General features: G+C 40.1%; 1 protein-coding gene across 1 annotated transcript; it reads left to right on the top strand.

The window, feature by feature from the left end:
* The first annotated feature begins 51,344 nt into the window (after positions 1-51,344).
* On the top strand, positions 51,345-112,694 carry LOC136863079 (synaptotagmin-12). Its single transcript, XM_067139409.2, has 7 exons — positions 51,345-51,527; positions 53,600-53,973; positions 76,893-77,037; positions 77,805-78,014; positions 89,504-89,638; positions 98,470-98,589; positions 112,471-112,694. The coding sequence occupies exons 1-7, from the start codon at positions 51,345-51,347 to the stop codon at positions 112,639-112,641; spliced, it is 1,338 nt and encodes a 445-aa protein (XP_066995510.2). The 3' UTR covers positions 112,642-112,694.
* Positions 112,695-144,179: the final 31,485 nt, after the last annotated feature.

Below are 144,179 nucleotides of genomic sequence, written 5' to 3'. Positions count from 1 at the left end.
TCTCCGTGTTCCTTCCCGCTCCACCAGAACCAAAGACCTCCACATTCCCCACACTCAGCACTCAGTATTTCGACGAATTTTCCTAATCCGCCTCCCAACTCTCTTTAACAATATAGCATCAAGTAAAAGTATATTCGAGAGGGGTGTAAACAGTCTCTTAAGAATAAATATATGTGATGTCGTTATACCGCCATTTTGAGCCACAACGACTTGGCTACGAACATGGACATTCTCATGGTTTTCGATTTGGACAGTTGTTATTAGTAGACTGTGGACTTGATCTTGTTATCTTCTGTTATGTTTGTTATATTTCATCATGAAATTAATTAGTCTGTTGATAGTACAAGTGAAATTTTCTCAGTGTATCTGTATCTTGGGTTTCGTGAATAAATAAATAAATTTACAAATGACCGAGCGAGATTCCCGTGCGGTTAGGGGGCATGGAGCTGTGAACTTGCATTCTGGAGATAGTGGGTTCGAGCCCCACTGTCGGCAGCCCTGAAGATGGTTTTCCATGGTTTCCTATTTTCACACCAGGCTGTACCTTAATTAAGGCCACGCCCACTTCCTTCCCACTTCTAGCCTTTTCCAATCCCATCGTCACCATAAGACCTATCTGTGTCGGTGCGACGTAAAGCAACTTGTAATTTACAAATGCTAAAATGATTCCAAGACTAACGTGACATCGGTTGCGATAAAATATAAGAATAATGAATGCCAAGTGAGGAGTACGAAGTTAGAACTGTAATCGTAGTGAAGAATTAAGTGCAAAGTGAGGAATAAACAACTTGAGTGAAACTGTGCGTATGAATGGGCTTGAGTGACAGGGCCATGTGTGGCGAGTGGAGGCCGTGGTTAGGTGACTTAAGAAGCGATAGTGTTTAAGGAACTCAAGGCATGAGCTGTATAACCATTAAAAGCCAGTGACAAGTGAAACCGGGACCGATCTCAGTGGTGGCCTTCTGTTCCCAAAATAACGGGTTCGATCCCAGCTGCAGTTGGCGGCATTTAAGGGTGTTTATATGTGACATCTCCTTATCGTTAGCTTCCACTACGTTAAAGAAATTATGTGGAACAAAATTCCAACACCCATCGTTCTTTAGAACACGTCATAATTGAGCGTATATAAAATATTATTATTATTATTATTATTATTATTATTATTATTATTATTATTATTATTATTATTATTATTATTAGATTATTAGCAGGGGTTTGCAGAATGAACGTTAAGAGGTATAATAAAGTGGCACTTTTCTTAACTTCCCAAGATGGCGAGTTCGATCCCGGTTGATCTAGATGGCACTTGAAGGATTTAAATGCTACAACTCCGTATCATAGGCTTACTATTCGCTAACGATTCCTTGCAGTGCAACATTTTGACACTCCGACATCTCTTAAAATCTGCCGTAATCTTAAACTATCATATTTTCTTACAATCTGCCTTAAGTCACACTGACACCGGTAGGTTTTATGGCGACGATGGGATAGGAAAGGTCTAGGAGGGGGAAGAAAGCGACCGTAGCCTTAATTAAGGTACAGCCCCAGCATTTGCCTGGTGTGAAAGTGGGAAACCGCGGAAAACCAGAGTTGCCGACAGTGGGGTTCGAAGCCACAACGTCCCGAACGCAAGCTGATAGCTATGTGACCCAAACCGCGCGGCCACTTTCTCGGTACTTAAACTATCAATCAACAACATTAAACGTTATTTTTTGCCAAGTGATGAGTGATAAATTACTGAATATCTTTACCTCTGAAAATTCTGAGCCACTTGCTATGTCTGTTGTGTGTTACGTGGTAAACAATAACGCATTTACTTTTCGAGCAAGTGAACGCTCCATGATGAGCAACTGATGTTTCTAATCGATGTATCTGGTGAATAGCCCCATAAATATTGCGGCAGTCATCAAACATAATGAAAATATGAAGCTCTCATGTGATAAGAATTTCTAACTCCACGACCGATTTCTCGTCTTCGTTTGAACACGAGAATGCATTTCAAAATTTTACCGTAGTTTTCAGAAACAGAATAGGCCTATTTCCGTAAAATGTGAATAAGATTTGAAAAATACTGTTCGAACGGTTGCACCCGAATTGATTCCTGGCTTATAAAAGAAGGGTATGTCCTTGATTCCATGGTGTGGAGCCTCTACGTTTTCCCTCCTATTTTCGACAGGACTGTCTACATGTTGTTGGAATGGTTAAAAATGTGCGACTTTCTAGTGATTATCACTATTAAAATGCAAACTCGCAGCCGTTATATATATAAAGCATTCCACTGTTAAAGTGGCTGAAACTTATAAGCATTTTTTGTGTGTGTAAAAGCTCGAAGCTTGTAACTGTGCTATTTTTCACGTTTTCCATTTCTTGTTTTATTACGTATATTTTTGGGCGTTTTTTCCTTGTTACTTGTTTGGATGGAAGGAGTAAAACTGGCGTTGGTTTTCGAGTGAAAGGGTTCGTAGCAGTTAGTAATGCGCTCACAACTACTAATAAGCTCTGCCCACGTTTCTGGTAGAGGGTCACTGTCGTCCTTATCGTAAATAATCCAAAACTCATCGAGCGGTTGGTGTGAAGCTTTGCGAGCCATAATACGGTGATTCTGATTATTATGACATCTAGGTTGAGATCGGCATGGCGGAAATTAATTCGGACCAACGCTCAAGGGCAAGGCGAATCAATTCGGATACCACTTAATCCGCAAGGTACGCAACACGAAACACCGGTTTGAACGTTTTAACACTTATTTTGTCATGCGACCTACGCTAAATGGGCCTTTCGCCTTCGCATACATCTCAATTACAGTTAAGTTGTCCGGCTCCATGGCTAAATGGTTAGCGTGCTGGCGTTTGGTCACAGGGGTCCCGGGTTCAATTCCCGGCAGGGTCGGAAATTTTAAACATCATTGGTTAATTTCGCTGGCACTGGGGCTGGGTGTATGTGTTGTCTTCATCATCATTTCATCCTCATCACGACGCGCAGGTCGCCTACGGGAGTTAAATCGAAAGACCTGCACCTGGCGCGCCGAACATGTCCTCGGACACTCCCGGCACTAAAAGCCATACGCCATTTCATTACATTACAGTTAAGTTAAAAGGATTCAAAATAAAAGCTCCAGCATGCCAAATAAATGAACATAAAGTAGACATAGGTGCTTTGAGGGGAGTCCAAGAGTGTGCAAGAATCCGCTTGTTAAATATAGAATATAATTTAGGCCTACTTAGAGCAGAAATTCAAAGTAAAAATTGAATACCCTCGAATGAATCTATTGAGTAGAGCTTTGTGTCCATTTTTATTTAATATAGCAAACATTTAGTGCATGAAAGTTAATGAAATTGCTACAAAATTAAGGAAAATGCAGTCCATTTAAAAACAAAACAACGTTGGAACCAAAACTTCAGCCTTCTTGTTTGTTGTCCAAATTCGTTTGACACAATGTCAATGAACTCAGTGTTCTCTTACACTCTCTTCCCGTGACCACTGAACATGCAAAGTTCACTGGGCCGCTGTCTCCCGTCTAAAATGGGTATCTTTAACCATAACCTAATCTAAGCAGTACTCGTTACTTTGGCCACTTTTTACTTCAGATCAAGGAACTAGTAAATCAAAATTGACGAAATAATTTACTCTCTGCCCCCTCCCGTACCAGGCCGCCCGGAAGTGCATCCCACTGCAAGTAATTCTACCAGGGCCCATGAAAGTACGTAGACATAATGAAAGCCAAATGTGATAGTACACGGTCGCTGTATTCACATCAACAAACCAACAACCAAGTAATTAGGAAACTCTCCGGAGTGGGTCGAAGAAATCGATCGATACGGATGCTGTAAACAAGCAATAATAGAGCGGAGGAAGAGGGGCGATGCTGTGATAGGGGTGAAAAAAGAACGAAATGTGTTGCTGCTTCTTTCAGGAACTGCGGACATTGCATTCATCCCACCGCTTATAAAACTTCCTCGATAATCCGTGTTATGTTGTGTATTCGAACGTAGACTTGTGATTGTTACCTTAGCAGGCAGTACAGATAGTAAATCTAGCTGAGCGAGAGGACTAGCGCGATCCGGGAGCCACTTGCGGCTATGATCACGCTGTCAGCAGTCATGTGAAGCTACAAGTTTTCTTTGTTTTGAGCCTCTCGATATTATCACGCCAATGCGCCCATGAAGGCAAGTAGGCTACCACACAATCTCTTACAGAAAAAGGAAAATGATTACACCGACTCCCTGCTTTCTCCGCACACCTCATCATTAGTAAAGTTCGCCTCCATGGCTAATGGTTGGCTTGTACAATCGCCTTGCATCCTGGAGATAGTGGATTCGAACCCCACTGTAGGTAGTCCTGAAGATGGTTTTACGTGGCTTCCCATTTTCACACCAGGCAAATGCTGGGGGTGTACCTTAATTAAGGCCCCTACCAGTTCCTTCCCACTCCTAGGTCTTTCCTATCCCATTGTCGCCATACGGCCTACCTGCGTCGGTGCGACGTAAAGCAAATTTTAAAATTGTAAAGCCTCTGAGCAAACCTGTGGTCCAAGGGGTCTAGGACTCGATTTCCAGCCGGATCGGGGGCTTTTAACCTTTATTAGTTAATTCCTCTGCCTCGAAAACAAACACGCTCTCTCTCTCTCTCTCTCTCTCTCTCTCTCTCTCTCGGTGTGTGTGTGTGTGTGTGTGTGTGTGTGTGTGTGGGTGTGCCATCTTCAGCATTAGAGTTCATCATAGGTAGAGCCCCGTCCCCATGACAAGCAGGTCGCTGAAGGACGTCAGTTCGGAAGACCTAACCAGGCCTATCTGGAGGCCATACGCCATTAATTATAGCATTTACAAATTAAAACCATCTTCCTAGCCTACTGGTCATGAAAGCCTTTAGAGGAGTGGAAGGCAAAGCTTCCAACATTCGTAACCTCGGCACTAATTGGGGTAGAGTGGTTAACTCTATATCCAGCCACCTTTTCCCCCGCCTAGAAATGAACCTGGTACTCATTTTAAGTGTAGACCGAAATAACCTCAGGACTTTATATCTCTCTCCAGAAATATCGTTTGTAATTTTTTGACTTCCTGTTGGAGAATCGAGCCCGCGTCCTTTCGGGTGAACTGAGCACACTTCTACACGGCTAGGCAGCCCCTACACATTATTGTTGTATAAATGGTAGTCGTAAATACTTATGATAATTTCACTGCATTAAGTAGACAGTGCATTTTCTTCGAAGTGCATGCCAGGCCTTGTTGTATTTACTTTATTTTTACACATTTTTGTGTCCTTTTTCTTTAAATAAGCAGAAGTACATCTTCCTCCACAGGTTCACACAAAGGATTATCATCTTCTCCGGAAACTGATTATTTTATTGCTGAGAGCACCTCTACGTAACTCCCCAAGCTGTCTCCACTCCTCTCAGTAGTGTGTTGTCAATACGTTCTCAGCGTCTTTCAGTTTTGCTGAGCCCACATTCCTGAGGATTTCTGGTAGAAATTATATCAGCTACAGAACAGTTCTTTTTAGCAAGGCATCTCGGGCAACTATTGTCGCTCTTATAGAACTGTTCACCTCTAACTAATATTTCTTTTGATATTTCTTCTGTCGCTTCAGAACTATGCTTTTAAGGTTGAGATCTGAAAATGTCAGGATTCTGTTTACTGAGCCTCCTTATGCCAGTCTAACATTTAAAAGTCCAGTGCCGCTTTAAATAAGGTAATATTGCTCTCTATGCTTTATAGATAACCTTCAGAATTGGGTATCACTTCCTGTCGTTTGAATGCCTGCTGTAAATTTCCAAATACCCTATCAGGAGGACCGAAAGAATGTACTCTGACAGGGAAGTAAATTTAAAGTTCGGTGATATTGTCCGGTGCTCTCAACAGCCACGTCATGCACATGGATAGAAGGACTTTATTTTTATTTTCTCCGCCGCATCCATCGGACACAAGCCTGAATTTTGTGAATTTCTACATACCTATAGCCTGCAAGCATTGATACAAAGCAGAGGAGACCTGGATAGCTCCTTTGAAAAATTGGTCTTCAATTCAGACGTAACTAAAACTGTTTCTAGGTGTGAGAAGAGCTCGTGATGCTTCTTGGACCACTGTATCATTGTTGAAGTAGAGCTGCCTGCTGTAATAAGCCTGTTGATCTGGTACCTTCGAACGCTTCTGGTAATCAAAAGAAGGTATTCAGTACATTGGATCAGGGCATCTCAGAGCTTCAATGATTGCTTGAGCTTTCAACGTATGAACCCCTCTGGCAGTCATTAAGTTAGTAATCCCTCTTCTTCACACCAGTTTCTCTCCTTAACTGTTCTGCAAACAAGATGCATGTTGAGCACATGTCTGTTCGAGGACCACCGAATTCCAGATTGAATTTTAATGCAAATACATTCCTAACGAAAGATTTATTTACAATTACATTTTCTGCAGTTTGAGAATTGTTCATTTTCCAGAGCTTAGTGATATTAAGATTGGACAATAGGTACTTCGCACACTCGAACCTCTGCAATATTGAGACTCAACCCACACCAGAGACGACACAAATTTACTGACAATAACTTTTGCGGGCCATAATTCTCCTTGTCTTTCTGTCATTATATCTTGTTTCTACGGTATTGCTTCCACTAAATCAACAATTTTTTGCAACGTATTTTATCATTGATCTCATTATTTGAAGTGTCTTCAAGAACATTTGTTGAAAAACTGGAAGAGTTACACCTTATTTGCTTTAAACATAAGAGTTCGTGAGGTGTGTGGTGGACTAATGTCATTCATTTTTCGACCTTCTGCACTTAACCGGAGTGACAACAATGTTTCTCAGCAAAATGTTATGCTGGTCAATTTTGTTTTTATTAGCGTAAGACATCGTAATACCAGCTATCCTCAGCTTGGAACACTGTAGTTGCTTTGCATTGTGACTGCAAGAGGAGTACTCTCATGGACCACTTGGTGAATACCTGTGAAGAAATTCAACAAGCTACAATAGATTATCCTACTGCTATTATATACTGACGATTAATATAATACAAATATAAAAGAACGACTTCTATATGCTACATAACATTTAGTTTAAACAATGACTGGAAACCTTAGCATTTTGGCAACCTTTCTTTTTCATTTATCAGGTTGCTGTATCCGCTTCCTAGCTTCGGTTGATGATACCGGAGAAACTTACGAACTATAAGTTTCAATGGTGTCCATTTTAAATTACTGAATATAAGAATTAATTCTCTAAATTAATGAAAAAACTACAAATCAAGCAACAGTCACAAAACGCCATCAGTGATGTAGACAAACAAGACTAGAACATGCTGGACGGCCGCAACATTGTTGCTCTGATTGGCTCGATAGGTTTGAAATTGATGCTGTTTTTATTTTTAAAAATAGCATGGATTTTTTACCATGTTTGAAGGAAAAGGTTAGGGTATATAAGTAGAATTCAGTGCCAAGTTTAGCCCAATACCAATAACTCAGTTTACGAAAAAAGATAGACATTACTGGGTTTGAATTTAGCCCCTTCGTTTTCACGATGTACGACATTAATTACCAGTTCAGTTCCACAGATTTACGGGGTAACTTATTACCCAGTTTAGAAATAGATGGGAACTTCTTCTGTCATCCCTGGATGCGCGTCCTGAAAATTAAGAAAAAGGGACAACTTTTTGTTACTCTTACTGCAAGAGATGCGGATTAAATCTACAGTTAAGCCGAGTTGGAATCATTAATGGGGAAAATTAGTTGTGGGGAGGGGTGAGGGGCGCGGATGACGACTGCCTAGTCAAGGTGGTAAACTGTGCTTTATTCGGGAAATTTAGAAATGTTACTCCCACTGCTGGTGAGGTACATGGCTCTGGAGTTCACTCAGCCAACAACAGAAATGTGTGCCAGTTTTTTTTATTAAACACTTGTTTATTATCAAATTGTCCGGCTCCATGGCTAAATGGAACAGGGGTCCCGGTTTCGATTCCCGGCAGGATCGGGAATTGTAACCATAATTGGTTAATTCCCCGGGCACAGGGACTGGGTATATGTACCGCCTTCATCATTTCATGCTCATCACGACACGCAGGTCGCCTAAAGGAGTCAAATCAAAGACCTGCGCCAGGCCTCTCCGGAGGCCGCACGACATTTCATTTCATTACCAAATTAACCTTTTACAATAAACATGTATAATGTATACAAACATACTGATGAGATACACAGTCTAAAGTTCATCGTCCTGGTTCATTATGATAACAAAAATATGACAAGCACTGATCACATTTTAACTTTATTTTTTATATTGTCAGTTCAATAAGCAGTCCGTGCCACATTAGCACCTTATACTGATATGATAATTACAATATTCAAACACTGTTACGCCATGAATTAAAACTGGTATAAGAATGAACCAAACCCTGTCGACGTCTTCTGATTACACTTACAATTCCATCTTTCTATCCGTATGTATTGCTGAAATATTCTTAAGTTCAATTATATTGGTTCTCGTCCCTGTTCCAAAATGAAGTGAATGATTGCTGCAGTTAGCCAGAGAACTGCGTTGTTGACCGTGGCCAGAGCGAATGAATATTCTATGTTGATGAGTCGATATTCTAAGGTGGGATTTGGAGTCATTTTATTTTGCATATTTTTGCGAACGACCACGCCCATATGTCAGCTCTTACACAAGACTTAACACAATGTATTAAGGTATCTCATTGTTGACAATGTTTAGATATATTGGAGTCAGACCCTCCTTGTGGGAATAACTTACACTTTGTTGTTATAGTTTCATTTATTGTTAGATATTGAGTTTCTTTTCACTGAAGAGGAATCCATTTATTTGCAATATTGTTCCACGTAAGTTTCCATTGTCGCGAAGGATACTTTGCCTGCATTGTAGGTGGTTTACTATGCCGGGTCATTATTTGGGTATATATGTGTTTTGTTGTTATAACTTAAGTTGGATTATTAAAGTTCCAGGAAGGTTATCTTAAAGCTCAAAACTCGTTTGAAATGCAGTGGCAAATTACAATGGGAAGTGGGAAAGGCCACACTTCGGATAATATTATTCAGAACCGCTTTAGCATAACCATCATCTGGTCTGCGTTCACATTTAATATTATTTCGCGCTACGAGTGCAGTGCATTTAGCTTCTACGGAAACTAGTCCTAACCCTCCACACTTAATGCTTTGGTATAATTGTGTTCTGGCGATTTATACTGTTGTCCTCTCCATAGGTAGTACCCTATAGCTAGATTGATTTTCTTAACTATTATGGGTGGTGGAGGTAAAATCTTCGCTACGTACCACAGTCTACTGAGTAAAATGTGTTAACTGTCCATACCTTTTGACATATATTGAGGTTTCTAAGTTGAGCAAATAGGACAGAGCGAACTGTATTGAGAAAATTTCTCCAGTTGTGATCAATCATTTGAGTCAAATTCGCAGAAAATGTTATTCCAAGGGTTTTATGTGTTTCAGCAGAGATAATCCATTGATCTTGTGTAGACCAGGGACCAAATGGTAGCATTGCAAATTTGTGCGGATTAATTTTTGTTCCAGAATGATGTTGATAGTCGCCTATGACCAATCTTTAGACTTCTAGCTGTTTGGGCTGTATCAAGACAACAGTGATGTCGTCCGCATAGACGTGGGCTTGTAAGGACGTTGAACCTAGTTGTATTCCTGGAAGCTTCAAAGTTAATTGTCTAATGAATGGTTCAACAATGATGGCGAAGAGGACTGTGGGGAGTGGACAAACTTGTCTAATCGATCTGTGAATGTGGATTGTTTTGGAGAGAAAGCCATTAATTTGTAGTCTGGATGTTGCATTGCTGTATTTTTGTAGAGTTGTGATTATCGTGTTTGGGAAAGCAAATCTTCTTAGAACAGACCATAGATAAGAATGTTTAACGCGGTCAGAAGCTTGTTGAGAGTCTATGTTCACGAGTGCAGCAAATCTGTTGGGTTGAGATGACATGTATAGCACACAGTTACGTAGATATGAGAGGCCATGTATGATATTGAAGTCATACAACACATTATGTTGCTCGAAACCTAATATATTAGGCAAAGTGAGTCGTAAGCGTCTGGCAAGAATTTTTGCAAACAGCTTGTAATCTGTATTAATGAGAGTCAGTGGACGGTAATCCGACAAGGATTTGGGTGACTTAATCTTGGGTACTAACACCATTATTCCTTCAGCGAAATTGTTAATCTGTTCTTCACTTGTGAATATTTCTTGGAAAGGTGACAGTAAGTCGTCCTTTATGTATTGTCAATAAGATGTGTAAAATTCGTAAGAAAGACCATCAGGGCCGGGTGAGTTTTTACAACATTCGTCGTTGATAGCTTGTAACTGTTCCTCTTGTTTTATGTCGCCCTCTAGTCGCCGGATTTCATCTATAGAAAGTTGTTTCTAGATAGGTTGTAAAAAGGTTTGGGCTGATGTACTTTGTTGGGTGGAGTCCGGAGCAAAAGTAAGTTCAAAATGATCGGTTGCCACTTGAATAATATTGTCAATTCCTGTAATGAAACCCCCTGTGGTTTGTAGCTTTGTGATGAACTTTTCCTACTTCTACCCTTCACATTAGCAATGTGGTATGACGACGTATTTTCGTCTTCTTCTAAGGAAGGAATAAGTGTGCGTGCCTGTACACACTGTTTTCTTTCATCTGACAGAGTATATGTTTAATTTCTGTTAATTTATGCTCTACGTCATGTCCATGCTTTTGCGCACGATTGTAGGCATGTAAGGCTTGTTCGTAGAACTGCCGAGTGCGTTTTCGTTCCAGAGTTTTATGAAAAGACAAATTTCGGAAGAAACGCCTTATGCCAGGTTTAGCCGCGTGAATCCACCAGAGATGTTGTGAGGAATAATTCGGTTTCCTGTCGACTACTCGTTCCCACATCGTGTGAAATTCTTCTGTAGCATCTGGAGTATTTAAAAGTTTATTGTTCAACTTCCAATATCCTCTTCCTCTCACTGGGACATGCGTGTCAACACGTAATTGAAAGAGTAATGTATGATTGTCAGAGAAAGGGACTGGGATGATGGATATTCTGTGTGTAATTGTTGACATTGAGTCTGGATGCTGAATTGTGGCCTAAAAATGTAAATTCAACGTCATTCCCGTGTTTCATTTCCCAAGTGTCTCCTAAACGGAGCTGCTGGACTAGTTCAGAGAGAGCTACCGGGTTGTTAATGTTGGATCCGGATTGATCCTTCGGGTGGAGGACGCAGTTGAAATCACTTGCAAGTATCATATTCGTTTTAGAAAAACTTTTCTCGTTCTAGCCTGTTTTCGGCCTCTGATGGACTGTATATATTAATTGTTACAAAGTATTCATAGCGAGTGGAGAGCCCTCTACCTTTTGGATGTGCAACGAAGTCATGAATGTCAAGCCCAGGTGTATGTACAATAACTGTACCTCGAGAATCCTCTCCTAAATTAGCATAGTATTCGCATGGGCTTAACATATATAAATTGTAGGTACACAGTTCTTGGAGAAATAAAATATCAATGTCATTGTCTTTAAGATAGTTCTTAATGAATGACCACTTCGTTACGCTCGAAGTTCCATTGGTGTTTGCGGTAGCAAAAGTACACAAAATCATCTGTGGAAAGTAGGTGTCACATGTGCTCTGTACATGATTAACGTCAAGATGAAATGGAAAATCTGTCGTGGTGGTGTGCTGGTGCTTAAACACAACGGTCAGGATTCTGAAAAACGTGAACAAATGGTAGATCCAAAACACAGTGAGACCTTGACGAATTGAAAGGAAATTTTTCTTAAAATTGGCAAAAGTTAACTGTGTCCAATTCTTCAAGTACCGATTCTCTATTTACGCTGCGATCCTTGCGTGTCCTTGGTCGTATGGATTTATCTGTAACTAGATTTATTTCGATTCCCTGAAGTTGTGTTTACCCTATGTAACCGCGGGTCTCTAGGACTAGCTTGTTGCGATTAGCATTTACGAGTTTTGGTTGTTATAGAGCTATGGGAATCTTCTGATAGATCAGCTGGTGTATCGACCGTGGGGGTGTTTATTTTCTCTGCCAACTTAATTTTCTTGTGTGTGGCGTGCTATTTACGTAACTGGGCAGTATTTTCAATATTCAAAGAATCTTCTTGTATTGTGGAATGATCTGCTTTCATTTGTGTATCTGGATGCTCTGTAATTTCCATGTGTTGGTCTGTAGTTTGTTGTGGTACGAGGCTTGAAGCGGGCTCTGGTGTGGTGAGTGTGTGCATATCAACTGTTGACACTCTCAGGTGCGATTTGTTCCCCACCAGGTACGATGTTTACTACAGGTTGCGGTTGGGAGTTCAGTGTGGCGAGGTCATCTGTGGAGGAAACGTTCCACTCGTCAACTCTAAGTCAGATTGGAGAGTGGTTGCTGTTGTTGTGGGTACATAGGGGCAGAATAATGTGGCAAGTGATGTTGGATGTCTCAGAACATTGCCCGCACGGCGGGGCAGTCAATGCGTAGGTGATACGGGGCGTTGCATATAGCACAGGTTTATTCTTGCCCCTCATATGTAACTTGTCCCCTGTATTCTTTTATAGTTAAGAAGGATGGAATCTACTGCTTTAACTGAATTTTTATTTGTTGGCAACTGGTAGACGGTAGAACTGAGACCACGATTCATCATAAATATCTTCAATATGACCGTATTTCGTGAAGTAATTACATTTTTTCATTGGGCAATTCGGGGGGAATATTAAACAGATGAAGTCTAGTCGCCTCAATTCCAGCTGCTAACATAACTCTCGGTACTGTCTCCCCACTGAAAAGTTTGAGTGTGCAACCCGTTTCAAATTTACATAATATTCTCTCCATAATGGTTGATGAAATTACCTTGATATATACTGCATCAGCCAGGGCATCCAGTTAGAGAGTTGTTAGCCGCTCGATGTTCACTTGTAATGTTTCAGAAACCCAGGTGTGTATTTCCGCTGCTGTTTTGCCTGGTATATCTTGGCTGGAAACTGCATTTCAATGTGTTTTTCCGAATGCTTTTCATGCTTACCTTTAAACTTAACATTTAACTAAATCAAAACACTAACATCTCAGATAATATTAGCGAGACTTGGTGGTAAGAGTTCACTGTTCACTACTGTGTTCTTCCTTAATGTAAACAACACTGAGAAGTCTAATTCACTCCGTTGTAACTGGGTGATGGCTTTTCAGCAACGCCCAAGAAATTCCTAAGAAGAAGAACAAGTAACTCGCTCCGCTCTCTGCGGAGAGCTGTGGTTAGTTCGTGGAGTCAAAAAGCTAATCATTCCATTCCATTCAGTGCCGAAGTTACGAATAAGTTAAGCTTTTACCTTTCATTCCCCCATTGGCCTATATGGTCTGTACGGAGATGAATTTATGTTTTCCTGTTGTTATGATATATAAGATTGTACTGAGTACGGAAGCACACTCGCTACAATTGAAGGCTGCAATAAAAAAAATTAAATGGCTTTTAGTGTCGGGAGTGCCCGAGGACATGTTCGGCTCGCAAGGTGCAGGTCTTTCGACTTGACGTCCGTAGACGACCTGCGCGTCGTTATGAGGATGAAATGATGATGAAGACAACTCATACAACCAGTCCCCGTGCCAGCGAAATTAACGAATGATGGTTAAAATTCCCGACCCTGCCGGGAATTGAACCCGGGGCCCTTGTGACCAAAAGCCAGCACGCTAACCATTTAGCCATGGAGCCGGACAAGGCTGCAGTGCTGGAATGGGTCAAGCAGCTGCCTCGATCCACGAGGGAGACATTATACTTGGACGGCCCGGCATTTTTATTCCGTAGACATTACTATTTTTGTCGGTGTTTCCTTTGTGAATTAAGTGCATTTGTTTTTATTAATAAATGGTGCAGGAAGGCAACGGCTGATGATATCTTATGCACAGTACTTCAAATAAATCCTAAAGTCTGATGTAAGAATTTGACGGTTTGGGAACAGATATCTAATTAGTCGAATGTCAGGGAAAGGATTAATAATAATTGGAGCAAGTCGTGGTAGTCCGGCTCCTTGGCTGAATGGTCAGCGTACTGGCCTTCTGCTTCAGAGGGCCCTGGGTTCGATTCCAGGCCGGGCTGGGTATTTTAACTGGGTCTTAATAAATTTCCCTTCGTCTATACCGTATACAACGTACCACACTTCCAACCACCACTGACGCACGCGGTAGTAAATACATCCTTCCTCATACAGTTGGCGTCAGGAATGTCATCCGGCCATAAAACTGAGCCAAGTTCACATGACAATCCCGATAAATTGGAAAATATGGCTAGGAAGGAGGAGGTCGTGTTATTCATGCGCGAAATTAACGACAGAAGACGAAAATCTTCACCGACCAGGTGTAGTAATTAGTTAGGTATTCGCCCTCTGTACTCGAGTTTGCGAGACCAAATCCCGGCACAGTCGGTTGGCATTTAAGAGTGCTTGAATGAGATGTATGTTAAAGAACCCTCCTAAGGACACAATTCCAGCGTTCCAGACTCTTACAACCATGAGAGACATGATAGTTGAGTAACATCGTCATTGGTTTCTCATCAAGGCGGCCGTGGTATGATCCCAGTAAATGCATGTGGACATGGCTCAGTTTTACGACCGGATGCCCTCTGCGTTAAAATAGAAGTCACATCTCCGTGGTTCGTATTCTCCGTATAAAACTGGATACCCTCCTAATGCAGTGACGACACCATCATAACTTAATCTATAGCAGATTTTAAACAATGTATGTAGAAGTTCAAATTTCACGTCCTGGAGGCCAGCGACATTGAGTCGCCATATTTTAAACACCTTCAAATGTCACCGAGATCGCTTGGCATCAAACCTTATAGTTTGAGGACAGAAGGACTGTAAGGATAAATTTGCTGTGCATTTCGGTCTCCTACTTGGGTTAATATTAAAAATAAGAGATTATATCCATCCTCATTGCAGAAAAGGAGAAGAAACTGGGAGGATATTAACCAGGGAGGTGAGAAGAGTAATGGAGTGGCCCTTAACCAGGACAAACGGGAGCACTCCTTGAAAGCGGCAGCCATATTGTTTGGCACCACGGCTAGCTGGGGAGCAGTGCATGCTAGTTGCTAGTCATAAGTTTGTATTCACGCAGTGAATTACTTGTGACAAGTTGCCTAATATAACCGTTGTTTATCACGGGTCCTTGTTGTGTGTATGGGTGCAACAATAGAAGTGACAGGAACAGAAAACCCGGCATTGCTTTTCATCGGTAAGTTGTTCTTCTCGTAGACTAGTACATATTAAATGTAGACACGCATGGTTATATTTTCATGGAGAGAACTTCATTGTTTACAAATACGGATTGATGTAGGTTCCCTAAGAGCAGGTGGATTCGAATGGGTTCGAGGGTAGCTTTTCATTGTTCGTACCAGGCCAATGTTGGGGCTGTACCTTAATAATGGTTACGGCAACTGACTTTCCAAGCTTCCCATTGCGGTCAAAAACCTGTCACATCACTCTGACAGAAACATACAGGAGTAAATGCCTCCGTTGACAAAGAGCTGTTGTCAGGAAGGCCATCCGGTCGTAAAACAGCTCTTAATTAACATGGGATAAACTGGATTAGTTCAGAATACAGGAGAAGTCAAGTGTTGCGCCCTGCAACAGGTTCGCCGACGGCAGAGGCCCGTACTTGTCACAGGTATCAATGAGGAGCAGTCAGAACAGCTCTTGCAACAGAACGTGTTCGCGTTATTGTGCCTTGTACATTGTTCTTTGGTGTTGGATCAGGCTTTGAAAGGAAGTTACCATCATTGCACTGACTTGGCTCGGAGTGGGAGTGGGTAAACCATGGATGAACTATCCCTTGGATACCTAATGGTCTGACTGTTGTTCTCACGAGGGTGAGTATGACCGGAACCATGACCATTAGCTTATGCTACAGCGATGATACGGCCCAAGTAAAAGTTGAATTTCCGAATTCTGTTAATAATACGTACTTATCCGGGCCGAAACTCAGAGAGAATGCATTCCCGAACGTATTCCCTGCCTATCCCAGCTACTTACGGCCATCAGCTCCTAAGTTAATTATCACTTGAAGACTTAAATTAAGATAGTGGCTGATATGCTTTGTTGTTCTAAATAATAATGCTTTGCAAAAAAGGAAGGAGCCACGAGCCAGAGATGTTGACACTCTCGAGCCAAGTAATATCGTATTGGAGGGGGCTATCAGTGCCATTAATACTGTTCAGGTGCAAAAGATGAGAAAATTTCCTATTTTATTACAGGAAGATGTTTCAACAATCTATACTTCTATAACATTTCTGAAATCTCCACTTTAGTTAATAATATTCTCGTCTGTTTCTTCAGGGTGTTCAATCCCCGGACGGAGAAAATTGAGAAAAATTTGAACATGCAGAGTGTCGAAAGAAAGAAGTTGAAATAAATAATTAGGCAAATGAGGGCTTCATTGAGACGTACGAGAATGATCATTAAAAATTTACGACCGAGCTCGATAACTGCAGTCGCTTAAGTGTGGCCAGTATCCAGTAATCGGGAGACAGTGGGTTCGAACCCCACTGTCGGCAGCCCTGAAGATGGTTTTCCGTGGTTTCCTATTTTCACACCAGGCAAATGCTGGGGCTGTACCTTAATTAAGGCCACGGCCGCTTCCTTCCCATTCCTAGGCCTTTCCTATCCCATCGTCGCCGAAAGACCTATCTGTATCGGTGCGACGTAAAGCAAATAGCAAAAAAAAAAAATTACGAAAAAGGAATGCTAGGATGAAAAAGAAGGCTATAACTATGAACAATTTATTTCACGGCTTGAAATTAAATTAATTTCGTATGTCTATTTCTAGCCGAGGGCAGCCCTTCTAAGGCAGACCCTCCTATGAGGGTCGGCGGCATCCGCCATGTGTAGGTAACTGCGTTTTATTGTGGTGGAGGATAGTTTTATGCGTGGTATGTGAGTTGCAGGGATGTTAGGGACAGCACAAACACCCAGCCCCCGGGCCATTGGAATTAACCAATAAAGGTTAAAATCCCCGACTCGGCCGGGAATCGATCCCGGGACCCTCTGAACCGAAGGCCTGTACCCTGACCATTCAGCCAACGAGTTGGACACGACTTGAAATCAAAACGTTTAATTACAAATGAGTGCGCTATCCAGCTTACTGATATTTCAGGCGTTTATAAGGTATTATTTGTGAAACATTGTGGTAAGGGCAAAGGTTATTCACCTGAACTGCGCTCATTTGAATTAGCATTATACTTCTGCTCCCCTAAGGCATATTCTTATATCACAAGTATGTTCAATACTTGTATACCCCACCCTAGAACTCTTGCTAAATGGTACACATATGTAGATGCATCTCCAGGATTCTGCACGGAAGCACTTTCCGCTTTGAAAGAAAAGGCTGAAGGGGATTTTCCTCTTTTATGTTCTCTGATGATTGCTGAGATGGCAATTAGGAAGTGTGTTGAGTGGGATGGACAAAAAACCACAGAGTAGGTCGATTTTGGGCCTGTAGCAGAATGTGATAACAAACATGTGGCAAGAGAGGCTTACGTTTTTATGGTTCTTGCCATAAACATGCATTGCCGTGTGCCCATTGGTTACTTCCTTACAGAGGGGATTAGCGGAGAAGAACGGTATTCTTTAGTCATGCAATGCTTGCGAATTTCGAATGATGCCAAGGTTGCTATGGTGTCACAGACATGTGATGCATAAGCATGGCTAATCAGTTAGATTACAATATCAAACATGATGGTTTATTGTCATCTTTTCCTCATCCTATGGCATAATCTCCGATTAGTTTTTTCCTAGATCCATATCACATGCTTAGAATAGTTCGAAATACACTGGGTGATAAGAAAATTCTGTATGACAATGATGGACAAATTATATCTTGGAACCACATCATACTTCTGCAGAAGCCACGAGAGAATGAAGGACTGCATTTAGCTAATAAACTTCGGGGAGCTCACGTCAACTACAAAGTGCAGAAGATGAATGTAAAGCTTGCTGCTATAACGTGCTCCTATTTTTTCTACTATTCTACGTGATTCTACGTCTGCTACGCTCGACATGCTGCTACTAACCTCTGTGTGTGTGCTCTCTTCGCCCGTCCAGCTGGTACTGTTCGCACTGTTGCCCTCCCTCCTTTCCTCCCCTATCTCCTCGCTGCGCAATGTGTACCTTCTGCTCTCGCCTTTTCTGGACGTTTCCATCGTAATATAAATAAGGCCTGCTCTGGGCTCTATCGGCGAGTTGGATGAAGAAGACGACTTCTGTGGAGGGAGGACTTCCTTTTATTTGCGCTAGCGGCTGGTCCGTGTGCAATGTTTTTAAAATGGTGTTTGTTGTTCATGATTGAAGCTCAAGGACTGCTGGACGGGTGAGCGAACTTTAATATATATATTCTCTTCCCATACTTAATTTTCTCTTTAAAGCTGTATTCCCCTATTTTCATCATGCCGAACTGCCTGTTCACGCTACCAAATATCACTAGTCTGAGTTCTTGATATTGGTGTTTGTCTTGGAACTACACTACGATTTTTTCCAAATTTCGCTTTCTACTACGTGAAAATTACAGTGATATGAACCATTGGATACTAAAAGACTTGGTGAACAAACGCAAGAATAGGACTAACTGTATTCATATTAACGCCTAGCTTCTGTTCGAATTTCAGAATTGCATTAATACTTGTAGGTTCTATTTTTTCTAATCCCTGTTGCCAGCCTTAGGTACTGTTCTCTTCCTCGACCTTCCCTTTTCCCCACGTTCCTGTCCCGGGGTTCTCTTTTCTTTTTCTTTTGCGATTGTACAGTGGCCTATATGCCTTTTCAAATTCTTTTAATTTTGTATTAATGGGTAATCTCTGTTTAGCATTTGTAGGATACTCCTAATGAAAACTATTGTAAAATTTATCTCTTGTTTTGAGTCTAGCTGTTTTGGGTAGAAAATTGTGTTATTAAATGGTCGTCCCATTTTATTTTAAAAATCCGAACTATCTATTTTTGAAAATATGTTACTCTCTTTAATCATCTGATCACTTTCTTTGGCATGTAAAATTGTTTTGGTATATGCTATAATACATTATTATTATTATGAAAAAGCAGTTCCTTCTCTTTCCCTGATTACTGTCACACGTATTTCCTTGCCCCTTATTATCTGTACTTACCTCGGCTCCCTTTGGAAAATGGACACAGCAAAATGCTTCCTTGTGCGCTCTGCTAAAACGCTTCACTTTGAAACTGAAATCTGAGTACTTGTATACGCATGGGTTTTGTGGAGAGCTGTAATCCTTTTCGTGGCATGCCATACTTGGATGGACTGCTGTTTGTTTACGTTACCGTGTTAGTCGGACTAGTGTCCAAGTTCATGACTTAGTTATATTCTTCAATGATCCCTGATTATTTGTGAGTGTACTACAATTATGGCCGTGTTCACTTTGTTGGTTTATTGATTTGCCATTTCCATTACTGCTGCATTTCGATTATTCTGAGTGTACATGCTCTCCCAGATACGACATCTCACCCAAAGTATAACGTACCACTGCTCAGTTGCTCAGTGCACCCGTCGCAGATGCCCTGCAATTCTGTCTAGAAACAAATATTGAAGGTTTGAGAATGTGAAGGGGCTGATAATTTTTCTTAAATTGTTTAATAGATTGTTCGACATTTTGAACTCTCAGAGTATCCTGCAAAAGTATTACAAACAGATGACGAATTCAAGCAACGCAACAGAAATAAAATAGTTTTTTGCTCACTGTGATGACTATATCAGTAACGTGAGAGATGTGTCTCGGTCTCTTATTTGCTCCGGTAGCCGAACAACTGGATTTTTAGGCTTCAGAGTGTGTATTGAGATGTATGATTATCTGGTCATCTCGAAACAACTGCTCAATTATCTGCCGTTTTATAAAGTGAGCCAAAATCATATTGTTTTTTTGTGGATACCTCCGTCCTCGATTCGGATGCAACAACAACCCTACAGCTAAACAGTTCATTTCAGCCTTCAAGAGAATACTGCTTCACAAAGAACTCCATGCACCAGGAGGATCGAATTTCCTAGCCCTAGAGGACATCCCTATCTTTACTTTCACCGTGAAGAAGGACCCGGTCAAGGGAATAAATTTTTCGACTCCACGCTTTGACATCGAAGAATTTGGCACGGTAAATGACACTGAATCGAGTCATCATTATCTCGAGGAACTTTCCCGGGAGTAATATCAGTGAGTTTTCATCTGAGGTTGTGAAACACATCGCTGGTTTTGTTGTTCTTCAGATTGAGCGGAAAATAGCATGTGAGTAATGCTTTAGTTGTTTGAGAGAAGTTGAAAATTAGATTGTTAACTGTCACCTAATAAGGATTAAGAATAGAGGTGGTTTGGTTTTCCCATCGAAAGACGTAGTGTGTGCAGGCGAGCTGAGAAAAGGATAAGGGAAGTGCAAAATTCCGCTAACACAGTGACGGGAAATACGCTAGACTTTATGATGTCGCAAGTGTTAAAAAGAATTTTTGCATGAATCTGTCTTCAGAGTTGACAGAACATTGTATTGAACAGTCTGTAGAAGTCAATCATATCCTCTACCTGATCAGGCTAATATGCCAACTGTATTTCAACATTCGACTAAGACACATATTCAGAGTGCAAAATGACAAGATCTCGGGAACAAAAATTGGACAACATTTCACCAAAGTTACGCAGTTCAAAGGACAGTAATGCTCACATTTGGACTGTGATTGCAATTCTTGTTCTTGCCAACTTGTGGTCTGTGAGCGGCTTTAGTTTGATAAAATGTAGTGTTATATGGTATTATTTTGTGTACAGTGTAGTGTATTATAATTAGGTGCCTTGTGCATGAATAGGAAGAAAATAAAGTTAGTTTTAACCGCATTCTCCCTCATTCAGTAGCGCACGATTGTGCCTAGTGGGCGTGGCCTCAAAGGCTTCCCCATCCTGCGAACTGGGCCCACTATGGCGAAGGGCCACTCCATTACTCTTCTCACGTCCCTGATATTAACTAACAAAGGGCCTCGCAGACCCTTTACAGCCGGTTGTCTCAAGTGCCAGGGATAAGTCCTAGTCGTGGATGGCTTATTGTTTCTTCTCGTCAGCTCTCAGCCTTGATGACTAAGTTCTAATCTTACAGATTACTGAACGAGGCGGATTGAAGGGCTTTTTAAAAGATATCTTACGTAAAAATTCGTTTTATTCAACTTTGTATATAGCTTTAGGTAGACGTTAGTAGGATGGTGGGTGAATTCAACTCTTCAGCTGGTGAAATTCGTAGAAATGTTATGAATACCTCATAGAAAAAGTATTCCTGGTTTCCTGTTCTATAGAGAAGTTTAAGTCCATATCTCCTTGTTTTGTAATCATGTTAGTGAAACTCGCTCCACTATTTGGCGTCAATTGTACGGTATTCATTAAATAATGATGATGATGATGATGATGATAATGATGATAATAAATGCATTTGTGTATAAAACTAAACTAGTCCACAGAACTAGTTACAACTAGAGGATTGTGGCGGCGATTAGTAAATTTACAGAGGCTTGCAGACTCAACGCTGAGAGGCATAACAATCTATGGATAAGGTGTATTATTATTATTATTATTATTATTATTATTATTATTATTATTATTATTATTGTTCCGGGGTGTTCGTGGTTTGCAGAGTGATAAGAAGCGCGTGGAGTGAATGGATGAACAAGGAATTAGCTAGAGCAGAACTTAACACAACAAAATTTGAAATCTTACTTCTTTCCTCTTTCTTTCTAATTTAAAAAATTGATAAATAGAAAATCTGAATGAATGACAATTAATATTAATGAGATCGTCAGCTCTAGCAATAACAAGGACTTAAAAAGTTCAAAATCAGGTACAAAATTTACAATTGTTAATAGTTTCGTTGATTTACAGTGCTTTTGCCAGGTACAAGATTTTATAAGTGCTAGGAAAGCTCCAGGAAAATACCCTTCGTAGGAGTCTTTGCTCCAACTATATCATAGTCCAGCCTCGCAGAGGCATTCATTTTATCCTGGCACACTTACAGTTATATGTATATGTATCACGGTTCGCAAAAGGGAACTAAACCCCAAAAACGTCTACACACACCAATAAATTTGCAGGGCCACAATTTCCCATAATAAGTGGCCTTAGTGTAAAAAGAAAAGTTTGAACATGACTGGCCATAAACAAAAGACTAGGAGGCGAAACACTTGCCCTCCTTATAGAAATAGTTAAAACCCTAAGTGAGCTTACGGCCTTATGATACAGAGGCTAAACCTATTCTACACCGGGGTGACTAAGTAAGAAATATTAAAACCAAATGTGATTAAAGCAATTTACAGGTTTTGAAAACTGTAGTCACCCCATGCCAAGTTGAAAGGGAACCGACAGAGTGTAGTCACTCTTTGCCCCTTACATTACATGTTTCCCAGTAGGGAATAGGATAGAGTCCTCAAACTTGCCGAAAATTCTACATTTAGATCACCAAATTTAGAAATGTACATAAAAGAGGTTGAAACCTTCCCCATTACCTTGAGTTGCTTGGGCCTTCCAAACGCCCCTGCCTCCTGGTTCACGTCAATACACCCACCTCACACTGGAGTAATTCAGACCATACGGCCTTAAGGCGCCCATCTTCTGTAGTATATTTAGGGGAAGCTTCCAGAACTCTTAATGATAGGCTGGATTCCTGAACACGCTCCCAATTTTAATTGGCTAGAGAAAATATTTACAGTTTTCTGATATGTCGATTACTATTGAAGAAGGAACCAGTTGAAGTGTTGACAACTTTGATACATAAACAAAACAATCCTCAAAACCTAAGGTTTGCCAACTACAAAAATAAACATTTCTTTATACAATAATTAAAATTCGTCCCGCTAGAGTAAGCCATTAAAACGATGGCAGAGACGTCTAACAGTTAAATACCAAAGTACCTTGTAGTACACCAGTTGAAGTTTGTTTAGGTAGATGGCCTTATAGAAGGCGCGCAGTTTAACTGGCCGGGGAAGATGTACCCCCGGTACAATTATTATTGTTATTATTATCATTATTATTATTATTATTATTATTATTAGTATTATTATTATTATTATTATTATTAATTACCACTGATCTGGATTTGGGACAGTAGCCCAGGTGGCAGGTTGCCTGTGAGAAGTTTTTCTAGTTCTTCCTTGATGATTTAAAATAAGTTGGAATTTTATCGAACATCTCCCTTGGTAGATTATTCCAATCCCTAAATCCTCCTGTAAATGAATATTTGACCTAATTTGTCCTGTTGGATTTCAACATTATCTTCCCTACTCTTAAAAATAACACTCAAGCTTATTCGTCTATTAATGTCATTCCACGCCATCCCTCCGCGGACAGCTTGGAACATACTGCTTAGTCGAGCAAGTCGTCTCCTTCCTCCCAATTTCTTCCAGCTGAAGTTCGCAACACTTTCCTACTCTTTTGTCGGAAATTACCCAGAACTCATCGTGCTTTTCTTTGAATTTTTTTCAGTTACCAAATCAAGAAATCCTGATGAGGGTCCCATACACTGGAACCATACTCTAATATTGTGATCATACAAGTGACTTGTATGCCCTCTCCTTTACATCCATTCTACAACCCCTAAACTACCTCATAACCATATGAAGAGATCTGAAAACTTTATTTACAATTCCGATTATTTGATTACCCCAATGAATATCTCCCCTGATGTTAACACCTAGATAGATACTTAGTGATCTTAATGAGGTACTTTTACACCATTAACATAGTAATTAAAACTCAGAGGACATTTTCTTTTGGTGAAATTCGCAACCTAACTTTTCACCCCATATACCATCGTACCATTGCCCGCTGTCCATCTCATAATAATCGAACCCACCTCTACTCATTTGACTTCCCATCCCCCCACAAGGTCCCCGTTCAGCATAGCAGGTGATGTATATTTGCAGTCACTTACCGTGCTTCCGGTGGCGTTAGCATTTTCACCCTTTCTGACACCTACAGCCATCCTGGAAGTGGTTTTCCGTGGTTTCCCACTCCTCCTCCAGGCAAATGCCGGGATAGTACCTAACTTAAGGCCACGGCCGCTTCCTTCCCTCTTCCTTGTCTATCCCTTCCAATCTTCCCATCCCCCCTCAAGACCCTGTTCAGCATAGCAGGTGAGGCCGCCTGGGCTAGGTACTGGTCATCCTCCCCAGTTGTATCCCCGACCCAGAGTCTGAAGCTCCAGGACACTGCCCTTGAGGCGGTGGAGGTGGGATCCCTCGCTGAGTCCGAGGGAAGAACCAACCATGGAGGGTAAAATAATAAATAAGAAGAAGAAAAAAGAACTGAAAGTGTTTTTTAACATTCGAAGTTCTTTTCTTTTTGAGAAATGTAAATACAAATTACAGAATAAATTTGATATTAAATATCCGGTGTGGTGTAGAAATTAACACAATTAGAACTGATTCTTGAGAACTTGAATTTACCATTAACTATTTCCTGTAGTTAAAATTTACTATATAACCTAGCCTAGGCCTGTGTCATCAGACAAATGAATATCTAAATACTCTGACTGGTTAATATTCGAATTTCCTGGAACAGTTCATTCTTCTGTAGAGGAGTCTATATGACTTTCTCACACACTTCCGTTTCTCTGCTGCAGTCGGGAGATAGTGGGTTCGAACCTCACTGTCAGCAGCCCTGAAGATAGTTTTCCGTAGTTTCCCATGTTCACACCAGGCAAATGCTGGGTCTGTACCTTAATTTAGGCCATGATCGCCTCCTTTCTACTCCTAGCCCTTTCCTATCCCATCGTCGCGATAAGAGCTATCTGTGTCGGTGCAAATAGCAAATAGTAAAGAAAAAATCGTTTCTCTCTCCCTCGTAATGCGTCGTAAATTCACGGAAAATTCCCCTGCTTGGTTTTTGGTTTATTTGTCTCTCTATACCCTTATTAGAAAGAACAGCAAACAGGTCGTGTCTTAGTGTTTTTGTGTCTTACTGGGTGGTCTTCTGCTTTGGAAACTTATTAGATCAGTTTGGATTCACCTATTTAGAATATGGGTGAATTATGGAGACCACAATGTTGAAATCAAGCTGTGTGTGTGAATCATCTTCGGAGCTGAGTTGCGTGAGGCGAGTAGAGGAGGGTAATCTACTTATAAGAATGAAATATTCGCGTATGCAAGTTAAGAAAAGAAGAGAGACGTAGATGAAAATAGTTGGACTAGGTGTTTATTAATTTCAAGGTAAGAAGGTACTGAATCCTACCAGTTACCGATTCCGTGGCCCAATTTACGACGCATAGCCTATAGCTACGGTGACCATACAAAGTATTTTTGACAGTCAAAATCGGGACAGCCTTGTGGGTGGGGTGGGTTGGAGGATAAAGAGATTATAGTTTGACTCTAACATATTGAACCCTTGAACTTACCGTTCCATCGTTGGTCGTCTGCCTCGGCTGCTTCAGTAGAGCAATATCGTAATCTTGGATCTTGGTGTCGTTACGAGTTTTTTTGTCACTACATCGACCAAACGATAGGGTTCAGAGGAGAGCTTAACTATTTGAAATGAGGAGCAAAAATGTGCTCCCTAAAATATTTATTCCATGTAAATCACGATAATTCATTAATTAGATTGGCAAGGAAATCACTTAGTTTTCACAACATATTTTAACGCAGTCACAATGCATAACATGAGTGGTGAAGTTTTACTGAAATTATTTATTATTGTCTTTCTAAGAATAAAAATGTAGTGTAAAATTCGTGGACAGCAACACCCAGAAAACGAGAACAAAACCTGGAAATCTGGCACCATTTATCCAAACGATAACTGATCCGTGGAAAAAACCGACCTTCAACAAGTAGAATTCCAGATTTATATTTAATTGAGGTTATCCACCAGTCCACTACCTATCTTATATTGGAAATTCCCCCGAATGGACCCCAACTCTCGTTTAATATTACGTAATATCACTGAAAACAATAATCTCTATCATCAGGATATCCACGGCAAACTCAAGTGTGAGGCTCCAACTGGCCTTTCATATTAACATTCCAAACAGGCATCACCGAAACTGTCCAGTGAAGTAACTTTTCATCAATCTACTCAAGCTAAACTATCATTCTAATAAATATTCATTTTTCACACCCGCATTGTTTCTAGTCAGCGATAATTTCGACTCGTAAAGATACAGAATAGAATTCAATTTACAATAATCAAGTATAATTTGACCGTTTGTCAGAATGTATTTCGTTCGTGAGGTCGGCTGTCACAAAATGCACTTCGCTGGTATCAAACAGAACCGTCACTTAGACTTAATTGCCGTTAGCTAAGGTCTTGCACAAAATAGTAATCATGGGAGAAACATCAACTTGTACTTAAAACAGGCGTTACAACGCGCTCACTTGGATTTGACAACCTTTAAATTCATCAACCGTTCTGGATTGCTACAGGACATCGTTCATGTTATACGGCCTGTCTCAGAAATATAACACCTCAGCTTATACACCATGTCACAAAAATTTCTCTCCGTCGAAATACAGGACCCCGTTTCCTCGGCATCCTGCTCATGCTAAATCACTCATAAAATACAGGCTCACTCTGCCTTCGACATCTTCCTAACTATCCTCACAATATTTCATTTCCATTGCAATCCATTTTCTCCTTGTTTGAAACTTTTTAAATACAAGCGATCCCATGGCCAACCAACTTTATAATGATCTCACAAATTACTTCTTTAAATTTTTCCTGACCTCAGGAGCAAAATAGCATACCGTGATTTTCTTTATCAAAAATACAGTGTCACAATATGTAAGTTTCCCAAAAATGCCATCCTTGACGCACTCATAACGGTTATTTTATCGTCCATTATTGTAACTGTTACCGGTCCGAACAATATTTCATTGATTTGCATTGCAATATTTAACTTCACTTAAAGGTTTTTTAAGAAATTTAAACACATTTTAAAGTCTCGTGCGCTGATATAAATAATAGACAATGCGCCTCCACACTAGAATAACGACAAGACATTTCCTCGTCATCGGAATATACTTGATTACACACGCCACTTATACAACGCGATGTTCTGATTTACTAATTAATTAATTTAACGGGACAAGCATTTACATCTCTAACTACAAAACATAATATTTAAATTAGACAGATATGTAATTATAGTCGTGTGGCATGGTATTTTCTTGGCTTCATCTTATGCCAGCCAACTCCAACTTAGCCCTTCATTATTGTAGGATACATTCTTCAATTAAATATTACTTTATACTGTAACAGTAAATATTATTACGTCGGCTAGCATTGCATGAGACAGGGAGTGTCCGGTCTCTATCTGAATCGTTACAGAAGAGAGGGTAGCAAGAAATAAGTATAATGGAGTTTTTCTAATGTTGAAATGAAATCACTGTTTGTTCTAGAACTGTTCTGAGTTCGACACAAGTCCTATCCTAATAATTAATAAATGTCTTACGCACGTTAACTACACCAGTTCATTTAATTATAGATTTGAGACTAATTTCTACCAAGACTCTGATCACTTGGATAAAATCTAAGTTCGTTGGCACTGTTAGACTCAATTAATTATGTCAATAACTTGGTGAAGTAAATGTACAGTTCGAAGAAATATTCTATCACATTGGTAAATTTAAATACAAAATTATGTATAGTTTGAGGTTCCACTGTCAGAAAAATTCTAACACTTGTTAAATTTAATACTCAATTATGTACAAGTCAAGATTTCACTGTCAGGAAAGATTTATCACTTTTAGAATTCAAATACTGGGTTATGTTACATCACTTTTTCAAGAAAACATACAGTTTAACGTTTCACTGTCATACAAATTCTATCACCTCATGAAATTCAAACACCAAATTATGTTCAAGTGCTTGGTAAAGTAGAACCGTACTCGTGAGAAAAAATATACAGTAAGTTCGAACCACACTGTTCACGTAAATAATTAATCACTTGAAATGTACACGTCTTGTAGTGGAACTTTTATTGTCACACGCAACACGATGCTGAAATATTTTAAGTTTGATCGAAGCGTTGTAGAGTTAGAGTTCCATAACGCGGACTTAAACTTTCGTCGAGGTCGAACTGGAGACTTACATTACGGCGGCGGAGAATGACCAACAGCCGACCGACTGGCCTCTACTGTGGCACAAAGTAGACTGGTTTAACAAGCAAAATGCCTGCCTTTTTAAACAGGACCTCGGAGAATTGAGGCTATTTTATCTCATTCAATATCTCCCTTAATATTTGACATATTTCTTCCAAATTTGGGGATAATGATCACAAACAAATGGGCTAAACGATGATGTAATTGTGTTAACCCAATTAAAAGATTTTGACGATATAATGTTTAGAATTTTCTATCGGCTGACGTAACTTGGCCTTGACCGTGCTCCTCAGGTCGTGACGTCAGAACTCCACTTCGCTCTCAGCTGGCTCGCTTGCAGGCTGCCGGATATGATCGCTTGGCGCGGAGTATAACTTTATGCATCGTGGACTCTATCTCGGACCATCATTCCTGGTACAATACATACACAGATTTTACACTTAGCTTGAAGCAACACACGTTACCATAAATTATTCTATACACATATAACGGCTAAACCTCCTCGCTTCATATCGAGAACTCAACTAATGCAGTTTGTTGGATCTTCCCACCTCCTTTCTATCCAGATGTTCACAGATGCGATTGACCGTGAGACACAAAGCTTATCTCCGCCAGACTGTAGTCCTCCCTTGCCGCTTACAAAAATATAACATTGTCCGCAGTAATTCACAAAAGCTATCTATGAATCTGCTGTCTCCGTATGAGAAGTTCAGGAATCCTATAATTATTGAACTTTTGATTCTCTTCCTCGACCGTGATAGATGTAACTACAATATTTCAATAGCTAGTTTTGTCTTTGTTCACCATTTATCATTTACCATTTAGGAGGGGATATTTAAGAATTTTCTAGCGACGCTATGCTTAGCGTGATGTACTGTGGTGCAATCATTCCGACTGAAGACCACTGGACCGATTTCTTCGAGTCTCACTCCAGAGATTCCACCTAATTTTCCAGTCATGATGTTGTTGTTTGCTGATTTCTCCCGTTACTTTAACGGGCGTACTTAATTAATTTCATGCATTAGGTTTGCCGCGCATTTTACTGCATGTCCTTGACACGAGTCACTACTCTACCAGTATAGATGCCAACTTCTCTCCAGGCCAAATTAAATACATTTCTACCCTGTGGACTTTAGCTTCATCAAATATTTCTTAAAATTCTTAATTATTTATTTGTTAATGACCGTGCTGAAATCTCTCGCAGTGTGGGTTATTATCCAGAATTTCATTATTAATTACCCGAGGTCTGCCGAAATTTTCCGACCTCTTTCGAATGTTTGATGACTCGCCTCCCGCTGTGAGTTGTCACGCCACAGAACGCGAGATGAGCTTGAATAAAATATATGGTTGCACTCCATCTTGTAGTTGCAAATTTTAGCAAAGTAGAATTATAGGTTCAATATAGAGATTTTTTAAGTTATGGCCTTTACAAAACTTTATTTTAAGAAGTTCCACAAAAATCGATCTACCAACAATCCAATATAGAGGGATAAATTAATACAAAATTTATTTTAGTGTTTTTTTGTTTATGCAAGTACATTACACGTTTTGTGAGAAAAAAGAAAACATTAACTTTATTTTTAAGTTTCTTACTTTACATCCTATGACTACAATAACAAAAATTTCGTACTGAGTCTTTACAACCGCCTGAATTCTTTACGAACTAGGACAGGGTCGTGGAACATGATGGTTGATCACCACTGCTCTTCTTACTCCAATCGTATTTGTTCCGTCGACGACAATGGTTTCAACAAAGGATTGTTTTTTTCTAATTTGGTCGTACGTGTCTGTGCACGTGATGATTCAGTTCATTTGCAAGATCAAGATCGCTTTTACACATTCAATTGACATTGAAGATTTTTCTGGGCACCAAAATTTATTGATTAATGGAAATGCTCGTTCCACAGAAAGTTTAGTCCCTGGCAGGGAAGGAACAAACTCGAAAACATCTTGAGTTTAGGGACTTTGATATCTTTCTTGCTCAAATCCTGATCTTTGTTTTGTTGGAATTTTCTTTTCCGCCGATTCTGCTAATGTGCTATCAGAGAGCTGTGTGTTTAGCACACTCAACTCATTAAACATGTTGTCAACTGAAATGGGTGGCACACTATTTTGAAACAAAGTTCAACTTTCCTCTAATTCTCGCACTTGAGTGAATTCTTCAGATCTACCCAGAATAACTGGCTCAAGCAGTCTACATTTGACTTCCAGAGTTCTAGGTAAGTTATACACAGATCACAAAATGAACAAACTGTGTCCTTCAGGATTTGTAAGTCACAGTCATATCCTGCAGCTGTAACTTTTCTTCGTATCTCTTTCAATTTCGTATGTAGAAATGAAGATGCTTTTCTGCCAACAAGTACTTGTTGTTGCTGACACTTTATCACCTTCCATCTGCTTTACAATTTCATTTAATATTGAAGATACATTATGTAGGAACCAAACCCAAAGTTCTCCTTTTGGGTCGTCAAAGAATGACTTTAATACCATGGGAGGATTCGATTGAGAAGCAAAGTAGTTTCTAAAGGGTTCAAACAATTGAAGGACACGCTCTAAAGCTGGCAACATTCTCAGCCATCGAGTGTTGGAATATGATAAGATGTTTTTGTACTCCACACCAATAAAGTCACAAAACTCTTCCATTTCTGCCACTCGGGCAGTGTATACAGGAAAAAACTTTAAAAGTTTAACAATAACAACCTCAGCATCAATAGGAAGGGTATCAGCAGCATTGTTAGTGCAGTTATTAACAATATGAGCCATGCAGCCTATGCTAACTAAGGTTTTGTCAGCACTTGCCGATAACTTACAAAACAGGTTAATTTTTTATTTTTATTTCTGCACCCCCGAAATTGGTATTTGTGTCATCTGCTGACATTCCAACTGATTAGTTAACCAGGTTATTGAGGCATAAAACTGAAAATATATAATCTTTCAGAAGGTCACTTTTCCCCTGGCAATATTTCAAGTTCTAAGACCTTTACATTTATTCCTCCGGGCGCATGAAAATATCTCACAATGATCGGTACTAGTTTTTGAGCACCATGGCTTGAACTGTCTACCATCAGTGTAAAGCAAGAGGTTTCACTGAGTTCCTGCATCAGTTGTTTTTGACAATCAGGAGCTAAAACATTTTTAACAATATCTTCACTTGTTCTTGCTGAAGAGAATTTGTGAACAAACAACGTTGAAATTAACTTTGATGTACAGTCTAATGATCTGCAAAATGATTGTTTTACAGTATGATATGCTAAAGCTGCCTCTTTTGCTAAAATCTCATTTTCCCCCCTGATTCATTCTTAGTAAACAAACTTACTCATTGAGGATGATTTTGCAACTGCATTAACACCAGCCAAATGTTTTTTAGACTTCAAATGAAGCTTGATGTCAGAAACGCCACCATGTGCGATATTAATGTCACTTGAACATGGAGAGCAAAATGCAACATGCGGGTTACATTCACGCTTCTTTAAGAAAGGGTACTCTTTTTGGAGTTCATTATTAAAATAACAGTTACGTTTCTTACTTTTATCGCCACTCATTGTCGTCACTATACAAACACAATAGCAGTTTAAGTGTTTAAATGCAGATTACAGTACAGTAAAAACCACAGTCACATCACAGACACTATTTGAGTATCTGATTCGCGTCGTCTCGTCTTGAGCGTGACGTTCAAACCTGATGGGAGTGGATAGCAGGGTAGTACCCCGCCACACACTGACACACTCATACAGAGCGTTGCCCGCCACCCGTAAAGCAAGCGCTGCGCTGCCAACATAGGCGATAAAATCATCTGCTGTTCGAGTTGCGTGCTTAGGAAAAGTCAATTGCACTAGCCAAATAAAAGACTACAGATTTTTAAAATGATATTTCAAAACAAAACGTATTTTCATTTCATCATCATCATCTGTTTACCCTCCAGGTTCGGTTTTTCCCTCGGACTCAGCGAGGGATCCCACCTCTACCGCCTCAAGGGCAGTGTCCTGGAGCTTCAGACGCTTGGTCGTGGGATACAACTGGGGAGAATGACCAGTACCTCGCCCAGGCGGCCTCACCTGCTATGCTGAACAGGGGCCTTGTGGAGGGATGGGAAGATCGGATGGGATAGGCAAGGAAGAGGGAAGGAAGCGGCCGTGGCCTTAAGTTAGGTACCATCCCGGCATTCGCCTGGAGGAGAAGTGGGAAACCACGGAAAACCACTTCGAGGATGGCTGAGGTGGGAATCGAACCCACCTCTACTCAGTTGACCTCCCGAGGCTGAGTGGACCCCGTTCCAGCCCTCGTACCACTTTTCAAATTTCGTGGCAGAGCCGGGAATCGAACCCGGGCCTCCGGGGGTGGCAGCTAATCACGCTAACCACTACACCACAGAGGCGGACTTCATTTAATTACGCATATTTTTAAGAGAGATTTTTTCAAACTTAAAAATCGGTACGCTTTTATTAATACTCGGGGTGCCGGGACATGCTCCTTTAAATCGGGACTGTCCCGATTTTTGCGGGACATATAGTCACCGAACCTATAGCGCTCTCATTGTATTCCCCAGGTCGCGGGTGCGGGCTCAGTTTCTCAAGCAAGCAAACAAAGGGAGGAGCGCGCCACTCCCTAACACTACGGACAGAACGCCAATCCAAGAAGAAGACAGAGAGCTTACGAAATTTTTGAAACGTGCAAAGGTTCGAACCCCACTGTCGGCAGCCCTGAAGATGGTTTTCCGTGGTTTCTCATTTTCACACCAGGAAAACGCTGGGGCTGTACCTTAATTAAGACCACGGTCGCTTCCTTCCCACTTCTAGCCATTTTCTATCCCGTCGTCGCCGTAAGACCTATCTGTGTCGGTGGGATGCAAAGACAAATTGTGAAAAGAAAAGAAACTCGCAAGCATCTGTTAGGGGAAGCTCAAATGCCGAGGACAGAACAGTATATTCAATCATCTCCCAGGTAGGAAACTGTGGTTAAATACGTGATATATTGCTTATATAGTAAAGCAAAGTCACCTCCGCACAGGCCATTAAGGCCCTTGGAGGAGTGAAAGGTAAAGGCTTCCACCATTGTTAACCTCGGCACGTGATGAGGTAGAGTGGTTAGCTCTACGCCCGGCAGCCTTTGCCCCCAGGAATTAACCTGGTACGCATTTTTGGTGTAGGCTGAGTGAACCTCAGGGCCATATGCACCTCCGGAAGTGGATATCTCGTTTCTTAAATTTTACGACTTCCTGACGGGGATTCGAACCCACGTCCTTCCGGGCGAACCGAGCACGCCTTTACCGCCTCGGCTAGGTAGCCCCCTATCTTGCGCATACAAGGTGAATTAAATGGAATAAGAAGTCAAGGAGGTAGACACGTGATTTATGATGTGATTAAATGAAAAAATTAAAACCTACAACCTGTTTTCGAGTCATTGACCGGGTCAGGGATGTAATGAATGAAAAACATATAGGCTGTTATTACAATGGGGCAGCCACTCCCAAGGTGATTTATTAATGAGTGATAAATGCTATGAAATGATAATGTTGCTGGAATGAAAGATGCCAGGGAAAACCGGAGTACCCGGAGGAAAACCTGTTCCGCCTCCGCTTTGTCCAGCACAAATCCCACATGCAGTGAACGGGATTTGAACCACGGTATCCAGCGGTGAGAGGCCGACGCGCTGCCGTCTGAGCCACGGAGGCTCTTTTATGAAGAGAAAAAATGAAATGGCGTTTGGCTTTTAGTGCCGGGAGTGTCCGAGGAAATGTTCGGTTCGCCAGATGCAGGTCTTTCGATTTGACGCCCTTAGGAGACCTGCTTGTCGTGATGAGAATGAAATGATGATGAAGACGGCACATACGCCCAGTCCCCGTGCCAGCGAAATTAACCAATTAGGCTTAAAATTCCCGACCCTGTCGGGAATCGAACCCGGGACCCCTGTGACCAAAGGCAAGCACGCTAACCATTTAGCCATGTAGCGGGATGAAAATGAAAATGAAAACCTACAACCTGTTTTCCAGTCATTGACCGGGTCAGGGATGTAATGAATGAATTATATATAGGCTATTTTTACGGTGGGGTCGCCACTCCCAAAGTGATGTATATTAATGACTGATAGATGCTACGAAATGAGAATGGAGAGTGTTGATGGAATGAAAGATGACAGGGAAAACCGGAGTACCCGGAGAAAAACCTGTCCCGCCTCCGCTTTGTCCAGCACAAATCTCACATGGAACGACCGGGATTTGAACCACGGTATCCAGCGGTGAGAGACCGACGCGCTGCCGTCTGAGCCACGGAGGCTCACATGTAGCCGGCTATCCTACTATAATATGTGGTAGTTATGTACTTTATCATATACAGGAAAATCGTTATGAACCATTAGAACAAAGTAGGTAATTGAAGGCAAAGCCACCGGCTTGTTAGTCAGTGGTACCCCGCGCGTTTCCTTACGGGACTGGCCCCATAAAAGCCGGTCTGTCCAAGCACCATTGTCTTGTCTTGATCCAGAGTGCAGAGGGTGCGTATCGCTTGCCGAGTCGAAATCGTGTTATTAAATTTCTTCGTGTGACTATAAACATTATTTCAAGCCAGTCTAGCATAGACTGAAATCAGTCAATATGGAAAGGTCAAAGGCACGGAATAGTTAGATCGCTGTATAAACACTTTCGTGTAACAGTCGCGCAATTTTCTTTTTGGTTTTTGTTACTTGTATAATACACGGAAGGATTTTGGTGATGGGAAAGGGCTAGGATTGGGAAGGTAGTGGCCGTGGCCTTAATTAAGTACAGCTCCAACATTTGCCTGCAGTGGAAATGGATAACCGCGGAAAATCATCTTCAGAGTTACCGACGGTGGGATTCGAACCCCCTATTTCCTGAATGAAAGCTTATAGGTGCGCGACCTTAACCGCACGGCCAACTCTCTCGATCTTCCAGAATTCATTGGGTATACTGAATTAAACTACTGTACCGTATAGCAATCAGTGCCAAGTAATATTTGCCGCGAGTGGACGATCTAGTTTACAGTCGGGCCAGTAAGCACGCGAACACGCTTACGTATCTTACACTGTAGCAAGAGGGAGTTTCAAAGTTCGAGTACAGTGCCATCATTAGTAATATTTGTGCACCAGTTTTGGAGTTATAGTAGTCACGGCAACATTCATTGACGAACCTATTATTATCTGTGTAGCAGTGACATCGTTCCAGCGTAGATAAAGAGAGAAGACCTTATTAATGATGTGTTTACACGCCAGTAGCACGATGTGCCGCTAAACACAATGGTGGCCCGGCGAGGCCGGTGGTCTCCACAGATGGAAGTGAGAAGAGTCCTAATTATATTATTATGTAGGGGAAGTTGTGCTCGCACCAAGCTTAAATATAAATGTTAAGTGTAATTGCTGCTTTTGCAGCCAGATTCTTTTATTTTCTTGGAGTGAGACCTTGAGTTAATTTGCATGTTTGATGTATTTGGAGTGCCTTAGGGGGAAATTAGATAGCCAATGCGTGTGTAAATATTAGTAATCACGTCAGTTTAGTTGTGCTTTCTCTTGAATATCTAATCATGCTGCGAGTTAACATAGTCATCCATGTCAGTAGGACCTTAATCTCCTACGTTAGAATTGAATTAAGTGTATTGGAGAATAGGGGGCATCCATTAAATACCATAAATTGTGCATGGCTTGCAGGTATTCCGGGCATTGTGCGTGAAGAACATTTCATCATCTGTACATCGAACTCATGACTTCTTACATGAATATTCAAAGATTTAACCTGCTGGGTTTTTATGGTAAATTTGTGTAAATATAGTTCCTTTATTGAAGGCATGTGCCGATATTTTGTCTGGTGACAAATCCGTGAATTTACGAGGATACATAGGGACCTTAGACTTCGTAATCCGTGGAAATAATTGTATGATGAGATATATTAGAATTAGAGAAAGCACCGGCATTTCAAGAGATTTAATGAGATATTGAGAAAGGGGTACTTTAATATTAGCCGCGTAAAATGGAATTCAGAGGTAGAATGCCCGAGTAATTAGCCGACTAATGAGCTGATATGGGCGCGGCGGCCGACTTGCAAGGCAGGGAGGGAGTGTTTTTCCCATGTCGCAGAGGATTTAGAAGCCTGGGTGGATTGAAGCAGGCCAATGTCACCAGAAGAATTGTCAAACGGAACCACGTGTTGTTTTACCACGAACTTCTGCCAGCAGTTACCCATTGTTATAGGACAAACCGAGGAACTAACTGGGCCATCTAAGTGTATTTCCAGAAATTCCATTATTAATATGATTTACAGGTTGTAAAGTCATGAGAAATGATCAGCCAGGATGTGACTTTGACTCCCATTTGCTTCTTTTGCAGAGGCACTGTTGTACCTTGCTTGCCATCTATTTCAGTGTCCCGTGTGTTGCTTTCCTGTGTGTGTTTTTTTATTATTCAATTTTGTGTTATTCTTGTTGTACGTGACCTTCGTCCATCCCTTTGTGCTACCATGCCACGATCATGGTTTTAGAGTCAGTGCCTTTTGGAGAAAATTATTTGAAGGAAAGTATTATGTTGGTGTTGTGTGTGTTTTTGAAGCCATAGGAGTAAATGTGTGCGGCGCTTTTCCTTTCTCTACATAATTCATATAAGTGAAATGGCCCGTTGGATCAAACTGAGATGACAGGATTTACTGTAGCTGATACCCCACTAATAAAATAACTCACCCAGCGTTCCAATCAACAAGAAAAGAGTTTATTTTGGAATGCACGTTCGGACGGGGCACATCCTGAGGAGCTAGCCAGGCGCGTTAAGAGCCTGGTGAGAGTAACAATACTATAGTACTCGTTGCTCGTAGAGGGTTATGAAAGCATTCATTTCATTAAGGGAGGTTTGAAGATTGAACGTAAGAGGTATGACTCTCAGTAAATAAATGTCAACATACACTGACTGACAGAGCAAATGCAACACCAAGAAGGAGTGGTCAGAACTTTATGCCAATTGCAGGGTAGACTGACGTCACTGAGGTATGCTCATGATGTGAAATGCGCCGCTGTGCTGCGCACGTAGCGAACGATAAATGGGACACGGCGTTGGCGAATGGCCCACTTCGTACCGTGATTTCTCAGCCGACAGTCACTGTAGAACGTGTTGTCGTGTGCCACAGGACACGTGTATAGCTAAGAATGCCAGGCCGCCGTCAACGGAGGCATTTCCAGCAGACAGACGACTTTACGAGAAGGGCAGGTTGGTCGCTTCGTCAAATCGCAGCCGATACCCATAGGGATGTGTCCACGGTGCAGCGCCTGTGGCGAAGATGGTTGGCGCAGGGACATGTGGCACGTGCGAGGGGTCCAGGCGCAGCCCGAGTGACGTCAGCACGCGAGGATCGGCGCATCCGCCGCCAAGCGGTGGCAGCCCCGCACGCCACGTCAACCGCCATTCTTCAGCATGTGCAAGACACCCTGGCTGTTCCAATATCGACCAGAACAATTTTCCGTCGATTGGTTGAAGGAGGCCTGCACTCCCGACGTCCGCTCAGAAGACTACCATTGACTCCACAGCATAGACGTGCACGCCTGGCATGGTGCCGGGCTAGAGCGACTTGGATGAGGGAATGGCGGAACGTCGTGTTCTCCGATGAGTCACGCTTCTGTTCTGTCAGTGATAGTCACCGCAGACGAGTGTGGGGTCGGCGTGGAGAAAGGTCAAATTCTGCAGTAACTGTGGAGCGCCCTACCGCTAGACAACGCGGCATCATGGTTTGGGGCGCTATTGCGGATGATTCCACGTCACCTCTAGTGCGTATTCAAGGCACGTTAAATGCCCACCGCTACGTGCAGCATGTGCTGCGGCCGGTGGCACTCCCGTACCTTCAGGGGCTGCCCAATGCTCTGTTTCAGCAGGATAATGCCCGCCCACACACTGCTCGCATCTCCCAACAGGCTCTACGAGGTGTACAGATGCTTCCGTGGCCAGCGTACTCTCCGGATCTCTCACCAATCGAACACGTGTGGAATCTCATTGGACGCCGTTTGTAAACTCTGCCCCAGCCTCGTACGGACGATCAACTGTGGCAAATGGTTGACAGAGAATGGAGAACCATCCCTCAGGACACCATCCGCACTCTTATTGACTCTGTACCTCGACGTGTTTCTGCGTGCATCGCCGCTCGCGGTAGTCCTACATCCTACTGAGTCGATGCCGTGCGCATTGTGTAACCTGCATATCGGTTTGAAATAAACATCAATTATTCGTCCGTGCCGTCTCTGTTTTTTCCCCAACTTTCATCCCTTTCGAACCACTCCTTCTTGGTGTTGCATTTGCTCTGTCAGTCAGTGTATCTTCCGTCAGTGTCCGGCTCTTCGGCTGAACTGTCAGCGGTTCAGACGGCCCGGGTCCAATTTCCAGCCACACCGGGGATTTTAACTTAGTACACTTAACTTTAATAGGGTTCATGATCTTTGCATCCCAAATCTAAAGTAAAATTATGATGTCCGTACCGATATGTGGCTATTTATATTAATTCTGTTACTTGCAGGGATATTCTAAAAAATATTAATGAATTTCTATATCTTCTCCTCCTTCCTGGCCTTTTCCTGATTTTCTTGGACCCATGTTTAAGGCCTGATACTCTTGCTGGCACCAAGTCTATGTTGAAGGATATAATTACTGTTTCGTGTCTGTGTGGTGATTGGTAGTGTGGTGTGTTGTGTGCAGATGAAGGGATGTGTATTGAGACGAACACAAACATCCAGTCCCCGAGCCCAGTTCGATTCGCACTGCATATGAACATGTTAACATACAGAATTTCTTCATCTCCTTCTATCAGTTAAGTATTCGCTATACTGAGCCCATAATTGTACTATTATAACATTTTTGACTTAACACCTTTATTCTGTTGGTAGGAGCCTCCGTGGCTCAGGCGGCAGCACGTCGGCATCTCACCGCTGGATACTGTGGTTCAAATCCTGGTCACTCCATGTGAGATTTGTGCTGGATAAAGCGGAGGCGGAACAGGTTTTTCTCCGGGTACTCCGGTTTTCCCTGTCATCTTTCATTCCAGCTACAGTCTCCATTAAAGTTTCATCTCATCTGTCAATCATTTATCATTGCCCCAGAGGAGTGCGACATGTTTCAGCACACGGCACAATTCCTATCCTCGCCGCTAGATCGGGGTTTCATTCATTCCATTCCTGACCCGATTAAATGACTGGAAACAGGCTGTGGATTTTCATTTTCATTCTGTTAGTAGCATGGATAGTTCTATAAAATATTAATACATTTCTATATCTCCTCCTCCTTGCAACAAACGTTTTAACTATCGAGTGCAGCATGCTTATATAACTAGTTACTTTTTTCTGATCAGAAACATGGCCATGCTTTTGTGACACCAGATTATTAATATCAGGATAAATATTTTTCAAGCCTGTTGGGAGATGCGAGCAGTGTGTGGGCGGGCATTATCCTGCTGAAACAGAGCATTGGGCAGCCCCTGAAGGTACGGGAGTGCCACCGGCCGCAGCACATGCTGCACGTAGCGGTGGGCATTTAACGTGCCTTGAATACGCACTAGAGGTGACGTGGAATCATCCGCAATAGCGCCCCAAACCATGATGCCGCGTTGTCTAGCGGTAGGGCGCTCCACAGTTACTGCCGGATTTGACCTTTCTCCACGCCGACGCCACACTCGTCTGCGGTGACTATCACTGACAGAACAGAAGCGTGACTCATCGGAGAACACGACGTTCCGCCATTCCCTCATCCAAGTCGCTCTAGCCCGGCACCATGCCAGGCGTGCACGTCTATGCTGTGGAGTCAATGGTAGTCTTCTGAGCGGACGCCGGGAGTGCAGGCCTCCTTCAACCAATCGACGGGAAATTGTTCTGGTCGATATTGGAACAGCCAGGGTGTCTTACACATGCTGAAGAATGGCGGTTGACGTGGCGTGCGGGGCTGCCACCGCTTGGCGGCGGATGCGCCGATCCTCGCGTGCTGACGTCACTCGGGCTGCGCCTGGACCCCTCGCACGTGCCACATGTCCCTGCGCCAACCATCTTCGCCACAGGCGCTGCACCGTGGACACATCCCTATGGGTATCGGCTGCGATTTGACGAAGCGACCAACCTGCCCTTCTCAGCCCGATCACCATACCCCTCGTAAAGTCGTCTGTCTGCTGGAAATGCCTCCGTTGACGGCGGCCTGGCATTCTTAGCTATACACGTGTCCTGTGGCACACGACAACACGTTCTACAATGACTGTCGGCTGAGAAATCACGGTACGAAGTGGGCCATTCGCCAACGCCGTGTCCCATTTATCGTTCGCTATGTGCGCAGCACAGCGGCGCATTTCACATCATGAGCATACCTCAGTGACGTCAGTCTACCCTGCAATTGGCATAAAGTTCTGACCACTCCTTCTTGGTGTTGCATTTGCTCTGTCAGTCAGTGTATAACTAAACACGTGCTCCACATTTTCCCTCGGAAGGCACGGTAATCCTACACGTGCTCACAAAATTCAACAAATATCCCGCAGGACTGCCATATTCCAGGCAAATTATGCAATAATAGAGCACACATTAATCTTCCACAAGAAACAGTATAATATCATTTATAACTCACGACTATTACATTCTTATTTAACCCGGTCTCAAAAATTTATTATTATTATTATTATTATTATTATTATTATTATTATTATTATTATTATTATTATTATTATTGGTGATTTTTAAATCTACCACCGATCTCAGAATTAATCTGTAAATTATATCACACAATCCTTCAAAATCGTAGAGTAATGCATTAGGTGAAACAACATCAAAATTTACTATGTGAGAAACAACCCAAATCTTCTCCCACAACGTTTCACAAATCTTAAATCATTATTTAATTTCTCATTTATCCGAGAGGTCAGTTATTATTAAATATCATGTTAAATAATTGCATAAAAATTGAGATATTCTCGGAAGACAAGCTAAAACTAATCTTCTCTAATAGATCCCAGTTCACATTCATTCATTTCCAAAACTACTTCAACCAGATGAGTTGAAAGTTGAAAAATATCTCTAAGTTACACAAATCTAATAGAAATATCTACTAAAGGAAGAAGATCGTTTAATTTCTACACAGATGGACAGAAAAATATCATAAAAGGTACTCATATTTGATGACGAAACTCGATTCCTGGGACAGTCTGCTATGTCCCCATGTTGAAGTTAGTCATGACACGTGCTCCCTCCGCTGTTAGAGATGCCTACATTTTAGCAGCACATGGTGAAAGCAGAGTCCAAATCCGTAGTTGGATGAATTGCTCCTTTTGACAGCAGGGTTGACATCCTGAAGTAGATGTAGTTTTGGCATTGGTTGTGGTCCTCTTTTTTCTTCAAGTTAGATTGGGCTGAAACTGACACAAAAGATTTTAGTTCATGTCCGTGATAAACCAGCGTGAATTATTAAACTGCAGACGAAACTTAACTTGCGTTGTGGACTCTCGTAGAGTTGACGCAATAAGGGGTTGATTAATGGAAATCCTGAGGTTATATAGCATCTTACTTGGAGGTGTGGCACTCCTTCTCTAATTATTATTGGTTTGTAAATACGTTCCGCAATTGGTTCGGATCGTTCTGAAAGTTACTCGAGCGACCAAGTAGACACACAAGGAAGTAGGCGAGCGGGTCTAACCTTGAAAAAGTCCAGTTTGTCACGTGACCGCCACATGTTATCGATCGATGAGGCGAGGCGAACATCAATTCTCTGCACTTCCCAAAACGTGTCAAACTACTGATTGAATGATAAAAGCAGCTTGCCACTAAATAAAACTGTACACCTCACTCACAATGAATACATTATAGTGGTTATAGTGGGCACATAATTAAACACTCATTAGGCTCAAAATTAACGGGGAAAATTGCTAACCCACTAATTACACAATTAATTACCTACGAGACCGAAGGCATCAAGCAGACGAGGCCAAATATCATCCTGAATTAATATCAGCACTTAATGCCAGGCCATACACTGGCCAGCCATTACCTCACGTTCTCAGTATTCCATTCGCCAGTAAGCAACACAAGTGAGGGCATTAACTTTTCTGAATATGGCTCTCAAGACCGGTAGCGGTGAGCAGGCCACAAATTTCGCGGCTTTAGCTGACGGAAGAATTGGGAGACTTCCTTTCCATGAATGGAATTTAAAACTCAAAAGAATCCCTGTCGATGCAGACATTGGGAGATGTTGATGAAACGATTGCGGATCATGCTGCTGCCATTGTCCCAGATAAAGACGACGAGGAAACTGAATCTGCAGAGGACAACCTCCCCACAAGAAACAAAGCCCTCGGGACAGTAAACCTCCTTCAAAACTACATTAGTGTTGCTCCTAGCGGTGTGTCGACTGATGTTAATAGTTACTTGAACCGCATAGAAACTATTATAGTCCATAACAGCAATACAATCAAATTGCTTTTACGTCGGTCAGACACCGATAGATTTTAGGGCGACGATGGCATACGAAAGGCCTTGGAGTGGAAAGAAAGTGACCGTGGCTTCATTTAAAGTACAGTGTGTCTGGTGTGAAAATGGAAACGCACGGAAAACTCTCTTCAGTTAGATTAGAACCCACTATTTACGTGACCTAAACCGCGCAGCCAGTTGCTCGGTAATAGCAGCACACACACACACACACACACACACACACACACACACACGCTTGCGCGCGCGCTTGCGGATAAACAATTAAAGACTTACTTCATCACAAATGAGATCGTATTTGCATTTCCACTGTAACTATATAATAATAAAATACATTCCTAAGAAGTTGTGTCAGAACTGCGTTTCCCATGTCATAAAATATTTCCCGTCTATAGCGCTGTTCCGCTTGTTTCACCTTTGGGTGACAGTCCCATGAGGAGAGTATAAACGGGATTTTTAATAATAATTATTATATTTGCTTTACGTCCCACTAACTACTTTTACAGTTTTCGAGGACGCCAAGGTGCAGGAATATAGTCCAACAGGAATTCTTTTACATGCCAGTAAATCTACCGACATGAGGCTGACGTATTTGAGCACCTTCATATACACTGGACTGAGCCAGGTTCGAACTTGCCAAGTTGGAGTCGGAAGGCCAGCGCCTGAACCGTCTGAGCCACTCAGTCCAGCACGGGATTTTTACTATAAGTCCTTTTACTTCGATGTAGTAAACTGGGCAAGGTGCATCTTGCTGTGATGGGAGGAACCATGCCCGCTTGATTTTTATGCGGGAAACATGAGTAGGCTTCACTCTATACTGAAGAGAAAAGAACACTGGTAATTGCAGATATCGATTACTAAAATGAACTTCGTACGTGTGGTAGACGTAGGCCTATGTGCAGTTTTTAATCTACTAAGGCATGGCATTCATTGGTTTGTTAGTTTTACTCAAAACAATTCTTAAGTTCATGATATTAATGGGTAACAGAACGCATTTGTGATTTAGGCTCTTGATCGCGTGATTGATTAGTAAATATCCTCTTAAAACTAAATAATAACGTACTTGCTATGATTATTATATGTAAGAAAGGAAGGTACTGAAAGCGACTAGCAAGTAGAGAAAATCATTAAGTCGATTATTCTCAAAATTTTCTCTCTAAAAACGAATCCTACAATATTGTATTAAAAACTGTTCATCAACTGTACAAAGGAAATTTCGGGGACCCCGAGGTGTAGGAATTTAGTCCAGCAGGAGTTCTTTTACGTGCCAATAAATCTACCGACATGAGGCTGACTGGCTGACGTATTTGAGCACCTTGCTCGATATGGACGAAGCTAGAAAGAATATGGGATGTACTTTCAGCGAAATATAGTTCTATCCTTCCAATGAAAAGTGACAAAAAGTTACGTACTTTGACCGATTCATTTTCATAAAATGATTGAATATGATGAACGTAACCAAGAGAAATATTGCAAGGTTTTCAGTTTTAAAATATTTAGTGTACGTTATGGACTTGTAAATTGAAGATCCGTGGCTGAAACAGAAATATTTCGTGTAGACATATAATCGTGCTGAATGGTTTACCACACTGGGAGTTCCCTTCACAGGTGAGTTTTTGTAATCACTCCAGTGACTTGTTCATATTTGATTCTCATGGTGCAAGTTTAAAGTCTGTTTCGATACAGATTATCTTGGACAGACGTTTCTCGCACTACTCAAAGGTAAACTTTCCATGAGGGCCGTCACGTGGTATGTAGGCGCCCAAGACAAGGCTTACTGTAAATCGGCGCCCCCACCCCCGGTAAAACTCATAATTTTGTTCGTTCCAGTTTTGGTTCGGGGGGGTGATACCCTAGCTCTTTAGAGCCACTCCATTATCCACCACCTATGGACCCGCCATCTTGCGGACTGGAAAAACAGGCAGCATCAGGGACCACTCACCCTCCACAACATATTTGATATACATATAGTAAGATTTGATTTATTTATATACAAGATAGAGTCTTTGATTTTTCATTATTTTTTCTTGTCTTTGGTGCTCTTTTTGTCGTCTATATACAAACTTCAAACATTGAAAGGCATTCGCGTGGCTTTTGCATGAGCAAATGTTGTCAGAATTTCTCTAAATTCTAAGATTTTGCAGTGCCATTTTCTATTGCTAGAATGGCGAGAGAGTTCAGCCTTTCCTGTGCCATTGTAGAGCGCAAATAAGTTTTTATAAGCTTAAGATTACTAAAGCTTCGTTCGGCACTAGCAACTGTCACGGGTATTGTTAGTAACACTCTTAATGCGACCCACAAGTTTGTAAACAAATCTTTACTGTTTGTGTTTTTGATCATACGCAATACTTCTTTTGGTGTGACTGTGTTCTTTTCATGATCCAAAATCGAACTAACATGTAAAAGTTCAAGATACAATTCAATGCCGTTGATATCGGATACTTTGGTTGTTTTGTCGGTTAAATGTCTTTCAAGGTCCAAACAACTCTGTTTTAGATCTTATTTTCCTGGAAGTTGAGCAACATTACCCAAAAATCCCCACACTTTTTGGTATTCTTTCAACGCAGTTGACCTCCTCTTAAGTGAGTTCTAAACTTTATCCACTAATGGATAAAAAAACTTCTCTCATAAAGGTTTCCTCAGGTGACGATTGCACTTCCTCAGAAGACTCATACACAAAACGCGTTATCGTTTACGAATCCTTTTCTCGGTAAAACCAGGTTCGATACAAAGTTCAGCAGCTATTCCTTTAGCAGAGATCACTGCGTCCACATATCCATTCTTTCAAATTTTTTTTTTTTTTGCTAGTTGCTTTACGTCGCACCGACACAGATAGGTCTTATGGCGACGATGGGACAGGAAAGGGCTAGGAGTCGGAAGGAAGCGGCCGTGGCCTTAATTAAGGTACATCCCCAGCATTTGCCTGGTGTGAAAATGGGAAACCACGGAAAACCATTTTCAGGGCTGCCGACAGTGGGATTCGAACCTACTATCTCCCGAATACTGGATACTGCCCGCACTTAAGCTACTGCAGCTATCGAGCTCGGTCATTCCTTCTAAACCTGTTAAAAAACTCCAAACACTTACTGAACTTTTCCATCTGATTAGTCAAAGATTGAGCTTCAGAGGCTGTTTGGGGGTCATCAATTGTGTCGCCTAACTCAACCAATGCATTCCTAACTTCCGCGTATTGGCATCTAACAGCCTGAACAACACTTACGCGAGACTCCCAACGCGTTTCACACATTTGCTTTAAAGTAAGTGCTTTAGTATGGTCGCTTATTACACACCAACGTTTCGTTGAACTAGAGAAGATGGTAAAGAGGCGTTGTAAAATACCAAGTAAAGATGTAGATTTAACTGATGATTTTGCTCCATCAGCAATTACTACTGTAGGTTTAGGCTATGGCACCCACAAGGAATGAACACAGCCAAAGGGAAGTTGGCCAGTACACCACCTTGAACTCAATTATGTACACCTGCCATATTGGCGCCGTTATCGTATCTTTGACCAGGACAGTTTGTCATGTTCAAATCACACTCTTCAATTTTTCTGAACAGCAAGTCAGCGAGAGCTTCTCCAGTGGTTTCTTTGGCAACTCGATAGGCTATAAAGCTTTCTTCTGCTTTGATCTTCCCGTTATCATCTTCAGTGACGTAGTGAATCGTTAATGAAACTTGCTCCTTGTGACTTATGTGTGTGGAGTACAATCAAGGATAACGGAAAAATATCTGGCTTCCTTTATTTTCGTTAAGATACTTTGCTTTACTGAGTCACCTAGTATACTTATTAGCTCATTTTGTACTGACACACTTAATAAATGAAATTGTGTTTCTTTGTTAGTTATACGTCGTAAGTTTTCCATTACTACATTATAAAATTTTCGTAAAAGTAGCGCAAGTCCAAGAAATTTTCCATTATTTTTTGTGAAAACTTTGGAAGATGACCCATGAAAAGCCATATTGTGCTCCGCTAGATATAAAGTAATATCCACTAACCGTCGCAATACTAGTTCTGAACGCTGACCCTCAGTTTCAATTTGCTTCATGATGTGCTGGTTGATTGATGTGTCTCTTTTAATTATTTTTTCTGCTTCAAACCATGTAACCATATTTTTGAAATGGTCTGGTGACAACTCATGGTATTTTAAACGGTCTGCCAAATTTTTCCAGTTGTTTAAACCCATTGCTTGACCAAAATGTGTCTTTGATGAGGGATTAAACAATCTACAACAGAAACAATAGAACGAATCTGATTTTTCTGAATCAATCAATCAATCAATCAATCAATCAATACTGATCTGCATTTAGGGCAGTCGCCCACGTGGCAGATTCCCTATCTGTTGCTTTCCTAGCCTTTTCCGAAATGATTTAAAAGAAATTGGAAATTTATTGAACATCTCCCTTGGTAAGTTATTCCAATCCCTAACTCCCCTTCCTATAAATGAATATTTGCCCCAGTTTGTTCTCTTGAATTCCAACTTTATCTTCATATTGTGATCTTTCCTACTTTTATAAACGCCATTCAAACTTATTCGTCTACTAATGTCATTCCACGCCATCTCTCCGCTGACAGCTCGGAACATACCACTTAGTCGACCAGCTCTTCTTCTTTCTCTCAATTCTTCCCAACCCAAACATTGAAACATTGTTGTAACGCTACTCTTTTGTCGGAAATCACTCAGAACAAATCGAGCTGCTTTTCTTTGGATTTTTTTCAGTTCTTGAATCAGGTAATCCTGGTGAGGGTCCCATACACTGGAACCATACTCTAGTTGGGGTCTTACCAGAGACTTATATGCCCTCTCCTTTACATCCTTACTACAAGCCCTAAACACCCTCATAATAATGTGCAGAGATCTGTACCCTTTATTTAAAATCCCATTTATGTGATTACCCCAGTGAAGATCTTTCCTTATATTAATACCTAGATACTTACAATGATCCCCAAAAGGACCTTTCACCCCATCAACGCAGTAATTAAAACTGAGAGGACTTTTCCTATTTGTGAAACTCACAACCTGACTTTTAGGACCGTTTATCAACATACCATTGCCTGCTGTCCATCTCACAACATTTTCAAGGTCACGTTGCAGTTGCTCACAATCTTGTAACTTATTTATCACTCTATAGAGAATAACATCATCCGCAAAAAGCCTTACCTCCGATTCCACTCCTTTACTCATATCATTTATATATATAAGAAAACATAAAGGTCCGATAACACTGCCCTGAGGAACTCCCCTCTCAACTATTACAGGGTCAGACAAAGCTTCACCTACTCTAACTCTCTGAGATCTATTTTCTAGAAATATAGCAACCCATTCAGTCACTCTTTTGTCTAGTCCAATCAACAATCGCCTTGATATTTTTCTCCATTTTCCAAAAACCGACACCGAAATTGGTTTGAAAAGTGCCTATTTTCGTAATTTTTTTTTTTTTTTGTAATCAAGGTCTTCTTTAGAATATTCAGTCGGCCCTTTCAAAACAAACTCATCACGCTGAATGTGCATAATATGCGCTGGCCACGTTGCAGGATCTAAAGTAATCACCGGCACCTGCTCCGATTTGGAAATAAATTCAATTGCAATTTCAGCGTCTGTTGACAGTTCTATCACTCTTTTATGGCCATTATCACTATCACGATCACTGTGGCCACGAACGCTTGTTACGGTATCATCAGTAGGGGAAGCTAAAGGTACAAATTCAGAGTCTTTGGCCTCTTGACTGCCAGCTTGTGAGGAGGAACTACAGCTAGGTGCAGACGTACTGGTCTCAGCCACGGCAACATTTTGTGTTGTATTAGTTTAAATAAATAGTTTCGGCACTTTACTTAATAAAGCCTCATTCACTAACTCACTTTCCTTGTACAACTTTCTCCTTTGCGCCCCTGACAGCTTTTTCGACATAATTCTTGAGTTTTCCACTAATCACTATCACTATGCACTTCACAACAATATCGTTCAGTATCCATGAAGCTCGTAACGCACGGAAGAATAAACTATTAGCAATTGGAGTGAACAGCGACGGTGTGTCTATATCAATGTCACTATAAAACCAAGACAAGTGTAAACTGTGTCCGACGCGCTCTGCGGGTGGGGGTGTTGATGTCGACTCGCCAGCGCCGATGAGTCACGATCCTACTCCCACCCTCACCACCTGCTACCACAGCGGACAGCGCTGCTCAGTACACACAGATACTACAGTGCATTGTGCATAGAGAGAATCTGTGCGCACTCAGCCATGCTTCCATTGTATTATTGTGTAACACAGAGACCAATACAGTCGTCTATCAAATTAGACTACAAACGCATAAAATATATTTTTTCCCACCGCGGCGCCCCCCCCCCCCCCGCCCCCCGATCGCGGCACCCAAGCTGACCGCCTCGGTCGCCCCACCCACGCGACGTTCCTGCTTTCCATTACTCTGTTCGAGCCAAGTTTTTCCATTAGCAGCTAATATTGCTCATGCGGACTAGACGTTGTGTAATCACACTGTGCTCTTCCGAACTCCGAGTGAGTGAGACAAGTGCCTTTTTTCATTAAATGGCACCCGAATGCATTTGTATATGGATTAATGGTAATGATGGAATACGTCAAAGGGCCAGAGAAATAGGAAGGTGCTTACAGGTAAACCTGCTGACAACGATGTAAGCTGGATGTTTTTGTGTCATGTTAGTATAGAAGATGTGTCATATATATAAATCATGTGCATGTCCTCTGCAGTTTTGCCAGAGAGTGGGGGGAATCAGTTAGGCTTCGAAGCGCGGAAATGCAAAGCACCTGTCCATTTGCTTCCAGTTCTCATTTCCGGGACTCGGCCGGCCGTGGGTCCTAGTATACTCGTCACGCTCATTCTATTCCCAGCCGATATCAAAAGGAACGGAAGATCTTTGAAGCACAGTTTTACCCATCTCTAACCCTACAGACCCGCACTATAAGTGTCGCAGGTGATATTCTTCGAAACAGGCGTTGCTGCCAAATATCTTTACTCCATCACAATTTCAGTATAACATTAAATAGTACGCGCAGTTGCGGCGCTAACGAGCTCGGAACCCCCCCCCGCAATAATTGAAAATGGGCCCCCTCGTTTCCTGATAAGAAACATTACAAGTTTATTTCGTAGTACAAGGTTGTATGTTATTACAAAAAACAGCAACGACAATAATAATAATACACAATTTAGTTTTCAAGTCAGAACGAATTAAAATACTACACTTATATGGTACGAACACACACACACACACGCTCACAAGAAATGCATGTTCTAATATTATAGTAACCAAAACACGCTGACCGTCACAGTATTAAGAAATAATCTCGTTCCTAGGCCAAACAATTTGCAACACAACCGCCCATCCTAGACCACTTAGCTACACTAACTGACGAGAGTTATAAACAGGCTCGAAACCTCAATATTTAGAATTCAGATAAGGAGGATGTATTTGTTTCGCATCTTCGCTGACTACTGGGTTCTCAGAAGTGGCTAATTACTTCAAAAGCCTTGTTGATTGTTGTGAGTGGCAGCAAGGGACGGTTATTTTTGAAACAGGCTGGGAAACCCAATTCTGTCAGAAATAACTACCGTACTCCTATTGATGAAGCAAGCTCTGCACTACGACGGCCAAATATTGGAATAACCCTCTGTAATACAAATCATACTGTGTTGTGTGCTGTAGCTTTATCAATATGTAAAATCGCTCTTCACCTCCTGAAGTAAGAAACAGTCTTGGGCCGTTCACAAGCCATGGGGCTGCGGGGTCCTTATCGCCGCCACTCAGTAGGCGCGTGTTTTAGTTCTTTTTAGTGCCTTTAGGTTTTGAGATGGGAAGATAGAATAACGAACGAGGAAGTACAGAGAGAGAGAGAGAGAAAAGCAAGCTGGCCGTGATTCGCACAAGAAGAAAAATTGGATAGAACATAGTAATACTTTCCTTTTTTATAATTTGCTTTACGTCTTGTGGCGACAATGGGATAGGTAAGGGCTAGGAGTGGAAAGGAAGTGGCCATGGGTTTAATTAAGGTACAGCCCCAGCATTTGCCTGGTGTTAAAATAGAACACCACGGAAAACCATCTTCAGGGCTTCCAACAGCCGGGCTTGAACCCACTATATCCCGAATGCTAGCTCACAGCTGCTCGCCCCTAACCGTACGGCCGACTCGCTCGGTGGATATAATCTAGGACATGATTCCTTATTACGAGTAGCAATGGAAGGGGCGGTAAAGGAGAAGCGAGAAAGGAGAGGGAGGAGATACCAGCTATTAGACATCATTAGCAAAGGAAGGATACACAGTGGTAAAAATAAGGGTACAAGACAGAAAGTTATAGAGGTCTCAGCCTGCGAAAGGCGGAACAACCTATGACGATTTCTATGCAAGTGAGCTGCATTACTGGAAACCCATGCACGTGGTGGCATTTGCAGGTTACAAATATGTTTACGGCACAAATTCAAGCTTACCGCTAGAACACAAATGCTGCCGGCTGGGGATCGAATGGCTGCAGTGTCAATAACAAATCTTCAGAAGGGTTAAGCCAAGCCTACACAATGCAGGACCGTTCTCCTGACTGATTTCCTCGGGTCGTTGTTTCCTTCTGAATAGGGAGTTTTTAGTTTTTATTGATGAATTAATAGGAAAATGGTTCTAATGTTTATGTGGCTTGGACAAATTTTCTCAGATTAAATATGGCTCTTGAATTTTAAAAAAGGCTCACGATTCCTGCAAGACTACGGGGCATAGGCAGTGGGATAGGAAGAAGGTGAAAATGCTATTTGTCTTAATTATCTTCTCCTCCGTTACCATGTGTGATGACTTGATGAGTAATTCTAGTCTTCATTCTGGTTTCTACAGGAAAGATGAGTGGACTAAGGACGACCATTACACTCCTGGGAGTGGCGGCCGTCATACTGCTGCTCCTGCTTGCACTTAGTCGTTTTATGGGGCTCTGGACATGGGCTGTGGCGTGGATCTGTTCTAGTCGAGAAGAGAAAGTTGGGCTCACTCGTGCTATGGGCCACTACAATGCCAATGGCTATTTGGTAAGTACTTTATTGAACTTCATCTCAGCCGCTCATGTCCCTTCTAGATGACCAGGAGAGAGAGAGAGAGAGAGAGAGAGAGAGATGTGTACGTGTGTGGGAGGGGAATTAGAAAGAAACGGAGTTACGGGGAAAGTAGGCCTATCACTATCAGCTTGAACTACGGAAGTACATTCAAAGAGGGAATTTCTCCCTAAGTAAATATTTTATATTATTAATTAAATCGGTTATTATTGTGTAATTTTTAATTGGTGAATTCATTTTAAACAGAAAAGTAGTTATACTTCATGTGATCCATTTAGTTGTGTATGTTAAAGAAGAGTCCATAATGTTCTCGGATTTTTATTTGCACACATTTTAGCGTTCAGTGAGGTACTGTACTTTTCGAAAACACAAGATATGCCGTAACCACTTGCAACCATTTGCTCGTGGCTCTGTCAAGTTCCATCGTAGTCAGTTGCTAGGAAAGCAACAGATAGGGAATCTGCCACCTGGGCGACTGCCCTAAATGCAGATCAGTATTGATTGATTGATTGAAGCAGTTGTTATTTAGTTTCAAATAGAGATGAGAAAATATTACATTTTTGGTTTGTAGAGAAAGCTTGCGAGTTCGTTTTTATGTGGAGGTTTAGGAACCGCTCAACTGATGTCCGTAATTCTTTCATCATAAAAATGTTTCTTCTAGATTATTATAGGGTGTGTATTATTATGTTCAGCTTTCAGGGGAGCAGATAGTTCTAAAAGAAATAGAAAGTTGAACAAATTGTACGTTCAGGACTCTTGAAAGGGAATACACTGCTTGAACTGCTCGTCCTTTTAAAAATGAAGCTGACCAAGTATACTTAGAATTCATTTTCCTAAATAATAATTCAAATATGTTTTCTTCTTGACTCTAGTGGTTTGCCAGGAAGAAATAATATTTATTACTTGGGCATGCTTTATCCTATAAAAAGCAATATAACTTATAAACTGTTTGTCGTATCAGAATTTAGGATTAAATTCTATGCAAAATGTCCATATGTATTTTCTTCGTAACTCTAATAGTTCGTCTGACGATTACTCCTTTCCGTGTTAGAATCGCACGCCCATCGTGGTGAAGTGGAGTGGACTGGAGTGAAAATCGTTACTGATATTCATTAGGGGCGCAAATCTAACAATCGTTAGGCTTTTTCACTCTGTGAGAGAATCAATGAATGGTGAGTGAATGGCTCGGAGACGATTTGTAAAATATCCACGGTTCATGTCTGTCACACATTACAAAATATTCTTAACCATTTGATACACCCCCACATTCATACAATCTAATCCATAAATGTTAAACTCAAAGCCCGCGATAAGTTTATCAGTTGTCGTAATTACCAAAGCACCACAGAAAGTGATAAACGAACATTTTAAACTTTGTTATAATTTATCTGAGTTTTCTACCAAAATTACTATGTTAAAGGAAGACTGTAATCGCGGATTTCAATGCTTTAGGGATATGTAAAATATTTTCAATATATTCAGGTCACTACTTCCCTGCAGTGTTGACTGTGCATCTGGAGAACTTCGACAAGAATTAATTGACTCCAGTGTGATTCCTTGCTAAAATTTGCAGTCTCACAGAATTCTGACAGTTTGTTTCAAAAGACAAGTATTAAAGTATTCAAATCAAGCTGCAGGATTTCTGTCCATGTTCGGAAAAACATATTCAAATGAACAATTGACTGCAAGAATGAACCAATTGAACGCTGTTCGAAAGGAACAAATTTAGTGGCACTCATTTGTTTTCGGTTCCAAAAGTGGTATATTTGAAGTATATTTATCCTGATATTAATAATCTGGTGTCACAAAAGCATGGCTAAGTTTCTGATAAGGAAAAAGTAACTAGTTATGTAAGCCTGCTGCACTCGATAGTTAAAACGTTTGTTGCAAGCACCATATCTGCTATTTGTGTGGTATAACATTTAAATATATTAGTTTGTTAATAATGTGCTTTCTTACGTATGAACAGTGGCGGTGGGCTCTTAGGAGCACATGAGCGTGTGAACACCCAGTTCTAATGCATCATATTTTGTGTCTGCATCCTCCAGGTTTCATCAGACTCTGATATCCACTTGAAGCAGTTCCATCCCTTGGATCTAGAACAGAGAACGAGTATGGCAAGCAGTAGCCTAATGGACTCCTCGATTCCCCCACAGCCACTGAGACCAGCTCCTGCCCCGGCACCCCTACCCATCAAAGCGATCCCACCACCACTTCCGCCACCCCCGTCAAGTAGAAAGGAAAGTGCTCTACCACCAGCTCAAGAACCAACACCTTCATGCCCGGAGGAGGTGGAGATGCCATCAGTATTGCAACGGGCGATGTCGTGTGACTCTGTGTGTTCGGACACGTCGGTCGTACTGGGAGACCTCGAGGAACCCAACGTGACGGGCTACTTATGTGTGGGACTGGAGTATGACAGGTGAGTACGTTTAAACCGGTTTCTCATCATATTCAGAATTATTATTATTATTATTATTATTATTATTATTATTATTATTATTATTATTATTATTATTATTATTATTATTATTATTATTATTATTATTATTATTATTACAAATAGTTTCACTACTACTCTGTGGAGCTATCCTAGTACCGAACTGTTGATTATCTCAGTAGAGTATTGAGTGTGCAGTAATAATTTCCCTCTCGCGATTATTAAGGGCCAGCTTTCGTGACCAAGGTCTCTTAGCTTCATATCAGTTATCTCCTTTGCACATCTTACGAGTCTAGCTTAGCCTCAAAGAAGTGTTTGTGTTAAATATGTTAAGTATTCTTACCATGTTAAACATATTACGTAGTTACATTCTATTAATTGGGTTTTTGATTTGAGAAATTTGTTCACGCAAATCATTCCATCCTGTTGTATCCAGCATATGAAATAGAAATAGATATATATTTATTTAAAGTTAATTACAAGTAGGACCAGAGGTCCCTTTGGCTGTAACTAACTGCCATTTTAACTTAAATGTATCACCTAACATACAAAATCTAATAAAAGAATTTATAAAAAGCGTAAGATACATTTTCCTACTGAGGATATAAGAATAAGATTAAAAACTAAACATCTAGGAGATTACAATAATACTTTTAACATTTCATAAACATACACTATACTAACAAGGAAGAGAAGACTTCATAAACATACACTATACTAACAAGGAAAAGAAGACAAAGAGAAACCTAAGAATTTTAAAGCCGAGGATGAATTAAGAGTAAAACTGTGCATCTAAAATGTATCTAGGGGATTATGATATTTCGTACTATTTAATTAATTTGGTGAAAATTCATTTACATGGCTTAATATGTGGAAAGGTAGCGGTATTTGAGAGACTTTTTTCTGAGTTCCAACACTACTTTGCTGTATTTCATATAGTTTAAGATCGTTGTATGATTCAGAGGCAGTGACAATGAACGACTTACTGCACTTTACCGTACGATGCTGTGGAACCTGAAGGGTGTTAGCTGTAAACCTATTGTCCCGATCATGCACTTGACTCATCTGAACAAAGGACTTGGTCAAATATGAAGGAGCATTAGATTTTAAAATTCTCAGAAGTAAACAAGCAGCTGAGTATGATCGTCTATCACTGAGTTTCAACCACTCTGTGGCTTTGTAGTAAGATGTTACGTGACAGTCTTTACGAATATTGAAGACGAATCGAACACAGGCATTCTGAATATGCTGCAGTTTGCTATTATATTTCTCAGAGATATCGCTGTAAATTACAGCGCCGTAATCTAAAATAGGAAATACCATAGTTTGGATCAACATCTTTCTCACCGAGAAAGGAAGATAAGGCAAGTTTCGTCAAAACTGATGCAATATGCCAGACACTTTCTTGACCAAGTGCTTGGCATGAAAGGTCCAGGACAGAGTGTTATCCATTAGAATACCTAAATTATTAACACATTCCTGATACTTGACTACAGAACCGTTTACAATTACTGGAGGAATATCCCTGTTGAAAAGATTTGATAAGTTTTTCGATATTTTAGAAAAATAGCTAAGGTTTTGTTTTCATTTAATAGTAAATTATGACTTAGTGTATATTGATGTAGTCTTTCTATATCTAGATTTATTTGACTAATACTTTCGACAACACGATTCACAGGAAAATGGCAATAGATCTGTAAATCATCGGCATACATATGATGCCTCGTGTGGCGTAAAACTCCAGGCAGATCGTTTATATACAGCGAAAACAAAACGGGACCCAACACGGAACCCTGAGGGACGCCGGAATGTACACTACACCACTTAGAAAAATTTTGTTTGTCAAATACTACACGGTGAGATCTCCCTTTCAAGAACGATTCAAACCAAGAGAGAGTTGATAGAGATATGCCCATTGTATGTAATTTAGTCAGAAGGAGGTCATGATGAACTCTATCAAATGCCTTGCTTAAATCGAATAGTACCAGAAGTGTTAGTTCCTTTCTGTCCATTGAAAACTTGATGTCATCGGTGATTTTGAGAAGTGCCGTCGTAGTGCTATAGCCTGTTCGAAAACCAGACTGAAATGTGTTAAGAATATAATGAGTATTTAAATACGAAGTGAGTTGTTGGTAAACAATCCTTTCTAATCCTTTACCTAATATTGACAAAATACTGATTGGCCTGAAATCATCAAACTTTTGAGGAGAAGGAACTTTAGGAACAGGTCTGATATTGGCCATTTTCCATGTAGCTGGAAAGACTCCTGATTGTAAACAGAAATTATACAGGTGAGCTATAACCGGAGTGATTATATCCAAACAGTTCATTAGGAGGGGATGTGAGATACCATCTGGTCCAACAGCCTTGGTATTCATGCTCTTAAATACTTTGACTACATCCTCTGGGTAAATGTACGAAAAGTGAAAGAGATCATGTTGAGGTATATTTGTGTTCATGTAACTGTGAATAATTTCGGATATTCTGTGAGAATTGTTCACAGGTGAGATTTTTAAGAAATAATCATTTTGCAATTCCGCAGATATGAATGAGGAAGTATGTTGTGAATTTTTCTTAGCAATACCTAGTGATTTTATAGTTCCCCAGAGAGCAGAGGGAGTTGATCCCTTACTCAACAAAGAATGCATGTGTTTGACTTTAGCATCACGGATCGCGAGTTTGGTTTTATTACTCAAGATGCGAAAGGTTTCAAAGTCTTCAGGTTTCCTGGTTTTGATGTGCTTTCTTTTTGCCTCGTCCCGCGCAGAGATTAATTTTTTAACTGTAGACGTTATCCACGGGTTAGGAGGGTGTTTGGCTCGAATTAGGGCATGCTTGTCGTACAACGCGGAAATTAAACTATTAAATTTGATGACTTTATCATCGATATTACGCTGAGAAAATACTTCATACCAGGGAGCTGAAATTACGTCTTTTCGAAAATTTTCAGGATTAAAACTGCAGAAATCCCTAAATGTGTTGATGCTGCATGGCCTAAAGCTGGAGTACAGACCATTTCGGATGGCGCTAAAGAACACCATCACTGCAGCAATCAAATCGGATCTGGTCAAGTAGAGGCTCTTAAAGAAAGGGTACAAACGGTGGTGGTATGTGATTAAAATGGTATATTCACCTCACCTCGAGACGACTACACGAGTTTATTTTTACTGAATGGTTTTCAAAATAACTTACCGAGCCAGTCAAGTAATTGTGACTTTGCATTCGTGAGATTATGGGTTCAAATCCCACCGTCGGCAGCCTGAGAATGGTTTTCCGTGGTTTCCCATTTTCACAACAGGCTGTACCTTAAGACCACGGGCGCTACCTTCCCAATCCTATCACTTGCCCATCCTTGCATCACCGAGAACTTTCAGTGTGTTAGTGAGACATTAAACTACTAGCGAAAAAAGTCAAATAACCTACCGTGAGTCAAATCTGACGTTCATTCAACTAGAGGGCATACCATATAGAAGAGCAAGTGTGATCACTTCTCCGAGCGCCCGTACACTTGCCGCAGGCACTGCGATGACTGGCCGAAACTGTGGTGTGGTGATCGCAACCTAGAGGCGGCAAACTATCGATAGTAATTGCCATAGATATTTTGCGACATTATTAACTCTACTATCGATGGTAATCGACAGTTTTCAAAAAGTGGAACGAATCATATAATTTTGCCCGAAAATAGAACATTTATTGAACACAATTCACAAAAAATCAGTAGAAATCACAACTATTTCAAGCTATGTAATTTTTGAAATTCAAATCAGAATCACTCATAAATCTCTTCAGTAACACGTCCGAAACATTCCCGGGGTGCACACGCTTGCCCATAACGTGACCGCCCGAGAAATTCTCGTTCAGCTGTAGTGTTCACTTTGCGATCGCTCGACATTTTCTCGGGTATTGCAATATCTTTGGAAAATTGTTTTACAACAGTCTCAACAGATGGCAGGACAGTTTTCAGTTGCTTTCATAAAGTCTTTCACCTAAAATGTGCCTTATCTTCTCTCGCCTACATACAGTCTCTGACAACATATAAATCTAATTTTTTGTCCCGTATTGGCATCAACTAAGGTTAGGTTGAATGGACAATCCCACCTTCCAAAATGCTAAATAGTCTTTCTGCCGGCACTGAAGTCGCAGGTACGCAGAGATACTTAAATGCACACCTATGAATTGGAACAAACTCCTCACCAGATAACTGCAAACAGCTGTACAATTTCTGTTAGCGCGAAAAATAAGCCAATGAGGGAAAATAACTGTCGTTGACTATCGATAAGAGGCAACCGACTATCGATGTATGACGATAGTGGTCGCTATCGATAGTTTTCCGCCTCTATCGCAACCTGATTCAGTTGGTAATAGAGTACAAGCGTTACGCACGGAATTTCAGTTTATTTTCTAAATATTCGTGGGTCTGCGAGTGTTCAAGTGACATTTTAAAGTATAATTCCGTGAGTACATACTTACTGCTGTGACGGAGGTATACCTTGTTGTTTTGTAACGGGTTGTACAGGTAGGTCGGGTTACAAGGGTAATAATGAGGTACGACATTTCTTCTTGCTAGCCAAAAATAGCGACATGTTTTTGAAGTGGACAAGTGCTATTCCGCGGAAGGACAGATATCTCAGTGCCAAGTTCTATGTGCGCAATGTTCATTTTCACGATAGGTACATTATTAAGGCGGATACAATTGTGATTAACGGCAAAGAGACAGAACTTCTGCGACTGAGATGACATTTAATACCGAACGCAGTACCACACATTTTCCCAAATCTACCGGAATATTTAACAACACAAGTTTGGACAAGTTAACGTCCTGAGGAAGGAAAGCAATGCCCGGTGATTAACAGCACGCACAAAATACCGGCTACAGAAGCTCTTGTATACATACTCTTAATATTTTTGTTTGTAATCCAGTGACCTTTGTTGTTTAATTTATTGACGTGTTTATTTTGCATTGGGAATGATGGTACTGTTGGGTTGGCACTATATACCAATTCTTGTATATAAATGTTCCATGATGTACTGAGTAGGCAGATGACGAATATAATGTCTGATATTCCGGTCTCTACTGAAAGGAACGTGGTGTGTTACCATTTACACTGCTTAAATACCCTAGGTCATCACTTCTACAACCAGCGTGCGGAAATAGAAGTGTTGTTAAGTGGAACTGTATAATTTGTGTGTGTGTGTTGTGCTTTAAAGACGTTTTGCATTGGACATGTGTGACTTAACCTCGTGAGCTGTCTCTCGTATTTGGAAAATGTTGCCTAAAAATTTACAGTTCTATATGGACTCCAACGTGACTAACAATATTACATACCGTAGCTCACTTCCACAAATTGATAAACTGAGAACTATGAACAATGGAAGATGGGTGTGGTGAAGTACCTGCTCCATGAGGATCTGTGGGATTACATGGAGGCAGAAGTGGCCACTGATGAAAAAACACAAAATAAGAAGCAGACACAGAGAGCAAGGGCGTGGAGGCAGATGTGACCACTGATCCAACAACACAAAATAAGAAGCTGTCACAGAGAGCAATGGCGAAAATATATTTTGTTACTGGATTAGGGACCAAATATTGAAGTCATGGAGTGCAAAACTGCTAAGGCTATGTGGGACAAACTGCAGCAAACGTACGATGATAGGGGTGTAAATCGGCATGCCACTCTTGTAGACCAGTTGTTTAAAATAAGTTTGGCAACTTGCTCGAGTATGGAGGACTATGTTCAGCGGTTCAGCGGTTCACTACGGTTGATAAGAAACTGAAAAGCATTGGGAAGAAGATTGACGACGATCTGATCGCTTTGTTGATGCTGCATGGCCTAAAGCTGGAGTACAGACCATTTCAGATGGCGCTAAAGAACACCATCACTGCAGCAAACAAATCGGATCTGGTCAAGTAGAGGCTCTTAAAGAAAGGGTACAAACGGGCAGCGGAGTCCATGGGAGATCAGGTTGCATTCTACGCCAAGCAGAAGCAGAGGCATCAACGAGAACAGCAGGACGGGTACTCATAATCCTCAAGACCGAGGTCAGCCCACGGCAAAGGTGAGCGGAAGAAGAAATTCAACATCGATTCAAGGAAAGCCAGGTCCCAGAACTGCGCAGTCATCGGTCGTATCAAGAATGATTGTACCAAATGTGGAATGAAGCTCTCAGGTAAATGTGACCAAGGAAACAGTAGTGCCAGCCAAGGAAAGTCTGTTGCTTGGTTAACAGAATTTCGTTGTGAGATCGGGAGTGATAAATGATATATTGATTCTGGGGCGAATGTCCACATGACTAGAAATAGGGACTGTTTCTTTCATATTAGATCTGATGTTATTTGTTCAAGAAGAGGAAAGCCGACAGATATCTACAGTAGTAATGGATCTATGTTTGCAAAGGCTATTACGGAGCTTCAGGATCTTCGCAAATTCGTGACACTTCCAAGGGTTCAAGACTATATCATTAATGATATTGTTAACAAAGGAATCTAATGGCATTTCATATCCCCACACTCTCTTCACTTCGGAGGCATTTGGGAAGCTAGAATTAAATCTGTGAAATACCACCTTCGTTGAGTAATTGCCAATTGCGCTCTAACGTTTGAAGAAAGGTATACGGTGTTGACTCAGACTGAAGCTTGCTTAAACGCCAGACCAATTACAACCCTTTCCTCTGATCCATCTGATCCCGTGGCATTAACACCAAGTCACTTTCTTGTCGGCCAAAATCTAACTCCAATATCTGATCCCAACCTAATATTAGTTCATTGTAACAAACTGAACCTGTGGAAAATACCTCAACAATAATTTCAATACTTCGGAGTAGATGGTAACTTACAAGGACTATCTTACTCAACTTCAACAAAATCCCAAATGGACCATCAGCCAGATCAACCTTCGAATTGGAACTGTAGTTGCTATGAAGGACGACAACCTGCCTCCTTAAAAATGGAAGCTAGCAGTTGTGACAGAACTGCGTCCAGGATCTGTTGGATTGGTTCGTTTAGGAACTGTAAGGACATCACATGGATAATTCAAAAGCTAGGTAGTGAAACTCAGGCCACTGCCAGTGGAGTGCTATGTTTAAAACTTGAACATTTAGTGTTTCTGTGTGTTTCTTCGTGTTTTTTGTGCGTGTGTGTGTTTTTCATGTACTTGATTTCACTGACTATGTCAAGACAATACCCTGTCAAGTGTGCATTGATATATATAAATAATCAGTCACTACTGATCTGCTCTTAGGGTAGTCGCCCAGGTGGCAGATTCCCTATCGTTTTCCTAGCCTTTTCTTAAATTATTACAAAGAAATTCGAAATTTATTGAACATCTCCTTTGGTAAGTTATTCCAATCCCTAACTCCCCTTCCTATAAACGAACATTTTCCCCTATTTGTCCTCTTGAATTCCACCTTTATCTTCATATTGTGATATTTCTTACTTTTAAATTCGCAATTTTCTTTACGTCGCACTGACACAGATAGATCTTACGGCGACAATGGGACAGGAAGTGGCTAGAAGTGGGAAGGAAGCGGCCGTGGCATTAATTAAGGTACAGCCCCAATATTTGCCTGGTGTGAAAATGGGAAACCACGGAAAATCCATCTTCAGGGCTGCAGACAGTGGGGTTCGAACCCACTATCTGCCGAACAAAATTATTTAGTAACGAAATTACTTAGTAGGAAATGCCTACTAGCCCGCTCTAACGTAATGTAGTGGGAGTAACATACATTCTAGGGGGTTCTAGTGGGCCGAACCCCTAATGTTTATGCAAACCTCATAGCATTACCGTCGCGCGGCTAGACTCTACTTATTACTCGCTTCAGTAAGTTTGGATTCTAACCTGTTACTGCATAAACAACCGGGCCCTACTCATAACCATGTGCAGATATCTGTACTCTTTATTTACAATCATATTATGTGATTATCCCAATGAAGATCTTTCCTAATATTAACACCTAGGTACTTATAATGATCCCCAAAAGAACTTTCACCCCATCAACGCAGTAATTAAAACTGAGAGGACTTTTCCTATTTGTGAAACTCACAACCAGACTTTTAACCCCGTTTATCATCATACCTGCTGTCCATCTCACAACATTATCGAGGTGATGTTGCAGTTGCTCACAACCTTGTAACTTATTTATTACTCTATGTAGATTTAACATCATCCGTGAAAGGCCTTACCTCTTATTCCACTTCCTTACTCATATATCTATATATATAAAGTAGCTTGTCCTGACTGACTGACTGACTGACTGACTGATTCATCATCGCCGAGCCAAAACTACTGGACATAAAGAAATGAAATTTTGGGGATATATTCATATTAAGATGTAGGTGCTCGCTAAGAGAGGGTTTTTAGATATTCCGTCGCTAAGGGGTGAAAAAGGGGGGTGAAATTTTAAAATGAGTGTGTCTATATCTCCAAACTTTAAAAGTTTACAGATGTGAAAATTGGTATTCAGAATCTTCTTTAAAAATAAGGAAACACGTATTTTTTTGTTTTCAGAAAATCCCAATAGGAGGGGTGAAAAAGGGTGAAAAAGGGGTTGAATGCCTTTAATCAGGATACCGGTACCTATATCTCAGAAACTGAAGATATTACAGACCTCAAAATTGGTACTTTTGATCTCTTTCAAAAATAAAGAAACACATATTTTTTGTTTTTGAAAGTCCAATTAATGCGAGGGTGAAAAGGGGGGAGAATTTTTAAAATGAGTGCGTCTATATCTCAAAAGTTTTAAACTTTAGAGATGTAAAAATTGGTATTTAGAATCTTCATTAATAATAAAGGAACACGTATTTTTTTGTTTTCGGAAAATCCCAATAAGAGGGGAGAAAAGGGGTGAAAAGTGGGTAGAATGCCTTTAAAGAGAATACATATATCTTAGAAACTGAAGATATTACAGACCTGAAAATTGGTATTTGGGATCTCCTTTAAAAATAAAGAAACGCGTATTTTTTTGTTTTTAGAAAATCCAATTAATGGTGGGGGGTAAAAGGGGGATGATTTTTTAATATGAGTGTATCTATACCTCAAAACTTTTAAAGTTTATAGATGTAAACATTGGTATTTAGAATGTCCTTTAAAAATAAAGAAACACGTATTTTTTGTTTTTGGAAAATCCAATTAATCGGAGGGTGAAAAGGGGGTGAATTTTTAAAATGAGTGAATCTATATCTCCAAACTTTTAAAGTTTGCAGATGTAAAAATTGGTATTTAGAATCTTCATTAAAAATAAAGAAACACGTATTTTTTTGTTTTCGGAAAATCGCAATAGGAGGAGTGAAAAGGGGTGAAAAAGCGGTTGAATCCTTTAATGAGGCTACTTATATCTCAGAAACTGAAGATATTACAGATCTGAAAATTGGTGTTTGGGATCTCTTTTAAAAATAAAGGAACACGTATTTTTTGTTTTTGGAAAATCCAATTAATGGGGGTGAAAAGGGGGTGATTTTTAAAATGAGTGTATCTATATCTCAAAACTTTATGGTTTATAAACGTAAAAATTGGTATTTAGAATTTCCTTTAAAAATAAAGAAACACGTATTCTTTTGTTTTCGGAAAATCCCAATAGGAAGGGTGTAAAAGGGTGAGTAATTGGTTGAATGCCTTTAATTAGGCTACTTATATTTCAGAACCTAAAGATATTACAGACCTGAAAATTTGTATTTGGGATCTACTTTAAAAGTAAAGAAACACGTATTTTTTCGTTTTTGGAAAATCCAAATATTGGGGGGGGGGGGCGAAAAGGGGGGGGGGGTGAATTTTTAAAATGAGTGTGTCTACATCTTAAAACTTTAAAATTTACAGATGTAAAATTGGTACTTAGAATCTCCTCTAAAAATAAAGGAACACGTCTTTTTTTGTTTCCTTAAAACCCAATAGGAGGGGTTTAAAAGGGTGAAAAATGGGTTGAATGCCTTTAATAAAGATACATATATCTCAGAAACAAAAGACATTACAGAACTGAAAATTTGTATATGGGATCTCCTTTAAAAATATAGAAACATGTATTTTTTAGTTTCTGGAGAATCCAATTAATGGCCGTTAAACAGGAGTGACAAAATGGGGTGAATTTTTTGAAAGACTATATCTACAGAATATCTTGGAAACGTAAAATGTTACAGACGTAAAAAGTGGGTGTTTGGAATCTCCTGTAAATGTAAAGAAACACAGGTGATTTGTTTTGGGAAACTCCACTTAAGGGGAACTCAAAAGGGGTGAAATTTTAAAATGAGAATTTTTACAGTATATCTCAAAAAACTTAACATGTTACAGAAGTGAAAAATGGTATTTTTTATCTCTATTAAACATAAAGAAACGTGTATTTTTAGTTTTCGGAAATACCACTTGGGTGGAGCGGGGGGGGGCGGGTAAAAGTCACTGAAAATGGTGTTGAATTCTTTTAATTAGGCTACTGATATCTCAAATATGAAGATGTTACAGACGTGAAATTGTAATTTGGAATCTGCTTTAAAAGTAAAGAAACACGTATTGTCGGAAAATCCAGTGAAGGGGGGGGGGGTGAAAGAATTGAAAAATTAATTGACTTAATTGTATGAGAATACATACATCTAATAAAAACTAAAGTTGTTACAGACGTGAAAATTCGTATTTGGATCTCCTTTAAAAACAAAGAAAAACGCGTTTTGGGAGGAAACCATCTTGGAGGGCGGGAGTGTAAAGGAGTTGAATTCCTCTAATGAGGACACATAAATCAAAAACTGAAGAATTTTGAGTCGTGATAATTGGTATTTAGAAGATCCTTTACTATTAAAGAAACAAGTATTTTTTGCGGGAAAATTCACTTGGGCGGGGGGGGGGGGGGGAGTAGTGTGAAATGAAGTGCAAAAAGTAAATTATTTTTATGGGGATACTTATATCTCAAAGCTGAAGGTAATAGACGTGAACATTGGTGTTTGGAATCTCCCTTAAACATAAAGAAACAAGCCTTCTTTTAATTTTTCGTTGGGGGGGGGGGGTGGCGGTTAATAAACTCAACGGCGGTGGGGTGTAGAAGGAGGTGAGACCAATTGATTTTACTGTTATTAAAGTACTTATAAGGATCCTCCGTTGCTCAGACGCAAGCGTGCCGGCCTCTCACAGCTGGGTTCCGTGGTTCAAATCCCGTTCGCTCCATGTGTCATTCGTGCTGGACAAAACGGAGGCGGGACAGGTTATTCTCCGGATACTCCGGTTTTCCCTGTCATCAGCCATTCCAGCAACACATAATATTAATAATAATAATAATAGTAATAATGTTCCGGACCGTCGTCAAATGTGCGGACCGCGCTGGAAACGGCTTCTGGACGGGTAATGACTAAGAATGCAGCCTGGCCGCGGGTTCAGTGCCGCCAAGGCACCCAATATGACACCACGCTGGATCACCTGAAGGATTTTATCCATATTAAAAATGATTATAGGAAAAGATGGCACAGATTTACGGACCCAACTGACCGGGAGGAATACCTGAGCCTAACCCGGGAAGTACGAAATTGCTTGCTGAAAAGGAAGATTGAAAAATTGGAGGAAACGTGCCGTAAAATAATAGAAAACGAGTCAGATTGGGAATTTTGGTGGATTCTCGCAGAAAACGAGTCAGATCGCGAATTTCGGAGGATTATATATCTAAAACAATAAGCATTCAATTATAAATTTCAGTATAATACCGTAGCGAAGCACGGGTATCTTGCTAGTATATATATATATAAGAAAACATAAAGGTCCAATAATACTGCCTTGAGGAATTCCCCTCTTAATTATTACAAGGTCAGATAAAGCTTCGCCTACTCCAATTCTCTGAGATGTATTTTCTAGAAATATAGCAATCAATTCAGTCACTCTTTTGTCTAGTCCAGTTGCACTCATTTTTTCCAGTAGTCTCCCATGATCCAACTTATCAACTGCTTTATACAGATCAGTCACGATGCAGAACATTTGACCTCCTGAATCCAAGATATCTGCTATATCTTGCTGGAATCCTACAAGTTGAGCTTCAGTGGAAAACCGAGCTGCCTGCTATCGAACCAGTTATTAGTTTCGTAAACATGTCTAACATAATCAGAAAGAATGCTTTCCCAAAGCTTATATGCAACGCTTGTCAAACTTACTGGCCTGTAATTTTTATCTTTATGTCTATCACCCTTTCCTTTATACACAGCGTCTACTATAACAACTCTCCATTCAATTGGTATAGCTCCTACATGCAAAACATAAACAAATAAGTATTTCAGATATGGTACTATATCCCAACCCATTGTCTTAAGTATATCCCCCAAAACCTCATCAATTCCAACTGCTTTTCTAGTATTCAAATTTTGTATCTTACAGTAAATGTCTTGTTATCATAGGTAAATTTTAGTACTTCTTTAGTATTAGTCATCTCCTCTGTCTGGACATTATCCTTGTAACCAACAGTCTTTACATACTGCTGAATGAATACTTCTGCCTTTTTGAGATCCTTGTATACACCCTCCCCTCGTCCATTAATGATTCCTGAAATGCCCTCCTTGGAACCTGCTCCTGCCTTAAAGTACCTATAAAAACTCTTCGATTTTTCACCAAAATTTGTATGACTGCCAATTATGCCTGCCATCATGTTATCCTTAGCTGACTTCTTTGCTAGATTCAATTTCCCAGTAAGTTCCTTCCATTTCTCCTTACTTCCACAGCCATTTCTAACTCTATTTCATTCCATCCTTCACCTCACTTTTAGTCTCCTTACTTCTCTGTTATAATATAGTGGATCTTTCACATTCCTTACCACCTTTAAAGGTACACCACTTTTTCCACATTCCCCAACAATTGCGTTAAACCCATCCCAGAGTCTGTTTACATTTTTATTTACAGTTTTCCGCCTATCATAATTGCTTTTTTAAATCCCTCATGCCTGTTTTATCAGCCATATGGAACTGCCTAAGAATCCTAATTTTACTACCTTCCTCTATTTCACATTTATTTTTAACTACGCCAAAAACAGCTTCGTGATCACTAATACAATCTATTACTTCGGTTTCTCCATAGGGCTCATCTGGTTTTACCAGCACCACATCCAGGATATTTTTCCCTCTAGTTGGTTCCATCACTGTTTGAATCAGCTGCCCTCCCCATATTAACTTACTTGCCATTTGTTGGTCATGCTTCCTATCGTTCGCATTACCTTCCCAATTGAGATTTGGTAAATTGAGATCACCCGCTACTATTCAATTCCTTTCCATATCGTTTCCCACATAGCTCATTATCTTATCAATTCTGAAGCAGCGTCAGCGCTATCCTTTCTCGGTCTGTACACTCCAAAGACATCAAGTTGCCTATTATCTTTAGAGATGAGCCTTACACCTAGAAATTTATGTTTGTCATCTTTAACTTTTTCATAGTTTACAAATTATTCTTTCACCAGTATGAATACTCTCCCTCCTACCATTCCTATCATATCTCTACGATACACACGCCAGTTCCATGAAAATATTTCTGCATCCATTATATCATTTCTCAGCCATGATTCAACTCCTATTATATTATCAGGTACGTATATATCTATTAAATTACTTAATTCTATTTCCTTCTTTACAATAGTTCTACATATGAGCACAAAGATTTTTATATCATCCTTAGTTGACTTCCATTTCCCTGTATTCTTATCACCGCTCACTAGGCCACCCCATTTCCCTAAATGTACCTCCCTATAACCCTTCTAAATAAATTTCCTAACTTATATGTACCACTGCGGTTTAAGTGAAGGCCATCTGAGCGCAGATCCCTATCTCCTACCCATCCATTAGGATCTAGAAATCTCACTCTCAGATTGCCACATATCCACTCCACAGTCTCACTTAAATCCCCAATCACATTCCAGTCAGTATCCCTCCTACACCGTATTCCTCTTATAACAATCTCCACTTCCTTAAACTGCTCCCGTGCTGCATTTATCAGATCCCACACATCCCCAACTATGTTGGTACTTATACCTGCTTGTCTTAAGTTTTTAGTACCAACGTGAAACACTACCACCTTCTCCTTTCCCTCCTCCTTCTCTTCTACTTTCCTCAACATCTGCCTCCGTGGTTTTCCATTTTCACACCAGGCAAATGCTGGGGCTGTACCTTAATTAAGGCCACGGCCGCTTCCTTCCAACTCCTAGGCCTTTCCTATCCCATCGTCGCCATAAGACCTATCTGTGTCGGTGCGACGTAAAGCCCCTAGCAAAAAAAAAAAATTCTTGGATAACACTCTACCCTGGTTCCCTTTCCTCCACATACTTTCCCCTCATGTCTAACAATGGAATCCCCAATGACCAGAGCCTCAAACCTACCCACCTCATTTGATCACCCTCCCCCCCCCCCATCATTCAGCCCTATCCTTCCTGACAGCTGCAGAACCTACTTCCTCCTCCCTATTCTCCCTCTCATGATCCTGTTCCACCTGTATTTTCCTATCTAATCCGCGTTTCCCTCCCTACCTTTTCCCTTCCTCCTACTTCCACATTTCTCAGCAACAGTTCCCTGTTCCTCATCTTCCTTCGGTTGTTCTACCTGCAGTGACTCGTACCGATTTCTCACAGACATTTGTCCTGAATTCTGATACTGAATAAAGCCCGTAACCTGCAATCTCCTTCCCTTTAAAACATTAGACCACCTGTCTTCTACAATTCCTCCCCTTTCCTTCCCATCCCTCTTTTACACCTACTGTATCCTGTAAATATTTTTAGGGAGGCCCACTTTCCTTCCTCTCCTCTGAGAGAATCCTAATTATCTCCCTCAAACTCTCCAACTCCTCCCACATACCCCTTAGCGAGTTTAATCCACATTAGTATGGTGATCATTCCTTGGTGCAATGAGGAATATTCCTTGTCAATTTTGAGCTAGTTTCCCATTTATGTGTGTGCTGTTCGATCATTCCCCATGTAATTTATCTTGTTATGGGTTCAAGTGTAATTTAAATTGAATGCATCATGTTTGGTAATCAGCATTCTGTTGTATGATACATTGCATATTTATTTCATTTTTATTTATATTCAATCAACAATGGGCGGGGGGGGGGGTGAAGATTGTTCACTGCTCACATGTTAATTATGTGTGTTATGCATTAATTAGATTTGTACATTCTTGTCTGAAAATGTGACAGTTTATTGCAGCTGCTCTACACGATCACAGGTACTGCGCTCTGCAATGTAAGAAGCTTCAAATATAAGTTATGTTATGAAACTTTTTATTATTTTATTGAAACACGGAGCCTTTCTGATGCAGAATCCTACATAATTTCCTTACCAATACACACATAAACACATTCCAACATGTTTCCATTGATATAGATATGATAGGCTTTTGGGCGTATGGCGTGTCAAGGAAATAAGTCCAAAAGCTTGTATCATGTCTACTTTGCAACATGTTAAAGTCAGTTCCAGAAACAGAGAAAACATGGTAAGCACATCATATCGATTTGAACTCAGTCCTGCCAAGTCCATTAACCAAAGGCATTGAAGCAATGAAATTTAGCGGCCAGAGTCCAGATGAAGGTCTATAAATTTTTGTTAACTGTTATGCAGACATTTGCTGCTCACCATCTTAACTGTTGCCGACCCGGTATAAAACCCTCAATAAAATAAATGTAACACGCTGCAGTGCCCGCGCGTGACATCGAACCCAGACTCATACGAGTAGACCGGCGCTCTATCATCGACCCATTCCAAAGAACCTCACGTGATAACCACTATGCTTAACAGAAGTGGTTGGCCGTGCTGTCAGGGGCACGCAGCTGTGAGCTCGCATCCGGGAGATAGTGGGTTCAACCCCACTGTCGGCAGTCCTGAAGATGGTTTTCCGTGGTTTCCCATTTTCACACCAGGCACATTCTGCGGTTGTACCTTAATTAAGGCCACGGCCGCTTCCTTCCCATTCCCAGGCCTTTCCTGTCCCATCGTCGCCATAAGACCTATCTGTGTTGGTGCGACGTAAAGCAAAATAGCAAAAAAAAATGAACTTATTGCGTCATCACTGCACGACTTTTGCAAAATCATGTATGCGACAGGTATTTTCACAATACATCAAACTGTCATACGGTTATGTAAAATGTACGTGCCAATTACAGGCTTTGGATTGGTGATGAAATTATCGCTAAATGCGATGGCATACTGATAGAAAACGTGTGTAAGTTTGTGAAGCTGGACGTAGTTTTACATGAAGTAAGCTTTCTGATAAACTAGAGACAACAGTCACCGTGATGTAGTGAACTAACCACAGACGTGCTGATGCATGTTGCGTTGGTTGGTTGGTTGGTTGGTTCGAATCCCACGATTGATAAATATTTTATTCACATTTTAAACTTTGAGGATCAAATAACAGGCCATTCGTGTCACATTCGACCAATAGCATGCATGTTGAATGTGTAGTGATCTGACACTTGGTGTAGCCTAGCAGTCCTGGTCATTTCTTCGGTATGTATTCAGCAGATGAGTGTGTTGACATGCTCCTCATCTACGGTGAAGCAAGACAGAACGCACAGGAAGCACAGCGTCTGTACCAGGAAAGATTTCCACACAGACAACAACCAAACGCAAATACGTTTAGGAGGGTGGAGTGACGTTTGCGTATACCTTCGTCACATTTCCCGAACAGCTTCTGTTAGAGACGGACCAGTTACGTCCGGTGAAACTGCTGAGATGGTTTTGGACACTTTCTGGGAGAATCCTCACACAAATGCCCGGGTAGTAGCACTACAGGCCAACGTCAAGCAGTCGTCTGTTGTAAGGATATTGCATTCCAGTTGTTTCCGTCCGTATCATCTGCAACTGCATCCAGAACTTCACGGACGAGATTTCGAAATGATCCAGCGTTTGTATCTCACATTTAGTTTTCGGACGAAACACGGTTTCATAACAATGGCTCTTTGGATCGTCATAATATGCACTACTGGAGTGTTGAAAATCCCCACTGGGTAAGGCAGGCAGGATTTCAGACACGAAGGGGAGTAAATGTCTGTGGTGTACTGGGTGATCACCTAATTGGACCATATTTCTTTGAGGATCATTTGACAGGAGTCCGGTACCTACAGTTTCTTCAAGACCAAATACCATTGCTGCTAGAGGATGTGCCCCTGGGTGAACGTGTAACCATGTGGTATCAACACGACAGAGCTCTCCTCACATGTCAGCAGATGTTCGTAACTACCTGAATGTTACACATCCCGGTCGATGGATTCGAATTGGAGGACATGTCACCTGGCCTGCTAGATCGCCCGATTTTACACCACTGAACTTCTTCCTATGGGGCTATTTGAAGGATGTAGTATACGCTCAGCAGCCGAAGAATCCTGAAAGCCTTCGAAACATTACGGAAGTCTGTGAATACGTATCACCTACAATGCTACATAGAGACCGAATGGCAGTTGTTCAACGGCGTGCTGAAACGTGCATTACTGCAGAAGGCCATCTATTCGAACACTTACTGCTCTAACAGGCTGTTGCTCAGTCAAGCGGATTCAAACACCCAACCATTCCATCCTCGTCCAGTCCTGCTTATAAAACACCCACATAAACAGTCTTAATGGCCTAGAACAGTGCCAAAATAAATACATAAATAAATAAATAAATAAATAAATGAAATAATTAATTAAATAACCCACGACGTGAGAGCATTCGGATAAATTGGCTCTGTGGATAATTCTCGAAGTCTAAAATGCGAATACAATTTACAGGCTCAAGTCAGATTTAAACCCACCTACCAAACGCAGCTGTATTAACAGCACCGCACTTAACCTATGACACCACGGCGACTCTAGTGAGCAGGTTTCCAGAAAGCCTACTAGGTGGACTACTACTTCCGCTTCACCAATGCACACACGTTTTCTATCAGTATGTCATCGCTTTTAACGCTCATTCCATACCCAGCTGAAAGCTCATAATTGACACGTACTTTCTACATAACCGTATGACAGTTTCATGCATTCATGCTTGTCGCATGTTTTTGCAAAGGTAACGGTGCAGTGAGTGATTAAAGGCGATTGTTGCTTGATTTACAGCAAAGGAGAATAAACCATAACGACACCAGTGACGTTCGGTGGGATGCCTAACAGCATACAACGTTAGGCGCGGCTGACTCACCCGGTATATACGTTCGGGTTGTCAGCTTGACGTTATCCACACGTTTGGTTATGAGTAGTTTAAGAATTTTAGTTGACGTTTAAGTAACATAAGAAACCAGTTAGGATGGCAAGAGGTTGTACGAGCACCTGTGTTTCTTTCAGGAAGCTGAAGGCGAGTGTGGCGCTCATACGAACTACCAGTCAATGAAGTAACAAAACCGGGCCGAATACAACATTATTGTAATTAAATTTTAAGAAAACCATCGTTCTTTTATTTAATATTTTGTTTACTGAGGATATGCAGATCAGCCTAGCATTCTATATTTTAATAATCAGATCCTTTCAAGCATGAATTGTGATAGTAATTAACCCAGGTGTTAAATGGGTGGGTTTTTTTTCGTTGTGGAAGCTTCACTTCCAGTTCATTAACTTTTAGTTGGTTCATTAGAGTTTTGTTGTTGACAAATGCAGTTGAGCATTTATTTAATTATTAATGTTTCAATATTTAACTTTGTTTTCTGTCATGATGATGCAGTAAATGTTTATTTGGGATCTTCAATCCAACGATCAGTCTATTCGACTTTTCCTTTGGCCATCATCCCTGGTAATTTAAACTCACAAATTATGACAGTCGTCTACAATGACATCGGAGGTCAGTCGAATTTGATTACAGGCTCAGGTAACTGTCAATAATCCTTTGCGGTGTTGAAGTTAATGAGCGACCTTAGCAGCTTAAAAGAAAGTCTGAAGCTCGAGTCTCGAGGGCTATACTTTCCAGAATCTTATGGAACAGTAGCATTCGACAGACATTCAGGTAGTAATCGTTTTGGGGATATCAGGTTTATTTACGATGGTTTTTACTTTTGTTCAGCACTTCTGGCAACATTGTAACGGAACACTACCATGCGACTGTGAATTACTGAATTAAATTTAGCTCAGTATGATCGTCAGAACTGATGACTTTTAAAATTTTGATTATTTGATTTTACTTTTTAATAAATAACATTTTAACCTTCTCCAAACCTTTAATTTCACGTAATTAAATTATTAATTGTTCTCGTAGTCATGTCAGTAAGTGACTAAGAACCAGAGAACCCGTGAGAAGATAAGAACACTCATTGATGCCACCGAATTATCCCGACGAATGATTTTATGTGCTGACAGGCTATACAAGGGTTCAGTAAATCACATGAAGTGGTAGAGGCAATTGTCGAAGTTATTGGAATGAACAAAAGTTGAATCAAGTTTACTGGTGTATTATGAAAATAATTTTGGCAAGAATTGTAGTCTGATGAAATGATCAAAAGTGAATGGTCCAGACTATTCATGCATTAGACAACAGGGGCTGATGATCTAGATGTTAGGCCCTTAAAACAATCCATCATCATCATTATCTTCATCATCAGGCTACATGTTTTAGTTTGTAGTCATCTGTGGACTCTTCCAGTGGACAGGGTAGGTTTTGTGTGAGTGATATGCCTCCATCTGCTTCTATCTATGTAAACTTCTCTCCTTCTTCCTGGTCTGTTCCCAATTACCTGGGTTTGACACATTGTGTAGATTCAGCCCAGTTTTATGACCGGATGCCACTCCTGGTGCTAACCCTGTGTGCAAGGTTGTACTTATTGTCGCATGTTTCTGTAGTTGTTTGTAGAGTGATGTGTTGTATGAGAGTGATTATTAAGACGAACAAAAATACTCAGCCAGCTAGTGGAATTATCAAGACAAAGTTATAAACCCGACTCGGCCAGGAATCTAACCCGGAGCCCTCTGAACTGAAGGCCAGTGCGCTTACCATTCAGCCAAGGAGCCGGACTTCTTATCCTTTTATACCTTCCAGAGTGTGTCCATTTTTGTTAGATCTTCTTTAATCTGGTCCAAACACCAACATCAGGGACGTCCAACTGGCATTTTTCCAGGCACCATCCTCCCTAAGTACTTCCTGGGAATCTGCATCTCCTGCATTTGCTTTACATGGCCAAACTATTTAAGCCATGCAGGGGTATGATTTGAACATTTCCTGTTTAGCTCTTGAGGGAACAGCCTTGTCCTAGACTAGATTCTGCACTTAGTAGAAATAGTTTCCTTGATGGATACTCTATTTTGTACCCCTGGTTTAACATTCCCATTGCGGAAGATAACACTTCGAAGGCAGCTTAAGTTTTTCGCACATTAAATTTTCTCTCCCGCAAATGTGAGGTCACACAGCGGATATTCTGCTTATTTTCTTTGCCACTAATTTGTGCATGCTCACAGATAATGTACGTTCTTTAAACTTGTTCCTACAATAATCCAGCCTTCACTGTACATATTGTTCTTTATCTCCCCTGATGGCGACGTCATCAGCAAAAACAAATGCATCCAAATCTCCAGTAACCACTGCTTTATTTTCCTTGCTAATGATATTCATAGTGTGAAGAAGCGTAGTGGGGAGAGTGAACTGCGTTAATGTACCACTCTCTTCGTTCAAAAGCATTCTCCTCTTCCATCGCACATTGCTCTCGCCAGCTTCGGATCTTCTAAATGAAAGTGTTTGGAACATTTAGTTTATTCTGGTTCTACAATATTACTTCTCGGCAGGCTGTCTTAAGCTTTTTTCCTGATCCAAAAACACAACATGTAGGTTATTACCTCTTTCTCAGTACTTTTCTGTTATCTAATAGCAAAGATACAAATGTATTGTCCCTTTCTTGCATCTGAAACCATACTTAGTTCTATTAACTTAAGGCACTGTGAGAGTGGGTTAATCTCTCTATAGTTGGTACACATATTTCTACTGTTTTTCTTAAATAATGGTGTAAATAATTCTCTTTTCAATCTATCTCATATTTTAATATCTTTCCATATTGCTCCTAGTGTTCAGTGTAGATACTGTATACCACATATTCCTACTGCTTTTATCATATTTGCAGACACTCCATCTGCTCCTGGCGACTTTCCTCCTTTCATGAGTTTCAGAACATTGTATTGATTTTTCAGGAATGGTGTTTTTGATCCACAATAAGGTGCGTTGATATAAAGGTCTTGTTTGCAGGAATGTTCTTTATTATTATTTATGAAAATTCTACCAAATTTGGCATTGTTAACATGCATTGCAGTGATCAGTTTCTTGATAGCCAGATTCCTCTCTGAATGTCATATTGATTAAAATGTATTACTTGTACTGAAACTTTCCTACTCATCATCATCATCATCATCATCTTGCACAACTTCCAGCAACTAACTGGGTGTGTTAAGAGCATAAGCCTCCCCATTGTTCTCCATCTTCCCACAATCTCTCTGTTGTCACATTGGTCCAGTCCTCTCATATTCTTTGCACCCACTCCTCCACTCCTTTCAGCCATCTGTCCCTTGGTCTTCGTCTTGATCTTCTGCCCTCCAATCCCATCTCATGCATCTTGCTGGGAATCCTCATCATGTCTATTCTCTTCACATGTCCACACCATCTAACCCTTTATTCCTCTATCCTGTCCTGCAATGGTTCCACTTGCCCTAGTTCTCTAACCTTCTCATTTTTATCTTATCTACTGTACTTTTATACTCCTATTCTACATTTAATCTCAATAGCCTAGATCCTGCTTTTCTCCCTTCCCCTCATTACCCAAATTTCTCAAGCAATTATCATTATTGGCATATAGTACGTCTGGTACATCCCTTTTCTCGCTGTTTTGGGGGACACTTTACTCCATACCATGCTTCTAACATTCTTAGGAATGGTTCTGCTGGTCTTCCTTAGTAACTTATTTCCTTATAATGTCTTCCTTTTTCCTATGTATTAAGCTCCGTCGGGCTGAGTGGCTCGGACGGTTGAGGCGCTGGCTTTCTGACCCCAACTTGGCATGTTCGATCCTGGCTCAGTCCGGTGGTATTTGAAGGTGCTCAAATACGTCAGCCTCGTGTCGATAGATTTACCGCCAAATAAAAGCAGTCCCGCGGGACTAAATTCCGGTACCTCGGCGTCTCCGAAAACAGTAAAGGCAGTTAGTGGGACGTAAAGCCAATAACATTATTATATTAAGCTCCCTATGTACTCGCTCCCCACCAAGTGTTCCCCCAGTCGTTGGTCTATCCTTCCTTCTGGTTGTAAGCAAAATCCCTTTCTTCATGCCATATCCTTGGACTATTTCATCCCATGCATCCAACTGCTCATGAAATTCCTCATCCCACCATTAAGTCTTCTGCAAACACTATTGCTTTCATCTTTCCTTCCCCAATTTCCTCTGCTACACTCATCATTATAATATCATCTATTACTGCAGTAAGAAATCATGGTCAGAGTGCAATTCCTTGTATCAAGCCATTCTCATGTTCTAGACAACTTCGTGTTTCTCCTTCTGCTTTTATACAACTCTAATTTCGTTGAGCCGACGGCCGTAGCCGTGTTGAAACACCAGATCCCGTGAGATCTCCGAAGTTAAGCAACATTGGGCGTGGTCAAGATTTGGATGGGTTACCACGCGCTGTTAGTGGGGGTAAGGGAATTGAGGAGCGGAAAGGAACTGGCCACCGTACCGTACGTAAACTCCGGCTCAGGGACACCTCTGCGGAGGTTCGGACCTGCCTTTGGGCAGAATACACCCTTACTTTGCCATTTCTTTGATATATTTTTACCCTAGTCTTCCCCAAAATAAGTTGCTCCCTCCATTTAATATTAAGAAGCCATTCTCAGTCCAAGCTTCACTGAAATATCCATCATCCCTCACCATTTTCATCTTAACTTATTTGCATCTTAAATTTCTCCTCTTGATTGTTGTCATCTGTCTGTCTATATGTCATACCTGCAGTGGCTTCAGGGCTACTTGGTGACGCGCTTACTGGTAGCAGGCGTTTGTGTTTCAGCGAAGCTGCTGATCTAGTAGTCAGCGTGCTAGAAGCCAAGGATTTGGTGGGGCCAGATAAGAATCCTTTCATTGATACATATGTTAGAGTCTACCTACTACCAGATAAAACTACAAATATGCAAACCAGGGTAAGTACACCTCCGGTATATTAAACTTCCTCTAGATATATTTAAAATCAGTCATTTTTCGTCATATGATACTCAGCTTGGTGTTGCTATGTTCAGTGCAAGTCAATAAGAATGTCTACCTCAAACATCATCAGATTCACTGAAGGTATCAGTATTCTGCGGAGACAGATCTTATGTCACATTAATTTTATGATTCGTATCAATAAACTATTTACAAAGCTTACAGGACATTTGACTTAAAAACTAAATACCCAAGAAAATAGCAAATGTTAACTATAAAATCGTCTTATTCTTATGACATTTCCTTGCATTTAAATTTAAATTACTTTTCTCTTCTACAAAATATTTATGATTTTGTAAATAGTTGTGTACATATCCAAACTTAAATTATAATATAATCATAATGATTAATAATATGTTTTTCTGCAAAGTTACTGACGTTTTATGGGGAGTAAAGAAAAGAAATTTGATCTGATTTTAGAGAAAAAGAGTTCATCTAAGTGAGCCTCAGTTTTGTTCCAAAATATAGAGCACAATGAATATGTTCGTAGATCACTCATCATCTGTGTATAGCCAACGCCACTGATAAATATTCAAACTCGCTAATTCGAGAAGGCAAGAGTATATTCATTTTAGCTGGAGCCAAAGCAGTGACTTACAGCATCAGGAATATGGATCGTAACCATTCACATTATGTCCTTTAATAAAGTTTTTGATTTCTTTGCACAGAAGGTTGAAACTTCATTTACATCATCAGTATCTTACAGGTGTATCGCAGGACAAACTGCCCCAGCTACAAGGAGAAGTTCTTGTTTGCACTTGAAGCAAATGAATATGCTCGCCGATCGCTCATCTTTTATGTATATGCCAGTGATAAATATTCCAACACTCTAATTGGAGAAGCAGAATTGAAACTATGTGATGTACCAGCTCGCCAACCAGTCACCACTTGGTTAACCCTTACAGATACTGGCCAGGTATGTTCTTTAAACTACGTATGTCTCCCCTTTAGGAGTAATAAGGAAAGTTAAAACTAGATTGAGCAACTATCAGCATTAGATGGAATCATCTGACTGGTAATGCAGTCAATGAGTGGTTTTGTTTTTCAAATATGAATTCCGGTTGAAAATGATCTTTTAATTCATTTACACTCCCTCAATAAAGACATTATAAGTGAAAATGTTTAGCCGTAATGAATATATGTGTCTTTTTGAGGGAGTATATTAGGTTATTTGTAGTTATCACCTGAAGATGGAAATAGCAAAAGGTGAGAAATAAAATCTTATCTTATACTTTTGTATAGGTTGGTGTTTTCTATTCTCCATATGACTTGATGGCCGTTATGCTGGGGCCTGCTAACTTGATGGGTGGGTTACCCAGTGTAGTGTGGACATGTATTTCGTATGATATGGTCGCTGCTTAGGATAATGTTGAATGGCAGTAGGCTCAAAATACGGTTCGAAAAAGTAAATAGAGGGCGAGTTGGCCGTGCGATTAAGGGCGCGCAGCTGTGAACTTGCATCCGGGAGATAGTGGGTTCGAACCCCACTGTCGGCAGCCCTTAAGATGGCTTCCTGTTGTTTCCCATTTTCAAACCAGGCAAATGCTGCGGCTTACCTTAATTAATCCCACGGCCGCTTCCTTCCCATTCCTAAGCCTTCCCTATCGTATCGTCGCCATAAGACCTATCTGTGTCGGTGCGACGTAAAGCAAATAGAAAAAAGTTAATTCTCTCTTGTTCCTGCAGTGGAATGGTGGAATTCAACAGGATGCATGTACACTGACTGACAGAGCAAATGCAACACCAAGAAGGAGTGGTTCGAAAGGGATGAAAGTTGGGGAAAAAAACAGAGACGGCACGGACGAATAATTGATGTTTATTTCAAACCGATATGCAGGTTACACAATGCGCACGGCATCGACTCAGTAGGATGTAGGACCACCGCGAGCGGCGATGCACGCAGAAACACGTCGAGGTACAGAGTCAATAAGAGTGCGGATGGTGTCCTGAGGGATGGTTCTCCATTCTCTGTCAACCATTTGCCACAGGTGGTCGTCCGTACGAGGCTGGGGCAGAGTTTGCAAACGGCGTCCAATGAGATCCCACACGTGTTCGATTGGTGAGAGATCCGGAGAGTACGCTGGCCACGGAAGCATCTGTACACCTCGTAGAGCCTGTTGGGAGATGCGAGCAGTGTGTGGGCGGGCATTATCCTGGTGAAACAGAGCATTGGGCAGCCCCTGAAGGTACGGGAGTGCCACCGGCCGCAGCACATGCTGCACGTAGCGGTGGGCATTTAACGTGCCTTGAATACGCACTAGAGGTGACGTGGAATCATACGCAATAGCGCCCCAAACCATGATGCCGCGTTGTCTAGCGGTAGGGCGCTCCACAGTTACTGCCGGATTTGACCTTTCTCCACGCCGACGCCACACTCGTCTGCGGTGACTATCACTGACAGAACAGAAGCGTGACTCATCGGAGAACACGACGTTCCGCCATTCCCTCATCCAAGTCGCTCTAGCCCGGCACCATGCCAGGCGTGCACGTCTATGCTGTGGAGTGAATGGTAGTCTTCTGAGCGGACGCCGGGAGTTCAGGCCTCCTTCAACCAATCGACGGGAAATTGTTCTGGTCGATATTGGAACAGCCAGGGTGTCTTGCACATGCTGAAGAATGGCGGTTGACGTGGCGTGCGGGGCTGCCACCGCTTGGCGGCGGATGCGCCGATCCTCGCGTGCTGACGTCACTCGGGCTGCGCCTGGACCCCTCGCACGTGCCACATGTCCCTGCGCCAACCATCTTCGCCACAGGCGCCGCACCGTGGACACATCCCTATGGGTTTCGGCTGCGATTTGACGAAGCGACCAACCTGCCCTTCTCAGCCCGATCACCATACCCCTCGTAAAGTCGTCTGTCTGCTGGAAATGCCTCCGTTGACGGCGGCCTGGCATTCTTAGCTATACACGTGTCCTGTGGCACACGACAACACGTTCTACAATGATTTTCGGCTGAGAAATCACGGTACGAAGTGGGCCATTCGCCAATGCCGTGTCCCATTTATCGTTCGTTACGTGCGCAGCACAGCGGCGCATTTCACATCATGAGCATACCTCAGTGACGTCAGTCTACCCTGCAATTGGCATAAAGTTCTGACCACTCCTTCTTGGTGTTGCGTTTGCTCTGTCAGTCAGTGTATTATTGTCTGTACACATACAGTAGTTTTCACTATGGTTATTTTCTTATTCCGCTCAGAGTGTTTGTAAAATTATAGGCCTAACTTAAAAGTAAAAAATATGCTGTTTGGTGATAAATATCCTGTTCGTTAGTACCTAATTCATGGAACACTAAATTAGCTTCCTGTGTTTCTTCATTTATAAATACTAATATACCGTAGCTTAACTAGTCCTGTTCACTGGGTCAAGAACATGGCAATGAAACCACAAACAAGAGTTACCACTTCATTAACGCACATTATTCAGAATGTTGAAATTATTGTTAATTTCCTTATAACTTAAAAGTAAACAGTGCTGCAGTGTGATATTGCTGATAGGAAAATACTGGTTTCTCTTGGCAATTGGTGCACCAGAGTAAACATATTATAAAGAATTTTAAATAAACTTTCAGCTTATTAAATCATGTTGGAGTACACATAGTACATACCAAAGAGGTGTTAAGTACAGAACAAAATGGCTAATTGGAAACCAATGGGAACTCAACCCAAAACCTTCAGTCATACTAATCTATATTTCTGTTAATACACTTTCCATTGCTTAGCATACTGTGATGATGATGATAATAATAATAATAATAATAATAATAATAATAATAATAATAATAATAATAATGGAAAAACGCACACAAGTTTGCAAATGGCTTCTTCAGGAATCTTTTCCACCCTAAGCAATTAGGCGTTCTGTTTCCTTAGTACATAGTTCCAAATGATATTTTCCACGCATGTCACTACATAACATGCGGATCCAATCTTCTTCCGCCCTGTGGAAATATTTCTTTAAAAAAATCTTGTGATAGTAGTCGTGGACCGGGTACCTTGTATCTACATGCTGTTGTGGCTAATCTGCATTAGCCCAGTTGTGATTGATCATGACATGTATGCCATAGAAAGCTAGGGAAATTTCTCTTTTTTTTATTATTTCTGCTAATAAATTGTTGTGGCCAAGTGTTGATGGTATATTTTGTGTTGTTTGCAGTCAGGAAAGGCTCTATGGCTAACTTGTAGACTAGTCTGGACTGTGTTGTTTTATCCATTCGGAGGGTTCTTTTTAAGAAGGTGGTCTTTGCCCTTTCTAGAAACTCTAGATCTCTTTTGTTGAGATGGTCCCAAACAATACCAATATTGTACATCAATATACATATGATATTTGCCGCGAAGAGCTCTATTGTAGTTTTCATTGAGAGCTTGTGTAGGTAGTTTACTGTAAGTTGTTGTGGGCTTTTATTGCATTTATTGATTTTTCTTTTAAGTACATGCTGAAACACTTGCTTGAGGTTTGAATGGTTATTCCCAAAATAGTGGTTTGAGATCGTTAGCCCAGATGCAATGGATCATGATTAGTAGATAATCTTCCTCATTTTCTGAATATTACAAGCATTATTTGTCTCTGTTGATTGATAGACCATTTTCCTCTGCCCAAGTAACGTATTTAAGTTATTGAAGGCAGTTTAACATTCTAAAGATTCTTTGCACATATGACCATGTCATCGGCATACATGTAGAGTGTTGTTGACCTGTCGGATGATGCTTTGCTTTGTGTTATGTCTGTTGCTGCAATGTTAAATAACAAGGGGCTCATCGGGTGCCCCTTCAAGACTCTTTTCGTTTGGATGATGAATTTGGAATTTCTTTTTTGTCGCTGATGGTTACTTTGTTTACTGCAAGTATATTGCTCATAATTTTTTCGGACAATTAGTCTACCTTTCCGAATGAGACATTCTAGTTTTTCTATTATGATTTTGCTGCACAATGAGAGTATACTCGTGGATTTGGTGCTTTATTCTGGTTTGCCCTCCCCTTCATTTCCGAACTTCCACTCCAAAATCTTCGCATAAACCTTCCATGTCATAGAGGATAAGCACATCGCCCTGTAATTCTTACACTTTGGAGTGCTTCCTTTCTTGTGGACTAGCGATATTACATTCATTTTCCAGTTAGCAGGAGTTTTATAATTTTTCTATGCTCTATTACAAGGCTGCTACATCCATTTAAACACCGAGTCTCCTGCTAGCTTGATCATTTCTGGACAAATTTCATCTACATCTGTTGCTTTATAAATCTTTAATGTTGTCAATGGCCGTCTCCTCTTCAACACAAATTTCTTCCAGTTCAACTGTCAAAATACTCTGGATAACTTTCCTCTTGTACTCTTTTGACATCTCACTCGAACCCAAATGCTGCCGAATAGTGGTTGTGGCATATTTGTACTGTATCGTGTTTTGTACCACCTTCTTAGTTTCATTTACTACAGTTCTTATGCACTTTATGCACTTATGCACTTTCACTGTTTGTCAGAACCTTAATTGATTTGCACGGTAGTATTCTCGAATATTGTTTACAAATCCTATCCAACATTTCTACCTTGCTGTTTTCACAGCATGCAAATGTTTGAATTTATTTTATGTAAATAATCCAGCTAGGACTCCTCTGTTTTATCCCTCAGACATTTCTTCTAGGCAACATTTTTTAAGTATATTTTCTCCCTGATATCTTCTTTCCACCATCTTGTCCTTTTATTATAATAATGTAATTGATTTTATGTCCCACTATCTACCACTTTTTACGGTTTTTGGAGACATAGAGGTGCCGGAATGTTGTCCCTCAGGAATTTTTTAACATGTCAGTAAATCTATCGACACGAGGCTGTCGTACTTGTGAACCTTCAAATACCACCGGACAGACCAGAATCGAACCTGCCGAGTTGGGATCAGAAGGCCAGCGATCTACCATCCGCGCTACTCAGCCTGGGTGTCCTTTTGTTATGAAGCTTAGAATCTCTGTTCCACAGACTTCTATAGCATTTTTTCAATGGGGCCTCCTTAAATATCCTCCATCTCTGTTCCAGTTCCTCTTCAGTGTTTTCCTTTTAATTTTGTTACTTCCCTTCTTCTTGCCTCCAACCCAGTTGCCATAAATGGTTGATATTCTAACATGCTGCTCATCTTTCAGCTGCCCAACATTATGTTTCACATAAAGAGTCTCTTTAGTTTCAAAGGTTGAAGACTTACTTTTATGCAAAAGATCTTGGTTCTAGGCTAAACTCAGCATTTAATTCCTTCTTCTTAACCTCATAGTCCTATTAAATTCAGGCAGAAGGGTTGCGACCCCCGTCAATTCCTCCGTACCGAAATCCTTCCAGTTCGTCTTTGCTGATCCACTCACTCACTTACGTAGTCGATCCCCTTCTGCCTGAAAGTGTAGAGGTTTTTCAGAGAGTTTTCCATACAGTTCTGTGTAGAATCTGTTGGGTGTATTTCTCTCTTTCACTTGTAATAAGGAACAATTCAGGTGAACGATTTGTTAGTCCATTGCACCCAGGGAGGGGCTACCTCCTAACTGCTCTGGGCTGTAGGATTTCTGTCTGGGTTTTCTCCTATAGCCTTTTTAAGTGCTGGTGAAGTTAGCTAGTCGGATCGCGAATTCAAATGGGCTTTGCGAGGCGGTGTCGCTAAATCTGTACGTGTCTTCAGACCGGCATGAGAGCACCAGTCGAAGAATGAAACTTTACCAGGGAAGGGGTTTGAATACAGACCTCCGAACTGACAGGATCACGCCAAAGCAAGTACGCTACAGTGACACTGGCTGAAACACACGGTGTGTTTGTGTTGGATGCTGAGTTTTCGACATTGATCTCAGGCCGTTCTTAAGTCCTCTAACAGATTTAGCAACACCATCGTGCAAACCCCATTTGAATTCGCCCGCAGAGCTATAGGATTGGCTAACTTGAGCAGCTGGAACAATGGCAACGGTGTGAGATAACAAATTATTTCTTTCAATCATTTCGGAAAAGGCTAGGAAAGCAACAGATAGGGAATCTGCCACCTGGGCGACTGCCCTAAATGCAGATCAGTATTGATTGATTGATTATATCAGCATGACCAACCCTCTAACGCTCATATACCCAGTTCGCGTTGTTTCCTTCCACCCCGATGACCTCGATGTTAGGCCCCTTTAAACAACAAGCATCATCATCACCTTCCACCCTGTATGGAGGCAGGACAGATGTCAATGCCATTCTTAACATACAAACGGAGCGCGAGCAATACACAAGAACCTCGTTTATCCGGCCCTCATTAATCTGGATCTCCGGTTTATCCGGATCGAAAATATTAAAAATATGTTTACTTCTAAAGTATTTCTTTTACGGCGTCGACTCTTCTTGAATATCTTTTCCACCAAAAATAGTGAAGGAGAGGAATCGGAAGTAATTCGTCTACGGACTATCAAAGGTACCGTCCCGGCGTTCTCCTGGAACTGAGAATGGAAACCGTGGAAAACCATTCCCAGGACGGCCGAGCTGGGATTCCATTCCTGAATGCAACGCACTATTAATTCACTGATGCTGAATTCGAAAATGAAACCGGCGCTCCATCAGAAGAAACAATGACTCTTGGAGAGGCAACAACGCAGCTGGACAAACTGATGGCCTGTTTAGAATCCTTGACTGAAACCACACAGACAAAACTGTTGTTAGTGAAACGTCTTCATGATCGTGCTGCGCGCAAACGCTATACAAATGTAAATTAGAAAAAACTCGCACATTAATTTTAGTGCATAAAACACAGTCGTAATTGTACGAAATGTGTTCTTATATTTTTTTGTACAATTGAAGAAAGGTATTATTGTACAATTTATGTTAGTAGATTATATAACATGAATTGTATTTGTTACTTTAGTTTTTCCAGATTATCCGGATTTTCGATAATCCGGATCAGTTCTGGTTCCACTTAACCCGGATAAACGAGGCTCTTGTGTACCTCGAATTCTAAAATGTTTTTCCTACCCATTATTTTCCTTAGGACTGGTCACGCCTCCTAGCCATACAATATGGATACGCAGCCCATAAGAACAGTGTTCGTTGCGTTAATTTTCCTACGTCAATATGTACAGAAAAATGAACCTTATCGTACCGTACTGTAGGAATGTGTATGTTCATGAAGTATTTATGAACTCCTGCATGTAAGGTTCATATTTCTTTGCACCTTAGCACAGGTAAATGAACAAAACGAACGTTGTTCTGATGGGCTACGTGTCCATGTGTGGCTGGGAGGTGTGACCAGTCTTAAGGAGGATACTATACCTCTAATATATAAAGTTAAATTATGACAGTTCTTAGAAGGAGGTTCGTTTACTGCCTGCCGAGGCGGGATGAAGGGAGTGGGGGTATGTTGCCATGGAAACGAGGGTGGGGTGACTGCGGTTGCCATGGCGATAAATCTTCCGACCAGCTCGTCTTGCTTGGAGTTGCCAAACCTCCCACTTCTGAGTTAGATCTTGGCGTAAGCAGTTCTATTAACGGAACATGAGACCAAGTAAGTCACAGTCTGACCAGGTAGTCTACAACAGATCACAGCGGTCCGAATGGACGAGGGAACAAGTGAGCCGGGAGCGAGGGGTAAGAGAAAGGAATGCTAGAATGTGGCAACATCGTGAAATGACACGTGCAATGCTCCTCCCTCCAGCCCTAGCTGTCAGAACTCATCTTTAGTTTTTAGAGGTATAGATCGTATGAGCATTGTGGGATACAAGGTATTGCTCGCCCATCGATATGTGGTGATGCCATATTTGGAATGGCGCAGTTCGGTTCCTCTTTCATACCCAGGTACCGCCCGCTAACAGTACGCTGATATTCATCTTCATTTTTAGTTTCCTGTAACTCTAACACATCAACAGAGTGATCGAGAAGGATTCTGAACAAGTATTAATTTTAGATCTTGTTATATCCTCATCATTGCGTTGACAGATTATGTTAAATATTATGTTAAATGCCGAATCATTAAAGGAACTGTTGTAGGGTTTAGGAATGTTCTAACTGTCATGGCTATACGGCCCTCAGTGTCTGATCATTGTCACCGAGAGAGCACAAGTACCTGAAGGAATGATACAAACATGGGTAATTTCACTCCCCCTTATTATAGTAGGAATATAGCAACGTCTGGCCCAGTGAGGAAAACAGCGGGAAACTACCACACTCCCCATTTCCACAGTATGACTCTTCACTGATTCCTAGGCAATTTATGACAGCTAATGGAGGAGCTGTTAAGGATCCAACCAGGCTTTGATCTGAGGACTGAACATACGCGTATTTCAGTATTACAATCAATCAAATAGTTCCAAAATATAAGTAACTGTTTTGAATGTTCTTGTGTAAAATATACCATATACTTAGATGAATTTAACTCATGTTATATGAAAACCTACAACCTGTTTTCCACTCAATGACCGGGTCAGGGATGGGATGAATGAAGCCCCATCTGGCGGCGAGCATAGGAATTGCGCCGGCTGGCAAGGCCTGTCGCACTCCTCTAGGGCAATGATTAATGACCGACAGATGAAATGAAATTATAGTGGAGAGTGTTGCTGGAATGAAAGATGACAGGGAAAACCGGAATACCCGGAGAAAAACCTGTCCCGCCTCCGCTTTGTCCGGCACAAATCTCAAATGGAGTGACCGGGATTTGAACCACGGAACCCAGCGGTGAGAGACCGATGCGCTGCCCCCTGAGCCACGGAGGCTACTCTTTACTCATGTTAAGTGATATTTTAATTCTACCCCACCCCCCACCAACTAAGAACATCGTAACTGATATTTTTGTGATTTTGATATTATTCGCTTATCGTGTACTAAAAATGAGCTCTATCAACTGGAAAATCATTCCACTCTGATTTACCTTAGTTCCAACCAGTATGGTTAAGAACAAGTGTACCGGGCGAGTTGGCCATGCGCGTAGAGGCGTGCGGCTGTGAGCTTGCATCCGGGAGATGGTAGGTTCGAATCCCACTATCGGCAGCCCTGAAGATGGTTTTCCGTGGTTTCCCATTTTCACACCAGGCAAATGCTGGGGCTGTACCTTTAGTTAAGGCCACGGCCGCTTCCTTTCAACTCCTAGGCCTTTCCTATCCCATCGTCGCCATAAGACCTATCTGTGTCGGTGCGACGTAAAGCCCCTAGCAAAAAAAAAAAAAACAACTGTTTAGCATAGTATACACCAGCACCAGACAGTTTTCTGAGACATTTGCTATTCCCAGCTTGTGCGATAAACTGATTTAGATTTTTGAGGACTCCTGGGGAGATAATTACACACACAATCCACAGTCTCAAATGATGAGCACAGCCTGGCTGGTCTTTTGGTATCACACAAACAGCCAGTGGTTACATTTTTCCTATATGACGTTCTTGTTTGTCCTTCGGAAGATTTTGCATTAAACACACGCCGAAATCTTAAAACAGATTCACATTTACCAAATTTCAACACACGAAATGCTCTCTGTTCCCCTGGAAATATCACGTTGGCACATTACTGACTCCGAGCGGGAAACAGCACAATTGTATCATGGCACCTAATTCGAAGGGAACTTGTACATTTTCCCAATTTGTACGCAGGGGCGAAGCGTCAGGGGAGACAGGGTAGACAGCGTGTACCCTTAATATTTTGTGAACGAAATATTGTCTAGTCAATTAAATTATTTTTTAGAACATTAATTATTTCCACATTCATGGCTTTATTGTATTCTTCGCTTTACTTATTTTCGTCTCACTTCTGCAATGCTCGGGCTCTCGTCAGTAACACGAAGCACGTAGACGAAAGTAGACGCTGGCCATTCTGTGTATGTTCCCTTTGATTTTCAAAGCTTTCAGATAGAGACACACTAACGCTATCTGTACGGGCTGACTGTGGAACTAGGACTTTCCTATAGCGAGATTTCTCCGCCCAGTAGACAGACTTACCAGCGTCTCTTCTTGCTCCCATTGGCTAGTATTTGGATCTCTTTTTATAAAGGTCTTCTTATTGGCTACCATCTCATGCATGCTTTTAATGTAATTAATTTGAATTTACTTTATTATAAGACACGTCTGAAAATAAAATAATATTCTAATACGAAGTATAGCAAACATGTTCCTAATAAATGAATAACAGCATCAGAACTCTTCAAAGTAAATGCATTTTCTTCCCCGCCAATATTAGATATGTTATTATAACCCCAACAACTGTTAGCTTACATTCTTAATTAATAATGAACTCCAGTGTACATACGGAAACAACAAAATTGCTTAATTTGATGCTGTAATCAATCAGTCAATGAATCACTACTGATCTGCATTTAAGGCAGTCGCCCAGGTGGCAGATTCCCTACCTGTTGTTTTCCTAGCCTTTTCTTAAATGATCGCAAAGAAATTGGAAAATTTCTGAACATTTTCCTTGGTAAGTTATTCCAATCCCTAACTCCCCTTCCTACTGATATCCTCCCACGCCATCTCTCCACTGACACCTCCGAACATACCACTTAATCGAGCAGCTCGTCTCCTTTCTCCCAGTTCTTCCCAGCCCAAACTTTGCAACATTTTTAACGCTACTCTTATTCCGTTTTAACGTCAGTTGCTAGTGAACGCGCTATAAGTGTCTTCAAATGAATTAAAACCTATTAAAGGAATTCGATGACCAACCAGAGACTGTTTAACTAGGGAACTCTAGCTATGTAGAAGGAACTGCTGTGGCATATTAGCAAGATGCCTGACTTCACGACGGGACTAATAGAATATATTTGCTGAAATGAAGGACGGGGGGATTGAACTCATTTACGAAAATATTGTTAGGGTGACTTGTACGAAAATCTATTTATTTCTTATTTCTATTATTAAATCTACATAACAATGAAATATATTATTATTTTTGTTCTAAAAGTATGTTTTTATTTGACAACTCCCACTGCACGTAGCATTATAGGGTTTGCCTTAGTTTCAGTCATTAATATAATATTGAATTCAGATTTGTATGAGTTGAAAACAAAATTCAATGTATAATGTGATTAATATAGTCTAAATAGAGAAAAATCTGTCTACCCCCTTACTTAGTTCACGCTTCGCCACTGTTTGTACGTTCTTCTCAGCGTGTTTTGGTTACCACCCTGCTGATTTCTGAAACCCGGGAGGCACTTATAACTTACCTTGTATTTGCACTACATCTTCAGTGGAATTAACTTTCTGTTGAAAACTTCTAGGCTTCATTACTTCAAATATTGTAAGAAGGACTTGGCCCTCTGTGGTTCTAAACCCCTGTTATTTACTAATTAAATTGAAAAACTTGTTTCATATACATATATCAGCTATATTTCAACTTCAAATACTGAAAAACAGTTAATTCGTGTTTTGATTATATTGATTAATATAATGCCTTCTTGGCTTGTTACTCCAATTACTTACGTATTATGTTTTGAACATTTAATTCCAGAAAGGTACAGAGTATGGAGAGCTAATGTTCTCCCTCAGCTACCTGCCTACAGCGGAACGTCTAACTGTGGTGGTGGTGAAAGCAAGAAATCTTAAATTTGCACAAAATCGTGAAAATGGTGATCCTTTTGTTAAGGTGAGCACTACAAATGTTTTAAGAAACAGATATAATATTAATTTTAATTCAGAACGTCTTATGCATTTAATTAATCTTAAGCAGTTAATTTTTTGAACGGGATGAATGTGGTAAAGAATCTCTATAAGAGCACTTGCATAGTAACCAATAACTGTTTGTGTACTGACTCTTTTGAAGTGCTGAGAGATGTGTGTGTCCGCTCAGGGTTGAACAAATATACATATTTTATCCAACCATTGTTTGAATATAGTCAGGATTATTCACCTTAATTTCGTCGCAGATCAAAATATCACCTGGTCATACTGAGTTTGATAACTGCAGTCGCTCAAGTGCGGGCAGTATCCAGTATTCGGGAGATAGTGGGTTCGAACCCCACCGCCGGCAGCCCTGAAGATGGTTTTCCGTGGTTTCTCATTTTCACACAAGGCAAATGCTGGGGCTGTACCACAATTATGGCCACGGTCGCTTCCTTCCCACTCCTAGCCCTTTCCTATTACATCGTCGCTATAAGACCTATCCGTGTCGGTGCGACGTTAAGCAACTTGTAAAAAAAATCATCTGTTCATGACTGTTGCACAAATAAAGACTGTAGCGGCCGGCCCGTAAGGACTCCCGGGCGGTGTCCTCCTTAGAAGAACGGGAAAGTAATTTTTTTGTTTTCCTTCTCGATATTTGAAGTAAAAAACTGGACTCGATTAACACTAAGAAAATTACATTTCATCTTAAAACTGTAAATTTTCATCAGTACGGAAGACTGTTCGGCAATATCAAACTTAGGTGAGTGACTTTCAGCACGCAGTTCGCTGGTAATTGTTTCAGGTTGAAGAAAAGGCACGGACTCTCGAGCTTTTGTCCCAGGATAGTGTGATAGCGAGGGGAGAGAGATGTAAGGGGGAATCACGCAGGTGGACACGTTCGGTGAGACAAAGGGTGCGGGTAGAGGCTTTAAGCTCGGCCGAGTCCGTAGGAGTAAAAGCATCTCTACGAGCACGCGCCAGCCATGACTGCATATATAATTAAATATTAATTCATTACCTTGTTTGCCCTACTTTTAATCATATTTGAATACAAAAAATAATAATGAATGATAATGAAATGTAACATTTCAGACCAGGAATGTTGATTCAAATTCCAAAGGTGAAGTAATACGGACCTCTGGCTTGCATCCCATGTTTCGTGATGGTTGGCAGCAGTGAGTGAGTTCGTTTTCGCGCGGAAGACGTGAATGAGTTCGGTGGTACTGGTCGCTAGTTTTACTCCATCGTTGTAATTTTTCTTTATGTTCGTGATTCGTGGTGATTATTCTGTACGCTATTAAGCTTTGAAAGTAGTGTGTGTTAATTTACCGGTGCGGTTGTGATTTGGAACCGCTTGTGGGTATAGTGATATCCTCGTGATTTCTGTATCTGTGTTTATTATTAATAATAATAATAATAATAATAATAATAATAATAATAATAATAATAATAATAATAATAATACTGGTCTCTAGAGTTAAAACTGGTCAGTTGTGCTCACAGTGCCTAAATCTTAAATGTCTTTACTTCTTTTACTTTTTATACGTATTCTAACAATAGGGTGGTTAATTATTCCTGCTTTGGAAAATGAATTCTGTGGACGCTATTTTCAAGAGCGAAAGTCGTTCTTTTGACAGTAGATTAGAACTGAAAAGGCTAGGACTTCCGAAACCTGATTTAATACTACACAAGGTTCAGAACCCTTGTAGCAGTAAAGCTGGCTATACCAGAAAATTCAGTCGCACATTGTTCAAGCATGCAGACTGGTTGCGTGGATGTGATATAAGAAATGCGTTCTTTTGCTACACGGGTTTGGCTATGAATTCTCGTGATCTCGCGTGGACATTAACTGGTACTACGGACGTAAAACACTTGAATGGGTTAAAAAACATAAATCTGGTGAAACGCATATAAACATTAGTATTCAGTTCGCGATGCTTGGTAAGGAAAACATCATGTGCCAGTTAGATGATGCTTGTTGTTTAAAGGGGCCTAACATCTAGGTCATCGGCCTACGTGTGCCAGTTAGTGCGTATAGGTTGAAAACTAAACAGTTAAATGAGGAAGTATTGAAAAACCGTTACATACCGGTACCCAGCAAGCTAATTGACTGCATTAAGTTTTATGGAAAATCTGAGTTCGCACAGCGAGGACACAATGAAACCGATTCATCCGATAATCCTGGAATTCTTCGTGGGTTGGATAACTTAATGATCAAGCTAGACTCTACCTTAAAGGGGTACATTGTAAAAAGCCAACAGTCGTGTTCTTCTGTGACTGTCTAAAACTATACAGAACGAGCTTTTAGACTCAATCTATTCCGCACGCATTCAGTTGATATATGACGAGATTTCTCTGAGACAACCAGAACAACCATGATAGCCATTCAAAATATTTACTCAGTTCATTTTCGGAGATGAAAACAGTTCTTACGCATCCTGCCCTAAAATTCCATCTAGTTGCGCAATTTTCCGGGACACGTTTCCAAACGATATCATCTAGTACGCTTGCCCGTTTGGAAGATTTGGAGCAAAACGTGCAACATCCTTCTAAATTGCTATTTAAAAAAACTTTCACTGGCTTGTTCTGGGTTGTAGAACGCTCGATAATCAAATTCAATTTATGGGCGTAACAATGAACAAAGTGCGCATTTTTGTACACGGCCTTCATTCTTGCCTGTAGACATGTGTGTTGCTCGCTTATCACATTCGAACCATTATACCTCTAAGCTGTTACTATTCCAGTTTATCTAGTTCGGGAAATAAAGCTTGACTAATTCCGTATATACCGGTACGTAATTTTCCCATCAAATCATCAATATGGTATCCTTCAAATGTAATTATCATTGTGTGTCCAAATGGCATAAACAGCTGATAAGGGCATCCTTAAGATCCCAGTTTGCTCTTCTCCTTTCTGTCAACGTTGTCAAAAAAGAAGTGTAGGTAAAACTCTGCCCCCACCCCCACCCCACACACCGAACTAACAGTCCACCGGCCGCTACTGTATAAAGATGATTTAACTTCAGTTTTTAAAAAAGGCCCCGTATGATCTTTGGCTTGCCAAGATGACTGCTGGCCTTCAGATTTTAGATAATGATGACTAGATGTTAGGCATCTTTAAACAATCAGCACAAGATATGGGCAATATGACAACATCCTTAGCCATGTTGCATGGTTTACATGAGCAGGATTGCATTGCTTTGGTGGGGTAGAAAAGTCACTGATGATAGACTCTTCCTACAGTCTACAATATTTATATGTATCCACGTCCTGCATATCTTAAGTTTATAATTGATATCTACAGAGATAGGAACAAGAAAAGGAACGCATAATAAGGCAAACATAATGGCAGGTCGGTGCAGGTAGAGGAAGCAACAAGGCCAAACATTAAAATGCAAATTATAACGACAGTCTCCAGATCTTCATACATTGCTATCTTCAAATAGATAGGCTCTATCCATATCAATCCCAGTTCTTCTACATCCATCTCTTCTCAGTCCCAGCGAGCTCATTTCTACTTCCCAGCTTCATCAGGAGGGCGGGTATCAACACTCACCGAGGGGCCATCTTGATAATCTTCAGTATTGATGTGGGAAGTGTAGGATAAGAAGAAATCTGGATGAGAACAGGAAAAGGGAAGAAAATGAGATAAAAATGAATACAGGTGGTAAAAGGTCAGGAACACAGAATGGACACAAAGAAAGAAAAGGATCCACATGGATAATATAAGTAATGGAAAGAAAAAAGTGTAAAATCAGTTCATATAATTATAGAAAGATAAGAAGTATAATAGCATGAACACAATGGCAGTGTATGAACAGGCAGAAACAGAAGGGCACAAGGATAAATATGAAAATACAAAAGGACAAGGAAAATCTATTTATTTTCACATACTGCTGTTTTCAAATACATAGGCTCTCTCCCCATTAACCTCAATTGTTCTACACATGCCCTCCCATGAAGATGAGAAACTAGCGCCACAAATGCTCCACCGCGCCAAGCCTGGCCTGGCATCTAGTAGCTGACCGTAAAGGCAGGTGGTCTCATCTGTTAGTTGCGGTTGTTTAAAAAGCGGAGAGAAACAGTCTCTTTTTTTCAAACAGGAAGGTACCGAGCTCGATAGCTGCAGTCGCTTAAGTGCGGCCAGTATCCAGTATTCGGGAGATAGTAGGTTCGAACCCCACTGTCGGCAGCCCTGAAAATGGTTTTCCGTGGTTTCCCATTTTCACACCAGGCAAATGCTGGGGCTGTACCTTAATTAAGGCCACGGCCGCTTCCTTCCCACTCCTAGCCCTTCCTTGTTCCATCGTCGCCATAAGACCTATCTATACCGGTGCGACGTAAAGCAACTAGCAAAAAAAAAAAAAACAGGAAGGTCCAGTGTCCTAAACGAATTCTCACCAAGAAACAGCTCGAAGTTATCTGAGTGATGACAAAACCGAGTCCGAAAAAACTGATCTGGTGGCTATCACAAGAATGCGGCATGTCTACAGGTTCTGCTTGTTAAGATATTAAATTGATCAAGTTTTATCCATACAAAATATCTTCATTTCATAAATTGAAACGTTTTACTGATCTGGATGCACACTCTAAGTTTTCAGGTGAATTTTACAATTCGTACACAATGGATGGATCCAACACTTCTTTTTATGGTTGATCTTCAATAAGATGGTATGACATGGTGCTACGTGAATCTATCCTTGCTTACTTTAAGCATTAAATGCAAATATGGTGCCACATTTTCAGCAAAGTGGACTAAATGTTCACTTCTACATTTCCAATTTCACTACATAAGACACCAAATTCTCTGTTAGAGGATCTGCAAGTTAATTTTGGATTGGACCTTGCATCATTGCAAAGCTTAATATTGTTAATTTAGGACACGTTTGTGATCTGTATTTATCCTTTCACCTTTTTGAAAGTCCGCTTTTCAGTTCAAGTTAATATTTTCTCATATCATAAGTTAAATAACTTAATTCCCTATTTTCAGTTGATTACTCTCTTGTTACTAGAAATGATTACGAATGAATATTCACTGTTAGCATTAGCTTTTACATTATAATGATAATTTCGTGTGGCTATTTCTAGCCGTGTGCTACCCTTGTAAGGCAGACCCTCCGATGAGGGTGGGCGGCATCTGCCATGTGTAGGTAACAGCGTGTTATTGTGATAGAGGATAGTGTTATGTGTGGTGTGTGAGTTGCAGTAATGTTGGAGACAGCACAAACACCCAGCCCCCGAGCCATTGCAATATTATCGAGCTGTGAAGGATGCCAAACTAAAATACACAGTTCAAAAAATTAGCTGAACATGATTTGTAACGTCTGGTATGTGAACGTTAATTTGGTACATGGGGTTCGAATGGTCGTAAGCATACCTTGAGACCTTAGCTACTCAGGGTATGTCAAATCGAAGTTATACTCCATCTGTAGGTGTAGCCATGCATTAAACTGTCAGGTGACAGCTCAAAACAAAATGAATAGCGGTGCGTCCGTGTGTCGTTGTGAGGTGCACAGACTACTACGGTCGTTTGAGCACGTTCTACGTAAACCAACATATCCCATGAGACATCTTAACGAGGTTCAAGTCGCAAGGGTCGTCACTTTGATCCAGGAAGGATGGACTTTTCGTCGTGTTGCTGTGGATCTCAATGTCTCCTTGTCAGTTATTCAACGCTTGTGGAATCACTACAGTGAGACAGGCCAGTTCACAAGGACGGTTGGACAAGGTCGTGGACGCATGACATCCCCACAGGATGACCGATATCTGACGATCTGTGCGTTGCGGCGTCGTTGAGCAACTGCCAGAGAACTGCAACAAGACCTCAGGAGGGTCACTGGAGTCACGGTGTCTCACCAGACAGTAAGAAACGGATTAAGAGAAGTGTCCTTACGAACCAGACGTCCTGTTCGAGTGCCCCGTTTAACACAGCAACATCCCGCAGCTCGCCTTCTGTTTGCCCGTACCCACGTCAACTGGCAACTTCACAAATGGAGACCTGTGTTGTTCACAAACGAGTCCAGATTTCCCCTGACGCAGTGTGATGGACGTCAACGTGTATGGAGACGCCGTGGTGAGCTGTACATGCCAAATGTTGTCCAGGAAGGCGACCGATTCGGACAAGGTTCTGTGATGATGTGGGGTGGCATCAGTATTAATCACCGTACGGATCTTGTCGTCGTCTGTGGTAATCTTACCGCTGCGGGGTACATCGAGCAGATACTGCTATAGCATGTTGGTTGCTGCATACGGTGTTGCCCTGAATTCGTACTCATGCACGACAATGCCAGGGTTCATGTAGCGCGCATCACCAGAGCTGTCTTGCGAGGACTGGACATTCAAGAGATGGAATGGCCAGCAGTGAGTCCCGACCTTAATCCCATCGAATATATGTGTGATAGTCTTGACAGAAGTGTTCGTGGGTGACTTGTTCCACCACAGACTCTCCAAGACCTCGAACAGGCTCTCATTGAAGAATGGGACCTGACACTGTAACATGACCTCCATCGACTTATATGGAGCATGCCACGTAGGTACCAAGCTGTAATAAATGCTCGTGGAGGACATACACCATACTGAAACTCACCAACTGTGATAAAAATCCACCCCGGGGGGACTCTTATCACCTAGTTTTCGCCCCTATTTGTACATTTCTGTTTGTGCTCTGAAAATGAACGCGAATCCATCGATGCTCTTTTGTATACTTCAATAGTAGAGAATAAAGGTTTAGTTGGTAAAATATCTGAGTGTGAGGTATTGTTTTGTGGAGCATGGCATAAGTTCAAAAACATGTTCCCCTAATTTTTTTGAACTGTGTATTTACTACCCACTGATGAATTTCTGAGGGTAGTTTTTATTCTCTTTAAGACACTGAATAACCACACTCCTCTGGCATTTGATGAGAGAATACTCATTGAAAATTCTAAGAGTAATGCCAAAATTTGGAAAGAGAACTGTCAAATGCCTATCACGAATAAGTTTAAATTAGTCATGAGCAGAATTCATCATCATCAAAGAGTATTGCAATAGGAGTTGCAATAGACAGTGCTGAATATGTACTTGTGTTGGTAGAGGAATATGTTCATATGTTGGATATTGTTTTCAAAACGTAATTTTAGAATATCAGTTTTTTGTATACATAAAAGGCACATTTTTATATTCCAAATTTAGCCTTCTAAACAATTTAATAACATTTGCAGAAAATACAAAGTAGCATTACCTAAAGAACTTGTGTTTAAATGTTTTCGATGAGGGTTCCTAATATCGGATGGGGTAATAGGTACTAAAAGGGGAATACACATAAGTTATTGTTATGTCAGAAGAAATGTGGCCCTGATATAGGCCTAACTAATATTTTTAACAGACTGAAGTGTGAAAAAATAAAATGAGCACATATTAACTTTAATTAGATGAAAAGGATCCTTTCAAACACGTGAAAGGTTAAGTACAGATCACAGACGTGTCCTAAATTAACAATATTAAGCATTGCAATGATGCAAGGACCAATCCAACATTTCCTTGTAGAGCCTCTAAAAAAGAATCCAAAAGAAGGTAGTGAAATTGAAAATGTAGAAGTAAATGTTTAGTCCACTTTGCTGAACATGTAGCGCCATATTTCCATTTACTGCTTTAAGTAAGCAAGGGTAGATACACCTAACACCATGACATACAATCTTATTGAAGATAAAGATAAGACACAATATTTATATTTAACGCTTAAAGTAAGCACTGGTAGATACATGTAGTACCATGACACAAAATGTGTTTTCATTATTACTTAATTTTATTTAAAATCAGTATTTTCAGATGACTATTGTTAAAATTCCATCAATGGGGAAAGATAAGCCCGTTGTTAACTTCTTTCTTTTTCTTCACATGCTGGTATTTATGAATCCAGGCTCGTATGCCTGAAGAAGACTGAGAACGGTGCTGCATTGTCATGACCTGACGTGGCAAGTAGTAACTTACAGAGTTTATATGGCGTATAAGTATTAGATAGTTGAGCTGGCCTGGCAACTAGTAGAGTGTGTGCAAATGGATTACAGCCGATGTTCGATGTATAATCGATGCACAAATGAAGTCAGGCCTTCCAGAAAGATCTCAGGCAAAAAGTATTTAGAAAAACAATATTTAAGTAAAGCACTAATAGTACATACATACTTCATTATAGACTGTTATGCCTTTCAGGATTCAGTTTGCAAGCCTTTATGAATTTAGTAAATGCCTTTATAATCCTGTAGCTGTAGCTTGCTATGTGGCCTCGTTTAGTTGCACACCGGTACCCTTTATCTTTAAATCATTAGAAACAGATTCTTACCGTCGTAGTCTTGGTCTCCCTCTACTTCTCTTACCCACCATGACTGAGTCCAGTGTTCTCCTAGGTACCCTATCCTCCTTCTGCCTATATTTTAGTAGGAGGAAATGTGCAAATTGTGCGTAAAGTTATTCTTGGCAACATGTAAAGTGAAGATGAAGTCTATTTACAGTTCCTTAAATGTCATTCATTACACCTATTCCGATAAATGTTTGAATTTTCATCCATTACCCAGTTGACTTATTTAGACCATTATTTGTATACATTTTAAGAAGTAACTGAGTAATAGTCAATTATTTTTCTAGAATGAATAGAAAACCACAAATAAGGCATTCATACATTTCCAACAGAACTCAAGAGTGCAAAAATGTGTGATGAGCGCTACTTTTTTAGTTAATTTTAGTTTCCATAATGCAAAAAAAATGTTAGAGAACTACTGGCCAGTGAATGACAAATTGCAGTAACAGGTGAATTTTATAACATTTGTGTGAACATTTCTAGGTTTACCTACTACAGCATGGTAAGAAGGTGCACAAAAAGAAAACATCTACAAAACGTGGTGAACGTAGCCCAATCTTCAATGAAGCGATGATATTCAGTGTGCCTGCTCATGCTCTGCAGGTAAGTTATACAGAGTTATGAAATATAAAGGACGTTGAAATTCTGAAATGATCTAAACACAAATTTGTTAACTATTCTATTTTATTCCCCTCCTAAATACACTTCAATGAAACCCTGGCTCCTCTTCTACTATCATACTTTTAGCATGACATTTCTTAATTCTTTCCTTTACCTCAACAAATATCTTTTCATTCATTATTAAATTCGTGATGAATAAAGAGACACATGCTTTGAGAAATGAGAACTAGCGGAGATGAAACGGTCACTTTCTTCATTTTCCATAGTGAAAATTAGTATAAATACTAGACCATTTGGATGCTAATGGCCTATTCGGAGCGCAAATATGAAAGGAGAAACTTCAGTATAACACTCAATATAGTTTTTGACAAGATATTCACTGCCATACTGAACGAAAATTTCTCTCTTAAAATAGTCTGGACATATAACTTCTGCATTCTCTTTCTCTCAGCAGACCTTACTCTTGAAACACTTGTTCAGATGATAGTGAGTGCCAGATCTTGGCAATATGGTGGGTGATTTAAGATTCTATGCCATTCTTTGCTTAATGTCTGTTACAAGTACATCATTCTTGACACGTGAGGCTTTGGTTGTGATCACTTTGAAGATAAGATTAACTGTTCAATATGGCACACATAGTCAATATAATGCTTAAGGTAATGCTTTCAGGAACATGTAAAGGATGAAATCTTACTGACAACGTACTCTCTAAGGTACAAAGAAAAAATAAACAAAACTGCACCAAAATTCTGCAATGCTCACTTCTGAATTTAATAGTGATAGTTTTTTTCTATAACATACTATAGATGATCAGTAGACAAGTATCACTTGGAAGGCTAAATAACAGATCTGCATGAGAATAATAATGTACATTGTGTAATATAACTGCAGCCATGCTGGTTTGCTATTTATAACTTTACTGATTATTCTTGCATCTCAGGTGGCCATAATTTTTTACAATAAACAACCATACTAGACATATTTGAAATAATTATAATATTATGATACGTCCATAATTTGGGTGCCAATGTTCACCAAAATGAATCAATAAACTATCTATATTCTAACATGGCATAATCTATGGAAATCCACTTCATCAAACTCTTGTAACAAATATATAAATAACCCTTCAAAATAAACGAACAGAAGGCTGTAAAGTTTTCCTCTGTTTTATTAACATACAAACACAAAACGAAAGCTGAAATGAATGGATGGGAACTCAGGCACTACGATGTACTAGTATTTTTGGTTATCGTGTACGCAACAATGAACACTGACACCCCATACCAACACAATTCAATACATTTTGCAATATACAGAATTTTCGGGGTTTGTTCCACCAATACAATTTTTTAACCATGATATATCATTGTTCTTTCCTTAACCTAGCCAACGGCCGTAGCCGTGTTGAAACACCGGATCCCGTGAGATCTCCGAAGTTAAGCAAAATTGGGCGTGGTCAGGAGTTGGATGGGTTGCCACGCGCTGTTGGTGGGGGGTAAGGGAATGGAGAAGCGGAAAAGAGCTGGCCACCCTACCGCACGTAAACTCCGGCTCAGGAACACCTCTGCGGAGGTTCGGACCTGCCTTCGGGCAGAGCAACCCTTACCTTACCTTTCCTTAACCTCAGCAAATATCTTTTCATTCATAATCTCTTATTTCAGTGTTTCATCTCGCCTTTGTTTTACTGTACACTTTTAGCCACTCACTGATTTTAACACTAGTATAATCATACTGTTCATTTCTCAGAAACATAAATCTCTTTCACAAGACTCATCTTTGCTTTGAAACCAGGTCATAGACTGTAGCAATTCAATAGCACATAGAAGCCAACAGATAGCAGCCCTTCGACACCCAACAACACTGTGGAACAGACAACAAATACCATATTTTCTCACATAATTAATGCACCTGCATAATTTACGCACCCCAATTATTTTGTTTAAGTGGGGGAAAAGAAATGTTTGCATTTTTTATGCACCCTATTCTTGGTGATTCATCGCACTGTTCCGGAGGAGTTTCGAAATGAAGATGTCAAGTACGGTAGCAGTTTTCCTATCGCAAAACCTGGCATTCCAAATACTCCCCAAATTCCTGTTAACACCCTTTAGGAAATATCGCTGGCCACTGCACTAATTTAGTTCAGTGAGTGAATCAGCGCAAACCTGACTAGTAGCGCTCTATTCCAGTCTGGTACAGAGTTATACTATGAGTGTTTTTGGTTACATGCATGTTTTGTGATATTAAAATTGTTTGTTAATCCACAATGAGCAACTATTCAAGTAATATTACAACTCACGATCATCAGTCATGCTGAGACACATGGGAACAGAGCAGCGGGCCTCAAATATTCATTGTCCAAGTGCAATGTGCACTACTGGCGGAAACAAAAGACTGCAGTTCAAGCGACCAACAAATCTCGCAAAACACTTTGCATACCATTGCATTCATCCATCCCTGTTGTTTCTTCCATCTTCATCTTTTGTACCGCTAACTCCACCTTCCACGTTGTTGTTGTTGTTGTTGTTGTTGATTCTTCACACTGTATTGATTCTATCTCCCCTGTACAGTTGTTCACATTCAATAGCTTATCAAAGTACTCCTTCCATTTTCTCTTTATCTCTTCTACATGTGTTAACAATTCCCCATCTTTCTTTTTCACTAGCTTTTTGGTAACTCCTTCTTCCCTCTTGCTTCTTATAAGTCCATACGGCATTATTTTTTACTGCCACTTACATCCGCTTCCATTTTTGTGTAAATTCTTCCCAGTTCTTCTTTTCTTCTCCTACCGCCTTTTTTATATCTCCGCTCGCTGCTGAGATACTTCCTTTTGCTTTCTTCTGTTTGATCTCAGTTCCATTCTTGCCAGGCTGTCTTCTTTTCTTTCACCACTTTCCTCACTTCCTCATTACACCACAGTGTCTCCTTTCCTTTCACCCTTGTGGATGTCCTGCCACAAGCACTCTCCGCTGCACTAACAATTGCCTTTTTAAAATTGGCCCATTCCTCCTCTACATCCAGAAAGTGGCAAGTTTGCTCCCACTAGCGGACACACACGCTATTTAGTTATTACAATTATCAAAATTGAAGGTTGGGAAAGAATCTGTAATAGCACAGTTTGACAGGTCAAGAAACTATGGATCAGTAGTCCACAATTAGAACATTAAGGCATGAGCTCTTGAAGCCGCCAGAGCAGCTGGTCTGGAGAGTGTAAACCTTCTGTGCATTTTATCAGTGTTTGTTTCTATATTTTCCACTTCAGTAACTGGGATTTGTTGCTTCGATCTCTCCTGAAAATCGTCCTGTACATTTTTGTCTTTCAATTTCCATACTTTTATTTTGCTTTTTCTTATCCCTTTTAATTTTACCATTTTTCAAACCGTAATTTTGCCACCACAACTCTATGGTCCCCATCAAATGCTTCTCCTGGTAAAGCTGTCACATCCATCAAGTACCTGCTATTAGTCCTTTCCACCAAGAAGTAGTCAATTACTGATTTTGTTCTTCTGTCACCCCACCCATACCTCGTAATTTTTCTGTTGTTTTTCTTTCGAAACCATGTATTCCCCACTATAAGTCCATTCCTTTCACAGAAGTCCACTAGTTCCTCTCCTTCGCGATTCTTTTTCTCATATCCATATGGTCCAATGGCTTCTTCCTTTCCTTGTATCTCGTTTCCGACCTGTGCATTCAGATCTCCCATAATAACTACCTCCACACCCGAAATTTCTCTTTCTACTTTCTCTAAGAATCCTTCAGTATCATCTTCCCTGTTTCTCGTCCGTGGTGCGTACACTTGTATGAAGTCCATCACTTCATTATTCATCTTTAGTCTAATCTTCATTACTCTGTAACTAACACATTCTACCACTTCAATATATACCTCCAATTGCTTCGAAATGATTAGTCCCGCTCCGTTTATTGCCTCTTGGCCACAACTCTAGTAAAATATGTATCCTTTCCTCAATTTCTTCCTTTCGTTACCTTTCCATTTCACTTCACTCAGCCCCATCATTTCCACCTTCTTCTTCTACATGAAATCTACTACTTCCTTCGCCTTTCCAGTCAGGGTCATAAGATGTACTATTGCTATCTTAATGTTGGTTACTGGTCGTCCATTTCTCACATTTCCCCCAGTACCCTGAGAATAGCATGTCGCTTTAAGCAGGGGAGCCTTTTCCGAATTTGAATTCCTAGTACCATATCATATGTAGGCTATTATTACGATGGGGTCGCCACTCCAAAAGGTATTTTATACCTACTGCCAGGTGTTATTCTAGGCCGCTCCACTGGAGTACAGACGCCTTCTGTAGCCGCTCCTGTGGAGTACAGCCGCTACAAGTTTCCCTCTTCCACAACCGATGCCGTACCGAAGTCCACCTTCTCCGGCACTGATGCCATTAAGGTCTTCACCCATACCCTGGGCTTGGGCCCTCCATATTTTTGACCTCTGGAGAGAGGGTGTCTCAGCATTTTAAAGCCAACAGGAACTGGGCTGCCTGTTGCTCCGTAGGTTACATTGGGTATTTCAACCAGCCCTACTGTATTGTAGGATCCCCCTGTCCGCCACCCGAGGACGCGCCCTCTAGGGGTTAACAGGCTCCCCCGACGGTAGCACCTTCTTATTTCGCGTGAATAGTTAACCGGTGATACATATTGCCCTGATTGGTCAAACTCCGTATCAGTTTGGTCCTGCGTATTATAATCAATGTTCTGGAAGTAGATTTGACTTACCTCTTCCTCAATCTTGAACAAACGCCCTTCCTTATCAGACAATATTCTGTATGATAAACGTATTGCTGCTCTGAAGGTACCGTGGCTTCATCTTCGAGAACTTTGTTGAATTTGTTATATGCTCGCATAAAAATAAGCCTATAGTGGGTTTGTTGTTTTATCAAAATCTCCTTTGATGTTCTGTTTAACTCCTCTCTCTGTTGCCACTATTTTATGTTCAGGAATCGGCTCATAATTGAAAATGTAGGTACGTCATTGTCTCGGTGCATATGATTCATATTGCCATGTTTTACACAAACAAAAATCATAGTACTAAAAGAAAGCTCAGCTCATGCTCCACAGTGTCCTTGCTCATTTTCAGCACCATATGTAAAATTAAAACACTAGGGGGAAGTGATATTTCAGATACTGTAAACTTTTTAAGACTTTCTGAGTAGACAGATTGCCTCAAGCAATACAAAGTTTCTTAGGTATTGCAGTTTGGAATATAAACAATCTTGCCAAAGTTGTTGACTAGATTTGGGAAATGTGACTCAAGTATTAGAATCGATGAAGTTAGATAAGTTGCTTCGTTGAGCTAGACTGTTGAATGAGCTTATTTGCTTTGTCAAATAATTGACAATATCAATCAGTTCGAACAATAAATAAAATATTTCAGCAGCTTTGAAGTGAATCATGTAGCCACAATTGTAGTAGATCAGTTTTGAACCAAATGGCAAACTACGTTAAAGGGCTGCATTTCCACTAAAGGCTCTTAGCTTTGTTCCGGAAAATGTTTTCAAGTAGTTAGCAGAGCATATGTATCTATCGAGCCTGTTGGTAAAGGAACTGAGTTACAAAAAATTGACATCAAACGTTTTTGCAGCCAATGGACCTCAGACATCTACTTTTAAATCTAAATTGATGAACACTAACTCAAGCCAAATGCAAAAATTTGAATGGCCTTTATTATTATTAAGATTTTATTCACTAGCTTGTCTTGCTCATAGATCATAAAAATAAACACTTTATTGACATGGATACAAAGTTACTTTCTTATGAGCTAGTGACAGTATCACAGACAAATTCAGTCACTGCTGTCCAAGTAACTTACTAGTTTTCTGAGCTTTCAAAGACCCATTGTCATTGAACTATGTGAAATATTTCAGCAAAAAGGTTCTGTCATTTAAGCAGTGGCGGTTTGTGATAAAATTTTCAGGAGATTCAGGACATTTTTGTTCACGTGTCAAATGTACGAAAGTATTACGAAATCAGCAAAAAATAACATGCTTAGATCATTTCACTAAAAGTTCTTTGTACGGTTCTTTCTCCACTCATAATATGGTTGTACTCCTATAACGGAGGATCCATTCTATCCGAGACTAATCTGTGAGTGTACAACGCAACTAAAATTACTACTACTACTAAAATGTTTTCATTCCGTACCCTGATGGCGTATGGCGAGCCTGCTAAAGGGTGACGTCTTCCGTCAGACCAGGCGATGTGTTCCGGTGAAGGTGAGATAGGAGCGGCCGTAGCCTGAAAAAGGAATAGTACCGGCATCGTCTCAGTGAGGAGAACGGTAAACCGTGGAAAATCATCCTCACGTCAAACGACGATGGAACCAGCCCACCACCTTCCGAATACCGAGCTGAAAAGCCATGGTAAAACCGTAGGCTCAGTTAGCCGAAGCTTCTCTGCTCAGCAAATTTACTACAGTGCTGCATTGTAGTGAATAATAAAAAATGCGAGCACTATTCTTGGTTTTTACATAGCACGAAGTTCACCTAGTTAGTGTAATAACAGGCATAAAAATTATGCCTACCGCACTTATCGGTACTCAAATTAATTTCACCTGAAACGATTCTCCATCCACAAAGCAAAGCAAACTTCTTCCCGCAATTACAAACACCTGTCCAGAATTACTAGCGAATATTCCGGCATGGTAATGCAAAAGTAACTTCTGGGAGGCTGCAGTTAACAGTAATAGGGGAGGTGGCGGGTGGGCCCTTCAGGGCAACTGTGCTACTATCTCTGGTTTGACGGTTGTATACGAAAGGGCACATACTTAAACATGATCCTCGTTTATGGGGATATCTGTGTAAAAACCATGACGTCACCTGCATGCATATAGTCTTCAGGATCGTAGCACAAAATCCAGTGTGCTCCCTGCATTGCCAGTCAAAGTGAACAGTTGTGAGTGTAGCGAAGCTCCGATATAAGTCGAGTGCTTTCGACTGAGTGTTGAAATGAAGTCGGAACAAAGGATACAAAATTGAATTGTCCGTAAGTACTTGAATATGCATGAGAAGCGGGTGTTCGCGTGGAATGTGCTCTTGAGCTCCCACCAACACTGCATTTAATGTTCTATATTGTGTGAGTAATGTCAAAGAATTCTCGCTCTTGACGATACATGTACTGCGGGTGAGTATTTCTCCCACAATATTATCACGCAGCACTTTCCGCCGGTGTATGGACGATATCCAGAAATAAGTTATAAATTACACTCGAAGATGTCAAACAAGGAACTGAGTAGAGAATAGTCTCGGTATTTCATGTCTCGATAGTTCGATATACTCATAAATCCAAGTTGAAAAATTTGAAGAAATAAGAATAATAAACCGTCAGTTTTCAGTGCGTCATTCCTTATAAGAAGCAAAAGACAAAAAAACACATGGGAAACTGCCGTTGAACTCCCTCCTTCTTACATACATCGCGCCATATTGTAAAAATAATTTAGTTTGGTATTTGGCTTTACCTATTTATACACGTAGTTGTGGTTCATTATGTTTATACAAATGCTTTGTTTCAATTGACGAAGAGTGTTGACGAAAGTTAAAAACACACAAGGAAATGTGTTTCCTTGAAATTGAAGTTGGAGGTGTTAAGAAGACTTGACAAGGGTCAAATGATAAAAATTTTTGCCGCGGAATATGATGTTGGTGCGATTACAGTCGTCAATTGGCGACAAAACAGAAATAAACTTGAAACGTATTCATCTAACAAGTGATCTAATGAATCTTGCAGTCGTAAGTCATCGAAAAAGCCTGAATATGAAAAGCAAGTAGGGCAATGTACATGTGGTTTATCCACCAAAGGAAAAAGGGAAGCCCACTTTCAGGGCCAATCCTTTAAGAAAAAACTTTCTTGTTTAGAAAATATTTAAAGAAGGAGGTGCTAATTTCACTGCGAGTAAAAGCTGTTTGGACAAATGAAAGAAAAAACGGCATGATGTACAGCAAATACAGGTGTGTGTTTAGCCACTTTCAGTTGATTCTGAGGCCGTATAACTATTCTGAACGAAATTTAAAGAAATCGTGAAAAATGAGAACCTTCCTACTGACCAACTTTATAACTGTGATGAAACAGCGGTGAACTTCAAAGTGTTACCAGCTAAAACACTTGCTTAGTGGGAAGAAAAACGTGATCTTTCTCTTCACGCTGAAATCGCTCCAGGTACATACTGTAGACTCCTCCCGCATTCTCTTTTGCACCACCCTTATCTGATATGGCATGCACTTTCAACACTTCTTGTACACCTGCAAGTCTTTTGAAAATGCGGAACATTGTCAACACAGACCTATCCGTATATATTGTACCAAAACAATGCCCGTAGTTCGAGCTTGAAGAGCACAAGGTTGAACGCAGGGCGTGTACGGTACATTAACTTGGAGAAGGTACGGACAGTGAGAGGATTATACTCAAAATTGAGTTCATGTTCCTTTTGAAGATATGATTTATTATACAATAGCAAGTTTATATCAACTCTGTACAGTTGGAATTTGTTATGCACGAAATCGTCTCGCGCTGTTGTTGGTGATGTCCCACGTCGAACTATTTGTCCTCCCGCCCAGGTCAGGAAACAGCTTACTGGACCAGGGAACCACGTACATTCCCTTGATGGGCGCTCTAGAAGGTCTGGAATTTCTGGAAGCTCCAGATATTCAGGACACTCTTGAAGTTCGAATCACAGGTTTCGCTTTCTTGGGATAATGGGGTAAGCACACGTTAAGTCCCTCGGACATATATGAAGATTGAAACGCAACGTATAACTGACATTCAATGGACCCATGAAGGGCTTAAATAAATATCGATGTTCGTGTAGATTGTCAATAAAATCAGACTGATCCCTTCTGTACTTGTCTCGTAACTTGAGACGCTAATCGAATAGCTCAAATAAGACTTTTTGTGGCTGAATGTCAATGGGATCAAATACGCACAATGTTAAACATGAATTGCACTTGGTAACTTTAAGCACACGAAAGCAGGAATAACCAACGTTCCGAATGTTCGTAGAATTTGAAGACACAAACAATCGTCGCATATTACTGTAATACAATACCACTTGAATTTTACGTACAACTGTTCGGATAGTTTATTCAGTGAATGAACACTGCTAGATACCGCAGAAATATTATTCACGTTGATTTATACGACACTCACTTCGTCTGGATATACGAAGTCAAATGCCTCACGCGTGAAATTAGTCTCGTTCACACGCGCCTTTATATGTCTTACCAGTAGATTGTAAATGATCCAGTAAAATTAGTCCAATTTACGACATGTTTTAAATTCATGAATAACGTGAAGTTATTTCACATGAAGACTAGCACTTTCAAGTTATTACACAGTTCTGCTTATGAAAGAAATAACGTGAAGGTATTTCACCCGAAGACTAGTATTGCACAGTCCATGAACAACCTAAGTGTTCGAAGCACAGTTTATGTTCGGAAAATTCTAAGTTCAATTACACAACGTTTTAGTCACTTGAAAATGTTTAAGTACTGCAGTCACTGCACGCACGTCCTCTTGCTTCGACTGTCCTCTCGTCCTCTGTACGTTTGACTTGTTTTCATCTTTTTCGGGAAGGGAGCGAAGCTCGCTCCCCCACCGCGTGGCAATCGACACTAATATACAATTGTCTCCGACATGCTGTTAATTTCTAAGGAGAAAAGATATAGCAGGGAGGAAAGGGAAACAGTACTACAGGAGTACCTGCCTGTTTGCACGTCAGACACGTTACCAAGCAAGGTTTGTGTTGTAAAGGTGGTGTTAAGGCGTGGTATTAAGCAACAGGGAAAACCGCATAGCTGGAAGAAAGAAAGAAAGAAAGAGCCTACATGATAAACCTGACTAATGTTGATAGCACATGCAAGGATGTAGTTTCTGGATAGGTCCAGGTGATAATGTTAGTTGAGAATAGGTATCATGCACAAGTCATAAGCCATATTCTCGCCAGTCCAGTTATCAGGGGATCAGTTCGTCTGGGCACTGCCGTGATTAGCGCGGGCCTTGCCGGTTGCGGAGCCATGCGCCAATAGCCACAAGGGCCTGCTGCATCGTTCCACCCCCTTGGGGTCTCTTGTACCCAGTCTCCGATCCCGGAGAATGAGGCCAAGCCCGCCAGAGCGGGGGCCTCATGGGTGGAGGTGGGATATGACACCGGGCCTCCCTCCTCTCTGCCCGCGCCATGGCCCGGTAAAGAAGGCAACTACGATGAGAGGCCGAGTGATCCTCTACGCAGTCAGCGCACACCGACGCCTCCTTAAGTGCTGCGCAGGCCGTGTAGTGGTGATCCTCCCACAACGGTTGCACCTCACTAGGAGCCCACACCTATCCTGTCGATGACCCCACCTCAAGCAGCGGAAACACTGCAAGAGCTTCTGACGTGGGCGTTTCAATCTCACCTGACTGCCGCTACCTGCTGAGGTCCTCTCATGATTGGCTTCTCGGTCGACTGCTGTCCAGGGAGCAGTCCTGCGCTGCGGCTGGGTGAACCCCTCCTGATGTGCCGGAGCCTTATTCTTCCTAGTCCGGGGGGCGGCGTCTGCATCCTGGCGGTGGTGGTCCCTTCACGGTGGGGGAAGTGTCCTCGTCCTGGTGGTCCTCCTCTCTGTCTGGTGACCGTGGTGTAGCGGATGGCCCCGCTGCGGAGCCGGCTTCTCCCTACTTCTGGCTGGCGGCGGCGGCGTCAGTCGCTGCCGACACCTGATTGAATTCCCTGTCCTGTGGGGCGCACATCGATGTCTGCAACATGGTAGGCTCGCTGGCAGGCCGGGCCTGTATAGCAGACTCAGAACGCCCGCGGGCGTCCTCCTCTACTGCCGTGCTGCCGTCCGCCATCTGTAGCGCGCCCTGGTAGTAGGCCTTTCCTGGTTGGCCTTGGTCTGTGTCCACCTTGCATAAGTGGCCCTCGGGAGAGCGGTCTGCTTCCACTTTGCAGAGCCGAGCCGCTCGGCCTGGGTAGCGCAGTCGCGGCGCCAGGGGGCGGAGTGCTCCACCTCCGTGGTGGCGTCGCTGGTCTCCGGCGTGGGCGCGATGACTAAGTCGGTATTATCCGCGTTATTCCTCAGCCGTCTGTCCTTCCTGGCCGTCTGAGTGGTGGCTGTGCTAGTCACGGGCTTCCACTGGTAGGCGCTGAACATTCCTGGTGCGTCGTCTCTCCCTGGTAGCCGGATAATCTGGTATATGCTAGAGATCTCCCTCGCGATGTTGTCCAGGCACTCCTGCCTGTGATCTCTGATGATTAAGCATCCGGGGAGGAAGCTCTCGGCGTGATGGGTAGGGGAGATCCTATTCCTCTTGGAAAGGGGGTGGCGCATCGTGTACAGGACCATATCCCGCTCAGCGGCTGCTCTCTTCCCCGGCCTGTAGTATACGAGGAGAGCCTGGTTCACCGAGGTTGCACAGCTCTCTCGGAACAAGAAGCCATCAGTGGGGTCATTCCCGTCCCTCTAGGCGTCCCATTGAGTCCCCTTCTCCACCGTCGTCATCGTGGTCCTCCTGAAATAAAAACTGGGAAGGGAGTTAGTAATGAAAAATGCTTCCTGACAATGCTTGTAGTGCGTACTGAAAAGTATACACAGTACACAATGCTCTCTTGGAATATGTACTAATAAGTACAGTTGCCTCATAGTATTTGGAAAATACAAATAGTCTGGTGAGAAGAGTGAGTCAACTGGAAGTTCGCACGTCCTCTCACTGTGACTGCCAAACTCGTCCTCTGTACGTTTGGCCTTTTTTCTGGGGGGGGGGGCAAGCCCGCTCCCCGCGCGTGGCAATCAGCTCAATCTACATTACCTCCGACATGCTATTAATTTCTAAGTAGAAAGAGATAGCAGGGAAGAGTGGGAAGTGGTACAAGGGGTATCTGCCGGTTTCCGAGTTAGACTCGCTACCACGGCAAGAGTTTGTGTTGGTAATGTGGTGCTAAGTTGTGGTATTAAGGGTCAGGGAAAACCAAATAGGCAGAAGAGAGAAAGACCCTACATGTAAAACCTGACGACGCTCGTGTCTTATTTATACTCAAGTCGCGGACTGCGGCTGTTTCATTCCTCCTTCAACTTTCTTAATCGTGGTGGATTTTAATGAAACTTGGTAGAATTGGGATGACCGGCAATGGGTGGGCACGGGACGTCCACTGCAAGCCTGGTCTTCGGTTGCTACACGTTCACGTCGGCAATATGTCATCCAATGGCCACAGTTAATATGGCAATGTCCTGTCATCCACATCTTCTTCACATGAGCTTTTCTACCATGGATAAATGCAATGTTCATGTATGATCTCTGTTTGACTTACTTACATCCATCTTGCAGTAGGGCCATACGCACAGTGACTGTCCGGCGCTGGTGCCTAGCCACACTTGTCCAGAGATGCAATATGTTGATGGCTGCCCGTAGCATGTGCCGCAGGGTGTCCAGTAAAATACCAGCCTTACCGTGCTGCCACGTGATCGAGTGATATAATACCATTGCTCTAACTTATAAAACAACCCTAGTATTATAATACAATGTGGCTATTCCTAACCTGGTGCAGCCCTTGTTAGTCAGACCCTCCAACGAGGGTGGGCGTCAACTGCCGTGTACGGGGAACTGTGTCTTCTTTTAGTGGAGTATAGTGCTGCGTATGGTGTATGAGCTGCAGGAAGTTTTGGAACAATACAAACACCCAGTCGCCGAGGCAGGGGAAGTAACCATATAAGGTTAAAATCTTCGACCAGGTTGGCAATCGGGCTCTCTGAACCGTACTACGCTGACCATTCATCCAAGGAGCCGGACTACCCAAATATTAGTATAAGGTGTGTCTAAAGGCATGGTGAATTGACCGAAATCTCAATGACAACGTGTAGTAACACTGCGTGCATTCGCATGTGAATAGAGGGAAACCTCAAGAAGTGCCACGTAGTTTTGAACACAGAGCTGAAGCAGGTTACTCTGTTGCGGCCAGTCGAAGGTAGTGCCTGCGAAGACTCGTGTCATAGTGCAATGGAGCAACGCACAAACGTAACGTTTTGTTACAAATGAGCAAAAATGGCAATGCAGACGCATGCGATTTTGTTGCAAGTTTACAGAAGCCGTAAACAGCAAATATGTTTACGACTGGTTCAAATGCTTTAGGGATGGACTGGAAACTCTTGATCAAGCGCCACGTCCGTTCTGCTTACGGATTGCACCAGCATCACATGCATCTTCATCACCGTTTATTCCAATTTATAACAAAACTTGAAGTTTATGCGTTCCTCAAGTACACTGTGATGCGAATCTCCACACCCACCATGGTCGACTGTCTGTAGTACACCAACCTGTTTCAGCACCGTGTATTCAACACTACGTGGCGCTTCTCGAGATCTCTCTCTATTTGCGTGCACATGCACGCAGTGTTACCACACGCTGTCATTGCGATATCCATCGGTCCATTCACCGTACCTTTTAGACACACCTTGTGCTTGTCAATGTGTCTTAATCTGCTCGTGAGGATATCCATACCCGATTAGCAGAAGTGAGTAACCACATACATTTTTGTCTACTGTAATTGCTAATATTGAAAGAACTAATATTATAAGGTATGTATTTCCTCCCATCCTAGCGTAATAGAGAGAAATTAATTATGTTATTTGATTACTGAGCGGTATTTTTGCCATAACAAAGAAAAATAATCCAAATCAATCCAAAAATTGCCAAACCTACAACAGTTGAAAAATACATACTATTAGAATACTCAATATTTAAATACCTTGTTAGTGTTTCTTGTGCATCCTGTTTGTTCTGAAAGGTTAAATTGTTTTGTACTAATAGCGTAAAATACTATTTAAAAATATGTTACATTTGGAATTAGAGTTCAAGTTCTGAGTTTATTTATACTTCTTTCAGACAATCCAGCTGCGGCTGACAGTAGCTGACAACACAGGTGAAGCTCGAGCTTATTCTGTGGGTCATGTGATTGTTGGAACTCAGGCTTCAGGGAAGGCACTATCACACTGGAACCAAATGTTGTCATCATTGAGGAAGCCTATTGCTATGTGGCACGCTCTGCGCAAGTAGATGACACTATGCAACATATGAGTAAATGATTCAGTGATGAAGATACTTGGATGACCCATTCCCTATTTAGTGAGGTTGTGAAAAGTGTTATTTTAGAGTGAGCTATAATTATATAAAACAGTGGAATACTGAAGTCGGAAGATGCTTCACTAAAGCTTTTTCATGAAGCAGAAAACTCATTTGAAAGCCATTCTCAATTTGAAAATTGCATTAGAAATTTCGTTGTTGAATATTAATTGATTCTAATTTGAAATGCCCAGACAGAGATTCACTTAGAGTCTGAATGAATAGCTTGAGGTGGTATTATCACCACTATACTGATATGGTCTCTTTTTATTCACAATGTGTCAAATCATATGCAGCAATGAGAATGACATTCATAGTGAGAATTTTGGTTTTCTTCAATAGAGAACTTTCATGATTTGAAACCATCAGCTGGGGTTTCTTTAGAAAAAAGGGATAGCTATCTTCCTACAAGATTTAATTAAAAAGTGGACATATTTTCTCTGAAGAGGCATAATTCTTGATGTTATGTATAAGATGAGGTTCTTATTGAAGAATACCAGAGCAAACTATTTGTACCTGGGAAGTATCCTTATAAATTATAATTATATTCTATTGACCTATTCTGGCTTAATATAGGTACAAATTTCATAGGTATGTATTCTATTAATTCTGTCTGTGATGGACAATTAATAACTCAACATAATTGCACTAAATTGACATTTTCATCTTGAACTGAATAGAAACACGTTCTATGTAATCCCAACAAGCAGAGTTATGGAGAGGCCTAGAGTTGTTTTTCATCACTATAAGACCTATCTGTGTTGGTGCGATGTAAAGCAACTATCAAAAAATTTTGTTTTATCAGATAAAGTAATATTTATTACAGTATCTGGTATTTAATGTGGTTTTAACATTTAGTGGTGAAAGAAATTAATACTATTTTTTACCTTTATCTGTTATATTGGATTACTAAGCATTTCCAGTGTTGATTTATGTCTTGTCTTATTAATATGGAGGTAAATAAGCAGGTGAATAATTATCATGCTCATTTGTAGTTTCTTGGAAATGGCAGCATGAGAAATGCCTGAAATGAAGCCTATCTGAACATAGAAGTTACACAACAATCAGCATTGAAACAAATTGTCATCTTGAGAATATAAAAGACCATCAGACCTCTTCCAGTAGCAAGTCAGCAGAAAATCAAAGAGCTGGTATAATTGCTTTACTTGTTTTATTACAAGATGAAATACCACAATGGCACATTTTAAATGTAATTGTTTAATGAGAAAATATGATCTCATTCTTTCTCTTTTCATGCTTAAGGGTAAGAGACTGCAATAAGAAACTATAGTCAACCACGGACGGTGCGTAGAATGACAGTGCCAGTGACGTTAAAAATATAAGAATAGAGGATTTGAAATTACCTAGGTAGAGCCAAACCAACTACTTTATTAATAATATACAAATTATTGCATACCTTTAACCAGAAGAAAAATTCCGAAACATAATGGTGTACCAAGTGACTTACTATCCTGTTACCCATGTCTATCACAAGGGACAGGGCTATAGAAAAGAGCTTCAGCCTTCCTCCCCCTCCCCTGATCCTTGAATAACCACAATACCTGAAATAAGAGTTATAAAAGGAGAGGTAGTGATTATTGTTTTAAAGAGAAATAAACGAGATAATCATTCCCTGGTTATAATGGGTGAAGAGATATCTGAAATTCCCTCCCACTTTTATAGCTAAGGAGCAGTGATTCAGTGATTCTCACTGCTCCCACTAGCAGAGTATATGTCTTATAGCCATTGTTGGGGATGTATTGTGCACAGCCATTAGGTGTATGGAGTTGTCTGCTCATGTCACATAAGAAATGTATATGGAACTACAGAAATTACAGAAACTATACCTATCTCCTTACTTCCTAGCAGGGGTGAATGCTGGTCATGAAAGTCAGGCTTGCTCTTCCGTTCGTGAAAGTTGGTGGGGGTGGGACATGCACAGTTCTGAATGAATAAAATTTATAAACCCAATAATCGCTAAATCACATGAACATTTTAATCATCGGTTACATGAACATGCATTCAAACTGGTTACGTCACACCTTCAAGAATGGCCAAAAGAATAACAAACAGACTCATTTTATAATCATTAATAAATCATGACAAGCCAGTGATTATATAATTTAAAAGAGTAAACGTCAAACTATGTACACAGAAAAATTGCAACTATTTATTAGATCTTCCTACTTGAAAACAAACTCTACTCTGCGGCTTCTCTTTACAAAACCAACAATAACTTAATCATAGAAAGAGTACTGTAATCTAATTTTTTTAATGCAATCCTTTTTTTCAATCGACAACATAGCTAATGATGATAGCCTCTCCTGACATTGAGTCGATCTGCAATATTATTAATGCGTCTCAGTGTTGAAAAAGAACGTTCTGCAGAGGATGTAGTAGCAGGAATTGTTGGTACAAGTTTGATGAGCTTAAAAATTTCTGGCATACCCATGTACAATTTATTAGTATGCATAAACTGCATTAAGTATGAAACACTTTTCTCTTTAAAATCAGAAGATGAATACATCACACTTAATTCGGTTTTTAAGCGAACAATGTCGAAAAATGACCCATAGGTCTTTTCTAGGGCAGTAACATCACTGCATGGAAACCTATTTCTGTGCTTCTCAAACAAATCACAATCCAACAGCGAGAAGAACACAAATTTCTTTATGCATTTAAAACGCTCTCCTATTTGGACAAGTACATTGTCAATTTCATTGAATAGACGTTTGCATTTTGATTTTTCTGGTTCATCACTAATTCTTCGATTTTTAGAGCATGGCTGTCCTCCATAAAGGTCAATTTCAGTATCAACATGTCCATACAAACTATCAAAATCTTCATCTCTCATAGACTGGATATTTAAAAAGAGCTCCTCGACCTTCTTGCCATAGTACTGAATATCCAGACCTTTTGTTTGTAAAATATTGAACACAGTATCGGAGAATGAAAAAATCTTGGAGAACACTGCCAGCAGAAATCTAGTGTTGAACTTAAGTAAGAAGAACAAAGATCCTTGTGCTTTAAATGTAGTGTCTTCATCCCAGTCGTCTGAAGTATCCTGTACATGTTGAAAGAATTTCACCACCGTATCATAATATTCCTTCACAGTATTAATAAGACGTGAAGCAAAATTCCATCTCGTTGGTGCTACTGTTGGCAACTTCTTCTGAACAAAATCTCGAAGAGCAGCTGTTCTCTTTGTAGACTTTGAGAAAAAAGCAGCAAGTCCTGACATTGTTTGGAAGAAAATTGTACATTCTTTGATTTTTGAAGCAGACTGCTGTAGTGTTAAATTCAATAGGTGGCTATAACAATGCACAAATGTCGCATATGGATACTGGTCTTGAAGTAGTTTATTAAGCCCATTCACATGACCGGCTAAGATAGCAGCACCGTCATATGTTTGAGCCACAATCTTTTGCTCACAACTGAACTCTTTTAAAATAGCATGAACGTGATTTAAGAGGGCTCCAGCAGTGCGATCTTTACTAACGTCTTAATAATGTATGTTTTCTCTTGGATAATCCTCCGAGAAAATGGATTTGATAACAAGCTGTCAATAATGCACGGTTCGGAACCCATTGCAGCACGTCAAATCGTTCAGAATATATGATCAGGAACTTACAGTACACTACTCACTGACACAAATCACTAGATCTGTAGCCCTCAGACCAGAGCTTCCAACTACATATTACAAACGTGACAGCTTGCAACCGGCCTTGAAGAGAAGAAACCTGCGCGCGCATACATTTCTCGCTGTGTCGACAGCTCCGCTGAAGCTCCTAAGACACGAGCAAGCCTCGCTGGACTTGCCAAGATATATGCAACATACGATTTTTATAATGCAGATCTATTACAGATACGGTAAATATTGTAATTTTATTAACTCGCCTGCTTTAGAAAAATATTGCGCTTGCGCAGCAAGCGTAGCATGCTCGGAGAAATCACCCCTGCTTCCTAGTATGTCTGGATTTTACACTACCAGGATAGCCAAAAAGGATTACCATAACAAAACCAACATATGCACAATCAGAAAAAGAATATCTCATATAAGTTTTCATTTTAAATGCAAGGTTTTCTCTATATTTAAAACTCTCTCTTCTTTACTTTAATACCTTTACAATACATTACACACTAGATACCTATCCATTGTAGGATATTTTTCCTCAAATAGCACATGTTGTTCCTCCCTTTCTCAATATGACCATGTAAATGCCCCAGACACATGCAAAAGAAGGGTCTTTTGCAGATGGTACTTGCATGTGATTGCGCTTAAAGAATGAAATATACAGGGCAAGTCTCTCTTCTATGGAAAAAAGTATTCAGGTGGTAAGGAAGTTAATAAAGCCAAGATGTATCATCCAGTTCACTACTTCATTGTTTGCTACAACTGTATGCTGGTAAGACAGCAAATTCTAATACAGGCCTCCATTTGATGACTTTAGAGCAGCTGACAGTCCATAGTAGTACTTGTAACATATGCAATTTAAGTATAAGTGTGAATAGTGGGTGTGCACCAGATCTTTCCATACTACAAAATGCATAAATAATGTTGATGAATGTACCTTATTTAACAGGGCCATCACTGGGTTTGGATAGAAACAAGGTCAAGCAGTTAGTGGCAGCTTCCACAATAGTTAACACTGAGTAGATCTCTTTTGCTTGAAAGAGGCAACACAACCTGATATGCTGTTTCCAACTTAGATAAATTATAATTACCAAACAGTAGTAGTGAAGCAGACCACACTTCTTAGTTTACTATCCTCCTATTGACCTCCCTTGGTTTTGCCATAGAGCATAGTGTAGAAGCAGATTCCACAGTGGTCTACATTTTGCTTGATAGAGGTAACACAAACCGATGTGTGTTTTCCTTCAAATTAGGTAAACTGTAATTAACAAACCTTAGTGGTGAAGTGGACCATACTTCTTTGCTTACTATACTCCTGTAACCACAGTCACGTCTTTGCATTCTGCCAAAGAGAAGAGACTCACTCTAATTATTACAGTCTAATAATTTTACTAATCCAACTTTACAAGAGAGGTGTATCAACTCCTACTCTCAGCATCAATGTTCAACCAGCAGGCAGAAACAATATACCATAAGTTTCAAACTACAGGTGTATGAAATGTTTGAGTGGTTGTGCAGTGTGGGGTAGGCCGTGTCAGTAAAATAATCACCATGTAAAAGAATTACTATGGGTCAAATTCCAGCACCTTGGTTACTTCCAAAACTATAAAAGTAGTTAGTGAGATATGAAACCAACAACATTAATTTTAAATTATTTGTACCCAAACTGAAAAAAAAATTCCAGAAACATTCATGCACTGTGGACTATTTAAATATTTGCATCAATTTAGCAATCTTGAGGGAAGTGAAATGATCTGGGATAAGTGTCTCAGATGGTAGAATACAATTTCTGATTCCAGGATGTTGAATTTGATCTTAGATAAGTCCGATGGTATTTGAAGATACCCAAATAGGCCGATCTTGAGTTGACAGATTACCAGCATATAAAGGAACTTTTGCAGGACAAAGTTTGTGGTACCTTGGTATTCCTGAAAGCAGTACAAGTAATTAAGGGGATGTAAAACCAATAATATTATTTTAAAGTAATTATGACCGGGCAAGTTGGTCGTGCGGTTAGAAGCGCGCAGCTATGAGCTTGCATCCAGGAGATAGTGGATTCAAACCCCGCAGTCGGTAGCCCTGAAGATGGTTTTCCGTGGTTTTCCATTTTCACACCAGGCAAAAACTAGAGCTGTACCTTAATTAAGGCCACAGCTACTTCCTTTCCGTTCCTAGCCCTTTCCTATCCCATCGTCACCATAAGACCTGTCGGTGTCGGTGCGACGTAAAGTAAATTCTAAATTGATTATGGAGGAAATTTTATGTTTTGCCTACAAACTGTCAGTTGACATTAGAGAGGTGCTAGAAACATAGAAGTGTTGAGTAATTACCACCAAGCAAGTGCCTGTTGCCTGCTTGCATTCCGCAGATAGTGAGTTCGAACCCCACTTTTAGCAGCCCTGAATATGGTTTTCCGTGGTTTCCTATTTTCACATAAGGCTCTACCTTAATTATCGAAATAGCATTATCAAATCCTACCTATTTGTTTTTCTTTGAAGAATATGCTTGTAATTTATTCCATATAAATGGAAATTTGCTTGTTTTTCCTTTGTACCCACCACCCCGAATAGAACCGGAGAAGTAGAATATTTCATCTCACCATTGTTGGTTGCTCAATGCATTGTAGAAATTCATGTTAATGTACAAACTGTTAAATTTCAAACATGATTTTTTCAGTCCAATTCTAGGAATTATATTACCTATTACTTTTGTAATATTTCAAAAAGGAATATTCCTTCAATATTAAACCGAAAACTCTTGAAAGGAAAAGCAAATTCAAATTCAAGGTACTTCCGGACTGGAACTTCTCCTTTCTGCAATTTTCTGCACAATATCCAACCATATTTAACCAATCAGCATGATGGTTTTAAAGTACCTTCTGCATAAATGTATGTCCATATTGATAAACTAGGTTTTTATTTTCTACTCAGTTTCTGGGAAGAGTAAAATGCAATCACGAAGGAGGTTGCAATGCTTATTTTATGAATGAATTTCTCTTAAAAATTTAGAAGATAAACCATAACAGTTCAAACATTGTTCAAATACATTTCGAATTCTTTTAATTTAGGAAGATGCAAGAATACATGCCAGTGAAATGGTTAACATCTAATAATATTTAACACACAAAATGAATAATATATGTAACAGAAGTTCTTAGAGTCTAGTCAAGTAATTGAAATAATTATTCTTGTCAAAAATGTATATGTAATAAGTGGCTATTGTACCTGCTGTTGTATTCTGTCTGTTGCGAGAGTCATGCTCCTCAGTTTACAATGCTCTGCATTACAGCTCTTATACAGGATACTTTCAATTATTACGTAAAGGCATTATCATTTATTGCAGTAATAAGATTACAGCTCATCTAAACAATATTCGGGACATTTGGAAAAATATCTGACAACAATGACCCAATCATATTGAAGTTTCCTAGTCTTAGTTATGCAAAAATAAAAAGTAAACTATATTGGTACCTGGCATGTACGTTTAACTTATTGTAATACCTGATTTTGTAATTATGTGGTCACTAGTTCCGTACCTCCATTGAGAAACCATTCCAACTGTATCAGTAGCAGGGTTCATCACCCATCGGTTTTCGTAGTGTATTTAGGCTATCAGTGCAAATGGGCACTTGATAACTAGATAAAAATACATACACAGACACAGATAAAAGTCATCCACGAACACAAACTAAAAATTCGAAATTGAAAATACTGGTATATTGTCATAGGTATCTTTGGTCACACACTAATATTTAAAAGCATCTCACATGTGATTGAAATTAATTTCCTCAATTTAGATACTGTTAAAGACGTCATCAAGATGCACATGAACATTAAGAACTATCGTTTATTCTACTTCCTTTTCAATACTTCTGGTTACAAGGAAACTATCGATAAGTGCATATAGAAACTGACAATGGAAATTTTAGAGACGATAAGGAAGCAATGTACAGAAATATAGTTGCAATTTCGAGCTGTAAGGTCCTGAAATGGGCAGGGAAATATCTAATAAGATCGTATGCGTGACCATATAACTGGGCGTGGACAGCGCTGGTAACCAGGGCCGTAGACAGACCGGCTTTCTCGGGTCATTTTTCCGGGGCCCGGGTCGTTGCGTAGTTGGCAAAATAATTTATATAAATGAATATAAAAGCGAAAAATAAATGAAATAAGGTAGAAAAATATCTGGTCATACTTTCAGAGCGCCTGTGATTTATTAGCGGTTATCCTTATATTCTTGTGTTTGTAAGTAATACAATAGAAAAGGTAGGTTTTACATTGCTTTGAAGAACACGAACTATTGTTGTCTACAAGGGAAGAGCGTCCGGTTGTTGAAACTGCCTATCTAACTGGCTTCAAAAGGGCAAACGTCCTTGAACGTATTTATAAAATCGTGTTTGTCTTACGTGTTGCCTTGCGTGTTTATTTGACTATTCTTACAACTGTTACCAGTGCCGAAAAAGCCTTTTCAAAGCTTAAGAGAGTGAAAATTTTACATTGCTCTACAATGACACAAGAGAGACTGTCAAGATTTGGGATGGCTAAACTTGCAAACAAAATCAACATGGATGCCGCCATTGATAATTTTGCAACAAGGAAAGTACGAATATCCCCTATATGGAATGTAATTAACGCCAGGCTCCTTTACTCTCCTTTTATAAGATATAGATAAGCCAGAAGTTACATCGCACTTATCTTCAGTTGAGTAATAACGTAATATTCTTCTTTTTAAATATAGTAAGTTACTAGGCCTAAAACCAGTAAACCATTAATAATTACGTTCTTGAGACAGCCTTTTCATTTAGCATTTAGAAACTAAAACACATTAATAACAGGCAACATGTATAATTTAGATAAGTTAAAGATTATTCTAACTTCAAGGCAGTTTAAACATTGTACTACACTTTAGGATTGGATTGTACTGTACTGTACTGTACTGTACTGTACTGTACTGTACGCTATGACCACGTCAGGTTGCTAATATATTTTATCTCAAATGCTTACTATTAATTTCATTTAATTTAGAAAAGAAGCTATCCCACCATTCCATGTAGGCTCTACATTCAAGCGAGGCCTCACCTTTCAAGTCCTCGTGAAATAATAAAGAACGTTAAATTATACAAACAAACCTATTGGATAGATCAGAGCAGAATTTAGTCAAATTTAATTTAATGAATATTATAATTATGTATGGATGAACTAGTCCAGTATATCTACATAAAGACTTCGTTAATGTGTTGAACGATGCAGTAAAACTAGGGATAATTTTTAAGACAATTGAAAAACGCATTCGAAAACATGATAGGGTGCATTATAAAAAGGTGAAAACTTAACTTCACCTTTTAGAGTTTTAATTTTATGAGGGTTGAACTTTAAGAAATGAATAATAAATTTACAAAAATAAATCATTCCGCGTTTTTGTAAGGGAGGTCAACGAAATTTTCTTGCCCGGAGTATTTTTGGGCGAGAGAGAGGAAGGGGGGCCTGTCAAAGCTGTCCACGGCCCTGCTGGTAACCACCTGAAGCGAGCGCGTTAGGGTATCTTAAGCTTTCTGTGCCACATAGTTAACACTTACTACATGTTCTTTTGAGAGAGCAGTCATGAATCCGGCTAATGATCTAGAGTAATGCATTACGTTATTTCCGTGAAAAAGGTTTCTCCTCTTCCCGTAAAATAACTTCGGGAGAAAGGAAGATGGTCGACATGTGATTGAACTAACTGAAAATCATACCATGGGTGCCAGCATTGCTTTGGAGTTGTGTCTGGAGACAAATAGTGATAGTGGAAGCAGTGGAACAGCGACACCTCATCTGCATTATCTGAAAGAGAAGGCAGCATACCGCTGCCGGGTACGAGAGGTGTTACGAATTCGAATTTGAGCCCAGTGTCTGATTTCCGTCAATCCAGTGAATCAACATCACCTGAAAAATCTACTACTTCAAGCTATCCTTCCAGTCCACAGAAGAAAGTGGAACACGTTGTAGATCTTACGTATGAAAGGAGAGCTGAAAATGTATGGTTAAATAAGGGGGATAAGAAGCGGCTTTCATTATCCTCTGTTCGCAAAAATTGTCGTTTGGCGAGATCTCTACAAGTGTGCATATGGAAGAACCAATTAGAATCTACGTCATTAAGTCCCGTTGAACACAGGACATTGGTGTATAACAAATTTTCTCGCTTTGCAGGAACAAGAAGGTTGAAGAGGAATGTTTGTGGTGAAAACGTGCGACTTTAGACCTTGGAACTTTCAAGAAAGTTTTCAATGAGGCAAAGTAATTTCAGTGCACCCACTGGTTGGTTGAGTCGCTTCAAGAAAATGTACAGAATCAAAAGGAGAAAAATCACGAAATTTGTATCCCGTTTATATCTGCAAGAATCTAGTAAAGTCGCAAAATAATATATGGAAGCAGCTACAAAGCGATCTTTAGATCACATCCCTTCTTCAATATACGATACAGATCAGAGTGGATTTGTGCGCGAAACTTACATTTTAAATATTTTCATTCACGGTCATTGTCATACATATTCACACAGCGGTAGTAAAAGATACAGTGTGAATCCCACATAAGGTAAACTTGTGTGTGGGCTTCAAGAATACCATAGCTATATTATACGGCATGGCATCTAGTGAATAGCATTTACTCCAATAACATTTTGGTAATATTATACTAATTTTATGAACTGTTTTCCTGCATATGGTGTAATTAAGGAGGAAGCTGGAAATGAGAGGCATGGGTTAGGGAAAAAGTTGGTTTTATAGTAGAGAGGAATAGTATGCTAGTTGATTTAAGTATGATAATGGAAGTGTATAAGTTGATTTCCTTTGTAATAAATGTTAATGAGCCATGCGATTAGCCTTTTCTTCAGGGTATACTGGTTGCCACTGATCACGACTGCAGGTAATGCGCCTAGACAACTTAGATTTCTTTGTCTAAGTAAGGTGTTCCGGCATGGAATACTCATTCCAGTTCTGTCTTGCAGCCTAGTACAAATTTGTGAATTGTGTTCTTTGCAGAAGAGTATTCAAATTTTATGCATGTATAGGGTTACTGACGGCACAAATAGCTACCGTATCTTAAGTATCATGCCGTTCTGGAACAGTTCATATGTTGGAAACGTCAGTGGCTTTTTGTACATAACTGTCACTATGTAGATCTTAGCCAAATATGAATCAGGCATTCCACCCCAAGTGTTAATTACATATTGAGTTTGTGATTAAATTAAGGCAAAGTATACAGATTTAAAGACTTTTGTTGAAATAACATTTCCATTTTTGTAAAATATATCAATTTCGGAAGTTTAATTATCACGTTTGATATATGAAAATCCTATTTCAGATAACATTTTATTGATTTATGTAAAGTTTAACAGTTGCATTTTTTAGGTATTGTTGCAAGTTGGTGCGTCGAGTCTTGGTGTTAGGTTGTCTGAGGGTTGCATTCTTTTATTATGTGAGAAGCAGAGGAATTTTGTTTTGTTTCCATTTAAAGTAAATAGGTGGTTGTTTAGACATTTCTGAATTATGGATAGGGCTTCTTGAGCTCTGTTGAAGGTGTCCTCTCAAGTTTCACCTGTGACTGTAACTATCATGTCATCAGCATATGAGGTAATTTTTGCATTACAGTTTAGCTCACGCAGACCATTTATATAGAACAGAAAAAGAATTGGTCCCAACACTGGTCGTTGGGGTACTCCGATTTTTTTTTACTTGAGCACGTTTACTTACCTTGCGTATTCTGTTAGAAAGAAGGCTTTTGCTGAGATTTAGAGGAATTCCACGAATGCCCACTTTTCCAACTATTCTGAGGAGTATATCGTGGTCTACGATATCAAATGCCTTTGTTAAATTCAAAAATACAAAAATAGTCCTTTTAACTATCAATGGTTTTATACATAATCGGTTAAATAGGATATTGCACCTTGAGCGCCAATTTTTGGTCTGAAACCAAATTGATTTGACGACAATATGTTGTACTTATTCATGTAGTTAAGTAATCTTATTTTAATGCATTTCTGTAGTAATTTTGAAAGGTGGGTTGTGAGAGAAATTGGGCAATAATTGTTTAACTCTCTCTTATCACTTGATTTATGGATTGGGACTATGAAAGCAATTGTGAATGGGTCTGGAAATTGTCCTTTCATTAGTGATAGATTGAAAATGTATTGCAGAGGCTGTAGAATATGTGAACTGTCTTAAGTTCTTTTCTAGTGCAGCTAAGTGATTTATTGTTTCTATTACGGGAAGAAAAAGATAGATTGTGGTTGAGGTATTGCATGAATGTCAGGTGTACATGTGTCATTAGGTTCTTTGCTGGTATTTATTATTTTGTCAGCAATTTCTAAACCTATACCACTGAAATAATCCACAAATTTGTCTGCATTAGTAGTCGACTGGGTTGTTTCTTGTGAATCTGTAAGATTTGTGCTATCTATATCTGAATTTCTGTTTTCGTTCCTACGTGTTATATCTATGTTTTTCCATAGGATTTTAGAATTGTTGGAGCTTTACATAATTTTATTAGAATAGTACTCCTCTTTTCCTATTTTGATGAACCTGTTTATCCAATGTAGGTGTGTTTTATGTTTCATAATACTGTTTGTGATCTCGTATTTATTTGAGGACCACATCCTTTTTTTACAAGTGTCTGGTGTAATTTGTCCCTTATTCTAATGGAAGTTAGGACTTCAGTGGTGATCCATGGTGTTAGCTTTCTGAGTGTTGATCTTAATGTCTTGTGTTAGTAGCGTGTTCAGAAATATACTGAGTTAATAATCCAATGAAACTACCAGCCGCTTTGTGGATATCAGTTTTAGTCAGGACAGATTCCCAATTTTCTTTTTCTAAGGCTTTATTTAAAGCTCCGTAGTTTATTCTGGCATTGTTCGTTGTTTTTCCTTCCATTTGTAGTATATGATATTTCTGGGATTGTTTTTTATGAGAAAAATAGGAATTTGATCAGTGATACTGGTATGTAGAACATATGAGTCAAAATTGTTATTTCTATGGAATTTAGATGTATGTGACCTATACATGTTCTTTATGTATTTTATGTATTCATTTTTAATTTTTTGAGCGTACTGACCAGTTGGGTTTAAAATGTCAATCTTAATATCTCCTATTATAAATGGGCCGATGCATAAGTTCGTGCGGTATTCTTTTCGGTTGGCAACAATGCGCGTGAAGGGATTGCTTTTCGTTATTCCGTTGTTTTAACTAAGTTTGGAGTTTGTGTGTTATGATACACAGGTTTTCTTCATTGTGAACGTATTATTTATGTATATTTCAGACAAAAGGATATAGAATTTCAAGTTGAGAAAAGTGAGTATTTCGGACACATTTTACTCATTGAGTTTAACTAAGGATCCAGTGCAGCAGGAGCTGCGAGAACAATTTTTGAAGTGTACGGGAATGAAGCAATTGCTGAAAGAACAGCACAAAAATGGTTTTGCCGCTTTCGAGCAGGGCGGTTTGACTTGTCTGATGATCCATGTTCTGGAAGACCTTCAGATTTTGTCGAAAATCGCTTGAATGAGTTGCTTCATGAGAATCCTTGTCAAACAACACGGGAAATGGCGCAAGTTTTTGAATGTGATCAGTCAACTAATGTACGCCATTTGCATTCGGTAAGTAAGGTACAGAAATTGGGTATATGGATACCACATGTGGTAAATGACGGTAAAAATATCGAGTAAACATCTGTTCGTCATTGCTTGCCCGGCACCGGTTGTTTGTGATAGGCACGAAACATTCCTTTCGAACATTGTCACCGGTGACGAGAAATGGTGCCTGTATGCCAACATGAAGAAGAGGAAAGAGTGGCTCAGCCCATCAAAAAAATCAACTCCCCGTGCAAAGGGCAGTGCCCATCCACAGAGAATCATGTTGTATGTTTGGTGGAAAAAACATGGTATTTTTCGCCATGAACCTCTTCCAAAAAACGTAACGATTACCTCTGCTGTGTATAGTGACCAGCTAAGACGGCTTGTCGTTGTTACTGTTGACAACAAAGGACAAAGATAACAAACAGTCTTATTGCTCCATGATGACGCTCGTCCGTACACAGCGCAATTGACCAAAGGTGTGATTGTTGAACTTGGCTGAGATCCTCTTTCTCATCCTCCGTACTTCCCTGACCTTTCCCCTCAGATTTCCATCTTTTCCGCTCTCTTTCTAACCACATTCAGGGACAAGTGTTTTCTGACGAAGCTTCTCTTTACCAATGGCTGACAGATTTCTTCCAGTCGAAACCAAAACAGTTCTACAGGCGAGGCATTCAACTGGTACCTGAACGTTGGCAGAAGGTCACAGAGAGTGAAGTGAATACATCACTGAGTGACTGTGATTGTGAGTTACAGTGCATGATAGTGACAGTAAAATAAAATATAAAATATAAGAACCGCACGAACGTATGCATCGACACAATATATAATGTTTGTCTGCAGGTAGCTGTTGAAGTGTATATCCTAGTTATTGTATTAATTTCTTTGGGCTTGTGAAGGGTGATCTGTACATAGCAAGTATCAAGTAATTTTCTTTATCGTATTTTAAGTTGAGTAGGCTATCATTTCCAGCTTTCATGGTTTTCACAGTAGATATTGCAATATTTTGTATGAGGGTCATATGTGTGTATACCTTTAAGCTGCCATGTGTAGAATTTTGTGGGGTATGACGTACTCATAACATCCTAAAATAGAGAAGGGTATATCCCTAATTATTTGTGTTTCAGATAGTAGTATAATGTCTGGTTTATGGTCCAGTTGATTTAACATACCTAACTAGCATGCTTTCAAAATTCATCATGCCTCTTATATTCAGGTGCATAATTCTCATTTCTGCAGTATAGTTGATTAGTTTGTTCAAGTCTTGAGGGGTGAAATGCCTGTAGTGACATTACCTTGTAAGGTAAGGCCTCAATCATGATCTACTTTCTTATCCATAGCTTATTGTCTAGTATTACTATTTGTAATTGCTTGGTGCACACATAGATATAACTTCAATATAAGTATATTTATGAATCACTTGGCTCAGGTACACATACCCTAACTTGTGTCCTCCATCACTCTTCTTCGTAGGAGCTGCTGGTAGGTCAACTGCAGTCTTGATTTGCAGTATCGGGTTGTCCTCATTTTTCCTCACGAAGAAATTTCCGTGTTTCTTTCAAGCGAATTTGTAGTTCGTGGAGTGTTTCATATTTCTGGCTAGCCGATATAGATTTTGGTTTTGTTTTGTAACATGTGCAATTAAGTATACTGTTGTGTCCTCACTGACATATATCTGCACCGGCAAATTTCCCATGTTTTGTTTTTTGTCCTTGATCATGTTTTTGTGTTTTACGCGAATAGAATTTCGCAATTATGAGAGAAGTCTTCTCCCTTCCGTCGTTGTCCGTACCCACTGGGAGTTGGTGGCGATATTCAGTGTCCCGGTCAAGTTGAATTTCCACTCCAACTGCACCTGCAATTTGAGTTACTACATCATACACATTCTCGTCCTTAGAGACTGATCTGCCGCCGATTTCTAAATTGTAATTCTTAGGATATTGCTCCACATCATTGATTTGCTCTTTCAAATGATTATTTTGTTCGTTCACTATTTTCAGCCTTGTTGTCGTTCACTTCGCTGGTTAGATGGTCTGTATACTTTTTAACTTCACTGTTTTGCTGTAGTAGTTTATAATATTTTCTGGCCTGAACTCCACTGAGCTGCCGACGTCTTTCGGGAATTGCTGTTCACAACTTCACATAGGCTTGTATCGTCTTATTTGACCTTATCCTGCTGAAAAGTGTATGGAGGAGATTTAGTAAAAGTAGGGTTATGTTCGAATTGTTTACAATGCCACGAAACTTCCCCTAGATTTGCTAGCATTGCCTTAAAAACAGCATTTTAAACTCGCGCACAGTTTAAATGGAACCTTTCACCCAACTTCCCGTCACACTGTACATAATTTTCGTTCTCCTTGAGCGACATTTTGCACGTAACATTGCTGATATTGAGCGCCTTGATGCAAATGAAAGTGAAAAGGACTCCATCGTTTGTTGATGAGAAACATACAGAAACAGTTCTTCAGTCAGTTAGTGCACTCACCCATTCGTACACAGTTATACCTACAATTAGTATTGTCGATATTCTTTTTCCGAAATTATTCATTGTAGGCCTACTACAGGAGGCAACTGAAACTTTCGGTCGAGGAGTTTCCAAAGAAATGTTTTATGTCGAAAATATATTTGTAATAGCCACAAAATCTAAGATATGTGGGGGGGAAATTAAAATATTGCTTTTAAGAATCCTTCTTCCCGTTCTTAGAAGGCAAGTGTTTGCTACTGTTAGATCCTTGGACTCCGAGGCTTAACGTTTGGGCCTCCAAGGCGTGCAATGCAGGCGGGTGGGCGTCTTACGGGTCCTGTCAACACCCTCTGCAACCACAAGCCCTTATGTTAAAATTGGCAACGTCACACTTCTGTCAAACGGTAGGCTGATGGGTTCATGGTGGGAAGGTAGTGACAAGAATAAACAGGACCGGTTCACTGGCGAAATGTCTCCGAAAATACAACACATTACGAAAAATAAACAAGCAAATAAATATCACTAGAAATAGACAATAGTACAAACATGCCGTTAATTTCACCTAAGTTGATAATTACAATTTACCTTAACGTCGTAGGACCTGAAGTTTCCTTTTCTCACTGTTTTGTTCATTTCCGTCGCTTACGCGGTCAGGAGAGTTGTCCAATATTATTTTCCCAAACTTACCGACCGGTTTGGGTATCAATCCCTTCACTTTCTATCCACAGATGCACTCGTTAGTGTCGCTGTATACAGCATAGTTTTCTAAACTTTGTAATGATAGCCAAACAAGAATGTTCCACTGATAACCTAGATTCCAAAAAAATACTCGCCAACAGTTCTGAGTTCATAATACTCTGAAATAAAGATGATACATGGATATAAATACATAAAACTAAATCAGTGGGCACTGACAGTCCACCTCGCTGTGTATGATCAAAATATAAATCGCTAATCTCAACCCTTTCCTTTCCTAAATACACTAGTCTCCAAAAGTTAAGCATAATCACTAAACGAGGACATACAGCCTGATAGGAATGTCAGACGGACTGCTCAACAAACGGAAGCTGAATCACACACCATATGTCACACAACTTGTCCAAAAAACAGTGTAGAAAGGTTCTGATAGCTAAGGTACACCTTTAAAAACAACTAACAAAACTTGGCAATGTCTTCCACAACAAAATATGCTGTTAATAGGGTGTATGGTTACCCCTAACGGCCACACATGCTTTGCAGCGACGTGGCATGCTCTCTATCAGATGGTCCAAGAGCTCTTGTGGCAGTCGATCTCATTCCTCAGAAAGGGCAATGCGAAGGTCTTGGAGGGTCCATGGTGGAGGCTGGCGGGATGCAATTCGCCTCCCCAATGCATCTCAGACATGTTCTGTAGGATTCAGGTCCGCAAACCTCGCTGGCCAGCCCATGCTATGAATGTCTTCCCCATCCAGAAATTCATCCACCAGAGCAGCGCGCTGCGGTCGGGCATTATTGACCATTAAGCGAAAGTCTGGACCAACCGCATCTCTGAAAAGTCGAACATGTGGGCAGAGTACCTCATCCCTGTGTCTCCGAGCGTTAACAGTGTTCTTCGGACCACCCACGAAGATATGCAGGTCCGTACGGCCATTCAACATGATGCCGCTCCACACCATGAGGCCACCACTACCATACTGGTCCCGTTCCACGATGTTCCTGTGATTGTATCGGGTACCAGGTTCTCTCCAGATTAATGTGCGACGGGAATCGTTCTGCAAACTAAAGCGGGATTCATCTGTGAATAGCACATGCCTCCATTTATTCATGGTCCAGTACACAGTTTGCCGGGAAACGGCAACCGCTGAGACGGCTGCAAGCTCCGCCGACAATTGTCTTGCAGGTGCACTCCGATTTCGTCGGGCGGTTAAGGCCAGATATCGGTCTTTCTGTGGGGTGGTACCCTTAGTGGACCTGGTACTGGCCTACGACTAACATTTCCTGTGTCTCAAAATTGTCTCCGAAGCCTGGAAATGACACTTTGTGGCACATTCAAGGAAACGGCGACTTCGGTCTGTGTCGGGCCTTCTTCCAGGCTGCCGATAATTCTACCATGCAAAACGGGGTCCAAATAGCGTCGTTGTGCCATTATGTCGTCACGTTCACCACGAGGCAACACTCCGCACACTATAACAGGGCAAACACAACTGAGGGTATATGGGGCGCAGGCACTGGCTGTGTTTACCTTGCGATTACGCCGCTAGTCAAAGCAGGGAACACTCCTTTCCTATACAGGGCGAACACGTAACGTTGGTAGGTGCATATATCGTGCGATTTGCGGCCTATTTCCTGTTGCCCTGTTTACTCGTAATTTATGCTTAACTTTTGGACACTAGTGTATACCAATACAAAATTCAGAATTCAGGAACCTGAAACACTAGCTGTCTGGTACTTCAAGTAAATCGACATTTAGAAGATAAAACCACAAACATTCACTGCCTATCTAACACTTCCAGTTGGAGAGATTTAATTTTGAAGAGAAATGATTCAGAAGGTCATTAAATCACTAATTAAATCTTGTTCTTTCCTTCTCTTTTCTGAACACCTTCTCTTCGCGACTCGGGGACTCGTCTCTCAGGTGGTGTACTGTACGTTAGGTAGGAAGGTATATTTGGAAAGTGGGCCACAACTTCTTCCCTCAACTTGGGAAACCTTAGAGCAAGTTTCGTGACTGTTCCATTATATTGTTTAAAATTTCCAAAAGCTATCCTTTTCATAAAAGTGTTGGGCACAAACAACAGACGATAGAGTTGGATGCCAGTCTTTTCGCTGAATAGCACGAATCCATGTTGGCCTTCTTATCTCTTCTTTAAGGAAGGAAAATGCGGACACGATGCCGTTTAATTTTACAGTGCTGTCATAATTTGACTTGAACCCGGGCACACCACACTTTCTAGGCATTGCAAATATTTTAAATAAGTTAGTTTGACACACAAATCGGCGAAAGTAGCCTACCGGCGGAGATTATGTAAGTAACAACAGGTGAAAATATTTACCTCTACCAGCTTTAAGCAGGTCTTATTATGCCATTAAGAATGTCAAAGGGAGATACTTTGATTTCAGTACACGAATGAGTCAAGTACACTACAACTTAAAACGAAACATTAGCACATAGTCTAACCGTATTTACATTCCGTACAGCTAAAGCGCAGAGTTGCCGTTTCTCACAACCTCACGGCTTGTATTTACAGAAGGCGTTGGGTCCGCAGATTTCCCCAGAAAATGTATATAAATAAATGAATAAATAACTTTACTCAAACGTTACTCTGCACGGGACATCGTGTAATGTTTGCAGAGTAGGCCAAAAATTTTGGTTTTACAGTGCGTATGTAGAATAATTGTCAGATGGTTGCATCTGCCTGCAAACAATTGTTATTGTGTTGAGTCTAAGATATCTGTCACAACACAAGCGGTACACTCTCACACAAATACCTGCGCCAAGTTATTAAGGTCTATTAAAGAAACGGTGAAAACGGTGAAAATTGATACCACAAATATCAAATTATAGACCTAATTATTTCTGTTTCGGTTTCTTCCGCGGAACGATCATTTTCGAAACTGAAACTTATAAAAAATTATCTACGAAATGGTATGACCTAAAACAGACTCTGTGAACTCAGCTTCGAATGTGTCATCCATGGATATCATTGAAATCGTCAATGGCTTTGCATCCCAGAAAATATGCTGGACTACCTAGTTTCTTTAGAATTAAACGCGAGTAGAGTTAAGTTTTAAAACTGTAAAGATAAAAGATATAAACATTATTTATTTACGTTGTAATTCAATCCCTACAAAATACTTCACTTTCAAAATAAAATCTAGTAATAGATTAATTAGTTTTGTAATCATATATAAAAACCTACAACCTATTTTCCAGTCAGTGACCGGGTCAGGGATGGAAGGAATGAAGCCCCCATCTTGCGGCGAGGATAGGAATTGGGCCGGCTGCCGAAATCTGTCGCACTCCTCTGGGGCAATGATTAATGACTGACAGATGAAATGAAATGTTAATGGAGAGTGTTGCTGGAATGAAAGATGACAGGGAAAACCGTAGTACCTGGAGAAAAACCTGTCCCGTCCCTGCTTTGTCCAGCACAAATCTCACATGGAGTGACCGGGATTTGAATCATGGAACCCAGCGGTGAGAGGCCGACGCGCTACCGCTTGAGCCACGGAGGCTTAAATTTGTAATCATATAATAATAATATATTAAATGGATATAGATTGCATTAATGTATCTGCTGCGGTTAAATTTAGATTTTATACAATTTCTTTGAAGTGGCCCAACTTGGGTTCCTGCAGGCGGTCATCTATCACATTCGTTACATCTCTGCTTGGACTACTTTACTGATAAAGGATGTGTTGAGAACAATCCTTCAGGTTCCTCCCGGGAGTACAGCAAAAGTTTAGCTCTTGGATAAGCTTTCCTTCTGGCAATAGAAGGCTTTGTATCGCCGTTTAACAAACTTGTGAAGACTTTCAGTTTAATGTTTATCAGAGAAAGAGCATACCGGTACTGAAAACGCATTTCCTCATTCATTTTCGATTTTCTTCTCTACGGAGAGACCTCCCGAGTTCGAAGTGCCTGCGAAGTATTGCCTTCAATCAAGTAAGGAAAACTGTGAAGAAAAATGTGGCCTTAAAGTGCATATTCGTTGTGCGTGGTTCCAAAAATATTCGTTTTATTAACATGCGATTAACGTACCTCATTTTCTTTTACATTCGATCCCTAACAATAAAGTAGCCTTGGCGCGCGGTAACCTGCCAGTTCCTTCACCCCTCTCCAGCACAATTTAAATTCCGTTTCGCTGGGCGCCGCGCCAGTAAGCAAGATTCAGGGGTTGTACAGTAGCTGTCACACGGATTTTGTATAAAGATTTCGACACCTTTCCATTTGAAATGGCAGCTAAATTTTTGTACATAAATGCTTTATGATTTCCTTATTTGCTCAGCGAAATTTTATTGAGGGTTTCTATATGACCTTATCGATAGTTCCCTTGTAAGTAGGACCAAGACAGACTCCAATCCTCCGACCATAACAGTACCCTCGATCGTTCCAAGATGGCGAATCGAAGAGTCGGACATGTCGGTAGCGTGGATTCGTTGTTTTCGCTTGCAGTCGGTAGAATTTCTTGAACATTTGAACGAGCAAGTGGCCGCGCCGTTTGAGTCACGTAGCTATCAGCTTGTATTCAGGAGATAGTGGATTTGAACCCCACTGTCGGTAGCCCTCAGTATGGTTTCCTGTGTTTTCCCATTTTCACACCAGACAAATCCTCGGAATATACCCTAATTAAAACCACGGTCGCTTCCTTCCCACTTCTATCCCTCTCATATCCCATCGTCGCCATAAGACCTAGGGCCGATGACTTAGATGTTAGGCCCTTTAAACGACAAGCAACATCATCTACCATAAGACCTATCTGTGTCGGTATGACGTAAAGCAAATTGTAAAGAAAATTTATGTTAAATATTAGTTTCTTTGTAGAATATAACTGTATGATAGTGTGTATTTGAGCCAGTGGATATTTAGGATCTCTACGTTTACACAGTAATGTGAGAATGTCTTTGTTTTGATCGTGCTGAGAACCGGGTTTAAGTCGAACTAGGTCAATGCCTCTCATACTTCTATTCTTAAGTTTTCTAAGAAATAAAACATTAACAAAGAAATAGATTAGGAATACACATCGTGGCTATTTTGAAATCAATGACAAAACAGTATTCTGCATACGCCAATTTGAGAATAAGTCTGAGGTTAGGGAAGACTTTTTTTTCTCATTCTAAATAGTGAACCTATTCGTATTCCTAAAAAAATATAATTCAGATAGATGATAATTGGTATGGTGAAGTTCCGTCAGTGTCTATGTGCTTCAAAGTGTCGACTGATTTCGATGCAAGTGTAGTTTACAAGAATCTGTGATTGCCTGCGGAAAAGTTTGGCTGGATCTTGGAGTGTAACAAAACCTGTAAGAGTGACAGATGGAGCAATGTATACATTGTTCCACAGATGAAATAGTGACTTTGAGGGATTAGCTGGGTTTGAAATGCAGGGTTTTACAGTACCAATACCTTCCGATTCATGCTGTAGTTATTTGTTATCAAGCAGACTACACCAAATTGGAGCTCATCCATGGAGGATAAAAACATGAAAGTTTGTTTAGGGTCAATATAGATTTTGCACTCATGTTCTTCAATGGGTAAAGACCTATTACGCTATACCTTTACTGTCTGAACGTTTCATTACTAAGTTTACCATCGATATGTAAGGATTTACTATGCAACATGTCAACATATGTTAACATCTCCAGGGCCGTAAATTGGATTAACCTAACCATTTCGGGTGTACCGTGCTTTCCTGCCATTGGGTGCTGAACGTTAGAAATTGTTCATCAATTCGAAAGTAAGGCAACACGTTATGTTTCGTAGTTCTGATGACAAAGAATAAATTGAGGATTTAATTTGAGTTTTAAACATTCAAAGCGTTCATACAAACGTCATTTTAACAGTTTTATCACGTATGTTCATCTATCCAGCGAAGTAAAATCGAAGAGAAAACGTTATTCGACGAAGCGAAATTTCTAAGTAATCAGCTTGTTCTTTTCCTGTGGGGCTGTTCATCTATTCTAGTAAAATATATGTGAATCTAGTTGATTATGTGTGATGGATAGTTGTTCGCGAAGCATTTTCATACTTGCAACCGTGAATTTTCCCTACGATGTTACATATATCATGTTAAATTATCACTATTGGTTTAACATGTACGTGGTATTTTCATTTTAGCCAATACCAGCATCCGTCTACTAGGGCCGCTATTTTTTCTTTAATGTTACGGTCCGAGTATTGGAGTCGTTCTTGGTAGAACATTCATAAAATATTTGTAACCTTGATAATTGCAGTCTTCATAAGTACTCTTGATACCTTGTAATGTATTTACCATATAAGAGAAAAATGTTTCCAGTAAAACTAAAAGTGGCATAAAATACAGTGAAACCTCCGTACAACGATAATCATCTCTATCAGGATAAAATATTCCAGTCCTGGTATTGATTTCATTAATTCAATGCAAAATTCACCTTGATATAACAATATTCTAGATAACGATAAATTTCTCTATTACCGGTACTATTGCTTTTACAGACCCCACTGTCGTGCTTTCCATCCAGTACTACGATAATACGAACCAGGAAATAGTCAGGAAAACGTGTCGCTGTCATTTGAAGAGCAGAAATTTGAATGAACTAGTGTTATTTCTGGCAGAATATAAAGTTTTCGTTGTGATTCGGAGAATAATTTGGTGATTCTCGGTGCAGTAAGGTCTTTGTGTCACACCTTGTCTGTAAGGAATATGAAACAGACTTAATATCCAATGTTCGCAGTAGATTTGACCTGTGTTAACAACAATACAATGATGTTAATGTTGTAGATCTTTGCTAATATGATAAACAAGTTTGATAAAACAGAACAAAAATGAGTTAATATAGTAAATGACAGTGCACATTACACTGTTGCTAGTTGAACATGAGCTAAGTTATTCTGGTTTTAATTTGTGTGCGTTCTTTCTGTTTTGTGCTCTCAAATATTCGCCCTGTTTGAATTAAATGTTATGAATTGTGAGGTAATGAATGTACTTCAATTGTAGGATGTTTTGCTATACATCTGTCTAAATGAGTATTAAAACGTATCGTCGTTATAACGATTACTCCCTCTACGAAAACATTTTTCTCTGGCCCACCCGCAATCGTTGTATAGAGATTTCACTGTATGCTTCCAATACTTTTGATGTCTATGGAGTTCCTCCAGGCTAAAGAACTTGTCTTCCAGCTATAACCTCTAACTTATGTGGAAGTCACTGTGAAATAATTTGTATGAATATATTAGACTGAATGCATAGGAAGGTTTGAGAGGAGATTAATTACTGTTCCGTAGTATAGATATTTGATTACATAGTATTTGCTTTTCATGAAAATTCTGGTAGTCGTTTTGAGATGTTACTACTTAATCAACATATACAGTATATTTTTATAGAATCATGTTTTTCACTTTTGCTTTCCCTGAAAGTGAAAAGAATGTATTTACATTTAACAAGACAGAATTTGAGTAAAAGTTGTTTTCATACAGTAGTAAAATTGTAAATGCCAAATAGACTATGACAGTACCAGAATTCATGAAATAATTCATATTGTAGTTTAGGGCAGTAAGTGAGCCAGAGCAGACCTTTAGATTTAATATATCCAAAAATGCATTGAGATTAATATTTAAGAGAAAGTATTTGAGAATTATCTGTCATAAATGCAAACCACACTCAAGAGATATTCATGGGGGGGACCAAGTATTCTTATAACAGATGATGTATTAGATCATGTGTTAGCTCCTATACTAGAAGTGAAACTTTGGTTTCCTTAACTTCTGCAAATACCGGTACTGTACATTTTTAATGAAATTAATTAAAGTGACAATCACACACATTTTCTCCTAGGGAAAATAATGTTTTTTATTGATTACATGTTCAGGGATGTGTTTTTATCTTTTGTTAACTGTACAAGATCTGAAACATTTATTACAGGATAAATGTTCATCGAAATTCACATTTTTATGAAGCAAGTGTTTGCACATACTGAGTAGTTCAGGTGTGATTTACCTGTAGATTACAGTTTAGTGTTACTCAATAACATGTGGTTTACTAAAAGCGTAGGTAAAGGCATTTAAAAGATATTAAAATTATAATGTATTTAGTACAGAAATAAAACATCAGTGATAATGTTTCAAAAATGAAATTTACATAAAATTCTGAGTGCTTTCAAACATAGTAATATACATGAAGGCAGTTCAGATTTAAATCCAAATGCATACTATCCACTGAGAGATTCAAACCCTTTTATTTTTACATTGATATTTTTCCAAACAAAGTTTGTGGCTTATCTGAACTGCAAGTTTGAACACTCAGATAAACAATATTTAGAATATTTCTTCACTGTTGAAAACATACAATTCTCTGTTGCTGACTGTAGTGATTTCAGTCACTCAATTTAGGAAGTAGTAAAAGTAAATAAAGATTTATACTGTGAGAAAGTGACTAAGGTACTATGGATTTTAATCATAAATTCATTGGAATAAGTATCAAAATATTTTACTTTTATATGTTTGTGAACTGCAGATACCTTCCAGTGCCTTATCTTGTATCTAGTATGTAAACTGTCAAAGTTGTCGTCAGAATAATTTGCTAGATTTTTATTTTGTGATTACTTTATTTATTTTTCCTTGATTCAAATGTATCTCGTTTGTATATGTATAGAATATTTCAATTTGTTATATTGTATATTTATGAAAAATGACCAGGAATTACTCATTATATATGGTATAAATGGTTTGTCTCATACTTCTCTCACCATTATAGTATATATATATATATATATATATATATATATATATATATATATATACACTGCTATGTTTTCAAATTCTTGGAGTACTTATATATTATGGATGATAAAATGTGAACGGATTGTGCATTCAATTCTTCAGATTACAGTTTATTCTCTGGTTCTCATCATTCCATTCTATATGGGAATAGCATTGCTTACCTGTGAAGACCTAAAATTTGTAATTTGTTGTAGTTTAGTATTAGAGACTGCTTCTTCCACCAGTTAGGAGTAACTTTTGAGAATGTTCTGTATTAACTTGAGGCTGATATAGAATATATATCATATTTGATTATATGTCTATAATCATAAAATAATACAACAGAAATTATAAATCCAATGTATTAGAAGAGCCCACACTCATAATCATTCCCAAGTCTATGACTACAATAGTCTTCATTCATTGCTTTTTGGTCGTGACAAGAGACTTGCGAACTTGCAAATAGAAAATCTGTAAAAAAAAAGGAGTAGGATGTTGAAATCCATGTACATGTTTATAAACCACTCTCTCCCGCTCTCTGAGAGAGAGTTATAAATGCTATATTAATTATCTACATCACATTGTACCAATTACTCTTCCATTCACTAAGATGAAAGTACCTGTTGTACACAGAAACAATTTTAGTTTCTTGATATTAACAGATAAATATGTCATTTGCAAGCATCGATGTTGTCTGTCAGTCTGTGGCATAGAGAATCAAATTTTGGATTGTCACTAGTTAAGCCGCCCGTTTGTCCTATTCTTAACGTGTTTTCAAGATTGAAATCACTTTGTTCCTGTTCACATCAAGTCATCCTTATAAGTTTGAGGGAAAATCTGTTCCATATTCCCAGGGCAAAAAGAACTTCTGAGATCAGGTTAAGAACTGAAGCTGAGATATCCCACACTATAACATCATATGCAGTTATAAATTTTACATAACCATATCCAATCCTTTATCATAACCAATCCAAGAGTATAAAAATTCTATGAATTTTGGAAACACAAATATAGTTCTTGAGAGCTGCTTGTAATTTTGGAATAGATTTATTCATCTCTACCTTATCCCAGTTTTGGAGTCAGCTGAAGCAGTTAGTTTTCTCAATTGCTGTCTGTCTCTCACATTGTCTTCTTAAAGCCTTTTCTTCTTTAGGTCATCCATGGTCCCCTCCACCTCATCTTTTATCTTCCTCTCTTTCCTGTCACTGGTTTATCCCATGCTCTCTTCAAAGTATGCTTCCTCCTTCCTTGCCAATACCACCTCAGTTTACTTCCCTTTATCTTTTCTGTGGTGACAGTTACACCAGTTCTTCGTCAAACGTCTTTATTTCTTATACTTTCTCTCAGTGATATATCCATCATACATCTCAACATTCACATTTCCCTTCATATTAATGTATCCACTTCTCCTTTCTTTATTTCCATGTTTATGTTCCATGTATCAGTACAGGTCTGACACTGTTGTATGTGCAGTCGAACCTCGATATCTCGAACCTCCATTACTCGAATATTCAGTATCTCGGAGTAACTTAAATTTCCAGGCCGTTTATCCTATTATTCACATGTATTTGTTTCTCTGTTACTCAAAATTCGGTTACACGAATTCATGAAGCGAACATTTCCTCTTTTGAAGCAAAACATACTCTGTAACTCGAATTTTGTGCACTATTAACTATGCAATACGGCATTTGTTGTTTGTGAGGAACAGATACCAAGTAAAGCAAGGGTTACAATGATGCTGGGAGCTAATATCACGGGAACGGAAAAACTAAAACTCCTAGTGATCCGAAAATCGGTGAAACCTAGCTGTTCTCGGGTGTGAATTAATTACCGGTCACCTACGAAAGCAACCCCCGAAGTCATGGATGACAAGCTCCATTTACGAATCTCGACTGTGTGGTATTGAAGAGGATTGTCAAAGTGAGGGGAGGGAAGGTTAACAGCCACAAACAGAAGAGACCAACGGATGTTTTCAAAGGTGTTAATGGAGGTATGTTTCTTGTTTCACTACTGTTTATACTATATCCTGTCTACCAAGTTACTATAGTAAGGGTTATAATTAAAGTGATGCCTTCAAATAGAGTTTGTTTGGATATTTTAAATACTGTTAAAAATTATGTAGGCTATTCAGTATAAGCCCGTCGATACAACTATGTGATATGCATGCTCAATAACGGTATTCTCTTTATCTCGAAATTTCGATAACTCGAAATAAAATTTTGGCACCTGAGGTTATTCGAGATATCCAGGATCCATTGTACTTTTACTTTGAGTTTCAGAAGCATTTTCTTATCACATCTGGTTGCAGACATTTCTCGCCACTTTTTCTGGCCTGCTTTGATTCTCTCTCTAACGTCCTTTTCACATCCTCCCTCCTCGTCTATTATTGATCCAATTATATAAAACTTTCTACTTGCTTCAGCAAGTTTGAACTTCTGTCTAAAATTTGAATTATTTCCCTTCCTTCTCGTTTGGCTACTACTATTTCATTATTTTCTGAATTAACTTGCAACCACCTTTTCCAGTATTTCTCGCCATTCCCATACTCTCTGCTGCAAGTCTTCCATTTTTTGCTAGAATGACCAAATTGTCTGTGAAGAGCAATTCCTAGTGATTGTCCTCTCGCATGTTCTCAGTGAGGATATCTAGAATGGCAATGAATAAGAATGTTCTCAGTGCTGATCGCTGATGTAATCCAAACTTTATTTCAAAGTTATCTATGTCTCCAGCTTGAGTGTTCACTTGGGTACTTGCTCCTGCATGCATATTTTTCCACTATTATTATTATCATGTGCTTCTGCTAAATCCACAATGTCATAATACATCTACTCATTTCCTTGCAGTTTCTTTTCTTGCAATTGTCGGACAATAAAAAGTGGATCTATAGTTCTCTGTTCTTTCAAAAACCATACTGCAGGTCACTAACCATTATTAATGTCCTCAGTCTGTCATCAGTTACCTACCCTTTCTCATTCTTTCAACAGATGTTCCATTCGTTTCATTTATGCTATGTAACTCAAAGAGTAAAATATTTTTATGGCTTATGGAATTTTATTTGAAATGGAATAGGACTGGAGCATTAATATACATTTTAAATGCAATTATAAAATGAACTAGTTGATAAGAACACCATTGCTCATAGTAGTCCTTATATGAAGATTGATATATCCGCTGAAACTAGTAAGAATGGAGAAAGTTGTCATTCGTTTGTATTAGTACATATAATAAACTAGTGTGATAAAATCTCATTCCTGTAATAATAAGAGGTTTACTTTGACTGATATCACTTGAAGACCCCACAGAAAGAATGTGCTTTGTCCATTTTATTCATTTTTACAGGAGAGCATTTTGAAAGTTTGGAATAAATCCTTCAATACAAAATTACATTATTTTACCTTAATTATCTTTAATTTATTTTCATTCATATTCTTGAACTAATTACTTTCCACAATTTATTATTCTATGTTCGTATATAAATACTATATTGTGTTGATATCGTGAATTTGCAGGGAACGAATGAGCACTGTCGTGAATTAATGTGCTATTTCCTTTCATAAACATTAATGGACAATCCTTGGAATCACAGTACGTTATATAAATATCACTGTTATGTAAGAATGATTACTTATTCCAGTAATCAAATACCGTTTCTAAACGCAATATTTTAGAATTCAAGACTTTTGTCTCCTCACCACAAAACTGTTTAAGAACTTGATGATTCCGATACGACTCCTGTTAAATTTTCAGTTTACCTGGAAAATAATTGCACCTAGAATAAACATTCCCATATTAATACGATGACACTAAATTTCTGCAAATGGGGATTTCAATTATTTCATTTTTCTCTCTTAACTCTTATTTAGTGGTTGGATTTGCAGTCACTACTGAATTGTCCTTCTTTCTCTTCTTCTCCAGATCTGTGTATGACAGGAGTATTGAGATCAAATCACTTAACCCTTTGGCACTCAGCCTATATGCAGGGGTTTGCTTGAAGACACTCAGACTAATTTCTGCCATTTTCCGAACCAAATTACAAAAAATCAACACGCAAACAGTTTAACACCCATTAAAATAAAATAAATCACACTATTACAGGAAACTATGAGCATTTCAGAAATGAATATACCTAGGACGTATTGTTATTGGTAAACCCGCAAAAATTATTACATTTTGAAAATAAATTTAAAAAATAAACTTTTGGTTTTTAATGACTGAAAAATCAGACATTATTGCGTCTTCCTTCTTTAGTCTTAGACGTGAAAGAAAGAACATTTAATTCTGTATAATTTGATATCAGTATTATGTGTATGTTGCAATTCACTCATGAAGCATGGCAAAAAAGTTATTCAGTGTACATGTAACGGTCATCGATATCAGGCCCTCGCGGTCTGATGCACGGTGAGCAGCTGTGACTGTGTCTTTTCCCACATAATGCGAATCACTTTCGGCAAAAGAAGATAATTATTACTGTCTAAATCATCTGAAAATTCAAGGATATCGGCCTCATTCGGCCTTGAACATGGCCTAGCCATTACGATAAGAAGATGACGCAAGCACGTGCAACAACGGAGTTATGAAAAGGAGTAAAATTATAGTTTGCAAAGTGTAGCGAACACACGATATATCAAAGAAACGAAATATACTCTAACCTAAACTCATATCAAGATCAAATTGTTGTATTCATAAGCCAAGCTAAACAGATCCACGCAATAACAACTTCAAATAACCACAACATAAACATTCACGGTCAACAGATTTCATTTGTCGAAAATAAAAATATTTTGAATGACTGGTGGACATATCTGTACAGTAAAACGCAAATTCAACGCTTTAAGGTACCGTCACGATTAACTGTTACGATTTAACAGCCACACAAATGACCAAAATCCCTAAATAGGACAGAGCCGATGTATCGGCGCCGTGAGCTTTCTCGCCATAACCTCTCGCGCCGATAGATCGGCGCGCTGAGTGCGAAAGGGTTAAATAATAAAGACTGCTCATTCCAGTCTCCCACCAATTGAAGTTCTCATATTCTGTAATTGTCTTGTCTTCTATAAGCACTAAAATACTTACATTGACAATTGGCACACAGTTCATGGAATAGTTACTTAATGTAGAAGAATGTGTAATTGTTAGGTTTAAATAACTCTTGCTGTTTGTATTTAAACCTTATTTCGAACTGTATACTCATCACAACTGAAAAAAAGGCATACCACCATCCATTAAGTGTCACAAGAAAACAATTTATTAATGCCAACTATCGATACTGAAATTCACAATTGAAATTTTACAAGAGTTTATAACCAAATTTCCCTTTCTTGGTGTCCACTACATCATTCTCCCCACCAGTAACATAACTGAGGTAGTGGAGAAGAGATTCAATATAAAATACGGTACCTACGTAAATACTAACAATGTAGAAAAATGTTGCACTTGAACATAGAAATACATATTGCACTGAATGCCTTGAAGTGAAAATATGGAAAATACTGTTCTCAGTTTCATAATCTATAAACTTTCATCATACAATGTAAAAAAGTAACACTTGAACATACAAATTCATATTATGCTGAATATCTTGAAATGAAAATATGAACATCACTGATCTAAGATTCATAATCCATGAACCATGTTGGAAAAGTTACTATTCCTCCGGATCTGACTGTCATCACATTTAAGGTGGGATTATGACACGCATTTATCCTTTGGTATGTTTCCTGTTTGCCTTTGTTACTTCTGTAGTAAATTAATTTCCACATCCATTGTTTGAGTCTGTCCATTGATATGTTGACTACTTTCCCTTTAATGTTTAGGGCAAAGTATTTCTCACTTCTTTTTACAATGCATGTGGTTTATCATAGCAGGGTTTGAGTGGATTTTTGATTCTGTCAAGCTTCATAAAGGCATGAAGTATTTGTGAACAAAAACTGGTAATATTTTTTTATGTTAGTGGAATTGGTCACAGTAACAGTACAGTATTAAAAATGCAATGACTAACATTCTTCATCATAATTTTGAATGTTTTGATATATCTGGTACTTCTGTTACAAACTATTTTTCATCCTCCAATGGTTGTGGACCATTTAATAATAAATGAGTGTGTGATATGGCTTGAAATGTTCTTTCACAGATTCGCACAAAATTCATCACACTACCAGCGTTTCTTCCTCTCCAATCAGGTGATGCATTTTGCTGTTCTAGCGCCTATGGTGGCAGCTCGTGTGACCCCAATGGGAAAATGTCTGCCTCCCTTTTTACTCTATACATGTCATTACAAGACTTAGGTGTCAAAGGAACAGTTAAGATATTCAGAACTCATTTCATTGTATTACAAGCCAG

This window comes from Anabrus simplex, chromosome 2, assembly GCF_040414725.1.
Source record: "Anabrus simplex isolate iqAnaSimp1 chromosome 2, ASM4041472v1, whole genome shotgun sequence".
Taxonomy (NCBI): Eukaryota; Metazoa; Arthropoda; class Insecta; order Orthoptera; family Tettigoniidae; genus Anabrus; species Anabrus simplex.
Note: the sequence above shows the minus strand (reverse complement) of the source record. Positions and strands in the feature narration are given on the sequence as shown.

What these genes read in the sequence shown, in the direction of transcription:
- LOC136863079 (XM_067139409.2), top strand. Translation starts at nt 51,345, where the DNA reads ATGAGTGGACTAAGGACGACCATTACACTCCTGGGAGTGGCGGCCGTC. An exon ending in GTGGGACTGGAGTATGACAG is followed by an intron (nt 53,974 to 76,892) that starts GTGAGTACGTTT and finishes TACTGGTAGCAG; the next exon opens with GCGTTTGTGTTTCAGCGAAG. An exon ending in TGCCTGCTCATGCTCTGCAG is followed by an intron (nt 98,590 to 112,470) that starts GTAAGTTATACA and finishes TACTTCTTTCAG; the next exon opens with ACAATCCAGCTGCGGCTGAC.